General features: G+C 33.0%; 4 protein-coding genes and 1 long non-coding RNA gene across 5 annotated transcripts in view; all 5 read left to right on the forward strand.

The window, feature by feature from the left end:
- The first annotated feature begins 24,494 nt into the window (after positions 1 to 24,494).
- On the forward strand, positions 24,495 to 51,368 carry LOC143049733 (hsp90 co-chaperone Cdc37-like). The gene is made up of 11 exons (XM_076223426.1): positions 24,495 to 24,621; positions 25,055 to 25,188; positions 36,921 to 36,972; positions 42,798 to 42,902; positions 43,980 to 44,030; positions 45,573 to 45,635; positions 46,744 to 46,902; positions 47,599 to 47,714; positions 48,079 to 48,199; positions 48,468 to 48,536; positions 50,359 to 51,368. The coding sequence occupies exons 1-11, from the start codon at positions 24,583 to 24,585 to the stop codon at positions 50,653 to 50,655; spliced, it is 1,206 nt and encodes a 401-aa protein (XP_076079541.1). The 5' UTR covers positions 24,495 to 24,582; the 3' UTR covers positions 50,656 to 51,368.
- On the forward strand, positions 37,935 to 39,502 carry LOC143049732 (uncharacterized). The gene has a single exon (XM_076223425.1). The coding sequence runs from the start codon at positions 37,963 to 37,965 to the stop codon at positions 39,427 to 39,429; it is 1,467 nt and encodes a 488-aa protein (XP_076079540.1). The 5' UTR covers positions 37,935 to 37,962; the 3' UTR covers positions 39,430 to 39,502.
- An 8,332-nt stretch (positions 51,369 to 59,700) lies between the features above and the next one.
- LOC143049735 (uncharacterized) lies at positions 59,701 to 71,613 on the forward strand. Its single transcript, XM_076223428.1, has 7 exons — positions 59,701 to 59,778; positions 63,523 to 63,753; positions 66,834 to 66,971; positions 67,892 to 67,998; positions 68,919 to 69,009; positions 70,527 to 70,767; positions 71,537 to 71,613. Exons 1-7 carry the CDS (start codon positions 59,712 to 59,714, stop codon positions 71,574 to 71,576), a joined length of 915 nt encoding a protein of 304 aa, XP_076079543.1. The 5' UTR covers positions 59,701 to 59,711; the 3' UTR covers positions 71,577 to 71,613.
- An 8,774-nt stretch (positions 71,614 to 80,387) lies between these two features.
- On the forward strand, positions 80,388 to 108,385 carry LOC143049727 (uncharacterized). Its single transcript, XM_076223418.1, has 6 exons — positions 80,388 to 80,450; positions 81,499 to 81,588; positions 88,423 to 88,703; positions 90,682 to 90,911; positions 94,277 to 94,982; positions 104,988 to 108,385. The coding sequence occupies exons 3-6, from the start codon at positions 88,490 to 88,492 to the stop codon at positions 108,299 to 108,301; spliced, it is 4,464 nt and encodes a 1,487-aa protein (XP_076079533.1). The 5' UTR covers positions 80,388 to 80,450; positions 81,499 to 81,588; positions 88,423 to 88,489; the 3' UTR covers positions 108,302 to 108,385.
- A 32,814-nt stretch (positions 108,386 to 141,199) lies between these two features.
- Positions 141,200 to 144,179, forward strand: part of LOC143049728 (uncharacterized) — an 8,158-nt gene continuing 5,178 nt past the window's right edge. The window contains exon 1 of the long non-coding RNA XR_012970298.1: positions 141,200 to 141,966. This is a non-coding gene — a long non-coding RNA (uncharacterized LOC143049728). The remainder of the gene's footprint in view (positions 141,967 to 144,179) is intronic.

Raw genomic sequence — 144,179 nt, forward strand, 5'->3', positions numbered from 1 at the left:
ACGCGTATTTAAAGCGAATAAGGAACGAATAAGTAACAGGGTATCAGTCGAGCGCTGAAACGGGTACATATGTTCGATTAAGGTTATTTCACCTCTAAGAACCGACAGTTACCACCAGAGACACAAAAATATTTCTTTTTTTGAAGTGCAACGCATAACACACGTTTTATTTTTTTTAATTTAAACATATTTATTTATAGTGGATTGGGAAACAAGTTTTGCATAGTTTTATAAATTGACCATAAACCCACTTATTCATGGTATGGTATCAATATTTCTGACCTGACACTACGTACTTTTTATTGCTTAATTCATTAGAATTTAATATGCAATGTTTCGGGTTCTTTCGGGAATAATTCCAGGTAAACCCTCATCAGAGGTCGACATTTATATATTTATTTCGTATCTAGTATCATAGATAGATGTGTGTCTGTTTCATAACAGTTTTTTTTCAACTACACGTGCATATAGGTCTACGTTGTAGCTAGTCTTTTTACAGACTAAAGAAACTTTGGTTAATTATTCATATATATAATGAAAAGACTTATTGTCTTTATTCACGTGATCTAATCTATCATAAATCTACACGAGATCTAATAGAGATAGTAGTTATGATAAAATATCAGTGCTATACTGTGGAATTCAACAGCAGACTGTCGTGTATGTGTTAACACCTATTTGATAATATACAAATGTCTCCATGTTTAACAATTGAAGAGGTTTGTGTAGATACCATGTCGGGTCTATACATGAATATAACAGGAACCATTCGGTTTTCCTTGTATGTGATCGCTTGAAAGTAAACGGCATCACGTCTTTTTACATCTGTTTCACAGATTGTATACTAAAGCCTCCCGTGTTGGGGTATTGTGAATCAATGTCTTTGGCTTAATGATTAATTATCATGTTGCCAATATTCTTATTGTTTTTTAAATCACTATCTGGTTTGGATTTTTTTTGTATCTATCTTTTGGCAATCGGATCTTTCCGGATTATATACCAAATTTTTTTGTTAATACCGTGTTAAGATATTCAAAAATATTTCAGTCATTTGTTTTCTAATCTTTGGTTTCTTTAAAAGTTGCTATATGAATCTATGCTAACTTAGTCTAACTGTTTCGTTAGGGTGAAATGTGCACGACATGTATACTTTAGAACGTATATATATATACGCTTTATATATGTGGTGGTGTTTAACGACCTTGACTGGCCTTTCAGCCCTCGCACGGTCGGCTCGATGCCCGAAGGCGTTTGGTGAGCTTTAAATATTCTGGTGCCATGGGTCAGGAACAAGTAGTGGAGGTCGCAATATGGAGGCCGCCATCTTGGTTTTGGTGAGTAGATTTTGGTTTTTTACTATTTTGGTCTTTATTCTTCACAACGGCTGCTTTCAGGGCCAGTTTGGTCAGCTTGGCAGCCCGCTAGCCTCGATGATGGAATACTGGTAGATGAATCGTGGACGTAGTTCTAAAGATGACAGGAAGCGTTATCAGGACCAAAGCCGTTAGGCAGTGAAATGAAGGTCGTATCACCCAACGCCTAGGATACAGCCCTCGGACGTTAATCGGCATAACACTCCCCATGATACAATGGTTTTGGAGTGCATGTTAACGCGGGTACGCCACTACCACGTCTATCTGTACGGCATGGATTGGTTTCTGTCATCTTAAGTAGTATGTCGTTGACCATCTAACAATAAACCCTCATCGAAGATAGCGGGTAAAGGAGAGCTGACCAAGCACGTCCGTTCAGCTGTAATGACTGAGACGTGAATGGTAATGTTGAATATACGCTTTTAATAGTACATGTTGCTATTGTTTCTAAGAATTCTCGTACCTGCCGAAGGAATGAAAACAGTGTACTATTTCAAATAGTTGTTCACTTTGTTCACTTTCTTCATTAGATTTATTAAATCCATCAATTCACATTCTTAAGTGGAATTTAATATTATTTTTATAGCATATTTCTCTGTTTTATGTCTATAATTATGGTCAAATATAGCAATATCAGATATTTCCAGGGAGGCAACTCTGCCCATTGAAACGCCAACGATCTGTTGCTAGTATAATAGTATAACTTTCGTTGTTCATTGACAATCATATTTTGTTTGTTATTAGTTTCTATGTAACCTTAAACGGCTTGACATACTAATTAGTATCGATATTAGAGCGCTGGAACGGGTACATGCGCGCTAATAAGGTCATTTCATCTTTAAGAACACATTGTTACCACCAGAGACATGGACACAATTGAAAATCCTTTTCTAAAAGGTGCAACGTACAACAAACGTATTATAAGTGAATAGGTAACGAATAGGTAACGAATAGGTAACAGGGTATTAACCGAACGCTGGAACGGGTACATGCGCTCTAATAGGGTCATTTCGTCTTTAAGAACATATTGTAACGAAATGGGGGTTCCTTGAAATGGAACTTGTTTTCCCTAAAATTGTGTGATGATGTTGTTAAAACCTTACCGTTTATTGACTGTTTTTATTATATATTTCTTGTGTAACTATGTTTGTTAACTTTTTATTATTCTTGTCCATGTTTTTACAATCGGAACAGCTGTGCATTGTTTACTTCAAATGAAGTACACCAATGACGTCATAACCTATTTTTGTTATGACGTCGGCTCTGGGTTTGGTAATTTAGGTAAAAATGGTAAGCCGAAATCAGTTGGAAAGCAAGTCCTTGGAAACGTCCGTTGTCGTCAAGCTTTATCAGCAACAATAGCAGGGGGAATTAATTAGGTGGCGCTACAGTCGTCCGTAACGTCAAAAAGTCCGCCAAATCAATCGGCTAAAAGATTGACGTTTAAAGTATTTTTTGCATCTTGTCATGCTTTTATTACAATTAAATTTTAAAATTTGTAGGTTTTGTGACCAATATAATTTCTTTACGACATACAAACATTACAAAAAATAGCTTGTTATTGCTATTCCTTTATCCTGTCCGTTCTAAAAAAAATAGCCATCATTTTTGTTCGCCAAAAAAATTGATTTTTCCTAATTTGACGTTTGCGTATCCAAATACAGAAAAGAACGGTTATAATCTTAAATGAAACCGGGAAACCTATTTCAAATTTGTACACTGTTTTGAAGCCATCATTTTTTACTTTTATACATCAATTTTAGTGACCACCAGCCATGTCAATTTTTATCTGGTTTTAGCTACGTTTCTACTTCAAAACAGTAAAGTTTAGCTTCTTTTCATTGTACCTGTTTCAAAGTGCTTTAAAATACTGATTTTATTAAAGACATGAATGAAATTTTGATTAAAAGTTGTGGATTTTCACAATTCCATACAATACTTGTATTGTAAAGTAACTAAACCCCTTTTGATCCCCTACACAATTGACGGTGACATTGTTTTCTTTTTTCAACATACGTCATGTAACGTTTATAACAAAATATGTGTCAGGGTCATGTGCATAGTAAAAATTTACACATTGGAAAAGTGAAACAACAAACAAAGATCTTCTTTATTGCGTTTAAAGCTAAACGTCTTGGAAAATTCTGACAGATCTGACAAATTATTGATAGCCTACTGCATGGATGGACAAAAGCACAAAAATAGCAATAGAAAATGCATTGCAAAGAAAATTCTGTAGGAAAAAAACATATGAAAAAAGAAAATGAAGGTCAGTTCATAAAATCTTGCTTATATTATTATTTCTTTACTTAGTAAGCTATATTTCCATTCTCAATTTTATGGTAATAAGAGCAAAAACTAGCTTATCAAGCCAAATCAGCCAAACAAGAAGTTTATTCATAGAGATGTGTTCTTACAAAATTGAATTTATTCTAATGGCAAATTCTTGTCAAATTTAAGCATCTTTGATCATTATTGAAGTAAAATGCACAAAATTTGTCCCACCAGTTTCATTTCATTGCCTATTACTAGTATTCAGGTAAAGTATATACACAATACTTTTGTAATGCCTAATAACTAACAAATGTTTCTTGTATTTCTTTTATTCACTACAAACTTCCCAGGAGAAGGTAAAAAGCTACAACAAAAATAAACAATCATAAGTAATTGTTCCTAAGTGATTTCTAAACATAAATTGTATTAAACATCATACAAGTAAAGCAAAACAATGAATAAATCCCTTATTATGCTATAAATGTTCAAAACAAACAAGAAAAATATATTTCTCAAATTATCGATTTGCTCCTAAATGAACCTTTGTGACCAGGTGAGCAGAATTTGTAGTTGCAACATGTTCGGTTCACAACAAGGCCAAAGTAAAAGATAACATCAACAATAACAAAGTTATTCACACTAATAATAAGTCCTAAGTGGGTTGTCAGTTGACATAGACTAATTTATACTATATCCTAGGCCTAGATAATAATAAATGTACTATTCCAAGTCTCAAAATACTAAAATGTGCACGGATGCATGAAAGTTACGAGAAGAATTTTCTCGGTTCAATTAGCCATTTCTTTACTAAGAAAAGTTCCAAATACACAGTATCGAAAAATGTACATGATATGTGCCTAATCCTAATATCTTAACCAATATGAAAAATATCTAACAATACACAAATGTACGAAAAAATAGCAAATTATTTTAGCAAAATGCACATCAAAAATGCAGATGACCAAGTGGCTTATAAATTGCCACAAAACCTTAATAATAATAAAAATTCATAACACAAAAACATATCTACATACAAATAAATGATTTTATCAAGCAGGTAATAAACTTACCCTGTGGGGGACCACTAGATTCCAAATATTGAATAATAATACCAAAATGCGTTTGCGGCCATGTGCCATTTTTCTTTCTATATCTCTCGGCCCTTATCGATAAATGTAATCTAGGGAAGTGAAACATACCGAAAATTAACCAAAAATGAAATGTGGGTAAAGGAAGATAACTCTATAAATAAATGTGACAGAACATTCCCCGCCTGATTTTACCTACAAGTAAAATCACTTCTTTCAAAAAATAATCCTTAAAAATTTGAAAAATTAATCAATAAAGGCATGTTTTAACAAACTTTAAGACGAATAAATCAAAGTACTCAAATTAACCCTTATAATGCAATTGTCATATCATAATGTAAATTTAATCTGACATCAAATGTACAAGCTGTGTTACTGGACGGCTATAAGTTACTGGTTCCCCGTTCTTTATCACACGCACTGATACTTTGCGCACTAATCCATCTTTACTAGGAAATACTTCATCAATAATTCCGGTTGGCCATTGATTGCGCGGTAAACTAACGTCAATCATGAGCACAAAATCACCAATTTGTAAGTTGCGATTTTCACTTGGCCATTTTGATCGAGTTTGAAGGTTATGTAAGTATTGTAGGTTCCATTGCTTCCAAAATTGATTTGCTAAAACTTGTACATGCTTCCACTGTGATTTGTACATATCCTTCACAGAAAAATTGAAATGATACGGTTCTATGTCACTATTAATTTTTTGTGTCAATAGAGTGTTTGGTGACAAAATAGTAGGTGATTCAGGATCATTTGACACAGCAATTATCGGTCTACTATTGACGATACAACAAACTTCTGTCATTAATGTGCATAAAACTTCATGAGTGAGTTGCTTTCCTTGAATATCTGTTAGCATTGAATCGAGAATTCTTCTTGCTAGTCCAATCATGCGTTCCCATGCACCGTTCATGTGTGAGGCATGGGGTGGATTGAATGTCCATACAATTTGTTTTTTAGACAGATATCCCTGAATATTTTCATCATTATATAGTAGTGACAATTCATTTACTGCTCCTACAAAGTTGGTACCTTGATCAGATCTAAATTCTCTTACGGGTCCTCTTATTCCTGTAAATCGACGCAAAGCATTAATGAATGAGGATGAAGTCATTTCCTCTATGACCTCAATGTGGATGGCACGAGTAACAAGGCATGAAAACATTATTGCCCATCGTTTAGAATTAGCGGCACCTCCACGTGTTCGCCTTGTGGCTACAGACCATGGTCCAAATGTATCAACACCTACGTATGAAAACGGAGGACTTGGTGTAAGACGATCTGATGGCAGATCTGCCATTTTCTGGTGTTCTACTTTTCCTCTTAGTTTCCTACATTGTACGCACTTGTGCAAAATAGAATTAATAAGGCGTTTTCCTCCAGTTATCCAGAAACCATTTGAGCGTACAGCACCTTCTGTGTAGTGGCGTCCCTGATGGTGCACTGACTCATGAAAGTGTGTTATTAACAATGAAGCAATATGGCTTCCACCTGGTATGATTAGAGGCATCTTTTCTCCAGTTTCTAATTTAGAATGTTTTAGTCTTCCGCCTAATCTTAACAGTCCTTCTGAATCAAGTATTGGAGAAAGTGCAATAATATTGCTGTTTTTAGGCAATTGTTTACCACTCTTTAAACAATCTGTTTCATTAGAATAATACTGTAACTGAGTTTCTCTCAAAACAAGTGTTTCAGCCTCTTTTCTGATATCTACACAAGTCCTTGTATCCTTAGTATCTACTTTACTCCTATAACTAGACACAATCTTTCTTTTCAACAAAGATATAGCTCTTACTAAACTTGACCATTTTGAGAATCTCTCAAACCGATCAACTCCTAAGGTTTGAATAGGTGATATCAATGTTTTCATAGACTCTACTGCTATAGGACAAACTTCCTGGTCTTCATCAGGTGACACAATATCAAATGAAGTGCATTCGGATTTGTGAAAAGTATCTATATATGATTTTGGTCCTAATAACCACTTTGAGTCTCCTACATGTTTTGCTTCTAACGGCCGTGTGCCATGATCAGCAGGATTTAACTCTGTTGGTACATAGCTCCATTGTGATTTCACAGAACCTTTCAAAATTTTGCTAACACGGTTGCTGACATACACATAAAACCTTCTTTTCTCATTGTATATATACCCTAGTACTACCTGACTATCGGTATAAAAGTGTGTGGAACTTAATGGCAATTTCAGTTCATTCTGAATGAATGTAGCTAACTCAGTTGACAGAACAGCTCCACATAATTCGAGCCTCGGTATGGTATGTCCATGACACGGAGCCAGTTTGGACTTTCCTACTAAAAAACCTAGTTCTGAATCTCCTTTCTTGTCAAATGTACGGATATAGGCAACAGACGAAATCGCCTCCTTTGATGCGTCCGAGAAGATGTGTAATTCACATTCAGTACTGTCGTTCAATGATTGACTAGTGAAAGGCCTCCCTATCTCTAATGTTTCAAGATCCTGTAAGGACTGTTTCCATCTCTGCCAGTCAGAGAGTAAATCATCAGGCAACGGATCATCCCAATCTAATGAATTGTTTTGTACTGCTTCTCTCATAATTAACCTTCCGCCAAGGATTACAGGAGCTATGAACCCTAACGGATCAAATATTCCATTAATTACTGATAGCAGCCCTCTTTTTGTAAAGGGTTTCTCCTCTTTAGATAACTGATAGGTGAAAATGTCTTTTACAACATTCCAACATAAACCTAAACTTCTCTGTAGACATGTAGACTCTGAATTAAAGTCAATCTCGGTAATGCTTTCAGCTAAATCCTTTGTTTCAAAACTCTTGACTACCTCACTATTATTCGATACTATCTTATGCAGTCTAATTTTACCTCCTGTTATTAATCTTTCTTGAGTCCTTTTAATGAGACTTACAATTTCTTCAGGGCTGTCGCCTGACACTAAACCATCATCTACATAAAAATTGTTGTTTACATAATGACATACATCATCACATGTGTCTAAATCTGTGTGATCGCAAACAGCTTTGCGTAAACCATAATTAGCTACAGCTGGGGAAGGTGAATTCCCAAACACGTGAACTTTCATTCGATATTCAGTCAGTGGTTCTGTTACAGTGTTGTCCTTAAACCATACAAATCTTAAGTAGTTCCTGTGTTCTTCATTAACCTCAAAATTGAAAAACATTTGTTCAACATCTGCAATTGCGGCAACTTTTCCCTTCCTAAACTTCAATAGTACACCAACCAAGTTGTTTGTTAAGTCTGGTCCCTTCATAAGAATATCATTCAGACAAAGTCCATTATATTTATCTGCTGAGTCGAATACTACTCTGATTTTTGATTGCTTCTTTGCGTGATAAACTCCAAAGATTGGGAGATACCAAACTTCCTCTCCCTTTCTAGCCGGAGTGACTGCTTCTGCGTGATTATTTACAAATATCTTTTTCATAAATTCTACAAAATGCTGTTGTTTAGTGGAGTCTCGTTTGAAGCTTCTACTAAGATTCTCTGCTCTTTGTCTTGCCTGATGATAGTTGTTTTGAAGTTTTGGTCTATCTCTCCGAAACGGTAAAGGTGCTGATAAACGACCATTTTCTGACGTGTGAAATTCTTTATCCATAACGATTAGAAATTCTTTGTCCTCTTGAGATAATCCTAAAGTATCATCTTCTCTAGTTTGTTTGAAAACAGTACTACCAATATCTGGTTCCTTGTCTTTCACTCTGAAACCATATTCACATGGTTTGAGATTTGTCTCTCTGCCGTTTGGAAGAACTGTTGTTTTGTTAACTGTGATTGTATCTGATGTGTGCACTAAACCTAAGCATGTTTCGCCAATTATTGCCCATCCTAGACGAAGACGTTGTGCATACGGTTCGTTGTCCTTGCCAATTCTTTGATCTAAAATGTGATGAGCGGCGGTCACATCCCGTCCTATAAGAAGCATAACTTCGGCATTCCTATCAAGTTCTGGTATGAACTGTTCTATATCCTGTAGATGTTTGTAGTGCCTAGCTATGGCAGGAGTAGCTATTTCTCGCTTTGAGATCGGAATTTCGTTGCATTCAATCAGAGATGGACACTTCAGTTGTGTAGTGCCATCCAAAGATTCTAGTATGTACCCTATAGTACGACGACCATGTTGAACAGTTTTTCCCGAGCAAGATGCTAGTGAGTATTCAACTGGCTCTGTGGTTTCATTGAAATAATCTATAAATGTTGAACAGGCTAAAGACCTATTACTCTGATCATCAATGATCGCATAAGTAGTAACACTGACTTCTGGTTTGCCTTCCGGATACACCTTGACTAGTAATGTCTTTGCACAAGACTTTCCTTGGAAAGTAGTTTCTCCCGAGTCCTTACAAATTTCAGTACATTTTGTACTTACTTGGTCTTGCGGTATATTGTCAATTTGTCTTTCCCCGCCATTATTTTGTAGGGTTTCACGTTCAAAGTGAAAGGCTGTACAGTGTGCCGTTTTTCCACATTTCTCACACTTGATGTTAGCTTTGCAATCTTTAGCTAGATGCTTCCCATTTAGGCATTTGAAACAAATCCCATTTTTCCGTATTAATTGTCTTTTTTCTTCTAACGGTTTCTCAACAAATACTTTACAGTCAGCAAGGTTGTGTTTGCCATTTTCATGAATAATACATTTTAAGTTCAGATTAGCCGAAGTGTTTTGTTTTTCAATAGTTGTTTTCAAAACAGTCTGACCAGGAGTCCTTTTTCCAGCATATTTCCGTTCCACTTTTTTGTCTCGTCCACTATCTGATTGTTGGATTTTGAGGCTAGGGTCATTCATTCGCACTGCCATGCTGTGTAAGAATTCTACAAACGTTGAAAAAGGCGGATACATCACAGAATGTTGTGTTTTGTACCTACTAGCACGATCCATCCATTTTGTTTGAATAAAGTTTGGCAATTTCCCTACGATGGCATTCACCCCATACGATGAATCATAGAATGATAGGACTGTCCTGTATATATCATTTTCTTTAATTGATTCTACCTCAGCCAATAAGTCATATAATTCATAAAGTTTGTCATATTCTGTATTGCTGATTTTATTGAATTTATCAAGTCGATCTTTAAGTGCTGCTGCTATACTTTCTGGTGCCCCATATCTTTCATCCAACCTTTGCCAAATCTTAACAACAGCTTGATTTTCGTTGTGGGAGTTAGCAACTCTCAGACTTGCTGCATGTCGTTTTGACTGTGGGCCTAAGTATCTGTTTAAAAGATCTAACTGTTCTGAATCTGTTGCATCCAGTTCTCTTAGTATGTTGTTAAAGCTATTTTTCCAACTGCAATATCGTTCAGGTTTGTCATCGAAAGTCGATAATCTTGAAATTAAAAGATCTTTCTTCATTATATATTTCGTGAGGTCAATTATTCCTGGTGATTCAGACAAGTGCACATTCTGTTGTGGTTGAAATGTTTTGAATTCCCTTTGCAGTATTGTTGACGGCACAAATTCTGGTATACGAGGGTTTAACTTTGTTGCCTCAACTGGTTCATAAACTTTCGGTCGCTGATTTGTAACATAGGATTTTACTATTTCAGAAGCACTTGATTCAGGAAGGTTCAGACCTCTGTCCTTCCAATTGCTATCTATTGCATTTTCCTCATCTAAAATTTCCTTAACTGCTGTTAATTCTGCCTCGGCTTCTGCAATCTCTCTTTTATGTTTCAAAATGTTTAAGTTTGATTTAAGTTCTGATCTTTGTTTTTGGACTTCTAATTCTAACTCATTTTGTTTTCTTACTAATTTCTCTTCCTCTTCTATGAATTTAAGTTTTGCCTTAGCAGCTTCAGCTCTAGCTGTTTTGTCTAGAAGAATTGACTTGCTCGAGCGACTTCCCTGACTAGAATGACTGTGAGTGTAATTTGAAGAACGACCTCCATCACTACCTTTAGCTTTATGACTAGAACTAGAATGTGACTTATGTCCTTGGATCTTATGACTAGAATTGCCTTGATCATGTAAAGAACCATGAAGACTAGAATGATGAACTGGACTCTCTTTCCTAATTGTTAATTGAGGCTCATCCTCTTTGACTAGATGAGCTGTTGAGCTATTCTCTGTTTCGATCTTGGTACTATGACTTGTTTGCTCATCAATGAATTTAATTGCTAGATCTACTTCTTTAGCTATTGTTTGAAACACAGATTTTTGTACTAATAATTCACTATTACTTTGTTCCGTATTTTGAGGTGACAAGTATTCACAGAATTCTTTGCAAAGTTCATAATAATGGTTAAGTACTTCCACAAGAGTTTCTCTAACCTGTCCTAGAATTTGTATATCTCCTGTTTGTTCCTCCAGATAGGCTAATGATGCCTCAACTGCTTGTCTCTTTTCTAATAGTTTAGCATGATATGCTTTAACCTTTTCTTTATAGTTTTCCATTGCCCTAACTGTAAGTGTTCTCAGCCGTTTTGTTTCTACTTCATCTGGCGTGTCCATAATGAATTGGTCCAATCGTCAGGCTTTTTACTGTAATGCCTAATAACTAACAAATGTTTCTTGTATTTCTTTTATTCACTACAAACTTCCCAGGAGAAGGTAAAAAGCTACAACAAAAATAAACAATCATAAGTAATTGTTCCTAAGTGATTTCTAAACATAAATTGTATTAAACATCATACAAGTAAAGCAAAACAATGAATAAATCCCTTATTATGCTATAAATGTTCAAAACAAACAAGAAAAATATATTTCTCAAATTATCGATTTGCTCCTAAATGAACCTTTGTGACCAGGTGAGCAGAATTTGTAGTTGCAACATGTTCGGTTCACAACAAGGCCAAAGTAAAAGATAACATCAACAATAACAAAGTTATTCACACTAATAATAAGTCCTAAGTGGGTTGTCAGTTGACATAGACTAATTTATACTATATCCTAGGCCTAGATAATAATAAATGTACTATTCCAAGTCTCAAAATACTAAAATGTGCACGGATGCATGAAAGTTACGAGAAGAATTTTCTCGGTTCAATTAGCCATTTCTTTACTAAGAAAAGTTCCAAATACACAGTATCGAAAAATGTACATGATATGTGCCTAATCCTAATATCTTAACCAATATGAAAAATATCTAACAATACACAAATGTACGAAAAAATAGCAAATTATTTTAGCAAAATGCACATCAAAAATGCAGATGACCAAGTGGCTTATAAATTGCCACAAAACCTTAATAATAATAAAAATTCATAACACAAAAACATATCTACATACAAATAAATGATTTTATCAAGCAGGTAATAAACTTACCCTGTGGGGGACCACTAGATTCCAAATATTGAATAATAATACCAAAATGCGTTTGCGGCCATGTGCCATTTTTCTTTCTATATCTCTCGGCCCTTATCGATAAATGTAATCTAGGGAAGTGAAACATACCGAAAATTAACCAAAAATGAAATGTGGGTAAAGGAAGATAACTCTATAAATAAATGTGACAGAACAACTTTGTTTATAAATATGTTATTATTTAAAGAAGCTGATATAGCAACCTGTTCAAGAGAAGTAGATCTAGCCCCATTTTTTCCAAAAAGTTTACTTTCATAATCTATAAAATACCCTGAGAAATAAGACAAAGGGCTACTGTGCAAGCTAATCTAATAGTTTAATTTTACAATAATAATGATTCTGAAATTCAAAATTGTGTCACTTTCACTTATAATTTAAAGCATATTTTTTTACAGAATTTCTGTCAATATTTTTGGTATAAAACTTAATATAAATCCCTTTTTTGAATTTTACTGTTCAACTAAGAAACATAGGCTTGAGTTTAAAGGCTCTCTTAATTTGAAGAAATTTGTTGTGACTCGATCTTGGTCACACTTTATAGAATATAAATATATATGATCAGTACTATTTATTTAATAATTATATCAATTTTCAGAAAGATTATTGAAATTGTATAAACTATGTTTTATTGCATTAAATATAATCAGAAGTGTTTAAAAAAATTCTACTAGGAATGATCCCACATATAAAAATTACATGTAGTATATTTCATTCGCCAGATATAATTTCTTTCAATATAGCTAGATTTTTAATTTTACATGTAGGTGTCAAATTATCCACATTTCTGAATTGTTTTTTTTTACTGCAGTAATATTTTGTCTTTTAATATTTACATTTAGTCCTTCTCTGAAAAATAGGGGGGGGGAGTTTCTCTTCTTTATATTATCATAACATCGTTATAAATCGAGTTTCGTTTATTTTATTTTTAATTTTTGTAAAGTAAACTCCTTGTTTAATTTTTATGCATTTTGCTTGGTTTTTTTTTTACTGGTGATATTAAGGGGAGATAACCACTTGCACAAATCGGCATAAAAACCACCGCTTCGGTACGAAATCAATTTGACGTTTGCGTATCCAACATTCTATTGCCGAGATATTCATATCGAGTGTTCGTCTTAATGAGATGCTTTATTAAATTTAAATTCAGCCCATCATTTTTAGTTTCCTCGTTAATATTTAGATTTTTCGTTCAGGAGACTTGACAATTTTCACCCAAACTCCAAGTTTGCAGATAAAATAAAGAATACAGGACTTTGATTTGGTGTGTGAGCTTTGACGAGAATAATCTATGGATACTCAAGATTAGTTAGGTCAATAAGTTTTTATTACGACAATAGTATTCAGTGAGTTAAAATGAGGTTCGTCTCATCCGTTTTTTTACTGAATTTACACGGTCACGTGACTCTATTGTTGCTGATAAACTTGGGGTCAAACCGTGACCTGCTTTCCAACTGAAATGGTAAATGGTAAACCATTTCGGTAAATGGTTTACCTAAGTATAAATACGGTGGAGAAAACCGATCCAGTTATAACTTCAGTTCATATATACTTATCGTTGTTATAAAACACATTCTTATAGCAAAACACTAAGGATTACACAGTTATAGTTTAACATCAAAGCCTGACCGCTCGGTTTTCGTTACAGTGGTGGCAGCGGAGGCACGTACCTACATTTTTATATTCTTACAATAAGTTTAATAATAATTTAAGATAAGACATAAATAAAAATAAGTAAAATGGATAGCGCGGAAAATAAATTTGAAACACCTAGGTTAACTGCCCAGGGTAGACCAGTGCTCCCCCGATCTCGGTCCTGTGAAATTTTCCATGATCTGACGCCGACCGGAGAGATAAGCATAAGAGTGAACCAATATCAATGGCCCTCACAAGAGAATACAGATAGATACGAAAAGGATGGTATACATCATACTGACAAAAGGCCATTGTCAGGAGGTCTATCACCATCAACGAAAGTGGCCATTGACCAAGCGAAAAATAAGGAAGTTACAAATAGGGCAACGGTTGTGCATTTGGAACCAAATGCGACGTGGCCGGTAAAACAGAATCTTGGTGAAGAGTCAAGCACTCTTTATAACCATGCTGCCAGGTCTAGGTATGGGTTTTGGAGTCAGAAAGCAGAGGGTTCTACTATAGCAGGGGGTACTGCTATAGCAGAGGGTTATGCTGAAGCAGAGGGAACTGCTGAGGCAAAGGGTTCTGCTGAGGGAGACTCCGGGAATACAAGACGAGTCATGACGTCTTGTGAATCCAGAAGGGATTCGGGAGATTTACCTAGGACTTTGGACCGGGACGTACTCCATAATATGGGGGCAACGTACCAAGCATTACCTTTGACGTCCCGCGGACGATTCAGAGTTGGAGTTAACAGGACCGACCATGAACACCGTACTGATGAAATTACCAGTAAGTTTAATTATTCTGGCATTATCAATAAACCAAATTTTGAGCGTGATTGTGATATAAACTTACAAAATACAAACTGTTACAAAAAGAAACCAGTACTTTATGACGGAGAGACTAATTGGGAAGACTATTTAGTTCAGTTTGAATTAATTGCAGCAATTAATAAATGGTCTGACCTAGAGAAAGCTTTAGAATTAGCTACTAGCTTAAGAGGTTCCGCCCAAAGTATTTTAACCAATTTAAGACCAGAGATGCGGACCAATTTTGTACAACTGACTGCCGCTTTAGCGTCACGTTTTCAACCAGAAAACCAAGCAGAAATGTACAGGGCGCAAATGAAAAGTAAAATACGCGGACGCACGGAACAAATACCTGTATTAGGCCAAGACATAAAACGTCTAGTAAGATTAGCGTATCCATCAGCTCCAATAGAGGTTAGGGACTATTTAGCACGTGATTGTTTTATTGATTCTCTAAATGATGCTGACATGGAATGGGCTATTTTCCAGGCCAAAGCAAAAAATATTGATAACGCAATTCAAGTAGCTCTTGAATATGAAGCCTTCCAAAACAACAGACGTAAATACTGTAAATGAATATAATAATTTTGATTTGAATAGGGAAATTTATTTGTCTGAACAAAGTGATGACATTTCAGGTCGTCTTTCAAAAAAATTCCTTATAACAGAAATAACAACTTAATTCCAAGAAAAGTGGTAGACCAAATGACTGGTCGGGGAAACTTTATGTAGCTGAAACTGAGTATTTTAGCTTAGACTAATTATGGTTTAGAAGAGTCCAATAATTTTGAGAATTTCAGTCAGATACATATATTCTGATAGTTTATATGTAACGTTAATTGTCAATGTCTTTGACATGAAATTAAATCGTTTGATTAATACCAGGTCCATTGTTAGTGGTTTTTTTTTGTTTTGTTATTCATCCATGAATAATACCATGACCAAGATTGTGAAGACAGTGTTAACCAATGCACGTAGTGGTTTACCCCTGGCTAATGGCAGCGTAGTTATGCCGATGGGGACTGCTGTATTACCAACACAGTCTAATAAATACTGGTTATCGTGTCTCATTGTTGCAGACATAGATATACTTGTATCAATGATTATTGAGTTTGATTTTTAAAGATAAAAGTCCATGTATATATTGGATAAGGGAAAGAGTTTTTTTTTTTAATCAAATGTCAATTTATTTTAGATTCTTATTGATATTGTTTACATTTGTTGATTGTTGTGTAATATGTAACTTCTTTTCAGGAAATTCATTTGTATAATAGTGCTCTATGAACATTCGTCCCGCTGAGAATATTTGATGGTGCTCTATAAACATTTGTCAGAATACACATAATTATTTCTGATGCAAGAACATTCATAACGCGAAGTAGAAGTGTTGCTGCTTAATGAACATTCGTCTAGAACGTCTAGTGAAGAAGATGTGTCGGTGCTCTATATAAACATTTGTTAAAATAAGCAAAACTCGTATTTTATGAACTGTCGTAATGAGAAAAAGATGTATTGGTGTTTTATGAACATTTGTCAAGTGAAGAAGAAATGTCTGTGCTTTATATAATAATAAACATTCGTAAATAAACAGAACTCGTGTTTTATGTACAATCGTTATGTGAAGAAGAGATGTTGGTGATATATGAACATTTACAAGACTAAGGATCATAAAGAACATTGCGGAAATCAAACTTTGCGGGAAGACGAAAATGAACAATGAACACTCAGAAGATTGTATTATATTTGATCAAATATAGTTTTATAATTTTGAATATGTATGTTATAGAATGTTTAAACTTTTAATGACAGATATGGGAGAACTTGTTTTAAAATTTTAGGGAATGTCTTTTCATGTTTGAGGGCAAACATTATTTTTCAAAGGTGGGGAGAGTGTAACGAAATGGGGGTTCCTTGATATGGAACTTGTTTTCCCTAAAATTGTGTGATGATGTTGTTAAAACCTTACCGTTTATTGACTGTTTTTATTATATATTTCTTGTGTAACTATGTTTGTTAACTTTTTATTATTCTTGTCCATGTTTTTACAATCGGAACAGCTGTGCATTGTTTTACTTCAAATGAAGTACACCAATGACGTCATAACCTATTTTTGTTATGACGTCGGCTCTGGGTTTGGTAATTTAGGTAAAAATGGTAAGCCGAAATGGTAAATGGTAAACCATTTCGGTAAATGGTTTACCTAAGTATAAATACGGTGGAGAAAACCGATAAGACTTTAGTACGATTTTACCCTGGGCATATAACACGTTGATTCCAAGCGATTAGTTAGAATTCCAGTTACTAGAATAATTCGATCCCGTTACCAAGCAGACGACCAGATAGCCATGACAGAGCAGAGTAGGTCCGTACTCTTGTTGGTTTGCTGATTTCCTTACGAATTACCTACGAAATTATTGTACCAAGTTAAACTTTATCCGTTGACAATTGAATTTAATATTACCATTTACCGATTACTAAGTATAGTTGAAGTAATCTTTCTGGGGACATTTTCATTCCGCTATCCATTTTTACGCGTTTCCCGTTAGGTAGTTATTTAATATTTATCTGTTAAAGTTGTAATATTGTGAAGTTATTTAATATTTATCTGTATTGTGACATTTAATGCCTTTTTAAAGTAAATACAAGTTGATTTTTAATTTAACTAGTCTATTATTCTTACAAAAACAGAACCAAACTAAGATCTATCAGAATACCACAACGTACCACAAAACCTATACAGAACCAGCTGTAGATCTACCAGAATACCACAAGTACCACGATACCAGAGTACCACGCTACCAAAGAAGGGTCGCCAGTTATAACTTCAGTTCATATATACTTATCCATGTTATAAAACACATTCTTATAGCAAAACACTAAGGATTACACAGTTATAGTTTAACATCAAAGCCTGACCGCTCGGTTTTCGTTACAATATTGTTACCACCAGAGACATGAACACAATTAAAAAACGATTTATTTCAAGGTGCAACGTATACTTACCCCGCGCATTAAAAGCGAATAAGGAACGAATAAGTAACAGGGTATTGTCCGCGCGCTGGAACGGGTACATGTACGCTAATAGAGTCATTTTATCTCTGAGAAGACATTGTTACCACTAGAGACATGGACACAATTGAAAATCTTTTTCTAAAAGGTGCAACGTACAACAAACGTATTATAAGTGAATAGGTAACGAATAGGTAACGAATAGGTAACGAATAGGTAACAGGGTATTAACCGAGCTCTGGAACGGGTACATGCGCTCTAATAGGGTCATTTCTTCTCTAAGAACACATTGTTACCACCAGAGACATGAACACAATTGAAAATCCTTTTCTAAAAGGTGCAACGTACAACAAACGTATTATAAGTGAATAGGTAACGAATAGGTAACGAATAGGTAACAGGGTATTAACCGAGCGCTGGAACGGGTACATGCACGCTAATAGGGTCATTTCATCTCTAATTACACATTGTTACTACCAGAGACATGAACACAATTGAAAATCCTTTTCTAAAAGGTGCAACGTACAACAAACGTATTATAAGTGAATAGGTAACGAATAGGTAACTAATAGGTAACAGGGTATTAACCGAGCGCTGGAACGAGTACATGCGCGCTAATAGGGTCATTTCATCTCTAATTACACATTGTTACCACCAGAGACATGAACACAAGTGAAAATCCTGTTCTTAAAGGTGCAACGTACAACAAACGTATTATAAGTGAATAGGTAACGAATAGGTAACAGGGTATTAACCGAGCGCTGGAACGGGTATATGCACGCTAATAGGGTCATTTCATCTCTAATTACACATTGTTACTACCAGAGACATGAACACAATTGAAAATCCTGTTCTAAAAGGTGCAACGTACTTCAAACGTATTATAAGGGAATAGGTAACGAATAGGTAACGAATAGGTAACGAATAGGTAACGAATAGGTAACAGGGTATTAACCGAGCGCTGGAACGAGTACATGAGCGCTAATAGGGTCATTTCATCTCTAATTACACATTGTTACCACCTGAGACATGAACACAAGTGAAAATCCCTTTCTTAAAGGTGCAACGTACAACAAACGTATTTAAAGCGAATAAGTAACGAATAGGTAACGAATAGGTAACAGGGTATTAACCGAGTGCTGGAACGGGTACATGCGCGCTAATAAGGTCATTTCATCTCTAAGAACACATTGTTACCACCAGAGACATGGACACAATTGAAAATCCTTTTCTAAAAGGTGCAACGTACAACAAACGTATTATAAGTGAATAGGTAACGAATAGGTAACGAATAGGTAACAGGGTATTAACCGAACGCTGGAACGGGTACATGCGCTCTAATAGGGTCATTTCGTCTTTAAGAACATATTGTTACCACCAGAGACATGAACACAATTAAAAAACGATTTATTTCAAGGTGCAACGTATACTTACCCCGCGCATTAAAAGCGAATAAGGAACGAATAAGTAACAGGGTATTATCCGCGCGCTGGAACGGGTACATGCACGCTAATAGAGTCATTTTATCTCTGAGAAGGTATTGTTACCACTAGAGACATGGACACAATTGAAAATCCTTTTCTAAAAGGTGCAACATACAACAAACGTATTATAAGTGAATAGGTAACGAATAGGTAACGAATAGGTAGCAGGGTATTAACCGAGCTCTGGAACGGGTACATGCGCTGTAATAGGGTAATTTCTTCTCTAAGAATACATTGTTACCACCAGAGACATGAACACAATTGAAAATCATTTTCTAAAAGGTGCAACGTACAACAAACGTATTATAAGTGAATAGGTAACGAATAGGTAACGAATAGGTAACAGGGTATTAACCGAGCGCTGGAACGGGTACATGCACGCTAATAGGGTCATTTCATCTCTAATTACTCATTGTTACCACCAGAGACATGGACACAATTGAAAATCCTTTTCTAAAAGGTGCAACGTACAACAAACGTATTATAAGTGAAAAGGTAACGAATAGGTAACAGGATAATAACCGAGCGCTGGAACGGGTACACGCGCGCTAATAGGGTCATTTCATCTCTAAGAAGACATTGTTACCACCTGAGACACGAACACAATTAAAAAAACGATTTATTTCAAGGTGCAACGTATAACCTGCGCATTAAAAGCGAATAAGGAACGAATAAGTAACCGGGTATTATCCGAGCGCTGGAACGGGTAATATGCGCTAATAGGGGTATTTCATCTATAAGAACACATTATTACCACAAGAGATATGAACACAATTGAAAATCCGTTTCTTAAAGGTGCAACGTACAACAAACGTATCAAAAGCGAATAAGTAACGAATAGGTAACGAATAGGTAACAGGGTATTAACCGAGCGCTGGAACGGGTACATGCACGCTAATAGGGTCATTTCATCTCTAATTACACATTGTTACCACCAGAGACAACAAAACAATTGAAAATCATGTTTTAAAAGGTGCGACGTATGATACACGTATTATAAGCGAATTATAAGCGATTGATGGAACGAATTAAACAAGGTAATAGCATGCTCCGAAACGATGTACACCCTGCGAACATGTTTAACCCCACCACATTATGTTAGTATGTGCCTGTCCCTAGACAAGAGCCTGAAATTAAGAAATTATCGTTTGTTTTTGTGTTACATATTTGTTTTCCGTTTATTTTTTTGTATATAAAATACGGCCGTTAGTTTTGTTGTTTGAATTGTTTGAAATTGTCATATCTGGGCCTTTTATAGGTGACTACACGGTTTGGGCTATGCTCATTGTTGAAGGCCGTACATTGACCTATAGTTGATAGTTTCTGTGTCATTTTAGTCTATTGTGTGTTGTTGTCTCATTGGCAATCATACCACATCTTTTTTTTTATGCAAGCGCTAACACGGTGATTTAATCCCTTTTAACCAAGATCCATCTTCAAACATACGGAAATAAAGCAGTTGAAAGGTAGAACGTATAAAAATCAAATAAGGAACTCATATAAATAGGTCATAAAAAGATCATTTTACCTCAACAAATTTAGAACTATTACCAGATATAAGAGTATAAACAACAAGAAGTAATTGTAACAGGATGCTGTTACGAAGTCTCCCAAATAAAGCTCCCATAACTCGCTATTCATATGGTCCCATGTTCATTTGATTTGAGTTTTGTCCCATACAAGAATATATATGGCTTACTGGTGGGGATCTCCACCATTTACAAGTATTCAAACAGGAGGGGGTGGTGGTGACCCCCAGGGACTTTACCTACATTTCATTTTATTTGTTTTATTGTCCCTTACAAGAATATATATGGTTTAGGGGTGGGGATGTTGACCGTTTACAAGTTTTCCAACAAGAGGGGGTGGGATGACCCCCTCAGGACTTCCTTTTTATCTCATTTTATTTGTTTTATTGTCCCCTACAAGAACATATATGGTTTAGGGGTGGGGATCTGAACCGTTTACAAGATAATAGTACATTCTCAAATTGAACGGGGTGGGGGTGACCCCCAGGAACTTTTATTTAATTTCATTTGATTAGTTTTATTGTCCCATACAAGATCTTGACCGTTTACAAGTTAAAAGCATATTCTCGAATTGAAGGGGGTAGTGATGACCCCCGGGGACTCCCCTATATTTCATGTGATTTGTTTTATTGTCCTTTAATCATTTATGAAGACTGCATGTATCTATCACTTACAGTTTTCAAGTTATATTCATTTGAAAATTTTAGAAAATAAAATCCCATAGGGTTTTTATGGTAAACCCCTCCCTTCTTTCTACCCCCCAAAATACCCCTTAATAGACCCCAATGCACAAATGAACGATGGATGGCTCGCCTAGACATATTAGTCTAACATTTTATGAAACCCTAAGTAAATCTGACAAGTAGTTTTGGAGAAATGCTGCAGACAAGTTCATTTTTAAAGTGGCGGAAGAAGAAGAGGAAGAAGAGGAAGAAGAAGAATAATAAAAATAATAAGAACTGAGCAAAAACAATAAGTCTCCAAACTTTGTTCGAATAGGTAACGAATAGGGAATAGGGAATAGGTAACGAATAGGTAACGAATAGGGAATAGGGAATAGGTAACGAATAGGTAACGAATAGGGAATAGGGAATAGGTAACGAATAGGTAACGAATAGGGAATAGGTAACGAATAGGTAACGAATAGGGAATAGGGAATAGGTAACGAATAGGTAATGAATAGGGAATAGGGAATAGGTAACGAATAGGGAATAGGGAATAGGTAACCAACTTGACGTCCATAATATCCTTTAACTTTACGTTCCGCTATATAGATGATGTTCTCTCACTAAATAATACAAAATTTGGTGACTATGTTGAACGAATCTACCCCCATCGAACTAGAGATAAAGGATACTTCAGATACAGGCAAGTCTGACTCATATCTTGACTTATATTTAGAAATTGACAATTGGTTGAAAACAAAACTTTACGATGAAAGAGATGATTTCAGCTTCCCAATTGTGAACTGTCCATTTTTATGTAGCAACATTCCAGCAGCGCCTGCATACGGAGTATGCATCTCCCAATTAATACGATATTCCCGGGCTTGTATTTCCAATCATGATTTCCTTGATAGAGGGTTGCTGCTCACAAGGAAGCTATCAAACCAAGAGCTACAAATGGTGAAGTCGAAATCATCCCTTCGTAAATTTTATGGACGCCATCACGAGTTGGCTGACCGTTATGGATGCTAACCGTTTCACAGATAATATCGGATATGTTTCTTATGTCGTCACTACAATACCCTTCCCTTTTCACGAATGTAACCTACCGAATTATACTATTTACCGGATTTTATAACATAAGAAATACGACGGATGCCACATGTGGAGCAGGATCTGCTTACCATTCCAGAGCACCGATATCACTCCCAGTTATTGGTGGGGTTCGTGTTGCTTAGTCTTTATTTTTCTATGTTGTGTTATTTGTATGTATGTTGTCTGTTTATTCTATTTTTTTTAGCCATGGCGTTGTGAGATTATTTTCTATCATGGCTATTAGTTTGACTGTCCCTCTGGTATCTTTCGTCCCAGGCTCTTTTGTAGTAAAGCTTTTTATTTACGAGTATCAACATAATACCAATGGTTAGTAAGGAAGGCGAGACATTTCAGGGGTTACACTGGCTTGTTATAAGTTGGTTCATATTTACTTATATACTTTTGATTACAGTAAAATTTGATGCAGAAACGTTATCATAAATAGTAACATTAGAGATCATATATCAAAACTTTCCAACAAGTAACTTGTTATTTTTTAAATGTCGGAGCCCCGCTTGACAGTCTCCAGAATGACTAAAATATTATAAATCCAGTACAATTCCTATGGGGGGGGGGGGGGTCCAGGATTTTGGAAAGGGTGGGAGAAGTTAATGATTTTGAGACCTACTTTAGGCCAAAAAACATAGTAGGAGTAAGTGTAAAATGCACTTTTTAAACGGTTCCTGACTTTGGGCATGTATATTTAATAGCTGATGTAAAGTGTAAGGTTTAAACATTTTTGATGCCGTATTCTCTCTATAAATTGTCTATTATAAAATGATTGGATAAATCCAAAGCTATGTACTAATTTATTTGATGTCGATTTGTTAGTAAAAATGGACATGGAAAATTCTCGGTTGTTGTATGTTTAGTTTGTATGACCTCACATATTTCTTGTATTGTTGTAAACAAGATATACGCCGAGCTGTTCAATGAAATTTACAATGCAACCAACACGATTTATGAAAGGCAAACAAGCAATTTTTATCAAAATGTTTGGTCGAAATGCTTCACCCAACAAGGAAAGTGAGTTGTTCCAAATCAACCAAAGGCTACGACTGAATCTGAAATGACCACGAATTTATGAATGATGGTCGACAAATGGAGACTTAAAGGCCACACGAAGCAGGCAGGTTGCAGTCGGACCTTGAAAAAAGTATTCAATATATCAGTTCGGCGAAACAGACATTCTGACATTATAGGGGATTTACATTCAAACCCCCGGCCCCAAAAAAATACGCCCGTTTATTATTCATCATGTTCATTTAATCCTAGATAATTCTGTTGGAATTTTTTGTTTTCCTTCCAGATACGACAAGAATTGTTTTTAAGGCAAAAATCTGGGTAAGAATATTTTCTCTTAAACACCTCAGAATGCCCCTCAAATCAAATGTGCAGTACCTTAGACTTTATGTATAGTTTACTGACTGGGGATCATTATTCAGCTATGTTATTAATAGGCTGGGTCGTGTGGGGTTCACATGTTTTCGTAGGTAAATAATATTGGTGTGAAACTTTTTTTTTCATGAGAGTGTAATAGAGTGTTACTTTCTATTTGGTGGAATATTGAAAAAGAAGCTCAAGTCTTTATCGCTTTGAATGTGTCATGCTTGTCACCCTCAGCATAAGCAATGTGTTACTATAATTTGAATTTCAAAATGACTGAGTGACGTTTTTTTGACGCACTGGCCAAGTTAACTCCACCGTAGCGAATCACATGACTTGGACAAAACCAATAATATATTACAGTAAATACGAGTAAAATATATCTTTATAAGTAAACAATTGTCATGTAAAATCATCATACACGGGATATGGCAAATTTCACGAAGTCTAGTCAAATAAATTATAATAAAAAGGCCAAACAAAAGGGGGGGGGCGTAGAGGGCGTACACTGTAGGAATGAGGTCTCTAAGATCGAATAAGAATATGTTGTGTGCGTCTTGTTAAATTAAGTCTTTTTGTGCTAACCGGTGAAAAAGTAGGGGGAAAATCAGTTTTTTTCTCCTCCCCCACTTTAAAATAGGGTAAAATTATTAATATCAAGGCACTGGCTAAGGTTACATGGGGAAAACAGTGCCTAATAACAATCTTCCTATCTCGTCCTAGCTTTAAAGCCTTTACTTACACTCAGGGGCTTTAATAGTCTTTAGAGCTTTTAAAGAGACTATTTATTGAAATAAATCCGCAATTTATTTATATCCAGTCCGATAATATTTGCTATTAGAATCGCCATACTCGAAAAAAGCTTCCGGTTTTAATTTACGCTGAAAAAATGACAAAGTGAAGGCCAGATTACCAAAATGTCAACAATTAACTATAGCAAGTGGGATCACATTGAGGTAACATTGTAAACATTTATATGATATACCAGAAAATTTAGAAATTATATCTCAAATAAACAAACAGACATAAATTTCACCTTTTTAGTGGCTCAAAAGTATGCCGGGCATGGCCAAAACAGAAACGACCGAAAGAGACACAAAGCAAAATTCAATAAAATTATTTTAACAATATTTTTTTGTTAATTTGGTTATATTCTACATGCTCAAGCACTCTACACCTATTAGTATATGTAATGCTTTGTAACTGTACTGTTCTGACTTCTTAAAACAAACAGTGGAAAGTTCTAGAAATCCAAACATCCATGATCATGATGATTGAGTATGTTTAATTATGTATGTTTTATTATATATACTGCCTTTCTGATGTAAGAATGAACATTAAAAAATGAGATGTTGGTTTCACGTTGTGAGTTAATTTGAATTATTTCAGATCTCTGATGATGAAGACGACACTCATCCAAACATTGACACTCCAAGTCTCTTCAGATGGCGCCACCAGGCACGTGTTGATAGAATGGAAAAATCAAAGAAAGAAAAAGAAGATTTAAATAAAGGATTGACAGAGTAGGTTTAAGTTATTATTACGTCTGTCTGAAAAGTCACAGAATCAAGACTTTGGCATGCTTTTGAAATTTTTTTTAGGTCACGACAGTCTCCGCTTGGGACGCTTTTTCTACCCTTCAACTTAATGCTAAAAATCCCTACCTTATATGAATCGATTCAGTGAATATTTTCCTTTAACACTAAACTAATTTCATAATCCCCACAGTGTTCCTCTTCACGGTAATCTACTCTCAATTCACTAAACCATGTCCAAAAGTTCAACTACCATCTTTTCAATGTATCTACTTCTGGTTGTGGGCAGAATGCTATCTTTTTAAAAACGAAATGATTCTGTAAAATTACCAGTTTATTATTTTCATTATCAATATATTTTTAAAGATGAAATTTCACCGAAATAAGTACATTTATCGTTGTTATTAAAAAAATCAGAAAGTCAGAAACTAATTTGAATGAATTCGATAATACTAGAGAATTCCCAATGTATATGGTAACTCTAAAGAATTTTATCGATCTTTTATTTTGGAGGTAAAAAACGTATTCAGATTCATAAGAATTAGGGGAAAGAAACTGAGTCATTGAAAACAAAATAAATTTACAGCGATGTCAACCGGAAGTAGATACATTGAAAAGATGGTAGTTGAACTTTTGGACATGGTTTAGTGAATTGAGAGTAGATTACCGTGAAGAGGAACACTGTTGGGATTATGAAATTAGTTTAGTGTTAAAGGAAAATATTCACTGAATCGATTCATATAAGGTAGGGATTTTTAGCATTAAGTTGAAGGGTAGAAAAAGCGTCCCAAGCGGAGACTGTCGTGACCTAAAAAAAATTTCGTTAGCCACCTTCTTCTATTTATATGGATAGTCGACCTTTGTATGGATAGAAACAAGTGCCTGTGTGTTGTATGCATCAGCGGCATAAAAAAATTAGGCATAAAAAAATTAATGTTAAAATCTTTTAGTATTAATTAATAAACATGTTAAAATTAACATAGGCTAGCTGGACAGACTGGTATATATCTGTGCTAAGAGAGTGCATGTAAAATGTTCAAAAGAGAAATACTTCACTTGTTGCATTTTATAAATTTATGAAAGAGATGTGGGGTATGTATATAAAATTATTAACAAATGATCCAATGACTATGTGATTATTATTATTATTAGAAATACATTACATTCATTTTACTTAAATCATGTACATCTTAAAAACTATAAAATGGGAGAGGGGGTCAAATGGATTAATATAACCTACATATCATGTTTGATGAATATTCATTGTTAATTTAAAGCAGTTTTAAACAACTTTTAAAGGGGCACTAGCTGTCAAATGCATGTTCACCGATTTGACTCAAATTGGCATATTTGATTTATAACAATGTACATATAAAACATTTATCCAAATAATAAAAAGACTAAAATGAACAATTTACAGGGCATGGGCCCAATAAAATGTACATGTAGCTTTGTTTCCTGTGTATTTTATTCTAAACATCTAACTATCGAGTTGACTTTCGAAAACCTCCGATTGTCATATAAGCGATATAAACATTAATATAGATAGAAGGCCAGGATTTTTTAATTTGTTGGTTTACCGATCCGTCGACCCGATTTTTCCAATTTCCAGAATAAAAATAAAATTGACTTTTCTGCTTTTTTATTCCCGCCAACCTTAACAAATGCATGATCCCTGAAAAATAATTAAAATACCATTTTTTTATGAAATGAAATGCATTGAACATGTTAATCACTAACAGAATTGATAACACTTTCTGATGTGAAATGAAACTTCCAGTTTACGTTTCTAAAAATAGACAAATCAATAATTTATGACCTTGAAATGTTGTTTGCGCAAATAATTTTGCGGAACGAAACCTGTGTTTAAAACCAATTACACAATAAGTTCGTTTCCCTTATTTGTCACCATATTTTCGTACTACGTTTTTACATTTTTTTCTTTATCAGTTTTCGTGCTTGAAGATCATTATTCACCAAGTTTTCTGGAATTGATTAAGAGCTACTTGAATCTGTTTTTATACGCCCGTCGTCTTTTAGACGGGACGTATTATGGTATAGACGGGTTTATCCAAGTCTTATCTCAAAAACATGTGCGCTGCCATTAAGAGGTCACGTGGTGCGTCGGCCATAGCACTCGTGAATGATAACGCACGTGCAATCAATAACCTATATAGTCTATATAATTATCGGTCATTTATAACGTTTTTGTTCCACATATTTCATGTTTATATGACCATGGCAAGTAACGAAAAATATAGGAAAGGGGGAGGAAATTCTTGTGCTGTTAATGGATGTTCTAATAATCGTCGTAAATTAAATGATTGGAACGTATCAATTTGTGAATTACACGGACAAAATCACGAAGACTGTTCTTGTTTGGTTCCATTTAAACTACATGTTATGCCCGCTAATGAGACAAAACGATTTCAGTGGATAAAAGCTTTAAACAGAAAAACACTTCCAAAGCAAGTATTCGTATGCTCGAATCACTTTCTAGACGGAGCTCCGACGGAACAAAATCCTTTTCCAAAATTAAATCTTGGGTATGAATGCCAGACAACCCCCGGTAGACGTAAACTGTCGAGACAAGAACAAGAGAGTAGAAAAAGAAAACGTTTACTGGAAGAAAGCAGTAGTACCGAGACGTGTGTTAACATTAGTCAGACTGAAGGGGGACCGTCTAGTTCTGAACTGCTTCCAGAAGCTTTTTGTGATTTTAATGTGGTTAATCCACCTACGGCATCAGTTGGAACACAATATGTCGATTCTGATTATATGATTTCACAGGATCACATGTATTCAAAACCCTGGTCGGACACACAAAATACCTTTACTCAAACGAATACGGCGTTGACTGAAGAGAAGGGGGTTCAAGTTAAAATTGAAAGTAGCGCTATGTCCGCAAAAATAAGTATAGTAACGGACAGTGACTCTTTGTTATATACTGGTGTAAGTAAAGAAGTGTTCTTTACGTTAGCAGAGGTTTTGTCAGAAGTAAATACATTTAAATTTCAACTTGAAGTCGCCGACCAGTTACTACTTGTGTTGATGAAACTTAAACTAAACTTGTTGTTTGATGACTTAGCTCGTAGATTTGGAATTTCTAAAAGTTTAGCTAGTAAAATGTTTAATGCTTGGATGCCAGTCCTTGCAGAAAAACTTAAGGACTTAGTTGCATGGTTGCCGAGGGAAACAATTCGAGCATGTTGTCCCGAATCTTTCCGAGAAAATTACCCTCGCACCACTGTAATAATAGACTGTGCCGAAACATTTATACAACGACCTACGAACTTGAAAACTAGAAGTGAAACTTTCAGTAATTACAAGTCGCACAATACCGCAAAATATTTAGTTGGAATATCTCCACATGGACAAATCATGTTTATTTCCAAAGCTTTTGGCGGCAGAGCTAGTGACAAGTTTATCGTGGAAAAGAGTGGATTTTTAAACTATTTATTGCCGGGAGACGAAGTAATGGCAGATCGTGGATTTACAATTGAAGATTTTCTTTTTCCTCGTCGTGTAAAATTAAACATTCCTGCATTTACAAAATGCAAACCCCAGCTTTCGAATGAAGATGTCACAACTACTAGACGTATTGCACATGTACGAATACATGTAGAGCGTGCTATTCGTAGACTGAAAGTGTTTAAAGTTTTAAGTGGAACTGTACCAGTTTCGTCTTTAAAGAACTTTGATGACATTCTTATTGTTTGTTCCGCATTGGTGAATTTGAGATCAGATTTAATACGGGATGTCAATGTAGATACGGATTGAATGTAATAATTACTTGTAAATTGTATTTTTTGTCCTTCATTTTTAAATTTTTTTATTACATTTTTATTCAACCTTCAGGTAGTTTTATTTTGATTAATTGATTTCCATTATAATCATGATAATGGTTGTTATGAACAATGTGAAAGATAGTTGTATACTAAATTATATATATTTATTGGTAATAATAAATCTGTTCATTACTTTTTATTATTAAATTTAATTGTATCGAAATATAAGCATCTGGACTAATCAAAGTAGGAATTACCAGTCTCCTGAAGTGAACTCCTGGGGTAATACATATTTATTACATAACAAGCAATTACGTTAACATGTGAAGGTAAACAAGTCAACACTGTTCGTCTTTCCAACTGTGATTAGCCCTAGTAAATTACACACATGTCTATGAAGTCTTCTTGTCCAAACATCAACATTGCATACCAATATGTTATCTCATTAATATGAGATAATTATCAAACTTAAGAATTGTTTTTCAGACCCAGTATTTACTACATTTAATTATATATAACCAAACATTTAATTCAAAATGTCATTTATCAGGTTTATTAAGTGTGTGGTTTTGCATGCACTTTTACTAAACATGCTAAACAATGACCTAGTGTTTAATGTCCAGTGGTAAATATTACATGAATATTACGATGAGAATATGATACATTCCTTGTACTATTAACCAGTTGAGCTAAGTAAATCAGTGGTTGTCATTGGTTCATGTCTGTCATATTTGGTTTTTGTAGATTATTTTGTGATAAATAAGGCTGTTAGTTTTCTCAATTGAATATATTTTTTTCATAAATAAAATTTGTTCATGTTTGGGCCTTTCATTTACAATGTACATGTATTATGGGTCTTTCTCATTGTTGACAGTGGATATTTGTCTCAATTGTCAATCATACCACATCTCCTTATTTTATTATTATTACAAGGACACATTGTTAAACTCTGAGTCAACTAGTCTTTACTTCTAAACCTAGATGTAAATTGTATATTCTGTAAAAAATACACACATGATGTATACTGTGCTTAGCAGAGATGTCTGACCTGGTAGGGGTTTAAATCCTTAACCTCCTTGACCATACATTGATTTATAAGAACAAATGCTTACAGGGTCAATCTGATTCTTAAGATAAAATGAACAACTAAAAGTTTTAGACCATAAAATTATTATTATTGAAAAACCTATCTCATAAAATTACAAAACAGTCTACTGAAAGTGAGACGATCACTGTCTACTTCATCAACAATTCTGGGAATCATTTTTCTCACATAAAAGTCTTTTAATCTTTGGACTTGTTCACGAACATATTCCTGGTCATAATCAACATTTATTAAAATAAAGTCATCTGGACACCTCCACAGGTACAGTTTGCCTTTTCGAAGCCCAGTACAGTACATAGTCAATTGAATCTGCATGTAATAACCCCGACTTCCTTTGACTTTAATTTGATAATGTCCTTCTGTGGTTTTAATTACATCATATTTCCCACCATTTATTAGTTCTTCAAGTGTATTCCATTTTGTTGGAACTGGACATTTAACCTCAAGTAATGTGTCACCATTTAAAATTCCATCTGGACTACTAGAAAGCCACTGTTCTTCAGTTGAGACATACATGCCAGTATCTATAATAGTATTTTCCAGTGACCTTAGGTGCTCTTTAGCCACAGGTTCTTGCTGCGTACCATGTCTCGTATATTTGTTCCCTGTAAATTTGGGATGCAAATGTTCCCTAATAAATGATGTTGCATCAGTCGTGTCTTTAATTGGCACTTTAGTTGCACTGCTTGCAGTTATGCGCAATTTCCTTGCATCTTTCCATAAAACACTGCTACTTTGACCTTTTGTTCCATGTTCCAAGTTTTTCCTTTTTGTGTCATTAAGTTCAATATATTTATTGAAAAAGGTATAACATTTCCTACATGAACTAATAGAAGTATGTTCACCGTGCTCCTCTTGGATTATCACGTTAGACATAGGTGTACAATTAAAACTTTTGTAAACAGTTGTTCCTTTTATTTCGAACAGTTTGGATATAGGTGAATTCTTTATAGCTGCCTTAAATTCTGCATCTGATGAAAATAGAGGAGTGTCACGAACACTTGGCACATAATCTTCATTATTGTCCATAACAGATTCACCAACCTTGGGCTTCTTAAATGTTATATTGGAGAGTGCCTTTGGTTCAACATTCCTTGTGGTCCCTTTATTCCATTGAGCACTTTCATCAGTGCAGGCAATCCCAGTAAGACTATTTCTCACAGCATGTTCCAACTTCCAAAGAAGAGCCCCAACATGACTACACGCATGACATCGGCCTGCCATACACGAACACCATCCATTTTTCACTGTGCCATCTTGTGTAGAATGCACATATACACTGTTCATTCTCGATACTGTTTGAGAAGAACGTACTTCTGCCCTCATTAAAAACGTATTGTCAGTATAAACATGGTGCGTAATAGCTCCGACATTTCCACTTTGAAAGTAATTATAACTTTGCAAGCTTTTGAAATTTTTCATTTCTTGACCATCGACAGCTTTTGACGAAATTAAAAAGTTGTACACATCACCGTACATAACATTTGGCCATACCCTCATATCGTCGGCCCATGTTGTTATTTTATCGAAGCCTGGTGGATTCAGATTATTCATTTTAGTTGTATCAACAATAAAATCATGTGTGTTCAGATAGCGTGCTTTCTGTAATGTTTACAATTTTTCACGACCTTAATGGCGACCGGATATCGATGACCTCGTGCGGACATGTGCAATACTAAGGGGGATAATTAGAAAGACCCGTCTATACTGTTGTCCGTCCGTCCGTCGTCCACACTTTGGACAATAACTCAAAAACACTTTCACCAATTTCCATGAAACTTAAGTGAATTGTTTATATCTATTCATGTAAGCTCCCTTTCGTTTTTTTTTAATTTCAGATTTTAAGTTTTGGATTTATGTGGCTTTATTCATAAAAAAGGGGGGATTTTCAACAGTTCGGACAATAACTCAAAAAGGCTTTCACCAATGTCCATGAAACTTTGGTGAATTGTTTATATCTATTGATGTAAGCTCCCTTTCAATTTTCATAAATTTCAGATTTTAAGTTTTGGATTTATGGGGCTTTATTCATAAAAAAAGGGGGATTTTCAACACTTCGGACAATAACTCAAAAAGGCTTTCACCAATGTCCATGAAACTTTGGTGAATTGTTTATATCTATTGATGTAAGCTCCCTTTCAATTTTTATAAATTTCAGATTTTAAGTTTTGGATTTATGGGGCTTTATTCATAAAAAAAAAGGGGGGATTTTCAACACTTCGGACAATAACTCAAAAAGGCTTTCACCAATGTCCATGAAACTTTGATGAATTGTTTATATCTATTGATGTAAGCTCCCTTTCAATTTTTATAAATTTCAGATTTTACATTTCCGTGTTATGAATTTTTATACTTAAAAAAGGGGGGATTTTCCAATTTTGGGACAATAACTAACACTTTCACAAAATTTATGCAACTTTGATAAATTGTTTATATCTATTGACATAAGCTCCCTTTCCATTTTTATAAATTTTAGATTTTACGTTTTCTTAAAGGGAAATTCCGCGATTTTTTACTTATCATCTAATTATGTTCATCTTAACATAAAAAACACATTTGCAAAGTTTTAAATTTATATTCCTTCTAATAACGGAGAAAATCAAGTATTTGTAACTTTTTTGGTTGAATTCTCGAGTGGGTCGTGACGTATTAGCCCGATTTATTGAATTCTGGGAAAAAATAAAATCTGTTTAACTCTTATAGCTTATCGACAATATACGTAATTAAAAGCGCACAGCTGACGAATGGTCGAAGTTATAAACCACAATATAAGAATGAACGAAAGTGAATATGCATATATATACCGTTTTGTATTGATTGAATTAAACTCCTATAAAATTATCTCTAGTAAATGTTTTTGAATAAATTTAATTAATTATTGTTGAGATTTTTTTCATAAAATATTTATTGAACATTTTTACTGATATTGAACTGAAAATATTTCAGTTCTATTTACCGTTATTGTTTTGATAATCATTTCAATGCAACTAATGTGTGAGCAGAGTGTGTATATTATTTTGTAAAGGTCACTGTATATTTCTCGGCTTGAGGTCAATTCGTTTACCTTGTAGCTATTTAGCCGCAGGTGTGAGTTCAAGCGTACACAGGTATAAATGTTGTTATTTGGAAAGGATAAATAGAAAGGATTAGAGTATATGCTGTCATGATGTTAATACACTAAGATTAAATACACGATGAGAATAAAGATACAATAATTAAATTGTGTAAATTAATTGAAAATAAAATTCAGATTCGTAATTCCGAAAGTGTATAAAAATAAAAGGAAACAATTTTTGATTACTTTCTTAGCGGCAATTGGCGTAAAGATTCAAATATGAAGCAAAAAATAGTAGTTTTAATCTTTAATAAAAACTAAATGCAATATTACCCAATTTGATATACCATTGTACATCTGTTTGATATCATTGACTTTACCGGAATTTCTTAACTTGTATTCAAATCTGGCTGTGTTTAAATGCTAATAACACTATTGCAATTTTAAAGTTTTTAATTGACAAAAAAATACAACATACAACATGCATATTTTTTTTTTAGTTTCTTTTTAACATTTTATTCTTACATAATTAAATTCATTTGACAATCATTTACACGAACTTTTTGTGAAAAGAATACTAATTATCTAAGCTAAGGCATTATATCTTTTGAGGATTTTTGAGGATTTTTTTTTAAATTCTATGATAATAGTTGTGCAATGTTGAACATGATAGCCGTCATTAATCCAAATAAGTAATACAGTAGTTGTAATAAAAGTTATACTTTAGTCATGCATTACAGATATTGACGAATTTATAATAGTTCGTTCAAACATCGTTGTTCATGAAACAATCATTATTAATATACATGTAAGTTTCCTGACGTATAAGAGCCATTGAGGATGAGCTCCAGAGAAATCAGACTAGTTGCGTTTCGTTCGTTTGTTTGTTGGGAAAGGAGAGGAAATGCAACCGCTTGTACAGATAAACGACAGAATTACCATACAAGCATTTATAGTCAACACAATCAGAAAGAGTTCCCATCGTTAGACGGGGAATATGAAGGCTTCCAAGAATGAACAAGTGACATGTCTAACTCTGAACAGTTAGAGAACAGACTATCGACATCGAACGCTTGTTCTTGATATTTGAAACTGTATGCATATATATACGTATACGTTTATGATATAGTGATGAGCTCTGACAAAAACTAAATTCCTTCATGGTTATATCTTGCCATACGTTTATATTGGTTTGTAAGGTGATTACTCAAAATCGTTATTTGAAAATCCTGTTTGTGAGATGTAGATTCATTTCAATACAGAAATTTCGTCTATATATTTCACAAGTGTATAACACGGAGAAGCTCTGAAGGTTCATTACTCCCATTTTGTTTGGGTGTGAACCATCGATGTTTACAGCAATATCAAGGAATAAGGTGATGATGGTAGAAAGAACTATGGGCGTCATGTGGCAAATATTACATGCATGTCGGACAATGAGTTGTCAATCTGTATGAAAAGTTTTCCAATACAACCATATTATTGAGAAGGAATGTTTACATGCTATACTCTCGTACTAGTATTACAGGGTTCTTGTGGCGTTCACCTTAGACACACATCGTTTTAACGATGTTTAAAAAAAGACAGAACCAATTTAATGTCATATTTCCCTATTTTTTAAATATAACTAAAATTCTTTTATCTGACAAGAATATCCCTATTTAGCGAACAAGTAATTTATTCTTTTTTCGGTTATTGAATACCAAGAAAGAAAATAAATCCCGAAATTAATTTGAAACTTTGATACTCAAAAGTTTCCCAGCAAAATATTCACATCCCCTGGGGATAATTAGTGTTCGTCCAGTGGCATATATAACAATTGTGATGACGAATTCCTTCCTTTGTTTGAGAACAATCTTATTGAAATATAAATCTGTGATTTTCCTAGGTCCACAGCTTCAATGAACCAAAGCAAAAGTTATACATCGACCTGTATTTAAATCAAATTGGTTCTCTTCTTCTTTTGGTATACAACTGTAGTCTATCGACATTCGATGATTACATACTGTTGGCATACGTTGGCTTGTCTATTTACAACACTTTTACCCCTATTTATTCAAAATATATGTTTTTTTCTTATGTTCAATGTATACACGTATATATTTTAAATTGCGCTATAGTTCCGTAACTTTATATCCAGTCGTATAAACGAATCGTCGGCAAGTGCGTACATTTTTTTAAATCAATATTTCTGGTCTGTTCCAATCTGTCCTTCACTATTGACAATGACTATATATTACATTTTCCCAAATTCACCCTTGGAAAAAATATTTAAATAGATTTTAATTTCATCAAATCTTATTTTTTGGGTATTATTTATATATTATGAATTATATTCTTTACACCAGAAATGTTATTTATAAACAAGCGTATGAGTTTAGTAATGACAAGTAAGACAGAGTTGTATATTATACATCTGATAGTTCAAAATGGAAAGTTATAAGTTATAAGTTATCAGCCGTGTACACTGATCAATACCTGCAGAAGTGAAACGATGCATGAACTTTCAAGCCCGACAGGAAATCGCTTGAATACCTGGACGTGTCACCTCACACCCCTCACAATACCTTTGGAAGTAATACCTTTAGCCATGCTGGTGATCAGATAAGGGAAGATCAAAATATATTTGAAAAAAGTTTATTACTTTAAAGAATTATGAACAAATTAGATTTTCGAAAACAATTTTCACGGAACACTTATTTATGATTTCAACTTTGACTTTTCACCTAATTCCAATATCAACAGTTTAAAAACAACAGACCATGGTAATTTAAAAAAAGTAAGAATATTTTCCGTATCAAGTTAGTTAGTCGTATTAAACAACCGTACGATTGACAAGATATCGACACGCAATTACGACTACATCGGTTACTGTAGTTTTGTTTCTTTGTGGTTTATAGACATATCGTTTTTATTCATCGGGAAAGAAGACAAGATGGCGGATCTCGGAGAATTGATACTCTAAATTTAAAATCGATGGTGATCGCTTATCTAGCGGAATAAAACTTTAATATCTATGAATTTGAACATTTTTATACAGAATGAACATAATATCAATTTTTGATTTTTTTGCGAAGTTTCCCTTTAAGTAATGAATTTTTATACTTAAAAAGGGAGATTTTATGAAACTTTGGTGAATATATTAATGTAACATCCCTTTTGATTTGTATATATATTTCTAGTTGATCATATAAATTCATTTAAAGCATAAAAGACAAGTTAAAAGAGCAACGGGCGTATCATGCGCTAAAGCGCAGCCCTTTATTCTTGTTTGTTAAAATGACGATTTAATTTCGTCTTTCTCCGTGCACCCCCTTTTTTTAACAGGAAATTATTAGACAATGTCATGCGATGTTTATTACAGCTGAGCAATAATATTTCATCGAACTAAAATTTAAGAAATGATGACAAAATAGCATAACAAACATTATTAGAGAGGTGAAATATATATATATTTATTTTGCCAAGGATTTGTATAGTAAGATTTTGCATATCAGTTTTCTGTCTTGAAAGATATTTTTTTTCTTTTTTTTCCCTGACCGACCCGACTTTTTCATGGAGAAAATCCGTAAACCAACAAATTAAAAAACTGTGGCCTATCATTGTATTAATATATTGAACTCGTGTAATTGGATTTTTTTATTCTATAATTTCATATTACATATGAGTTCTATTATAAAACTGCACAGTTTTAGAGACCCTATTTGAATAATTTCCTTATTTCATATTCTTTTTAAAAATACAATAATCATATATATTCTTAATTTTGTAGCTTTCAGCAGAAGAAAGCAGAAATTCAACAAAAACTTAAAGAAGCAGAAAAGGTATGAATTCTACCGAAGAAGGGCATTTTCCTGTGTTTATTATGTGGTTGCATACATTATGTTATTTTTAATATTTCATTAATACTTTATAACTTATTATAAAGAGATTTTTTATGATTGCAGATTAATCAAATATCCATTACTGGTCACAGGACATTAATGTAAGCATCTATTGGTTACTTTATTGCCTTCAACAATGAGCAAAAATCCATACTGTACATACATTTAATCAGGCTAAGGCATGACAAAAAGCGTAACAAATTAAAAAAAATGAAAATTTTTGGGCTGATTTATGCTTTAACAATAAATAAAAACAAACAAATATGACAAACGTCAATAAACAACAGCCCCTGAATTACATATAGGTTCTTTACATGAATTAACTAACTGATGTGATCCTCGATTTCACTTATAATAAAAGATTTAATTAAATATTAATATAAAAAAGAAGATGTGGTATGATTGCCAATGAAACAACTCTCCACAATAGACCAAAATGACACAGAAATTAACAACTATAGGTCACCGTAGGGCCTTCAACAATGATTAAAGCCAATATCGCATTAAATTGGTTTTCCTAACATTAGAATTATTTGAATTGTATGTGTTATGTAATATGTAAATGTATGTCAGTCAGGGGTACTACTTGTACAAGTGTATTTTATTTACTTGAAGAAGTAAAAAAAAATATACACATATAAGTAAATTTGTAGGATACTTATACAAGTGAATTTTATTTACTTGTATAGGTAAAAAAAAAATGGCTTAGTTATGTCCCTTAGGCATTCAGAATTTTTTACTTGTATAGACACGTTTTTTCAATTATCACCCGTAGTAATAATCTTCGACGCTGGGCGCGCTACAATCACGTCCGCCATTACAGTAATGATAAAAACGTAAACAAAGCATTCAATCGAAACGAGAAATATATAAACAAGTTAGTTCATCCTCATTATGTCTACTGAAGTTAAACATTGTGTTAAAAATTCAATGCCAGATATTTTCAAGGAAATAAAGGACTGGAATGACGATATGAGGAGTTGGCCAAATTTAATGTACGGTGACATTTATAACTACTTGATAAGATCAAAGGCAGTTGATGGGGAAACAATGAAAAACTTTAAGAGCTTACAGAGCTATAATTATTTTCAAAGTGGAAATGTAGACAAAATATTGCATTTCAATGCAACAGATAACAAAATATTTATGAAGGCGAGTGTACGATCATCCCAGACTGTGAGTAGACTTAATGATGCCTATGTTATGTGCACAGGGGAAGGTGCAGTGGAACAAGCCTGGTGTACGTGCATGGCTGGTTTAGGACTTTCATGCAGTCATGTCGGAGCATTATTGTGGAAGATGGAGTATGCTGTGAGAAATAGCATGACTGGAGTAAGTTGCACAGACGAAACTGCCAAGTGGAATAGAGGAACTACCAGGAACATTGAACCAAAGCCCCTTGTCAGTATTCAGCTGAAAAAACCAAAACTTGGTGAAAATACGATGGGTAATGAAAATGTCCCTGGACTACGAGATACACCATTTTATGTTTCTAAAGAGGAGTTTAAAGAAGCCGTCAATGCCTCACCAATGCTACCTTTATTCGAAATCAAAGGAACAATCATGAACAAAAGCTTTAAAAGTAATCCGTCAGTTCGTACTCAAGAAAGTATTGAACAAGTTCATGGTGAACATAATGATTTGTCATCATGTGCTAAATGTGTGCAGTTTCTTTCTAAATATGTGTTCCTGGCAGATTCTCAAGTAGTTAGATTACAGACTGAAACAACACTTCAGTCCAAAAGCTTATTATGGAAAGACTGTAGAAAGTTAAGAATAACTGCCAGCAGTGCTCACAAAGTGCCAGTTAAGGAAACAACAGACAGCACGAACTTTATACGTGAACATTTACACCCAAAATTTGTTGGAAATAAATTCACTAAACATGGCCAGCAGGGAGAAATAGATGCAAAAGTGTATCTGAACTCTAATGGACATCAAGTCCAAGAGAAAGGCATTTGTGTGTCACAACAGGAAAACTGGTTGTCCGCAAGTCCAGATGGAATTTTTGATGGACAAACTCTTCTAGAAATAAAGTGTCCAGTGTCTTCTTCTAGTTGGTCAACATTAGATCAACTATTTGAATCTGGAAAATATGATGTCGGAAAAGATGAAAATGGAGATCTTGTTGTAAAGGAAAAAGGGAGCAGAGGAATTTACCTACAAGTTCAGCTCACTATGTATTGTACGGGATTAAAACAGTGCAAGTTGCTTGTATGGCTGGGCGTAGATGAACATAAATATATTGACATTCTGTATAACGAGACTTACGTTAATAACCAAGTTACCAGATTAAAAACTTTTTATGTAAAAAAACTTCTTCCATGTTTAGTTAATGAGATCCAGGATGACCGTCTGATGATGAGCAAAGCTTTTGTAAAGTTTCTGCATATTTGATAATATATACATTTGCTTAATTTGAGCAGTCAGATTTTGAAGGGAATGTATAATTATAAAGGAACACCGATGTATGTGCTTATTTTGTATTGAAAATTATTTTATTTGTTTTAAACTAAAAAAAATCCATTTAAATAATTGTTTCATTTGTTGGTTTATCTGAACATATATACATGTACCTGTATATATATATTATTTGTGAGATGTGGTATGATTGCCAGTGTGTGGTATTCTTCAAACAACTTGATTGTTGTGATTTTTCAAAGTTACTCTTGATGTATGTACTTTTATTTTCATTATATAATTGTATGGTCAGTCTTTCTGCATCTCTTAGGATAATTACACAATTATGTGTCTACATGTAGTTTGGTTCAGATAATGACAGCAGGGAGCCTTTAGTTGTACTTGTTTGTTTACATTGTTCAATCAGAAATATGTCAATTAATTGCCCTACTGTGTTAAGTAATATTTACACAGTAAATACCATGGTGTGTCTTAATTATCTAACATGGATAATCCCCATAGTTGTGTGGTCTGGCTAATCACAAAGAAACCTGTGTTATTTTTAAGGACATTTCAACTGCTCGTCGGTTGTAAGTTATTAACAATTTCATCCCATTACATCAGTTAAAGAGTAAAATATCTTAAAAGGTTAATCATGAAACCATTTATTGATTAAAAAGGTGTCCAAGTTTAATGTTTTCATTTAAATACCTCCAATGATGTTTTACTCTTTGATTGATGTATTGCGATGAAAGTTTTATTATAAATTATGAATAAGAGGAGATGAGTTGGACAATGTTATACATCAATGCGACAGACACCCAATTACAAAATAAATTTGACCTAAAACTAACACAAACATGACAAAGGTAAATTCAAAAAGGTAGAGTTCATAAAATAACCAAAAGACGTCTAGAGAGAAATATGTCATCCTGAATATGCATTAACTATTTGCCACTGGACGCTAAACAAACATCATAATACAATCATAATGCAATGAACATATATATCAATTACATTATCCAAATGCCTTAAATATACATGTACATGCACAGTGTATATTCCAACTGTTAAAAAATAACAAACTAATTTCACTCATTACTTTCATTAGTATCTCTGTTCAGATCTGACCGTAAATTAACCAAAGCAGAACATACAAGCAAAATGTCATCAAAAAGTTTTAAGGATGATACAGGCACAGTCCCACTTAGAATTTTGAAGACCTTCAATCGTCGAATTACCCTTTCAACATGTATCCGTACTCTAGCAATCCTTCTTGTGGTTGTCACATCTTCCGCACTTAACTGGGGTTTGTTTTTTGTGAACGCTGGAATGTTCAGCTTAACACGCAATGGAAACAATAAGTCATCTATTGTAAAGCCTCGATCTGCCATTATCTCATCGCCTGGAAGCAAGTAATTCATGAATCCACTTTTGTCTACAATAAATTTATCGCTAGCACGACCACCAAAAGCTTTGGATATGAACATAATTTGTCCATGTGGGGATATCCCTACTAAATATTTAGCTGTATTATGGGACTTGTAATTGCTGTACGTTTCACCCCTACTCCTTAAATTAGTTGGTCTCTGAATAAATGTTTCAGCACAGTCAATGATACAGGTAGTTCTGGGATAATTTTCCCTAAATGATTCGGGACAACAGTCTCTTATTACTTCTCTAGGGAGCCAAACAATCAAGGACTTTAACTTATCTGCCAACACAGGAATCCATGAATTAAATATTTTGCAAGCTAAACCACTTGATATACCAAATCTTCTGCATAGATCGTCAAAAATTAAATTTAACTTAAGTCTCATGAGCACAAGGAGTAATTGATCTGCTACCTCTAATTGAAAACTGAATGTATTGAAAGGAGTAAAACATTTCACCAGCGTGAAAAAGACTTCTTTTGTGACCCCTGTATACAATAAAGCGTCATTGTCCGTTTTTAAGTTTTGAGCAGCAGACATAGTTGCTCCATCAGATTTACTTTGAACTCCCTTTTCTTCCGTTAAAACTATATTTGTTTGAGAGGATTTAGTCTGAAAATCGGTCCATTCTTTCCCGTACGTGTGATCTTTCTGCGGTAAGAAGTCTGATTCAAGATATTGTGTACTAACAGTAGATGAAGCTTCTATAACATTAAAACCACATATAGCCTCCGGTAATTTCTCGTACGGCGTACTTGCGCCTGGTTCACTTTCTAAGGTAGTGTCCAATTCTGTTATTTCCATATCGGAATCAGAATCACCAGTTTCCAGTTTTCTTTTTTTCACTGACAATTGATGTTTTAAAATTTTTCTTCTACCCGGAGTTGTCTTATTTTCATACCCCATCTTTAACTTAGGAGAAGGATTTCTATCCATAGGTTTTCCGTCAATAAATTGTTCAGAGCATACATATACATTTTTTGGAAGATCTTTCCGATATAAAGCTTTAATCCACTCAAGTCGTATCAATTCTTTGGATGGCATTACATGAAGTCTGTAAGGAATTAAACACGGGCAATGGTCGTGCATTTCACCATGTAATTCACACATTGATTTCTTCCATAAAGTTATTTTTTTCCGATTATTGGAACAACCATGAACTGAACATGAGTTCCCACCACCCGTTTTGTATTTATTTTCACTCTCCATAACAAAACGAATAAGAAAATAGTGGAAAACAAAATGTAAACAAAAGATCGATATTGTTGTGATTAAAGCACGTGCGTTATCTATCATTAGTGCTATGGCTGCAGCACCACGTGATAGATCAATGGCAGCGCACATGATAATTAGGTCAGATCTTGAAAAATGTGTCTATAAGCAAAAAAATCATCCTTTCTTCTTTTCTTGAATTCTTAAGATTTCTTTGCTCTAATAGAATTTTAAATTGTTTACCTTTTGCAGATGTCTTTACTAATCATTTAAGTGTAATTTCATGGACAATGAAAGTCCCATTTGTCTGTTATCTTCTTAACACTGCTCATTTACAAGCCCCAAAGGAGCAATTTTTGAATGCCTTGCGCAAATATACAAGATCTTTGCTCAATCAGTTTCTTTGATGAATTGATGAGATGAAACATTGAACTTTAATGAAAAAATTTGAGCAAACCTGGGAAAAATCTTTAAAGGCTTGATTTTACATCTCAAAACTTGAGGATTTTTGTGGGATTGTAAGAAAAATTTACTTATACAAGTAAATTTTTCAGAAAATTAAGGGGAGATTATTCAAACATTATTTATTTACTTATATGTGTATATTTTTTTTCACTTCTTCAAGTAAATAAAATACACTTGTACAAGTAGTACCCCTGACTGTATGTACACTATTTATTTATTTATTTATCTGTAAATGCTTTTCCTTTGTTCTGATAGAACCAATTACCAGATATTAATAAATTACAACTTGAGATGAAAGAAATAGAAAAACAAGAATCAGATTGGCGAGCAAAAGAAGAGGAACTGAAGAAAAAAGAGAAGGTACTTAACTTTTATTTAGAATTGAATGTTTCTTTTTGTAACTATACCCAGCAATAAAAAAATGGGGATATACTGTTTTAACTCTGCCTGTCTGCAGTCTGTCCATGGGTTCCATGAGTATTTTTCCTTTTAGCTTTCTCAGGAACTACTTTACAAGGATTTCTGACATTTGGTTTCAGGGTTTATATGAGTCAGTGATGCATTTTTTGTTTCATCACTTAACAACTTCCTGTTTACCTTTAGCTTATACTTTTAGTTGGGTATTATTAGTGAGCAGTAGCTTACAGATTTTGCTTTAACTTGTTTTATTTGGGTGTAAAACTAAAAGCTTTGACCAAGCACCAAAAATATGTATGAATAATCAATTTTCTTAAAATCCTATACGAAGTATTTTATATTACAAAAAGAACCATTCATATCTTATAATTACATTTACAATGTATATGCTATTACAAAAAGAACCATTCATATCTTATAATTACATTTACAATGTATATGCTATTACAAAAAGAACCATTCATATCTTATAATTACATTTACAATGTATATGCTAAAACCATGTGAATTCAGTTATAAAAGATTTGTTTGTTTTCCTTTGCATTATTGTCATGAAAAGCATGAAACATACATTTGGTGTGAGCAAAGGCGCAGTGTTGAAGAATGTACTTTGACCTATAATGGTTTACTTTTATAAATTGTGACTTGGATGGAGAGTTGTGTCATTAGCACTCATACCACATCTTCTTATATATATGTAACGGAATTATTGCAGTGTAATTTTTTGGGTAAAATTTGGTCAGTTAAACTTACAAATTTGGTTGAATAAGCTTTGTTTTCTTATTGTCCAATGTCAAATATTTAATGCATAGTCAGGATGAGCACAAATGAACAAATAGGACAATAGAAATCTTCTTGTTGTGTATTTAAACAAGGGAAAACTTATTTGGTATAGTTATAATAACTTAGATAGCAGCATGAATAGGTTTTTCTTTTGTGTAGAACATATTATTTCAAAAATTTGCTTATCTTTAAATTAAATTATATAAAAAAGATAAGATGTTTCTTTCTTTTTTTCAGTTGACTCCATTGAATATAGACACTATTTGTCATGATGGGAAATCAAAAACAGTAAGTAAAACAGAATTTTATGTTGTTCCTCTACCTAAAGTCTTTGAATGAAAACACAAGTTCAACTATATGATGAATTTTATGCACCAATTTACGGGACGTGTTATCAGGCCCGTAGCCAGGAATTTCCAAAGGGGGGTTCGTTGGACTAACAAACTCGACTTTAACAGTCACGATTCGAACAGAACATCGACTTTAACAGTGCTTATTTGTTTTCAAGGGGGGGTTCGTCCGAACCCCCCGAACCCCCCCTGGCTACGGGTATGTGTTATGGTATACCGTTGCCTGTCAGTCTGTCTGTCCAGTGTCAACATGTCGGACATTAACTAAAAAACGCTTTAACCAATTTAAATAAAACTTTTTGGATTGTTTATATGTATTGACGTGAGCTTTCTTTTTAAATTTTAGATTTTACCTTTCCGAGTTCTGGGGTTTTATTCATTAAAAAAGGGGGGATTTTCCATTTTTCAGAAGTTCTCATTAAAAAAATAACAAAACCTGTAAATACAATAAATGGAAATTTGAGACACCATAAATCTGCCTAAACCTTCATGAGATCAACTGATATCCAACAACATCACAAAAGTCATTAACAAATTAGGTAACAATAGAGCTATTTTCACCAGTAGAAAGTTGCACCATCAACTTGGCCGGGTTTTGATGGTAACAAAATGTAGCATTACTAGTGATTGGAGTGAAGCCATTTGAACAGAAACTTGCCACTTTTAAACCAAATACATTACTATTATTCAAATGCAATACTAATGATAAAATATGAAAAAAGAAAACAAAGGAGAAATGCATGAAATGTTGAGTGTAATAGCTCAATGTTGTTGTCAATGACTCCAACTGTCATTTATGACATTGACCTTGAGATGTTGAAAAATGAAAAACAGTGTCACATATCTTTTTGCCCTAAAGAATACCTTAATAAATAAATGCTGTTTGCATTCATGCTTGAAAATTCAAAGTTGTAAAGAGATTTTGTACAAAATTAGTTGACACCATATAAAAAAAACATAACCAATTGTTCTAAAACAAAGATTTGTAATGAGCACATTAATTTACAAGAAAAAAACTGAAACTTGTATGCCAGATGAACTTGCACTCAAAGGTTATTAACCCTTTCCTCCATAATGAGGCCTTTTGACGCCACCCCCTTTACTCTATAATGAGGCCTTTTAATGCCACCCCCTTTACTCCATAATGACGTCTGTGTAGTACCTCAGTTGAAAGGTTTTGACTGCAAATGTCTGCATCAGACTTAATAAAATTTGTATCCAATATTAAAAGGAAATACACAAGAATATCTGACTTAAATTTACTTGATGAAATATTTGTTTTGTTCACAATGCATTAATACTTTAAAGATTATTTTTCAGCATTTTATTGAAAAATCCTAAGCATGTCAAGTATGCAAAAAATCCTTTAAGAAAAGGGTTTACAATGTATAATTCAGAAAAGTTTAAACATGTTGAAAACATTTTAGTGTTTCCACACTTGTGTATTTTATCGTTTAATTTGTTGCTTTATTTTTTATAGATAATAAATAAGATTGCACCAAAGGTAGAAGTTTTAACAGAGGAAGAAAAGGCTGAAAGACAGGTAATGATGCTTTTGAAGCATGGAATATATCAGAAGATAAAATTTATTTGTGCAAGATTTTGAAATAGGTTGAAATATGAAATTTTCCAAGGACATACAGATAATTTTTCCTGCTTAGAACAAGATTAAATTTTTACATAAGATTGATTGATTAATGTTTGCTGTAATCCGCATTAGCACAAAAAAGACTATGTCACAGCGAGAGCTAATTGTTATACACAAGCAGTGATATTGTTTGCCTCAAATAACAGCCGAAATTCGGCCTTTTCCCCTAAAGAAAATTCCCAATTTCTAAAAAAAATGGCTTAAAATTCCTCCCAAAAAGGTCTACATTTTCCCCAAACAGTGATGGCATTGGTAGTAATGTTTGTAAATATTGTATTCATGTTATTATTTTGATATTATAAAGCACTTTTGAGATCCGGTTTTCTGATCAGAATCATCATGGTGTTTGTAACACATGTGGTTTTCAATGCATTAAGTACCATCATTGCTTCTGTTTCTTTCCCCTCTCAGAAAAGTACCTTCCGGGTTGAAAATGTCTGACAACCAAAATATACATGAAAAAACAGTGCAATAGACAGTAAAGGTCAGCAAAAAATCGGAGATGTGTTTAGAATAATATTTCCCAATTTCAATAAAAAATATGCATTTTCCCAATAAAAAACGGTAGAGGTAGTTTTGAAAAAAGACAACAATATCACTGACAAGATAATGTTAAGTTATTAAACTTTAGATTGATAATTTGATATGTATAAACTAAAGATACCAGTGTTGGGGAAAGTTTTATCTAAGCAAGGTTTAGAAACATGGATTAAAATAACAACTTAGTAAGGTTGGTATTACCTTTCAGCATGTACATGCTTGTTTAACTTTACAAATCAATTCTAGATTTCTTTAATGTAAATTGTATTGAAAATGGAAAAATTTCTTGGGTTTTTGATTTTGTTTAATATTTTGTGGATAAATATTTTTTTAGAAAATTAAAACCATAGGAATAATTAGCAAATGAGATAATCTCTGTTTCTTAAAACCAAGAAAGAAAGTCCCCAGAACATTAATGTTTTATAGATTCTTGTTATAGGGGTATGTTTTTTTCTATTCATAGCAAGTATTTGTAAAGAAAAACAAAGAAAAAGTAAAGAAATTTGGTATGTTGAGGCAGTATAAAGATAGTCAGCAATATCTTACAGATAATCCAGAGTTAGTGTGTGAAGAATCAGCTAATTATCTTGTCATCTGGTGTATTGACTTAGAAATGGAAGAGGTTAGTGTCTGTTTCCCTTCCAAGTTATCTCCCCTCCCTGTCTGTTACATAAAGATAATTCAGAGTTAGTGTGAAGAAGTAAGTGTCAAGTATCCTCCCATTAGCAACTTTTTCTTTTAAAAGCTATGAAAGAATAACTAGGATTTTATAAGATTTTCAAGAATAACTTTTAAATCTATATGTAATAAAATTAAGAAAAATAATGTTAGTAAGCAGCATATGGATAAAACTAGAGGATTGGAAATATTTGACAGAATGTCAAAACCAACATAAGCTAAAATCCTGAAACAAACAAAAATCATGTATCAGGAATCTGATGTACAGTAGGTGTTGTTAGTTTATGTAATTTATACGTGTTTCTCGTTTTTTATATAGATTAGACCGTTGGTTTTCCCGTTTGAATGGTTTTACACTAGTCATTTTTGGGGCCTTTATAGCTTTTAGTTTGGTGTGAGCCAAGGCTTGGTGTTGAAGGCCGTACATTGACCTACATGTATAATGGTTTACTTTTATAAATTGTTATTTGGATGGAGAGTTGTCTCATTGGCACTCTCACCACATCCTCCTATATCTATATTATATATTTTCATGAATATATGATAAGGGAGACAACTTGTGTCTTTTTTAACATACATGATTTTCATTTTACTAAGGTAAAATTTATTACTTAGATAACAATGTTTTGTTTTCTTTCAGAAACATGAATTGATGTCACATGTAGCTCATCAGCTGATTGTTTTGAACTTTATCTTAGAATTGGCAAAATCCATGGATATCCATCCGAGAGGATGTGTGGCTCCATTCTTTAACAGGTGTGTTGTGACAACAAAATAAACCATGTGTTGTAATATTTCCATTGTAAACTGGGCAATAAAATGAATATATTTTTGATGTGATCAACATTTCCACCTGACCTGTTTGTCTCTCAAAGAATAAACAGTTTGGAAGTTTTAAAAATATAAAAAATAACCAAATTTGTCAAAAAAATGGAAAATAATTTTTTAGAGAAAAAAATTTGCCAGGGAATGTCAAAAAATTATTTGCACACAAAATAAATAATTAATGTAACTGGTAAAAATTTCAGTTTTTTAGGTCTGTGCAGTATGTGTAAACTCACCCAAACTGTCCAAAAATCTTATTAACTGATGTTTGCATGATTTGAATTTTTCTCTGTAGAATACAGATGGGTGAAAAACAGTATATGGAAGCATTTAACAGTGAACTAGATGCTTTTAAAGAAAGAGTTAAAGTTCGAGCCAAAGAAAAACTAGATAAAGCTATACAGGAATATGAAGAGGTATAGTAAAGTATTGAGAGAAACATCAGTGATAAAACAACAAATAAATTTAATTTTTGGTGTGAATTTATAGAAGGTTGAAACATTCAGTTTGGATATTTTTAATAGATCCGACTTGGTCTTAAAATAACTGTCATATTATTGAATTGTTGTTTTGTTAACATTTAGTGGCAAATATTTCCGTCATATTCTGGGTCAAAGGACCACCTGATAAAAAAAAAAGAAAATCCATATGTTTTAATGTTAATACAATGTTATAATTTGACAGGAAGAGAGACAGAAAAGATTAGGACCAGGTGGACTGGACCCAGTGGAAGTCTTTGAATCTTTACCACAAGTAAGGCCTAATATTGGGATCTCTTGTTAACTGATATGTGCAACTTTATTTTATATCTGAAGAAAAAGAAATGTTGGTTAAAATGTAAATGAGAAAAAAGTAAAATAACAAAAATACTGAACTTTGAGGAAAGTCCTTATTTAAGGTGGTACCTAACACTACAGGGAGATAACTCTGTAAAGTCAGCTAAACATTTTAATTATGTTGTGTTGTAAAAGGAATATTAAGCTTGTCAATGATCAAAATTGGTGTTTGTCAAACTGCTATATAACCAGTGTAATTTTTTTGACAAAACGGTTGGTTCAAAAATTTTTAAATCTTTATATTATGAAAATTAAACGAGCCAAATAAATTTTAGTGAAAGTGTTTGGTACCACCTTAATTGAATTGCAAAATCAAAAGCTCTAACACATGAAAAGAATGAATAACAACTATTAATGAGAAACCAAGCCAATGTCTTAAACAATCAAGCAATTGGGTAAAAGGACAAAAACATGTAATCATGAACAATACAAGTGTCTTAACAGTATAACAAGCTCTTAATCAAGAGTTTAAAAGTGAATACATTAAACAGAAACAATCTAAGATATGTCCTTGTCAAAGATTCGATAATTATCAAAAACATTACAATATGACACTAAAAAACCACAAGCAAGGTTACCTGCATCCGCGCAGGCACTGCAATAAGTTGCAGATTTTAAACAGATTTTTGTTTAGATATGTTCCCTGCCCTTTTTTTTTTTTTACATGAACCATGGAATGATAAAATTTAAGTAAAAAAAAGCCTACAAAATAAATCAGAATAGAAAGATAACTAACAGAAAATAAAGACATAATAAAAAACAGCAACAAAATAAATGATGATTACTGTTTGAACTGTGCATCTTATGCAAGGCTGTAAAATATTAAAATATATAAACGTTGTCAAGACTATAGAATGAAATTCAAAACAGTGTGGCTGTGGCCATTGATTGACACATTAAATTCATCCATTGACTGGGACAATTTACGTGAACGTTTGTCTGTAACGACCACTGTCCACGACGTACCTACGATAGACATTTAAACTGTGGGGTCACCAAAGGTTTCTTAACGCCTTTAATTATAAAATAATTCGACAAATTAATCAGGAATAACCTTTATGTGTTGATTTATATAATTGGTATAAATCAAAACGTCGTGTTATTTCTGAATATTTTTCGAATTACTTTATTAAGGTGTTGAGAACCTTTGGTGACCCCATAGTTTAAGTGTCTTTAAAAAGTACATAGTGAGCAGTGGTCGTTACATACAAACGTTCACCTAAATTGTCCCAGTCAATGGATGAATTTAATGTGTCAATCAATGGCCACAGCCACACTGTTTTGAATTTCATTCTAGGAATTTTACAACATTCTGCAACATAACCCATGTATTCTGATGAGGTGACAAACATCCACCATTCAGTCGATCCATCTATCTTAGATATCCTGATATGTATTCTATAGTCTTTCCTTAACTTTGAGGGCAATTGTTAGGGCAATCATTATGAAAATTGCAATTTATTGAAATTACTAAATTCAATTTATATCAATAAAAATTAAAATCACAAAGATACTGATCTCCGAGGGAAATTCAAAACCGAAAGTCCCTAATCAAATGGCAAAATGGCAAAATCAAATGATAAAACACATCAAATGAATGGACACCAACTGTCACATTCCTGACTTGGTACAGACATTTTCAAATGTAGGAAATAGTGGATTAAATCTGAATTTATAGTGCTAAACCATTCATGTGTATGACAGTCACATCAAATAATCATTCTTTCTGTTTAATTTAGATATTAAAAGATTGTTTCGATAAAAAAGACATTGCTCTATTACAACACGTTGTTGCTGAAATGCCACAGGAAGAAGCCTCTTACCACATCAAAAGATGTGTGGATTCAGGTCTGTGGGTGCCAGGGGGTGGAGACCAAGGTCCCAAGGGTGATGACGACGGGGAAGAATATGATGAAATTAATGAAGGGGCTCTAGAACAGGAGTCAAAGAAAGAATCGGAGGAGGAAAAAGGAAATAAGGAAAGTGAAAAGGAAACTGACAAACCAAAACAAGTCTCTACAGAGGAAGTGGACTGATTATAGTTGTCGCATTTGTTGCTTAATGAATTTTCTTTTATTAATGTATGTTATTATTACAACCTGAGAGATCTCTGTTCTTTTAGACATGAATTACATCTATTCAAAGCTTTTAAGTATTGTTTACCTTAGATTACAATCAGGGTATAGTTTGTGTACCTGATTGAGCAAAGTATCTAATTTGGTGTCAAAAAACTTTGGCTTGCCCCTTAATCAGTTTGGTCATACATTATCAATGACAAGGGGAAATGGTTAAAAATGAGCTAAGTCAACTCCTGTTATATCAATTGGATTAACTTACCTGTAAATTCTCAAAGCTAGACATGAATTTTTCAGAATATTTTATCAATTGAAATGGTAACAGAATTGAATTGAAACCTAAGTGACACCACAGATCACAGTTATTCATAACACCATATTCAGTAAATTTCGAAATCAGTTACCGCTAGCTAGACATAATTGAAATATAAAACTTAAACATTCAAAAAAGGAAGACACAAAATGTATTTTTTATTGAAATAGATTTAAATTATATTAGTGAAAGTAAGTTTATTATTAAAAACATTTTTTTTATATTGTTCTTGTTCACTTCCTAGGTTTCAACAATGCATTATTAATGTTCATATTAGATTTTGTATTAAATTATAATATGTTATTTTATATATCACTAACTAGAAGCAGAATTTTTTTTTTTTAATGAACTTCAAAATACACTTCATCTCAGTTTTGAAAGAAATTGCTATAATGATGTTCCAAAGTATTTGTCTTGAGTATTTTATAGAAGAGTTCATTCATATGCATATTATAAATGTTGTTACTTGATCTTATTATTTCAGATTTAAGAACAAAAAATTGTCAATCCATTGTCATTTACTATCTGATAAATAAAAAAGGCTTTAAGGCTTCATCATAAAATATGGAGATTATTATTTCTGCCCATCTTTTTGCAAGAGAAGTTTTTTGTTGATACAATGAAATTTGCATGGTTTTTTAAAGTCATATGAAACCAGTGACTTGTGAAAAATAATGTTTATCCAATTCTTGAACCAATGCATGTATGTATCATAAACTTAGTCTTCTGTGCACGATTTGATAATTTTTTACGCAAACATATCGTATAATTTTTTTTAATTTGAGGTTTCATATGACTTTAACAGATGAACAAATGGAGACATGTAGTGTTTACATAGATCAAGACATTACAAAAAGTGACAAAAAAATTACATTGTGATCTGCATAATCGAAAAAACATCACACTTTATTGACAAGAAATTAGAAATTAATTTTATAAGACAAATACATTATTTGAGTTATTGCCCTTTTGAAGTAAATTTTTACCATTTTTGGGGGTATTTTGGTTAAAAATAATAATAGATTAATAGACACTTTAAATCACAAAAATGATAAGCAAGGCAAGACATATATAGCTTTCTATACATGGCATAGGTTTTGCTCATTGTCAAATACCATACACACCATATAGTTGCTTACAACCACATATTTGGTCACTGGTGGATAGTTTTATCATTAAAAACCACATCTATTTGCTTTATATTGGTAGGATCTTGGCAGACCCTTTATTTATGTTTTTTAAATCAGACAGAATCCACTTTATTGTATTGGATAGAAAACAACACATACTGAAGTTTCCACATAGTGACAGAACAACTCTAAATGATCATTTTGTTATTCTCATAAATAAAACTCTATAAATCAACATCTTTGAGATGAATTATGTATAGTGATACAGCTTTTCATAACAATTTTTGATTTAGTCATTCTGGATCTATGTGATCACTCCGGATTTGAGATGGCACTGTACTCTATGTTGAAGACCGAACATGAAACAAACTAATTTTGTGTTCTAATAACTTTCAGAAACTTTATACACCATTTTATTGTCGAGCCTTCGACTTTAGTCGAAAAAGCGAGACTAAGCGATCCTACATTCCGTCGTCGTCGGCGTCGTCGTCGTCGGCGGCGTCCACAAATATTCACTCTGTGGTTAAAGTTTTTGAAATTTTAATAACTTTCTTAAACTATACTGAATTTCCACCAAACTTGGACAGAAGCTTGTTTATGATCATAAGAAAGTATCCAGAAGTAAATTTTGTAAAAATAAAATTCCATTTTTTCTGTATTTTACTTATAAATGGACTTAGTTTTTCTGCGAGGAAACAAAACATTCACTCTGTGGTTTAAGTTTTTAAAATTTTTATAATGTTCTTAAACTATCCTGGATTTCTACCAAACTTGGACAGAAGCTTGTTTATGATCATAAGATAGTATCAAGAAGAAAATTTTGTAAAAATAAATTTTCACTTTTCCGTATTTTACTTATAAATGGACTTAGTTTTTTTGCCAGAAACAAAACATTCACTCTGTGGTTTAAGTTTTTAAAATTTTTATAATGTTCTTAAACTATCCTGGATTTCTACCAAACTTAGACAAAAAGTTATTTCTGATCATAAGATATTATTCAGAAGTAAATTTTGTAAAAAAAAAATTCACTTTTTCCGTATTTTACTTATAAATGGACTTAGTTTTTCTTCCAGTTAACATTACATACAGTCTGCAGTTAAAGTTTATAAAACATTTATTAGATTCATAAACTATCCTGGATTTTTTTACCAAACTTGGAAGCTTCTTTCAATCAAAAGACAGTATCGTGAGGGAAATTTTTATTGATGTTTTTCCTCATTTTTGTTGTGTCTGCGATTAACAGAAAAAGTAGGCGAGACACCGGGTTCTGTGGAACCCTTACGAATTTTTCATCTATTCGCCGTTAAATTCAGAAAATAATGACAACACAGTTACTTTATTTAGTTATGCACTTGCCAATTGTTGAAATTCCAATAATGAGATTTTTAATATTTCTCTAAAATTCTCTAAATAAAAAAAACAACAAAACAAACACTGTGGTCAAAGACTACATTAAACTAGAACTACTGACACTAGGGTATAAAAAAAATTATAAATTTAGTTATATCTTTCTTCTTGAAAGCAACATCTATATCTACTGTTCAAAAGTTATATCAAAAAGGAAAATATTTTTACAGGTCCGTACTAAGAGCTGATTGTTTACTTTATCACAAAAGACAGCAATAGGTGTCTGTTTCATCTTCAATATTTCTCTACCTTGTCCACCTTGAGAAATTATGAATAAGTTTTTTGATGAACTCCCAACAACAAATATATTTCCATAACGGTCTGTTGTTATCCCTTTAGGATCTTGTAGATTGTCGTTTTGGTACATCCATACCTCATTTCCATGTTGGTCACAGCAATGAACTGCATTTTCCTCTCTCCATGAAAAGTAAATGTTTTTCATCATAGCTATATTATAGAAATAATTTATTTTTTCAACAGTTTCAATATTTTTTAATAATTTGCCATTCACATCATAAAGATAGATTCCCACAGATGATATCTTCACTGCTAATTTATTATCACAATATGATATACCCCAACAGGTATAAGGAGTAATAATTTTTTTAGATGGTTTTGTATTTGTATTTTTCTAAACTGGCTATCTCAAATTTCATACCGTTCCCATATGCGACTGCAATGTAGTCTTTTGATATTTCTGTCATGTCACTTGGAATACCAGGCAAATGGATCCCCAACTTAAACTGCCCAAGCTCACTGTAAATTTCTATTTTGCTGTCTGCGTTTGCGATTATCAAATCGCCATTACTGCTTATCAGACATACATAATTATGGCTTTTAGCCTGGAATTCGTAGGAACAAGTAGTCCGTATCTTTTCACTAAGCTTGTATTTTTCTATATTTCGATTAGTTGGTTCTATTGATATTTGTGCTGATCCTTCTGTAGGCTCAACAAGTTCAACATCAGATGTCTTATTGGAGATTGTGACAGAGCCAAAAGACTTAAACGTCGAGTGAATATTTATTGGAACCATATTGAGATCTAAAGACAATTCATATATCTTGTTCTGACATAGGGATTCTTGCAACCAGTCATGTTCCATCTTTACCAAATTTTCTATTTCTCTTATGGCAAGAAACATCTGGACATCTGTTGCAACCTCGTTTAGTTGTGAAACATTGGTATTCATATCGCATGCTACTGATACTCTTGATTCTAGATCGGCTAATGATGACTTGATATTAGTTTTGCAAGATTCTGCTGTTTCACCCAGTTGTTGTAAAAAGTCTTTTTCTAACTTATCCAAATGCTCATCACACTTTTTTCTCATTTCTTTTACTGATGACCGAATCGAAGATTCCTGGGTTTCAACGATTTTTATGCCCCACCTACGATAGTAGAGGGGCATTATGTTTTCTGGTCTGTGCGTCCGTCCGTCCGTCCGTCCGTCCGTTCGTTCGTCCGTCCGTCTGTCCCGCTTCAGGTTAAAGTTTTTGGTCAAGGTAGTTTTTGATGAAGTTTAAGTCCAATCGACTTCAAACTTAGTACACATGTCCCCTATGATATGATCTTTCTAATTTTAATGCCAAATTAGAGTTTTTACCCCCAATTTCACGGTTCACTGAACATGGAAAATGATAGTGCGAGTGGGGCATTCGTGTACTGAGGACACATTCTTGTTAAGTTCTGCTGGCGTTTTGTCTTGACCTTTAATAGATTTTCTTCAAGATTACTGATATTCCTCTGAAGATTCGAATACGACGTAGACGAAATAACATCTTTTGCTACATCGTCTATTGAAACCATATCTTTGCACTCTCTATGATTCTTTGAAATACATAAGGAGCAAACAGGTTCGTCATGAGTAGGACAATAAAGGTCAAGGAGTTTATTGTGTTGTTTACACTGCTGTGAAATCAAGTGACATAAAGAAGTAACCTCTTTGCTTTTTTCATACGTAATTATTCTATGATTTCTTGTTGCTTTCATTCCTTTGTGACTATCTGAACATGATTTGCATAATCCCTCCTCGCATGACAGACACAAGAACTGAACCTGCGCTGTTAGTTTATTGTATGTACATGGATCACAATAGACAACTGCAGTTCCTTGCACAGCCATAATCTGTAAATATTTATTAAATGCAAATATCAGAAATTTGGTAGTCTTTCAGAAGAAAGAAGTTAAATCTAACGAATTTAAGAACTAAAACCGCAATCACACTCACTATCTTTGTCATATATATTGCAGTATAAACACAGAAGACAATTTTTTGCACTTGAAATAAATAATCATATTCAAAACAGAATAGCTATGGTCATTGATTGACGACCTAAATTATCCCATTGACTGGGACAGATTAAGTGAACATTTGTCTGTACCGACCAGTGTTCACTATGTACTTGTTAAAGACATTTGAACTGTAGGGTCACCATGGGTTCTCAATACCTAAATAAAACAATTCGAAAAACTAATCAAGAAAAACATGTTTTGATTTATATCAATATTCAATATAAATGAAAGCATAAAGGTTATTCTTGATTTTTTTAATTCATTTATTTAGGCGTTGAGAACCTTTTGTTTTAAATGTCTATAACATGTATAATAAGTGTGTAGTGAGCAGCGGTCATTACATACAAATGTTCACCTAATCTGTCCCAGTCAATAGGATAATTAAGGTCGTCATCCAATGGCAGAAGCTACACTGTTTTGAATATGATTCTACATGACTTAGTAGGATTTCAAAGGACAACATCAAAAAAGAAATAACAAGAGTTCAAACATGTCAATATAAAACTCTATCAAAACAACTTATAATTGAACTGTTGGATGAATTGATTTCCTTGGTTCTTTATGTCTTAGTGGAAACATCTGTCCTCGCTTAATCTTTGTTTGAATATTAGAGAGTGAGATAAATCTAAAAATGTAACGTGTGTAAGAAGAGTCTTTAACATGTTGAAAAGAATTAAAACATATTTTCATTGTCCCCATCTGTTTTGATCAGAAAAAACAATGTTCTAAATAAAGGCAACAGTAGTATACCGCTGCTAACAGCGACACAGGTACATAAAAGATAAGAGACACAGCTTGTAAGTAACGTGTCTTTGTTTTTAATCTGTGATCCTTTGTTTACATGGTTATACGCGGTGAAAGAATCTATGTTGTTTTGACACATTTAATTTTTAGTCTTTTTATTTTACCTTTAAGAATTTCTTTGCAATGAAATAGACTGCAAACAGAAAATCATGCAAATAATCTCAATTATAAATATGAAGTCAAATGACTATGGCAACCAGGAAGGTGAATAGAGATGTAAACGATACGCCTATATATTAATTGATAAGAAACAAAAGGCTTGTTTAGTATCAATCTTTTCTGATTTTTATATGTTAAATAATCATGAGTTTATCTTACCATTTTTTTTCTTGAATCAATGTTTTACTATCAGATTATTTCAACAAAATGAACTGTCGACACCGACTAATAACACCTACAGTTTACAGGTAAAATGAAGGGATCGTCTCAAAGACAAAAACATTATGGTTATCATCACGTTAACATACTCGATTTGACAGAAGATATATCCAACAAAAAATTAAATAAATATTTTTGTCTGTCATTATCATATTATAATATTCTTATAACATGTTTTTACACGACATTTCAAGTTGAATTGATCATGCTAATAACTATTAATTTGTTTGTGTAAATTTTTTTTATGAAATTTTCGAAATATTTGAAACATAATTACTCAACTGTCCTTCCGTTACACACTTGTAAACACGATCGAGTCAGTGTTTTCTTACTGATCTTGATCTTATCAGATGTACATATGCAACATCTAGCGGGGTGAAAACATATTGATTTCAAAGGTAAAAGGAAAAGATCACATTGCTATTGTAAACAACGAGGGACTACTCCGCTTCAAGATACCTTGTTAAATATTACGTATTTCCTTGATGAATTGGGAATGTGATTGATTGACTTCTCGTTCTCATGTAACACTATTTGAGCAGTACGTACCTGCGTGTGTAAATTATATTTCAACACGTTAGTTACTACAGAGCTTGTCATTGCAAAGTCTTTTTGAACAGTGCCAAGCAGGGGTTCGGAGTACAACAAATTGTGTGTTCCCTCATTCAATTATATAATCGTCATCACAAACTGATTGACAGATATAATTGTCCGTGTCCCCTAAAATCAACATATTTTCCTTTTGTCGAAGAGTCCTTCCCCCGTTTCCGAAAATGACATTTGGATTTCTTACAAGAATCGGGAATTGCTGAGCACTGGAGTTCAATTGGGTCCGTGTTGATCAAATATCGTTGTTTTGTTTTATGATACAATGTCATTTCTTTATTTTGTTTCATGTTACAAGGTCAGAATTTGTTTCTCGATTTCCCTTTTCCTGGACAAAGTTTTGGTTTTGTAATCTTTTTCTATTTTTCGTACTTTTAAAACTAACTTTTTAAGACTTATAAAACGCTGTCGCATGTTTTGTGCGCCTGAACTTAGTCCTGAATATGTTGGTAATTTGTACGTCTTTGACACGATATAATTTTTAGTTAATGATGTGATATTTTGATATTTTGTTTGGTCTTCATATTTGATTTCTTTTAAGTCGATTAGAGATCGCTGTTATTTTTTTAAATTCTATTTTATCTTTTGTTTTTGTTTTTTGTTGTTGTTATTTTTGAGAGGAGAGGGTATTACCATAACGAATAACATTCAGTAACTCTGAATGTGTGTGTTGGAAAGTTGTATCTTTGCCACGCAAATCTATTCAAAGAATACAATCAATGTATCGTTCACTTATATATCAAACCCATTTATTTTGGTTAATATAGAAGAAGATCAGGCGCGGATCCAGAGGGGGGTTCCGGGGGTTGGAACCCCCTTTTTTAGACGATCAATGCATTTGAATGGGGACATGTAATTGGAACCCCCCTTTTGTCCTGGGTTAGGAACCCCCCCTTTTTTTTTAAATGGTTGGATCCGCCCCTGAAGATTGATTGATGTTTTTAAGCATTGTCTGTTTGATTATGCTGCAATAATTTGAATTGTATTGTTTTGTATAGCATTATATTTATTTATGTTTCAAAACTCGGACAATGATTTGAATAACTCACTGTTATACACTCAATTCATAAAAATTTGCTTTTGGTAACCTTTCGGAAAGGTCCTTTTAAGAATATCAGGTAAAGTTTATCAGATACTTTACATCAAAATGGTAAAAATGTTAGCCTTACTAGTATTCGATAAACTTAGATAACTTTTAACTATAATAAATGTTAAACATGGTTCAGCCTTTTAGTAAAATGCTACAGAACAGAAACATCTTTTGGTAATTGTGCATCAATTAGTTGCTAAAATGGCAATTACAAAATTTAACAGACCTACGACAGAAATAACATTCACAGTGTAAACATTGTTCCAATATTAAAATAATCCAATTAATTTACCCATTTATTGTCATATGTAGAGTTTAAACTTATCAAAAGTTTCAACTTATAAGACAACGTCTTAGTATACGAATAGTCAATATAATAAAACAAAATAATAATGGTTTGTGTCTCAGACGGCTTTTGACAAATGAATTCTTCGTCAGTCTGTACTCCACCTCCTTCTACAATAAAAGGTGGACGAAAAATACCAGAGGGACAGTCAAAATCATAAATCGAAAATAAACTGACAGCACCATGGTTAAAAATAAAAAGACAAACAGACAAACTATAGTACACATGACACAACATAGAAAACTAAAGAATAAGCAAAACGAACCCCACCAAAAATTAGGGGTGATCTCAGGTGCTCCGGTAGGGTATGCAGATCCTGCTCCACATGTGGCACCAGTTGAATGTTTTGCATTTGATTTTCAAAAACAACAAAATTATGGAACATTATTTTACTACTGAAGCTATCAATTAATAAAACAACTACAAAATAATCAAAAGGTCTCATATCGCAAAAGTTGGTTGTATTATTTTGAAGTAAATATTGAATGTAAGATATGATATTATACATAATGTATGCTAAAATGTCAAATGTAGGTCTGAATGAACCCGCTTCTTTCATAAACTATCGGAAATAGTATCTTATCACAGTTTTCATTAAGATAGCAGTGTACATGATAGGTATAAAGATTCCAGTGTAGGTCACAACCTGCATGATCAGACATTACGCAAGGAAAATTATGGAGATGTTTATTCTATGTTTGTCTGCGATTGTTATCGGTAAGAGTAACGTATTTCTAAAATATATTTTTTTCTACCTCACGTTCCCATTACGAATCGTTTACAGATTCCAAATGCAAAGAGCACATAAGTAGTTTGAGATAATTTCGATATGTTTTTTTTATCAATTGCCGTCACGTAAAAAAGTAAACGTTTTCGTCCGTTGTTGTACCAAGTAAGGTTATGGAGCCATTGAGCCTATTCTTTTTAAAAAACAAAATAGGTGCAATAATTCTAATGCACATATATACTTTGTACAAAAAATATGTGGTATGTCCAAGTCTCCGAAAAAAAGGGCAAGATAAAAATGTATTAAACGCGTTGATATATGAGTCCAGATCTAGATCACATAGCAACCAGTTTTAAGAAAAAAAGAACAAATGCCTTTCTCTATACATACATTGAACAATGACCAATGAATTGTAAAAACAAATATTCCATGAGATATTAAGAGCTCTCTTCCGAATGCTTATAGTATAAATGTTTGTTAGGCTTGCTTGCTTCGTATAAGTGTTTGCTCAAGCATTCTAACTAATAACGATTGACATCTGCAATCAATAAATAGGCGGGGCTTCAGTTTTTATATAACATACTTAAATGTTATTGGATATTAAGTATAATGCAGAGTATAATGTATACAAGCTGAAGCCCTGTCTAAATATTGTTTATTTAGGTTGACAATTGGACAACATAATTCTTTAAGGTAATTAGTTGCTTTATCATTGAGAACTTTATGAAGAAGAATCAATTGATAATATCAATCATTGATTTGAAATTGAACCATTTTAGCTCTTTACGTGGGTGTGAGTATTGGTGCCTCCAGTATAACATTTATAAATAATGAATTTCACCAAATCATATCAAATTAAATCAAATCATTTAATTGATGTAAAATCCAAATATTGGGTTGTTACCAAGATAAACATAACAATGTTTACAAACATACAATATTCGAAGTTTACCAACATTCATATCATATTAGTATTTCAAATATTTAAAAGTTTGTGAGGAGGTGATACTTTTGCGAATTTAAAAGTTAAAGTACAATTTTCTTAATGATATTGATATGAAATATTACAAAACAAATATATTAGTAATAAAAATTAAAACAAATAGAAAATAATAACAAATTTGTATTACCTAATTCTAGCTTTTATTGTCAGCTAGACAAGTATAAGTACCATTTCCTAGTACTTATTAATCATTAACCCCCTTTTAGAAATAATTTAGTTATTTCATACACATTAAATGTAAAACATAGATGCATTTATTTCATCATCAGACATTTGGTTGAAATTGGAGCATACTCTTTACTTCTTATGTTTTTCTAAAATTTGACATTTTAGAGCAAAATTTAAATTCTCTTTCTCTTTATTGTAAAGATGTGAGGTAATCTACGATGCATTTCTTGTTCAATAATTAGACTACTATTACTGAATCTTATTTATTAAATCTATATATCATTTATCGATTGAAATCACATAATAAAACAGTTTGTTTTTGGTATCTTATTAAACCTTTCTGTAAGTTTTTAGATTGTTTCCATATGATTTATTTTAGTCATTAAATAGAAATTCTAGAAAAATGGATAATTCAGAAACCCATTATTTGATCAGAATCTGAAGCGGTGTCACCTGAATATACTTTTTGACGTCTTTTAGAGAAGTATGACTTGAACGTTTTCACTGAATGTACTGATACTTTGTATACATTGCAAATATGGAAGAAAAAAAAAAACAATCAAGAAGATCACATGAAAAAAAGACCTGACCTACAACATTGCATTCGTTAATATATTTAAGCCAGTAATCTATGAATTTGGTTAGGGGCTGTGTGGCATGAGTGGTTTGATCTAAAATCGGATTAAGCCTCGTGTAATAGTTTATATTGTGACAAATACAGATACAAATGTTTTGCAACATGTTTTCTTCAAATACTTTAGATATACTTGGATGTGTTGATATAGGTCTTTAGTTTCCTCGTTTATTTATATCGCCACTTTAAATATTGTATTACCTCTAGTTATTGTTTTCTTAATTTTCTGGGGCAATATTTTCTAGTATACTTAAGTTAATTAAATGGCTTTATTTTGTGATGATATCTTTAAGACAAATTGGCCAACATCATCTAGGCCAGTTGCGTTGGACTTTACTAGCTTAAAAGAAATTTCACGGATGTGATACCAGTCCCTTTCGGTCTATGAATTTTTTTTATGAGCCTCTTTCCCCTGACCTGTAAGTCTATCAGTTGCTTTATTCTTTCCAATTCAATGAGAAAATGTTTGTTAATTACTGACAGAAATAATTGATAGTATATATCAGTCTCCATAAAATTGTTTTCTTCAAAGTTTAAAAAAACAATATTGATATTTATCATATGTTTAGTAGTAAATACAGTAGTTTTGCATATTTGATAAATAGCATGCAGTTTAATCCATATCGCACAGCTTTGATGCGCACCCTTTATCGCATACCCTTTATCACACCCCTACTTTTTTTTTAATTTTTTTTTTACATGAAGTCAGTTTTGTTTTTGTTTTTTTTTTGCTTAAGAAAAATTCTCCTCAAATAGGTCCAATAGAACGGTCATTCGGGCGTGAAACAATTTATTGAATGACGTCATTGTTTGGTATGTGACGTCACAAACGTCAAGTTTTCTTATTTTTTGTCACACTAAATGGAACTATTAAAAAAAAAACACACACAAAAATACAATAATAAACAAAATATTCTTAAAACAACAGCACGCAAATTGTAAGGTAACCTAGGTGCCTCGGATAAGTAATTGATCAGTTCTTTTAAGGCCTTTGAAACAAGAAAAAAGTAGAACTGAAGGTAACCCAGTGCTATGGATCAGAAAACAGTTCATATAATATAATACTCTTCTGTTTAAATATATGATAAAGCGTATAAAACATAAAGAATAATACATGGCAAAATCCGTATCACATGCCGTATCACCCTCGACCAATATCATCCCTCGGGCCTAAAGGCCCTTGGAATGATATTGGTGTCTCTGGATGATACGACATATCATACGGATTTTGCCATGTATTATTCTCTATATATTTGTTTATTACGTGAGGTGGTATTTATTTTTGGTCTATTTTCTGTGTAATAAATTCTGGATGGTCTCTTCATAATCGATTAACAATAACTGAACATCGTTAAAATTCCTAATATATAACAAATAACATATCGACAAAATATAGCATTAGAATAGTAAAATTTCCGCGATGAGGTCTATTAATGGAAACAAAACCAAGAAAGATCGATAGAACTCATACCTACAAGTATAGAACACATGTAAATAAGAACAAAACAAAACAATTAGGGGTAAATGCATACATAACCAAAAATAAATACAAATTGCTTGTTTTACTACATACGGCATATTTAGGTATGAGGCGATGCGAATATAAAACTGGTTTTGCCTCACCACGATTTGTGCTTGTAACACGACATTTGTCTTTTTCGTTTCTTGATTGATCTAATTTTCTTTGTTTGTTCATTGTATGACTGCATGTTATTTTTCGGCGTATTCCAGCGTCGATAGTTTGTAATTTGCTGTAATATCCAGTATTTTCGTTGATTCCTATGTATTATTAGTACGTTGATCATACTTCTCCCCGTTAATCGGTGAATTTCGTATATACTTAAATAATTTGTAAAATAATTTGACGAATACTTTATGGAATGATTAAATTACTTTATTGTATCTTCATATTTTTATATATCTCCTTAGTAAATGCCGAACACAGTTGCCAGAACGGACTGAATACATGCGAATTTTATCCTTGGATGGCGTGGACAGCATGTAATTCCACTTGTGGAGGTGTAAGATACAGATTAAAACCAATTTGTTGTAAAACCGAATACGTATCTTTTGATGAATGCTTGCAGTCTTGTAATATTACAAGACAGCAGTATTATAAAGATGAATATGAAGAACGGTCGTGTGGAGGGTGTACTAACTGTAAGTTTTATGTTGGCATAATCGATATATTTTGATTTTAAGAATCAGTCCATATACCACTCATTGATTTTATAGAACAGTTCACATGGTTGAAGCTTGCACATATTTGATTTTCGTATTTGAATAGTTGTTCGGTACATATCATTGGCATCTGTCTTCTTATACAACTGTCAATGGAAAATAATCGACTCAAAAGTTACAAAGAAAAGGATTACAGAACATGAGTTCATCTCTTATTACAAAACTTTGGGATTCGATTCCACAAAATATATCTCCTATGAACTTGGGTTGTGACAAAAGAAGATATACGCAACTTTTATTATATATTAGCATTTAGAACCATTCAGCAATTGAAAGTTTATTTTTCACACATACATTACACTTTGCATTTTTTCGAGCGTAACACTATCAATTTAGAAAAAGTGGAAACAACTTTAAAATCTGACGAATTCAGTCAAGAATTATGCTTGGCAATGGGCTAAGCGCAAAGAAAAAAGAAGACGTTTATATTCTTTCTGGATACGTTATGGCTATTTGGTCGTTGAAATAATTCAGAATGAAAAATTAGTTACTGACAATTCATTTGGAAACTCAACAACACTAACAAATAAAGGCAACAGTAGTATACCGCTGTTCAAAACTCATAATTTATTTCCAATTTCCTGTTACAACAATTACCTAAGTAGCACAGGAGAGCACAAGTAAGGTCCTTGTGTTACATTCTCGCTCCTATCAAGAGAAAAACAGGCGAGATAAAAATGTCCTCTTTACTTATAAAATTTTATATTGCAGTTTTCTTGTATCAAATTAACACCAAGTCAACCATACAATTTATTTTATCAAAAAGTCGGTTATTTATACAGTTTTGAAAAGTATTCGTTTCAAGATTCCATATGTTACTTATAGTTGTGATTGGTGACATTGACTCAGGGAAGTGATTAAATCAGGAAAGTAGTCAAACAAAGCATCAACAAAGAAAATCAATCTAGTTGAAAACCACAAACCAGGCTGTGTAGTTCCGGATTCACTAGTTCCATAAGTTCCACAAATTGTACGGTAAAAAAAAAGTTAGTGCTAAATTGAATTTTTCGATATTACTTTCAATAGAACCTACAGATCTACGAAAATATTTGTGAACTCACATACAGTACAGCCTGTGACATTCTCTTAGTTATGTCCACCCTCTTGCATGGTCAACATCCAATGGTGGCCATTTATTGGGATATTCAATCTTGAGATGTTGGCAATTTATTGGGGTCATGAAACATAGGCTGATGTTTTATCTAATAATATTACCTGTTGTAATCAATCAGGGTTGAAGTTTTCAACTTGTAATGAACTTGTATGTTTCTTTAAAATTTAGCTGTACAGGTAACTTAGGTTTCTTTCAAAATTGACATTTCACCTTTTTTTGAAAATGTAAAATAAGACATTGTTTTAGTTGGAAAAAACTTATTTTTTGTCTATCTTTTAAAAAAAAAACTGAAATCAGGAGTTAAAATAATGGACATGTTAAAGAGACTTATTTTCCAAAAAAATATTTAAAGAAAAAAACTGTCTTGCTTTGCCTTTTTGAAACACATGTGAACTTATTAAACATGTTAAATATGACATCTTCAGTTTGGCTAATATCTGTCAGTTAAAAGCCAAAATTTGACAAAATACACTTATATAGACTGGTATGATACATATTTTTGGTATACATTTGCAAATATTTCCCTAAACCCAGGCCTTTTATATAAAGTTAACAATTTCAGGGACTTGAATGACTTAAGACTTTAAAACCCTTGATGAAAAATCAATTTATAGAAAAATATAAGAACGTTACATTTTTGAAAATAGATTTAAGAATAAAAACTTTGGTAAAAACTGTATACTCAAATGTGTCACATACATGCCATAGAGAGTTAGTGTTCATAATTTAGAAATAGTAAATAGTGGACAATATAAAATTCCTAGAAAAGATAGAATATGTAAACTGTGCCACTTGCTGGACAATGAAGACCACTCCTTCCTTAATGGTAAAATTAACAAAATAACTTGAGATAATCTATTTGAAAATTGTTTACCTTCTCATAATATTGTCCCTTACCCAAGAACAAAAAGTGAAAGAAATGCTAAACCTTATTACATGAATATGTTGAAAATATTGGCTCCCTTATAAAATAGTCATTATTAGAACTGAGGGCAGAAACCTAAAAAAAAATCCATGTGTTTTTAATTTCTTATAGAAATGTTAATTCTTTGCATTATAATTGTTTGTTTGTTTGGTTTTTTTTTGTCACAAACTAAATACCATATGTTTATATGACAATACAAATATTATCAAATTATGTTGAATAAATTAATATTTTGAATATATTTATTCAATAGAGAAATAAGGAATTGCCTAAATTTTATTTAGAATAAGTTCTAAAGACAATCTTTAACATTTGTAAAACAGTATTGAATGCAGATAAGTCTATCTACTATGATTTAAGTATAAATCATTTTGATTTAAGAAAATTAATTTGCTTTAAGAAAATTAATTTGCTTTAAGAAAATTAATTTGAGAAACAACTTTTCAATAGAAAAAGGCAGGCATTGGGAAAGTTGGCATTATATTAGAAGATAATATTCATTTATTCTTCACCTACCATAAAGTACATGTAAAAAAAACTTAAATTGATTAAAAAGGTATAATGTCAAAACAAAAATTCATGAGTCAAATTAAAAAAAAATCAGCTATTTATTCACCTAGTTATATTATTTCATTTTATTTTTGAATTTTCTTGTCATAATGACAGTAATTAAATTTCACAAACACATACATGTATATTTTACCTGAGACACATGACCTGTAAGTTATATAATTTTAACACTTCAATGCAGTCAAGGTTTCCCTTTATCCTTGACTAGTTTTTGATTAATACCTTGTGTATTAATTAAATGACAGAGAATATAATAATGGACATACAGGGCCACCATGGTGGACATAATTTTTATGGCCACCATGAATAAGAGAATGTCACAGGTAGTACTGTATCATGTAAGGACAATAGCTGCATTCTAAAATAGTGACATATCACATATATTTTCAGTACCAACTAGACCTCAAGCTACTACAGTTACAACACAATCTGTACAATCCTGTGTGGATGATTCACGTGTCGCGTGCGATCAATCTGCATGTAATAGCGGCTTGAAAATGTTCTGCCAAGCGACATGCAACCTTTGTAGTAAGTACCTTGACAATAAAGTTTGACATCCACAGTTCAGGCTATTTGATTTCAAAGCTGTCACTTATACTAAATTTTACTTGAACATTTTGAAATAAAGATTTTCTCGCTGTGTTATATTAGTTTCAATCCTGGTATCTATGATGAGTTTATTGTGAATCCATTGGTGGCCTTCTGCTTTTTTCTGTCCTTTGGTCGGGTTGTTGTCTCTTTTACACATCCCCATTGTTATTATCAATTCTAATCAAAGTTTCAGTTCATCTATGTGGAGGTCAGTCACTAGTATATGTTTATAGGATATAGACACATGTTCAAGGTACTAAAGTCATGGAATACGTTTTGATATTGATGTAGTCATAATGTGATATTTTATACGTTAATAATGCAATCATAGTTTTTGGGCGCGATTATTTCAAAGCAAAATTTTGAAATATACATCTTCAATATTCCGCTTTTATAAATGTTTAGAACAATTAAAAAAATCCTACCTCGATTTTGTCTAAAACGAAACCCATGCCCTTGATTACGCTGTGATATGCCTGTTCGAAGCCCGGTAAATGCCAGTTGTTTTCCATTCGTTTGATGTGTTTGAGCTTTTGGTTTTGGCATTTTGGGGACTTGTTGTTTTTGATTTTCTTTGGAGTTCGGTATTTCTGCTCTTTTACTTTTTTCTCGATATTACTCATAAAATTGATTCAATAAACTTAAATTATTCAAGCACGTTGGAAATAGAAATTAATATCGCCTGTATCAAGTTTGGAGTTTTTTTTTTTTTAACTCGGTCCCTTGATTGAAAACGTTTGATTTTGTGAGTTTTTATGACCAGTTTATGGTGCATTTAGTCTTGCACGAAATATGGTGTGATTAAAACCGTTTACAATTTTTCCTTAATACAGGACTTTACTTTTACTATTTTTCAGGTATTACACATATGCCGTCAACTTCAAAGTGTCCTAAGGGCTGGGCAGAATTTCGTGGCGAATGTCTCTTGTTTAGTCCTGAAAAGAAAAATTGGTTTGAGGCACATGTAAGTTTCTATAAAGTTTACATTAATATAAATAGAATGATTGGTTGTCACGTTTTTTATGCCTTCATGGGACTTCGAACTGATTCATGTTGTCTCTTAAACTAGATGTATGACATTAAATAAATGCATGAAATCATTTTATTTTATCACGAAATCTTTCCAGTACCAGGGGAGTACTACATCATCAACATGATATTTGAAGATTAGCAATATGCATCTGAACCTCATGTACAATAGTTTTAAAATATCGATATTTCTTTTGATTGTATATCAAAACCTTATTTGTCATCGTTATCATCGTTTTACCTTAAACCATTATAAAAAAATCTGTCTAAATAGGGAGCGATATCGGTATTCCTGATGGACTTTTATTTCATTTTTCCTTCTGACATTAACTGAACTTGCTGAGCAAATGCAGAATTCTTAACTGAATTCATATAAAAGAGAGCCTAGACATGAATCGACAACAAAATGACGTCGAATTGATTTCTAGTCAAATTTGTAAAAGCGAAGTTTAGCAAAAAGAACATGTTTGCAAAATTAAACTGACTTCTACTAGTTCTACTAGTGAATGATAATTTATTAAACCGTCCTTGTACTTATAATTTGTGTTATTCCCCCCCCCCCCTTTTCCCAAGAAAAAAATCCCGTGATTGACCCTGTAATTAGAGATCCCTTTTTGGCTTGTCTCCCTTATGAGGGACATTAATATTTTTTATATGTGATTTATTGAAAGCTATTATTGGTCATAAACTGTTTCTGAAACCATACAACTCGTTAAGACACGTTTATAAGATCAATGGATCTAGTCATGACAAAATTCAATGAGACGGTAACTATGAAGTTTAAAAATAAGATATTCAAATGACAAATGTGCAAGTGAGAAGAATACTGAATTAATATTTACATTGTGTTTGTAGGACGCATGTAGATCTCATCAGGCGTATTTAGCGACAGATGACAGTGCAGAAAAACATTCATTTATGAAAAACATTATCAGCATCTTAGATGGTTAGTAAAATATGAGCAAACAGAGATAAGACTGGCACAAGTCAATGATATTTATCAAATGTACCAGGATTATAGTTTTATAAGCCAGACGCGTGTTCTGTCTACAATGAGATAGATTTAAACAAAAAGGTACATTGTAGACGTGGACACATTAAAGGAACTATAGACAACCATTTCTTACATATTCTTTTTCCCGCGCAAAATATCACAACAACAAAAAACGAACTTGAAATTTAGTTTGTTGATGATGTGGTTTATGTTAGATAAAACGATTTTTAGTTGACACAAATCATACTGCTTTAAGGATATTACTACAAGTATTCAAAGTAACAACATGAATAACTTATTTTTCATTAAACAGTCAGGATTGGTTCTTATCTCTTTTCATTTCTGCCAGTAAAATCTGTTTTATAGCTGTTCGAAACAGTTTAAGAACAGTTCTACTATAGAAGAATAGTTCTAGTATAGAACTGTACTGGGGTATAACTATCTTTACCTTTCTTTTAAAGTAGAACTGCCAGAATCTGTTAAAAGGGTAGAACTGTCATAATCTAATGTAGGGTAAAACAACGTAATAAAATTCATCATAGATACAAAGATTCAAATTATGTAGGCCAGACGCGCTCGTTTCGTTTAAAAAGAATCATCAGTGACGCTCAGGCAAACAATTATGATTATGAATATTTTTCACGACGATATTCTTAGCTAGAACTGTCCAAACTCTTTTACAACAGAACAGCGGATATCAGAACAGTTCTACGGTTGTTCTAGTACAGTTTCAGAAAAAATTCAATAGAGGTTAGAAAAGACAGTCAAACTCATAGATTGAAAATAAACTGACAACGCCATGGCTCAAATACAAAAGACAAACAGACAAATAATAGTACAGAAGACAAAACATAGAAAACTAAAGACTAAGCAACACGAACCCCACCAAAATCTAGGGGTGATCCACATGTGGCACCTGTCGTGTTGAACTGACCCAACTGTTTGATGATGACATTCTAGAGTAAATCATGTGTACCAAGTTAAACAGCATCGAGGACATTGATATATAGAGATTTAACACCCAGAAAATCTGGTATGATATAATAAGGCAATTATCGTCCAAAAATTAATGCTTTCAAATAAATGTTTTTTAATAAAAATTATTGAAAAATGAGTATTTCAATTTCATATAATTACATTGGATGTATATATCATCATGATACGTTATTTTCATTGGCTAACATCAATCACGCATCCTTATGAAATCAACATTCATTACACAATAAAATGATATATGCATGATGTCACGAGCTCCCACAATAAAGTGCACAGGTAAATTAATGGAAACCTTGATAGAAATCGTGTTTTAATGATCTTACCTAAGAAACGTAATTATAAGTATTGAATGCTTCATTTTGTAATTTCATAGGTTGTAAAAGCGTTAACCGTGCGCACATTTTTAGAAAAAAAATGTACTTCGGTCAACGCTTTTACGCCCCAATGAATGTGAAAATGTCTTTAACTAACAGGAGAAGGTTTCAGAAACTTTTTTATCGGAGCAACAGATCTAGTGTTTGAAGGACAATGGCTTTGGACAGAAACTGGTACCGCACAAAAAGGTTACATAGCCTGGGGACCAGGTAAACCAGATAATAATGTGTCACTTTCTATCAAAAAGAACTGCTTGATGTGTTTCCTAAATGGCGATAACCTGTACTGGACGGACAACGATTGTTATGATAGAAATGTTCATTTCATTTGTGAAAAACAGTAAGTTTCAGAATTAAGATGATAACACACAACAAGGACTTTGAAATTAGTCAAAACTTGAAATCATTTGGTTTAGTAAGACGTATTTCCAGTCTAACAGGCATTCAATTGTGTGCTTTCCATTCCCATAAAGCTACACTCTAACAGCGTCTGCATAATTCCATGTGGTATATTGCTCCTAGTTAATATGATATTACAGAGTTGTCATTCTCTATCAGGATTCCCTTGATATAGGATCGCTGATTACAAGGAGGCTATTAATCCCAGGGTTCGACTTGGTTTAGATAAAGTCATTCATTCGAAGGCTTTATGCACACTATCATGAATATGTTGAGCGTTAGAGAATATCTTTGTCATTGATTACAACAGATATGATCCAATTATAGAAGCGAAATCCTACTGCTTTTCTTTGATTGTGAACTTACAGGATGAAACCAATGACCAAATAAATACGTATCATAAGCAACTCAATTGGTGCCACATGTGTATAAGGATCAGCTTATTCTCCATAGAACCATGAGAACCACCAGGATATAAACTGGTGTCGTTTTGCTCTATTTTCCCGTTTCCTTGTATTATTTTGTATACAGTTGTTTTACATTTTGACTATTTCGTTTTTCAATATGGTGTTATCGATCTCTCATCGAATATTGAATTTGATTGTGTCTTAAGTATTTATAACTGTCTTTTTATGGTAAAGGACGGTCAGAACGTTATCTCATGGTACACTTGATACGATTCATAATGGCAATCATTATTTTATTTTCAGAGCTACAGATTTTGTTAATTCCGAACAGATTTTTAGCTGAAGATACTGATACAGAGATATTAAAATGTGTTATTTAATTATTTTTTTCTATTAAAAATGAATATTCAAAAGAGTTTAGGAACAATAATTAGCAAACCCCAGAAATAACAATTTGATAGATAACTAAAATAAAGCTATAACGTTTAGATAAAAAAAAAAGGCAGAAAATAGACGAAAAATGAAATAAAATGCGAATAATATTAAAGATGTCCAATTATGAAAAGAAAATATGTTCTTTAAGTTTATCAATATGTAAACTACTAAATGACAACACTTTTGCAAATATATCATATCTTTTAAAAAAAGGAATGATTTCATATTGTTAAAGGATACGGTATGTGAAAAGATATTATTTGACCTCTGGAAACACAAAAATAGTAAAATTCTTCAATTCTTTTAAAATTGTATAGCTATAATGATGAACTAATAGGATGATATGGGGACACTTTAGTTATATGATATACAAATTATGACATCACTTTGAAGTCATAAACATGTTGAAATAGGCGTATTTGGCCTAAAATTGTAATCCAGTTTTATCTGGTAAAATTAGTTGAGAGTTAAGACTTCTTATAGAAGATCTTATATCCAAATTCACTTTTGAATAATATGTCGTGCTCAAGTACTTGGACCAACTATAGATATTAACGAAAACATCTCTAAATCAGAAACATTGTCAGTCTTTGTCTATTTGTATTAAATGCAAGACATTTGATGCGCTAACAAGAATACGTTAGATTGATTCTTTTTGATAGATTATAATGTTATTTTGAATTCATATTATTCGGAAAATTCAGGATTTTTGTCTTTTATTGTAGTCACAGTTGTCGTAAAAATATGTCATATTTGGACAAGGTTATGGTTTTCAACCATGAGAAGGGTTTGTTGTTTCAAGACACCTATATCTTAACCTGATGAACTTTTTATCTATGTCAAATTTGCTTTAAATGCTTTAGTTTCAGAGATAACAGCCAAACACTGCATTTTACCCTTTGTTCAACTTGTAGCTATGTCGGCCATGTTGGTTGGCAGATGTGCTCAGCGAACACATTTTTAAAACTTGCTCCCCTTATAATGAGTGTGACTAAGTCTGGTTAAATTTGTCTCAGTAGTTTAAGAGAAGAAGAGTTTTGTTAGATTACAAAAATTTACAAAAAAATGTCAAAAATTTACTATAAAGGACAATTACTCCTTGAGGGGGTCAATTGACATTTTTGGTAATGTTGACTTATTTGTAGATCTTACTTTGCTGAACATTAATGCTGTTTACAGTTTATTTCTGTCTATAATAATATTCAAGATAATAACCAAAAACTGCAAAGTTTCCTAGAAATTCCAAATTCAAGGGCAGCAACCCAACAACGGGTTGTCCGATTCGTCGGAAAATTTTGGGACGGATAGAAATTGACCTGATAAACAATTTTATCCCGTAAGAGGTGCTCAAATGCTTTGGTTTCAAAGATATAACCCAAAATCTACATTTTACTCCTATGTTCTATTTTTAGTCATGGCGGCCCTCTTGGTTGGTTGGCTGTAAGATTTTTTTGTAAGATTACAAAAAACTTTTGGGACCATGTGAGCTAGCATCTATCTATTTCTCCAACTATCGTACATCCTACCTTCTTGAGAAATTTTAGTTTTGTTTAGTTCATTAGTAAGGTTATTTATATCTTTCCCTGAAACTGTCTAACTCTCTCTGTACATCTAGGGTACCGGTGTGTGGGTGGTCATATTCCTTCAGTGAGTTATCATCAGGTCTCTTGTAGAGGTGTAGCTGAGCCTCCAAATCTTTTATTCTGTCTTCATATTGTAACTACAACAGAAATAATGTAATTGTTGCAATGTTCGTGTTTGGCTTATTTTGGAGATAAAAAATGTCCTGAATAAGGCAACAGTAGTATACCGCTGTTCAAAACTCATAAATCCATGGACAAAAAACAAAATCGGGATAACAAACTAAAACCGAGGGAAACGCATTAAATATAAGAGGAAAACAACGACATAACACTAAAATGTAACACACATAGACAAAATCCCACGAGAATAATATATATAACATCAAAACCAAATACATGAATTTGGGATAGACAAGTACCGTGACACGTCTTATCGCAATGTGAATTTACACTCAAAAATAAGAGAAAACAAACGACACAACGTTATAATGTAATACACACTGAAACGAACTATAATACAACAATGACCATATTCCTGACTTGGTACAGGGCATTTTTAAAGGAAAAAATGGTGGGTTGAACCTGGTTTTGTGGCATGCCAAACCTCGCACTTTTATGGCCATGTGAAATATAACATCAAAATGACAACACAGGACTACAATATAAATAAATTGGAGAACACAATTGACAAAGAATCACACGAACAACAGCCAACAAAAGGCAACAAGTTCAAAATTTTAATACGCCAGAAGTGTATTTTGTCCACACAAGACCTATGTGTGACGCACAGATACAAAAGTTTGAAAGCCGAAACAAGTACAAAGTTGAACAGCATCGAGGACCAAAAGATCAAAAAGGTTGTGCCAAAAACGGCAAGGGTTTTTAAGTTACCAGAAAATCCCTATAATTTAGAGTAATTTATACTTTTGCAAACAGTAAATTTAATAAAATGAATATTCAAAAGATGTACATGATAAAGCTGAAGTATTAACTAATTACAGGAAACAACTGAAATACATTTACATAACCAGACATTTGAAACACAAAAGTAGACACATCCGAATACGTTTAAACCTCTACGCCAAGTGACGTCCTATTTGAAACTGAAAAATGACGAAAAAATGACGTCATTTGAATTAGTAAAACAGAGCATCAAAAAATGAAAAATGACGTCACATAAGAATGAATAAGATAGAATTAGGATTAATTTAAGATTATATATTTGAACTAAATACTGATATTGCATTTAATAACAAAGCACATTTTAATTCTTATTTATATAAAACTGAGGTAGCAATTAACTATATTATAAAACTATGTCCGGTTTGCTATGAATCTAACTTCAAACGTAAAATATCGTACTGATTACTTTGAACGAAATCAAATCTGATAAATGAAGGCGGTGATTAATTTTCTTTACCATAACACATAAATATAATAGAACTGAACTAGGCCTAAGGGAATACATTGTACACGTCAATACTAATGATGTTAAGATTTGTGAATTTAAACCAAACATGAAAAGTTTGAGGATTGGAATAAATCAATACAAGTGAAACAGTGAGGTACTGCTCAGTGATGATACCCTGCTGAAATATATATTTAAATAAGACGTTGTTGAGTAGTGAAGCCGAAAACGCATCACACGGTATAGCTGACTTCAAGTCTTGTATAACCCCTAAGCCGAATTTCAGAAATTCTTGAATTGTAGTTCCTGAGAAAAATGTGATGAGAATTTCCAACTTCGCTATCATGTGTAAATGGTACAAGTTTTCGGTAAACAAGAAGTTGTTGAGTGGTAAATTTGAAAACGCATCACACGTTATAGATGACTTATATAAGCCCTGAAACCAACTTTCAGAAATCCTTATTGTAGTTCCTTAGAAAATTGTTACTGAAATTTTCAACTTGGCTAGCCTTTCATGTGTAAAATGATACGATCGTTCGGTAATCAGGGAGTTGTTGAGTGGCGAATCTGAAAACGCATCACATTGTATAAGTTATTTGTTACATTTGTTGTTTTAATAGATGATAACACAATGTTGACTGCTGTACCCCTATTTTTGACACTTTTACCTATTGTGTCTGTTTGTTTTGTTCACGCATCGGTGACAATATAATGGAATTTGATGCGACTGTCATACAAGTGAGAGGTTTAGCTAGCTATAAAACCAGGTTCAATCCACCATTTTCTACATAAGAAAATGACTGTACCAAGTCAGGAATAAGACAGTTGTTATCCATTCGTTTGATGTGTTTGAACTTTTGAATTTGCCATTTGATTGGGGACTTTCCTTTTTGAATTTTCCCTGGAGTTCAGTATTTTTGTGATTTTACTTTTTTTATATAAACTCTGAAACCAATTTCAGAAATCCTTTTATTGCAGTTCCTGAGAAAAATGTGACGAAAATATGCATTAGGCGGACGAATTTGATGAATGGATAGATTGACTGACAGATGGACAGACAGAGGAAACACAGTATACCCCCACTTTTATAAAGCTTAAAGCGGGGGTATAATAACAACCCAGGAAATATTCGTTTTTATAATATGTAACCAGGTAAGGAAATATAATCCAAAATCTTAAGTTAAGTATATTTTTTCAACGGAACACCTCACAATGCTGCTGCTTATGCCTTTTCAAACAAAACAGGGAATCAGATATTAAAAATTCAACTTGTATTCTTCTAACAATATTCAGAATGTGATCATGTCAATTGGATACAAATATAAACCATGCTTTGTTACATTAGCATTTCAGGGTTTGTTCTAGCTCTCACAGTAATAGTTCTTATGAAAACAGGCCATCCTGACAGGAAATTTAAATACGGCTAGTCTTTGCTTTTGATGATCAGTGTTATGTAGTACCAAATCCGAAATCAAAAGTCTTATCTTGGGTTGTAAAAGATACAAATACCTTCAGACCCAACTCTCTATAATACACTAAAATTCAACTGGGGTATAATAATCATAATGAATAAAATACACTGACTGTGATATTTCTGTTCTATCAGTATTCTCTCTCATTCTTCATCTTTTGTTTTTGGTTCCGCTTCTAACTTCTTCAGTTGATTTTCCAACACTATCACAGTAGGGGTTCTCTATAATGAACCTGGTTTTTCTTCATCACCAATTGCCGCTGTCATTAGAGGTGATAAAGAGTGTTTACAGCTAGCTTAACCTCTTTTGGTTTTTTGTGGATAGTTGTCTCATTGGCAATCATACCACATCTTCTTTTTTATACTCTCACTTGTATGATAGTCGTATAATGTTCCAATGTACCAAGTCAGGAATATGACAGTTCTTGTCCATTTGTTTTTGATGCGTTTTGTTATTTTATTTTGACATGTGATTATTGATTTCCGAATTGATTTTCCTCTAAGTTCAGTAGTTTTGTGATTTTACTTTTTATATTGACATCGATGTGTGAACCACATAACCCAGACATAATAGGTAAAAAAGTCAAAAGTAGTGGTACACCAGTCAACGTTGTGTTATTTTAATCTCTATAAAAACAAATATTATATATAAACAAACATGTACCATGACACAATAACACAATGGCGGGATATATAAGTACAGAGCCACGTCACATGCAAGAAAGAAACACAAAATGGCACACAGACAAAGCACACCAGTATAATCGAAAGATAAGAATACAGAAATTATCATAGAACAAAAACAGAATGACGGGATGTATAAGTACAGAGTCACGTCATATGTAACCAAGAAACACAAATGACACACAGAAAAAACATATTAGCAAAATGAAAGACAAAAAAATAAAAATTATCATCGAACAATTACACAATGACGGGATGTATAAGCACGGAGCCACGTCACATGAATACCACCAAGAGAACAGACTAAACAGTAAAAGCAAAATGCGTAAAGACAAATAAAAGAATAAGTTATAACACGTTATTAAAACGATAAACAACGTCAGAACCAAAACTATATACTTCAAGGCCATTGTTTGTGAAGTTGATACGGAATATTTATCAAAATTGTTACTTAATCATGTTAAATGTAATTGTGAAGAACCAGATTTAATGGTCAACAAACGGTTGATAATTAAAGCATACCGATACCTTTAACTGTTTTTGCGGGTCAACACAGGGTGCAACAAATGTGTTCTTGATTAGAAATATTATCTTGCCAACATTTTTTATGAAACGAGTCGATTTCTCAATTTTGTTACGCAACTTATTATCCTGATGATGAAAACATTTGTGCTGACAGCAATGATTGAATGACTAAGACACGATTAGCGAAAACTGTAAGTTTGGAAAGGTGCTATTGTTAATGGTCAAATTCTGTTTTTAGGGAATATTTAAAGACAATTATACGCGAACATTCTAAACGTAATTTTCATTAATATCGAATTTCCCGGGAAGCGTTCTTAATAAAACAAAACTTTGTTAAAGGAAGCAACCAGGCGGGAATCACCGGGGGGGGGGGGGGGGTCTGGGGGTTGGAGCCCCCTTTTTTGAACGATCAATGCATATGAATGGGGACACCGTCACGTAGTTGGAACACCCTCTTTTTTTCCTGGGTTAGGAACCCCATTTTTTAAATGGCTGGATCCGCCCCTGAACAACAACATTTTAACAGGAAACCGATTAGTCGATGATCATTGGAAGAGAAGAGACATAAACAACTCTTGAACAATCATTAATTTAAGAGGCTGTCCAAGTTAATATCAGGCAAATCCTATGATATGGGTGGCACAACATGATTTTGTTCCCACTGAATTTCTGGTTCCAATGCAATGTTTATATCATACAATGGATATATATGTCAAAGATATTATAACAGTGGATTGCTCATAAAATGATTTTAAATTTCACTAAGAATGCAACAAAATTTAGTACAAAATGAAGAGTTATCTCCCCTTTTCAATGAATTTTCAGTGCTTTCTATGTATTGTTTTTCTCTTATTTTGATGCAGTTAATAAAAAAACAAAATTTAACTTTGAGAAAGAATGAATTTGTGATATGAAATAGATGAAAAAATTTTAAAAACAAAATATGTCATGTGCCATCCACTGCCTGGTTTTTCCATGGACACCCTCTTAATTTTATCTAAACCCGTTTTTATCAGTGAGAACAGGAAATCGACGTGACAATTATTATTGATCTGTGTCACATATTTAAACTTTGAGAGGTAAAAGGTAATTTAAGTTATAATCTATGAATTATGAATTATCTGCCTTCAGTAAACACAGTTATATGCACATACGGTATGATGATAATACATGACCTTACAGGATCACGTACATATGACGTTTCTATAATATTTAAACCTATAATTTTGTAACATTACACAGTTTTGTCTGTACTCAGAGTAAATTTTGAGGTGAAAAGACGGCCATTTTAGCCAAAGGGTACACATGAACCTTTATCGTATAGATTGACAGAGCAAATCATTTCAATTCCTATTCTTTTAACACTTGAATACAAATTTATTGCACTAAAGCTGTTAACAATGACCTTACCGCAACAGCTTTAACTGAAATTAATTATAAACTTTTTTTACAATTTAAAAATACAATGTTCAAAAATATTATAATACACTATGATACAAATTAGAAATTATCTAGTGAGGGTTCATCTCAAGTGTGTGGAATATTTACCTTGTTTAAAGGTGAGAGCTTGCTTTTTATTGGATATTCATTGTTAAATTTGGCGGTTTTATATCTTATTCTACTTGCCACTTGGATTTTACACTTATTAGGTTAGTAATTTATTTCAAATATTTGTATTAGTCAAGGTGTCTTAAAAATGTCATAAAGGTGTTTTGCTTTTTGGAGAAAACAATTTTCTATTTTGAATACATTAGATATTTATTTCTTTGATTTGATACATACTATGATTTGTAGGTAGCAAATCCTATAATTGCCAGAATTATATTGAATCCTATATACTCGCTATCTGTTATTTTGTAGCCTATAACGATAACTTTTAAGTTGAATTTTCTATTAAAATTCACTTGAGATAAAACTTTATTTAAGGTTCATGTGGACCCTTTGGCTAAAATGGCCGTATTTTCAAAATTTACTCTGACTACAGACAACCTTCGCATCTGTAAAATTGTTAATGCATAGCACGTCCTAGATGAATAAATTTCAAATATGTTTCATGCTTTAGAAAAATGAAAACTTACCAGGATTTTGCAGTGCACTTTTTTTCAGTCCTCAAGAAGGTGCCAAAATAAACCAAGTTGGGAATCAGGTTTGAGAACTTCCCTAAAGGTTATAATTGAAGTGAGCGGTATTGATTGCCATGGACAATAGATGGACAATAGATAACGCACAATAATTGGTGATTTAAAATGTGTACCTGAGTGGACCATATCAAGGGAAAGTCAACTGTTTGTTAATTTTATCATCTTCTGCAGGGACGAAAAAGTGCACGGCAAAATCCAGTTAAGTTATGAATTTTCTAAATCATGCAATGCATTTGAATTCTTTTCATCTAGGGCATGCTATGCCTTAAAACTATTCCAGATGCACAGGTTTGTCTGTACTCAGAGTAAATTTTGAGGTGAAAAAAACGGCCATTTTAACCAAAGGGTCCACATGAACCTAAATTAAAAGTTATTTGAATTTCATATTACGTTTAACTTTGTGAGCATACTTTAACTTTGGGTCGTATTTTGAAAGTAAATTTTATCTTTCCTACATTTAACCGTAGTTGTTTAGCATGGGGGTTACCTGTGAAAATGATTACGTTTATCAATATTCTTTTTTGAAATTGGATTGTAACAGTATTGTTATAGTCTGTTTCACAACTGTGTTTTGTCCGATATTGAGATGTTAATTTTGAAACATATAATACGTACTCATACACAATTACTACAGTACTGACTTGAAATATATAACACACAACGTATACATAGAACTATTATTGAAATTACAAAATGACACATTTTTTTGCTTTGTACAAACTAAAACAAATGTATGGTTTTGACTGAGAAATAATAATAATCCGTCTCTCATTTTCATAGTTAGTAATGTGAAAATAATTTCATCTATGAAGCTCTGGTGAAGTACTGCTTGTTTTTTGATATCTTGTTTTTCTTAACATTTTTACAGTGTTTATTTAAATTTTGCATAATATTTTCGTTTTCTCTATTTTCAGTTACATTATATGACTTTTGCTGTGAAGATGTACTAAGAAAAGCTATTATAATAATGGTAGGTCGATCTTTTCTTTTGATTTAATTTTTTTTAATACGTCTACTGTAGATAGAAGTTCTAATCCTAAAAGGTTTTAAATAGAAAAAAATACTGTCTAACTTTTCTAATATAATCATGATAATTGTTGATCTCTATCATATTTTGTTTTTTTGGTAATATCAAAGACACGTCTGTCAATAGTAACATTAACATGAAGATATGTGTTATAATGCAATATGTGCAAAATTTTACTTTTCTTTTTTTTTCATATTGACTCTTGTTACATTTGTTTTTGAATCTTTTTTCCATTCAATTATCTTTCTATATTTACTCAATACACACAAACATAAATACAAAAGACAAGACATATAAACATACATAATTTTGGGGATTTTTTGTTTGTTATATAAAATGTTCTATAGTTTATAGATGCACTGATTGTCTTTTCCCATCTGGTTGATTGGGAGAAGTTGAGGTTCTTTCCTTGGCTGCATTTGTTTAATTGTTGGAGGGAGGGGGGAATTTTGAAATGTCAGGTTGTGTTGATAAAGTCTCTTTATTTGCTTCTGCTGGTTTTGATGCCTGTTATTAAGAATAATCACTCGAAGCTTTGTTTCCTTCCTTTTTTTTAAAATGTTAATTCCTATTGACACACGTTCCATTTACAGGATGAAAATGTCGAGATACGTAAACTTATTGCTATTCAGTATGGGTGTTACTCATTATTGAAGACTGTTCAGTAACCTACCATTGTTAACGTCTATAAATTGTTGTCTATATGGAGAGTTGTCTCATTTTAGCAATCACCCAGTTTTGAAATCGACAATTGTCATCGTCATTGGAATGCAACCGGAATACACATTCTGAGGTCACACAGGTTCAAACAATACTCAGTCAGGCAGTGGGCGGAGCGTTAAAGCGATATCTGTATAGTATACAGATACAGCATAGCCCCACACCATGTTTTTATAATATTTCTTTAAATTTAAAGACAGTGTATTTTGAATAACTACTGTCGTCTGTGTCACGGTTAACATGGTTGATAAAATTGTTTTGTTCTGAATAGATAAGGATAAGTGCTAGTATTTTCACTGGGGTAAAGCTGATGAGCGTAACTGCATTCACGGTCATTCCAAGATGTCGGATGACAAATTAGGTCAGTATATGTATTGTCTGTTTTAATGTTTCTACATCATTTTCTTTACAAATCATACATTGATACGATGTAAATTTATAAAAGATTCATAGGGAAATCACAAATTGCTACTGAGAAATGTGCATGAAACCGGAAATTCGATTTGAATAGTGAGTAAGTAGGTCTTAATGGATGCTGGCTATATTTGAAATAAAAATAGAAGACAAAAAAGATTAAATGTTTAGATTTTTCTTTCAGAGTGAAAAGAAAGATAAAATCATGTATCAATTTAGTTCAAAGGCAATCAACTAACACATTTTTGGGCATCTAAAACGTAAAAAATTATACATTTGTAAACTTAACTGGTACTTGAGTATGCTTGATTTATCCAAAGCTAGATGAGATAATAGTTTTGTGAAAAACTATCGAAATTACATTAAAATATATTTACACAGTTAAGCTATGCCATACACGGTTCTCGTGATATAAAACAGAACGTTGATCCTATTCTGATTCTAACAATAAGATTTTAACAACAACATGAACAAAGAACTAAAACATACTTTGAAAGATTTCAAATACATGAAATCACGATACTTTGAACCACATAAAACTTCGGCTCTTTATTTTTTTCAACTGTGTCTCATCTCAATTCAGAGAATTTTTATTGCATTATATCTTAAAATTGAGAATAGAAATAAGAAAAGTGTCAAGAAGACTACAACCTGACAAAAAGGCAGAAAACAACAGAAGTCCACAAAAGGGTCTACGACACAACGAGAAAATCTGGCCACGAAACATAAATGTGAACTAGTTCAGTAAAAATTGACTTCACAATAACTCCAAAACGTAAAAATAATATTCGTGTTACTCCTATCGTATAAATCGGCGTCGCTTCACGAAACATAAATGTGAACTAGTTCAGTAAAAATTGACTTCACAATAACTCCAAAACGTAAAAATAATATTCGTGTTACTCCTATCGTATAAATCGGCGTCGCTTCATTTGGAGTACAAAAAGTTGTTTGATTACCATTTTCAAAATAGTTAATCAAGTTAAGCTGATATAGGTTCGTAAAATAGTGATGCCGGTACTATGTGGTCCAACAAGTATGTTGACAAATAAAGACAATGTTACAAAAATACAAAATTAAATAATATTATCAAGATGGTTTTTTAGCCTGGTATTATCGGAAATTTTAACAACATTAATATTGATTTTGACGTTTAAGAAAAAAATATTCACCATTCCTATGCTTTATTGACCAATGTATGTCAGGAATGTGACAATTGCACATGCATTGTTTTAAATAAAAAAAAAGAAATATGCAGAATTTACCAACAAAATAAAGACATGATAAATGGAACACTATCATTAAGAGTATTTCAACTAACCGTAACAATTTACACTTACTGTCATTTCACTATAAATGTTGCTGTCCTCCTGTTGCATTTTTTTTTCAAAATTCTAACCAAATTTTAGTTTGTTTTATAAAACTAACTGTAAAACTGGTGTCAAGTCGTGAAAGTGCACGGTGATAAAATAAGACATACTGTTCTAGAAGACTTTAAATCGACTTCAATGATATCATGAAAAATCAGTCTGACAGTTTTATAGAAATTTTATTGTAATTGCTATGCTAAAGGTAGTAATTTTGAATTGCTATAAACATGTCCAAACTAAGTTTTCATACATATTTTTCTCTCTCAAAAAGTCTTCTATTTATGCAAAACCGTCAGACACCATTAGATTAAAACATCTTATATAAACTATTCAAAATTTGGTGACTATGTGGAACGCATCTATCCCATCGAATTGGAGATAAAGGATACTACAGATACAGTTAATTCGGCTTTATATCTTGACTTACATCTAGAAATTGACAATGAGGGTCGGTTGAAAACAAAACTTTACGACAAAAGAGATGATTTCAGCTTTCCAATTGTGAACTTTCCATTTCTAAGTAGCAACATTCCATCAGCACCTGCATACGGGGTATATATCTCCCAATTGATACGATATTCCCGTGCTTGCATTTCCTATCATGATTTTCTTGAAAGAGGGTTATTGCTCACAAGGAAGCTATTAAACCAAGAGTTCTAAATGGTGAAGTTGAAATCATCCCTTCGTAAATTTTACGGACGCCATCACGAGTTGGTTGACCGTTATGGAATAACCGTTTCACAAATGATATCGGATATGTTCCTTACGTCGTAACAACAATCCCCTTCCCTTTCATGAATGTGACCTACCGAATTAGACTATTTACCAGATTTGTAATCACATAAACAACACGACGGATGCCACATGTGGAGCAGGATCTGCTTACCCTTCCGGAGCACCTGAAATCACCCCTAGTTTTCGGTGGGGTTCGTGTTGTTTATTCTTTAGTTTTCTATGTTGTGTCATGTGTACTATTGTTTTTCTGTTTGTCTTTTTCATTTTTAGCCATGGCGTTGTCAGTTTGTTTTAGATTTATGAGTTTGACTGTCCCTTTGGTATCTTTCGTCCCTCTTTTATTACCACTGGGTCGATGTCTCTGCTGGTGGACATTTTGTCCCCGAGGACATCATCCGCCCAGTAGCAAAACTACAATTGCATGAACTTACGAAGACCAAACAGGAAACTGGCTCGGACGTCGCCCAGTATAAAAAGGTCCGAAACAGACGTCACCATGGACACGGTGTCGTCTGATATGGCAGGTGTCTCCTCATCACCAGACATGACAAATATCTCAAACACGACTCATTCAGATCATCGTCCTAGTGACAATAGCAATATTACACATATACAGCCATGTTCAGTTCTCCTTAAAGACATTTTGGTTTTTGATGACACAGTACAACACTGTCGCATTTCAAAATGTGAGCCCAAAGGCTGCAAAACTTGTGCTATTTCAATTACAGATGCTGAATTCACTAGCAATTTGACCAAGAAGTCATATTTTACCAGAAGTTACGATGATCGGAATTGTAAATCGATAAATGTCGTCTACGGATTAGAGTGCAACCTTTGCGGATTGTCGTCTACGGATTAGAGTGCAACCTTTGCGGATTGGTATACGTCGGTGAAACGAAAGGAAGGCTAAACAAACGTATGTGTGGTCATAGATCACATCAGACATTAACCTCAATGCAAACGACATTCTATACCAGCATTTCAATCAGCCCGATCATTCCATCGTTTCTGTGACAGTTCGCATTATCGAAAAGATATACCATAGCTCTAACAATCCTAATCTTTCAACGACTCTCCGTAGACAAAAAGAAGACTACTGGATTAGACAATTGGGAACTGCAACACCGTATGGCTGCAATGACAAAATTGATGGTAAAGGTATTCTATCTAGTCCTTCGCGTAACTCGGTGAATGTGATGAATATTTTCAACTCGACTCCTCGACGTAGACGCAGTCATGGTCATCGTCATTATACATCACCTTCTCTGCATGATGTCTCTATTAATTACTTGCTGTCATTCATACAAAAGTCGTTAGGTATTCATCACATTCGCACGAAACTTTATTCATTACCCCTTTCAAAACTTCATTCTCTGTTCAATTTATGTTTGGAATCCACTGTTACAAACCCTCATTCAAACCAATACAAACTTCAAGCTATAATTTCGAATATTGCATGTCACAGACTTTTCAAGCCAGTTCGCATTGGAAAAGATGAAAAAGAGAAAAGATCTTTTCTAAATCTTTCCTTTGCCAACAAAGGTCTCGATGGCGTCAACCTAGGCAATATCCTTCATCATAAATTAGTTCAATCGAAAATACCTCCTTATTTCAAAGACCAGTCTGTACCAATAATTTCTTATACCTATACCAAACCTATTGCAACTAAAATTTTCAATTACAAACGCGTTTTGCAGAATCTAGATATCGACGACTTCTAGTCTAAACCTCCTGATTGCACTTGTGCTAGTTCCCAAATAACATATAATCCTACTAGCCACGTTATTACCGGTGACCTTTACATTGTTAATAACACTTCTCTACGAAATGTGTTATCGAAAGGTCCGAAATATCGTGAGCCTAAATACTTCAATTGGAAATACAACTTTAAAATTTTGATGGACTCAGTCGAGGATTATGCCAGGCAATGGGCTAAACGTGAAAAGGAAGACGTAGACACTCTATCCGAATGGATTAAGGCAGTGAGGTCGTTAAGACAAATCAGAATTAAGAAACTGAATGGGTCCATCAATGCCCATGCTACGTCAATCTTTAAAGACACAAATGTTGCTAAACACTTATCCGACCTCCATGATAAATATGATGTTGTCCCCGCAGACAAGGCCCCAAATAACATCGTTTTTGTCTGTAAAAGTCACTACATTACTTGCTCGATAAACGAATTAGGTATAGACAATTCACTTGGAAACTCAACATATACCCTCACGACACTTACCAAAGAGGAAATCCTGGATAATCATAGGTCTGTTCTTTGTTCCTTTGGTATTTCAACCAAAGGTGAAGAACTGGATCTTCCATCACTGTATTGGGTACCTAAACTACATAAGTGTCTTAACAAACAACGGTATATTGCTGGGTCTTCCAAGTGCTCCACGAAACCTCTTTCTAAATTATTAACATCTACTTTATCAGCAATCAAAGACGGGCTTCAAAGTTATTGTGACACTGCCTATTCTAGAGGTGGTGTGAATCAGATGTGGATACTTAAAAATTCCAAAGATCTTTGAGAGTACATACAATCTATAACTCTCTTTCATCTTGTAACAGTATTTAGACATTTGACTTTTCTACTCTTTACACAAGTATTCCACATTCCAAACTAAAAGACAAATTGAAAGAGTTGGTATTACTTTGCTTCATAAAAAAGAATAGCCAACGTAGATACAAGTATCTTGTCTTAGGGAGGGATAAATCATACTTTGTAAAGAATCACTCTGATTCAAACAAAAAATTCTCTGAAACCGATATTATCAAGATGCTTGATTTCTTGATTGACAACATATTTGTAACGTTCGGAGGACGTGTTTTTCAACAGACTGTCGGCATCCCAATGGGAACAATCTGTGCCCCTCTACTTGCCGGGTTGTTTCTTTATTATTATGAGGCTGATTTCATGCAGGAACTTCTTAGGAAGAAAGATAAGAAGTTATCAATATCCTTTAACTCTACTTTCCGCTATATCGATGATGTTCTTTCACTAAACAATTCAAAATTTGGTGACTATGTGGAACGCATCTATCCCATCGAATTGGAGATAAAGGATACTACAGATACAGTTAAGTCGGCTTCATATCTTGACTTACATCTAGAAATTGACAATGAGGGTCGGTTGAAAACAAAACTTTACGACAAAAGACATGATTTCAGCTTTCCAATTGTGAACTTTCCATTTCTAAGTAGCAACATTCCAGCAGCACCTGCATACGGGGTATATATCTCCCAATTGATACGATATTCCCGTGCTTGCATTTCCTATCATGATTTTCTTGATAGAGGGTTACTGTGCATGCTCACAAGGAAGCTATTTTAAACCAAGAGTTCCAGATGGTGAAGCTGAAATCATCCCTTCGTAAATTTTACGGACGCCATCACGAGTTGGTTGACCGTTATGGAATAACCGTTTCACAAATGATATCGGATATGTTCCTTACGTCGTAACTACAATCCCTTTCCCTTTCATGAATGTGACCTACCGAATTAGACTATTTACCGGATTTGTAATCACATAAGCAACACGACGGGTGCCACATGTGGAGCAGGATCTGCTTACCCTTCCGGAGCACCTGAGATCACCCCTAGTTTTTGGTGGGGTTCGTGTTGTTTATTCTTTAGTTTTCTATGTTGTGTCATGTGTACTATTGTTTTTCTGTTTGTCTTTTTCATTTTTAGCCATGGCGTTGTCAGTTTGTTTTAGATTTATGAGTTTGACTGTCCCTTTGGTATCTTTCGTCCCTCTTTTAGTAAAGTATCTGTAAAATTACAATACATTGTTGATAAGTTTCCATGGGAGATAACGTAACAAAATTATTCTTTTGAATGTAGAAAAATTGGTTTTGATAACTTCTCATTGGCAATCATACCACATCTTCTTTTTTATATTTCCTAACAACGTATTGTAATTTCACATAAATAGTCTGTATTCTTCTCATTGACTACATAACTTATTGAAAAGACATGAAAATCATGTTTCTTCTTATGAAAAAATACAGAGTGGTACCATTTCAATCTCGAATGTCACACTTCTGACATTTTCAGTGCTTAAGTTCCTACATGTTTCTTATGTTATGTTTTAGGTGGTTGAATAGCCTTATTGAGACAGTCAATATATAAAGGCAACAGTAGTATGCCGCTGTTCGAAATTCATAAATCGATATAGAAAAAACAAATCTGGGTTACAAATTAAACTAAAACTGAGGGATCGCATCAAATATAATAAAATAGAATGAATGCTCTGTTTTTTAGCATTTGTATTTTTGGGTTACTTATATGACAATAACAATCAAAACCAAGGAGTAAACAAAGACTCACAAAACCAAAGGACATTTACATCAACAGTTATAAAATAATTAAGAAACAACACGAACTTCACTAAAAACCGGGAGTGGAATCAGGTGATTTAGGTGCTCCGGAATGGTAAGCATTTCCTGCACCGTATAATATATTCAAAACGGTGCTCAATTATTTTACATCTTTTAGCCTGAATAATGCCCCAAAACAATCCTTGATATCAAAGACAAGTTAAACTCAGATGTTTTTTGCATTATACATGTTATAAGATGTATAATAATTTAGCACATATGCTAATTTTGAAGATATAACATTTTTGTTAATTCTTTGCTTATTGTTGATATGTTATAGACTTGCGTCTTTTTCAGTATTACATGGACTATGAAGAAAGAATGATTTAGTTTTCTATTGAAAATCAGAGCGATTTCTTGAATAATGGCACCTCTTTTAGAGGAAGAAGAGAACTATATCAGATTAACGTTGTTATTGAGAGGAGTGGCACCAAGAGCAGTCCGTACTTATTTTGACAAGGAATTTCCACCTACCTATCTACTATCAACGTTTAATAAAAACTACAACACTCTGAATGGCTTGTTTAAAAAGAGAATCTTAAACCAGGCTCAGTGGAATCTTTTGTTTCCAAAAAGTGGTTAGTATTTTATATGTGCACAGTATTAATCCACCAGGACATCTTGTGTTATCACTCTGAAAGATAAAATAAATCAAGATATGGAGATTAGCAACACAACAAATCTAAACTAATCAAATAATTCAATCTAACGTTTTTTGTCAAAGGACTACTGCCGTATAGATTTCCCCATGATAAAAATATTAACTGTAAAAAAATTACTGATTTATATTTAAACACAAGAAGTATTTAATCTAGTGAACACAGATACAGTACAAAGTTCCGACAATTTAAAAGGCATAATTCTGGCTTGACAAGTAATGTAAAATAACCTGTGTCTATTCCAAGTTTTTTTCTCTTATAATATATTTCTAGAATTAAGGGTAAAGTGCATCCGGTGTACTGTTTAATAGCACATGTACAGATTCAGCCACTAACATATTAAATAGTTCAATAGAAACCTGTTATTTACAGGGCCCAATCTCAATTATGTCTAGTTTGACAGGTCTTTTTTCTAAACTACGTTTCTACCATGGTCATGGTAAACTTTGAAATGTTTTGATCTTATAATAACTATCCCTAAACAAAATAAAACAAGAGGTTGTCAGAGTGACAGCAAACCGGATTTTCCTTTAAGATGTCGAACCCCGAATAGTTGAGCAAGTATGGACACAAGTTTTAAAACAACTTAAAACAGCTCTTAATTTGGATTGTGATTGACGATTTGACACATAGGTTTGTGACACAAACTGAATGCGGTCAAAGAACTAAAAAAAATGAAATTGGACATTTACCTAATATAGTCCAATATCCAAAATCTAAGTACATTGTTAGAATCAGCATATCAATGTCTAAAGAATCAGCATATCAATGTCTAAAAAAGTTCATCGGAAGGTACCAAGACCTTGTTGATAAATATTCCGTATCAACTTCACAAATAATACATGATGGTCTTGATGTATAGATTCTGCGTAAAGATGTTGTTAAACATCTTAACAACGTGTTATATTGTTCTTTCATTTGTCTTTGTTTTATTGTCAATATTACTTTTACTGTTGGGTTGTTTAATGTGATATCCATTTAACGTGGCTCGGTACTTAAACATACTTTGATTTTTTAATCCTGTCTGCTAACATTGCCAATGTGAAATTTTAAAATTGTTTGTATATACATTGAACGACAAATTTATGTGACGTATAAAATTTTCTGACGTCAGACACGCGAATCAATGAATGTGTTTGTAGATAGATGTTTTTTTTGTTATGTTAAATTGTTCCTTTTAAAATTGTTACACGATGATGACTGCTGTACCCATATTTTGACTATTCTATTTATTATGTCTGTTTAGTTCACGCATCGTTGTAAATATTACGGAATTTGATGAGACTGTCATCAATGTGAGAGATTTAGCGCTTTAAAACCAGGTTTAATCCACCATTTTCTACATTTGAAAATGCCTGTACCAAGTCAGGAATATGACAGTTCATGTCCATTCGGTTTTTATGTGTTTTGTCATTTGATTTTTCCATGTGATTATGGACTTCCCGAATGAATTTTCCTCTGAGTTCAGTATTGTTTGTGATTTTACTTTTTTCAAAGAACCTCAAGAATTAAAAATTTTGATTAAATACTTATTAATTACACCACTGTTCAAAGGAAAATAACTCAAATCCATGTAAAAATCAATTTTGCTACTGAAAGGTCTACAAACACAACAACGATGAAAGTTTAGATTATGAAAATTGATCTTGACCTTCATTAAGTCGCAGGAAACAACCTATCTTAATTTGAAAATATTTCGTCAAAGTGTATTAATGATAATGAATGGACACTGTTTGGCAGAAAGTTACTCATCTAGATGTAGTACATGGTGAATTTAATAAAATTTGTATTACATACATGGTGCTGTATGAATGTAATTACAAGCCACGTTTACTCGGGTGAATTCTGTAAATTGGAATAAGAATAACAGTAGACGTTCACTGTCTTGTTGTTACAGCTGATCCTGATTCCGACACTTTTGATGTAACATTGATGATATGTGTGATCAGAAACTTGACATCTGTTTCTCCACCAAAATATGGATTTGACCATCTACCACAACAAGGGGAAACAACTCCTGGGTCTGATCTTGCCAGGATTAAATGGTACAGAAATAAAATAGCCCATCATGATAGAAACACCATGTCAACAGGCGATTTCAATACAGCTTGGACAGATATAGCAGATGTAAGTACATTCTTAATACAATAATAATGTTATATAATGTGGTATCTACCATCTCTAGGTCTATGTACGGTGTTAGCAATGAGCAAAACCCATACCATAGAGTAAACTATAAAACAATAATGAATAATGAATACAATGTTAAAAAGGAAACTAACAACCCGATTTATTAATGAAACAACACTTGAAACAGTTGAAGTTATCAATCACAGAAAATCAATGAATTTTTATCTCCTTATTTGAAGTAGACATTTTTACTTTAACAAATTGTATCTTGAATGGAGTGTTTTCTCATTGACTCTCATACCACATCTTCTTATATCTATGTAAAAAGATTGTTGATTGAATTGTTAAACATGTTTGGGAGGTCTCAACCCGTCTCTAAACTGTGCCATTAGTGTAAAAAGAGGCATAACATACGAAAATGACATTCAAACTCAGAAGTTGAATATGAACTAACAACGCTATGGTAAAAGAAAACGAACCGCCATGTTATATATATTAACAGAATGAAATAAAATCTGTTGAAAATAGATTCACTCATCAGATCGACAAAAAGCAACTAAGATGTTGGCATATTTTTTAATTTCTCATAATGGGACATATTTCTTGAAAAGGAAAAATCACAAAAATACTCCGATGAAAATTAAAAATGGAATCTATTGGCAAAATCAAGAGCTCGAACACATAGAACTAGTGGATAACAACTGTCATATTCCTGACTTGATACAGACATTTTCTTATGTAGTAAATTATGGATTAAAGCTGGTTTTGTAGCTAGCTAAACCTTCACTTGTATGACATTCGCATCAAATTCTGTCAAATTGACAACAATGTGTGAACATAACAAACAGACATCATAGGTACAATGTCAAAAATAGGCGTAAAGCAGCAAAGAATGCGTTAAATCACTAGAAGAACAAAATACAGAATAATTATGTAACAAAAAAGAACCATAGGCATATAGACAAAGCACATTATCAAAAATTAAAGGCAATTAAGAATATAAAAATTTACCATACCACAACAAAGCCACGGCATATTTACTAACACAAAAAAAACATATAGACAAAGCACATAAGCTAAAAAGACAAGCATACAAAAATATCATAGAAAAATAACACAATGACGGGATGTATAAAAACGTCACGTCAAATAAATATCACCAAAACAGACTAAAAGTAAAAGTTATATTCATAAAGACAAATACAAATACTATAACACGTTATTTAGATGATAAACTACGTCAGTACCCATAATCTATATTCAAAGACCATCGTGTATTATTTGTGAAAGTGATACGGAATATTTATCAACAATACATTCCGATAAACTTTTTAAGAAAAAAGACAGACGTTGTTTGACATACCCCTGGTTCATCAACTTTCTACTCACCCTGGTGACGTTTTGCAAAGTCTGAGTAAAATCTCCAAGCTCTAGAATACCGAATAAGTTGGGAAATGGTTATCCCATATCCAGGTGAAGTTGAATTATTGCTATTTAGTTGGAGGAAAAAATTATTTCAAAATTAAAATCGTACCGTTTGTCATAGATTCTGGTACTGAGATAAATGTGTATGTCAACTTCAAAGTATAAGTCTTAAAATGAGGCGGCGGAAGCCATGTATGTTACTTCTTTAATGTTTAGTTCTGAGATACATATTAATGGAACCCAATAAAAAAAGTGTGGATTGTTAATGAAAAGAACATCATCAATATATATGAAGGTGAAATTAAATGACCTGGCTTCTTTGATCTTCTTGTTTTTTTACAAGTGTCTGAAGGAACTCCGATTCATATACAAATGAGTAGAGATTAAAAAGGAGATACACTGTTCGTTCCTATGAAATACCGGTAATTTGTTAAAAAAAAGTCCATCTACCAATTCATCAAATATGTTGTCAATAAGAACCTCCAGCAATAATTATCTCTTGTTCCTATGTGTAGCATGTTTTGTCTTTTTTGTTCACTATTTACAAAATATGCCGTATGGTATCCCAAGATAAACGATGTTGAAAAACATAGCGGACTATTTCCTTGAGACAATTTTTCAATTTCACAGAGTAATGGTGGTATATATGGTATAAAGGGTTTAAACATAAAAATTTCGATAGAACGGATTTCCGAAAAAAAGATCCCCCACTTGAGTTTATCCAAAAGTTCTTTTAGAATCCAAAGTATATCTGATGCCCCGCATTCAATTGGTAGATAGAATTTTTTGAAATACTAAGGCATTGATAACATTAGCTGTATTTGGCAAAAGTTTTAGGAATTTTGGTTCTCAATGCTCTTCAACTTCTTACTTTACTTGGCCTTTTTAGCTTTTTTGGATTCGAGCGTCACTGATGAGACTTTTGTAGACGAAACGCGCGTCTGGCGTTTATACTAAATTTAGTCCTGGTATCTATAATGAGTTTATTTACAACCACTGGGTCGATGCCACTGCTGGGGGAGATTTATTTCCCAGAGGGTATCACAAGCCCAGTAGTCAGCACGTTTTGTGCTGACATGAATTGTTATTGAGATGGTTATATTTATAAATTTACTGTTAACAAGTTTTTGAATTTTTTGAAATACTAAGGCTTTTCTACCTCAGGCATAGATCACCTTAGCTGTATTTGGCAAAACTTTTAGGAATTTTCGTTCTCAATGCTCTTCAACTTCGTACTTTATTTGGCCTTTTTAAATTTTTTGGATTCGAGCGTCACTGATGAGTCTTTTTTAGACGAAACGCGCGTCTGGCGTATATACTTAATTTAGTCCTGGTATCTATGATGAGTTTATTTACAACCACTGGGTCGATGCCACTGCTGGTGGAGATTTATTTCACCGAGGATATCACAAGCCCAGTAGTCAGCACTTTTTGTGCTGACATGAATTGTCATTGATATGGTTATATTTATAAATTTACTGTTTACAAGTTTTTGAATTTTTTGAAATACTAAGGCTTTTCTACATGTGGCATAGATCACCTTAGCTGTATTTGGCAAAAATTTTAAGAATTTTGGTTCTCAATGCTCTTCAACCTTGTACTTTATTTGGCCTCTTTAACTTTTTTGGATTCGAGCGTCACTGATGAGTCTTTTATAGACGAAACACGCGTATTTATTTCCCCGAGGATATCATGAAGTAATGATAGACATTTCTCAGCTCCTCTTTGTCTCTGAAATCATCTGCAGACTTGGGTCGATCATTCACACATGAACTTATATATGTGACATTTTATCAGAGACCTGATTGTTTTTTTTCTTCATCTTCATGAAAAAAACATCATCATAGATTTAAAGCCTATTACTTATCAAAAACAAGTACTTCTTATGCTAAAAAATTGCAACTCTTTATGTTACTTTTTGAAATATTTATCTTTAGGCTGTCAGTCGATTGGGTGGTTTGCCAATGAATCAAGAGTGCCAAGATCTAAAGCTAAAAATCTTAGATCAGTCAAACCAGGAAATTATGCTGGAAATCAAAATATCACAGAAAGAAATGAAGCTACTAAGACAAACAATGGACATTGAACACTCAACCCTTAAGGAAAATCTTAGTGATCTGCAAGATTCCCAAAGTACTTTACAGACAGAACACTCAATAGTCATAGAAAATCTTAGAGACCTAAATGATTCCCACAGTACTTTACAGACAGAACAATCAAGCACTACAGACACTCTTAGTGATCTGCAAGATTCCCAAAGAACTTTACAGACAGAACACTCAATAGTCATAGAAAATCTTAGAGACCTAAATGATTCCCACAGTACTTTACAGACAGAACAATCAAGCACTACAGACACTCTTAGTGAACTGCAAGATTCCCAAAGAACTTTACAGACAGAACACTCAATAGTCATAGAAAATCTTAGAGACCTAAATGATTCCCTCAGTACTTTACAGACAGAACAATCAAGCACTACAAACAATCTTAGTGATCTGCAAGATTCCCAAAGAACTTTACAGACAGAACACTCAATAATCATAGAAAATCTTAGAGATCTGAAGGATTCCCACAGTACTTTACAAATTGAACACTCAAAAGTCACAGAGATTTTAAAAGACCCAATACCATGGAACATCAGAGGTAAATTATAATCAGTGTTGTCAACGATTTTAAAATCGGTTAACCGGTTAACGGTCGACAGGACCGAAATTCAAATACCAAAACCACTAGTCAATAGTCTATACCATATGTCATGTCAATTGCCTGCATGACATATGAAGCATTTTTTCTATCATTTGTCCAACAAATTGTTCGTATCATATATCAAACTTATTCCCATTTCATAGCATGCCTAGGTCAGGCCTTTTGTCCATATCACAGGGTAATCCTAATCCTATACCATATACATATAATTATGTCAAACTAATTGTCCATACCATGTATCATGTAATAGTCCTTACCATATGTCAATACAATTGTCCATACCATATGTGAGGTCAATTACTTTTTCCATAGTCCACTTCATTATTCATGTCTAAACATTTGTCCATACCATACGTGAAGTCAATTGTCTATACCTAATATCACACTCCTTTGCTATTCCATATGTCAAATCAATTGTCCATACTATATTTGAAGACAATTGTCCTAACCATTTGTCAGGTCAGTTGTCCATATAATATGTGAAGTCAATTGTATACCAAATATAAGGTCAATTATCTATTTAATATAGCATTTCAATTATTATGTCAAAACAATTATACACACCATATATCATATGTATATTGCATATCATATGACATTGAAATTGTTTTAATATTTGTGAGACAAATTGTCTATACAATTTGTCAAGTCAATTGTCTGTTTCATATGTCAAATCAAATGTCTTTATAATGTCAAGTTTATTGTCTATCCCAAATGTCAATTCCATAGTCAATATCATATGTCAATTCAATTGTCCATACCATATGTCAATGTAATTGTCAACACCAACTTCAAATCAATTGTCTATGTTATATGTCAAGTCAATTATCCATGTTATTTGTTCAGTCAATTGTCTTTAACATATTTCAAGTCAATTTTCTATACCTAATGTCAATTCCATAATTCATTACTTATTTCAACATGTTCAAGTCTATAGTCCTTACCACATATCAATTACATACATGTATTCCATACCATAGTCAAACCGATTCGCCATTCCATATGTCAAACCAATTGTCCATATCATTTGTCAAGGCAGTTGGCTTAATCATATGTCAAACCAATAGTGCAATTCATATGTCAAGTCAATTGTTCATACCATATGGCAGGTCAATTGTCCATTCCATACACCAATCCATCTGTCTTTACCATATTTCAAGTACATTTTTAATTTTTATGTCAAATCAATTATCAATATTATTTGTCAAACCAACTGTCAAACCCATATGTCAAGCCAATTGTTCATTCCATATGTCAAAACAAGTTTCCAAACAATATATGTGTCCAGCCAATTGTCCCTACCAAATGTCTTTCCCCTTTCTATACGACCGAAAAAAGTATTTCGGTTCGTATAATGCTATGTTGTCGTCGTCTTCTGCATTGTATCACAAGGTTCCATACCACAAGTAGAAGGTTGTGATTCATTTTGGCGGTTATGGTGCCAACAATTTAGGAACTAATAGCCAAAAAAGGCGCCAAAAACAAGCATTTTTCTAGTTTCCACACAATAACTTGTGTTTAAGTGTATGGTCCATTGAATCTCTCAAACATTGTACTACAAGGTTCCATACTACAAAGGAAAGGCTGGGATTGAGTTTGCGTATAATTGTTCCAAGGGGGATTTAAAAAGTTGGAGGGTTTTTTTTATGTTCCTGCCGTAGCGGAGGGGACATTTAGTTTTATCCTTGTCCGTCTGTACATACGTATGTACGTCAGGACGTCCCAAAATTGGTTTACGTTCTCTGACTGAAGTTTGCCTCAACCAAATATTATGACACTTATACACAATGCTTATTACCGCAAAACACAGATCAATATCGAATTTTTGGTGGCGTCTCTTTAGCCGTTATAGAATTATGCCCCTTAATAAATGAAAAATTGCAAATTGTTTAGTTTCCTTTATCTAACTTCAGTTTGCCTCAACCAAATGTTATGAAACTTAACACAATGCTTATTATCACACAATACAGATACAGTTTTAATTTTGGTGGCGTTATCTCAACCATTCTAGAGTTATGCCCCTTAACATATAGGTGAATTACTTTGTTTCTACCATATATCAATCACATTGTCTATATCATATTTCAAACCTTTTGTCATATACATATGTGAACTACTTTGTCGATTCAATTTAAGTGTTCTAGAATTCCCATTTCCTGTCACTCGTGGCAAGTAGATTTAGGTCACGGGAAAGAGAAACTTCAAACCTTTATTGTCTGTTGACAAGTACAATTAAAAAGGTACAGCCAATTTCGCCAGTTGTTTTTTTTTTCATTCGATAAGATAGGTAAATCATGTTTTAAATAGCCCGATAGATGCTAATTATAGTATACATGAAAAAACGTCACATCATCTATCTTCAGTATTTCAATGGGAACAAACTGTGCCCCTCTACTTGCCGACTTGTTTCTTTATTATTATGAGGCTGACTTCATGCAGGAACTTCTTAGGAAGAAAGATAAGAAGTTAGCAATATCCTTTAACTCTACTTTCCGCTATATAGATGACGTTCTTTCACTAAATAATTCAAAATTTGGTGACTATGTGGAACGCATCTATCCCATCGAGCTCGAGATAAAGGATACTACAGATACAGTTAAGTCGGCCTCATATCTTGACTTACATCTAGACATTGACAATGAGGGTCGGCTGAAAACAAAACTTTACGACAAAAGAGATGATTTCAGCTTTCCAATTGTGAACTTTCCATTTCTAAGTAGCAACATTCCAGCAGCACCTGCATACGGGGTATATATCTCCCAATTGATACGATATTCCCGTGCTTGCATTTCCTTTCATGATTTTCTTGATAGAGGGTTGCTGCTCACAAGGAATATATTAAACCAAGAGTTCCAAATGGTGAAGTTGAAGTCATCCCTTCGTAAATTTTACGGACGCCATCACGAGTTGGTTGACCGTTATGGAATAACCGTTTCACAAAATGATATCGGATATGTTTCTTACGTCGTAACTACAATTCCTTTCCCTTTCATGAGTGTGACCTACCGTATTAGACTATTTACCGGATTGTAATCACATAAGCAACACGACGGGTATCACATGTGAAGCAGGATCTGCTAACCCTTCCGGAGCACCTGAGATCACCCCTAGTTTTTTGGTGGGGTTCGTGTTGTTTATTCTTTAGTTTTCTATGTTGTGTCATGTGTACTATTGTTTGTCTGTTTGTCTTTTTCATTTTAGCCATGGCGTTGTCAGTTTGTTTTAGATTTATGAGTTTGACTGTCCCTTTGGTATCTTTCGTCCCTTTTTTATGCAAGGTACCATACCACGTAACTTGTCAAGGAGCCAAATAATATCGAACAAATTCAAATCTTGTTTTTATCATTTTGAATATATGTATATCTGTATTTGTCCTGGTCTTTTAAGATTTTATCGTCTATAAGATTAGATAAGATAATACAGGTATATATTCTAACTGAAGAACATCTTACATCAGTTGGTCATAGATCACCCTGTGTAACGAACACATGTTATATTGCCTTTTCTGGCATTTTAACAAATCGGCCGTTCGTTGTGAGACAGATGCAACAGCTTCTTGAGGTTTTACCTATAATCACGATTTGTAGTGTAATTGATTTGTTCTGTTGTGTTATTTTATTTTCTGATGACTTTGGTACCGGTGTCGGGACAGTGGTAAAAATTTAAGTGCTAGTATCTACACAGTTTGTGAGTTGGCGACAAAATCGTTGTTGACTGCATTTGTTACATATAATACCATGTTCAAAAAAGATTTCAAAAAATTATTTGTGTTGTTTTGAAACTTGTATACAATGACCTTATTATAAGTTATGTGTATATTACACCCGCAACAGTTGGAATTTATTGCTATATAATCAATCAGTTTGACGGCAGTTGGTCCTTAAATATATGTAATAAATGTAAACACAAATAAAAAGTAAGTCAAAAGTATGGACAGTCATAGAAATGTACACAATAAGCGATAATTTTTTTTTCTTTAAAATACATGAAAAATTATATACTAGTAAATTATATTGTCAAAATAAACCAGAATGACTCTATGACTTGAGCAAACTTCCGAAAAAAAATATGATAGAAACATTAAAATTTAATATAACAACACAAAAAATGCACAATTTCTGAGCAAGATTTCTTCAAAACCATCATTTATTAGTAGTTCTGTGCTCTACTGATTGAGCCACAGCGATCCTTATCCATAAAATTCTTATTAAGGTGCTATATAATATTGCTACAATTTAGCAATGTTACAATTTTTTCTTTAAAAAGTTGTTTTTTATGTAATAAGGACACACCAAACATATTTCATTTTTGAGGTGGAAAGTAGTATAAACTACAACAGTCATAATAACATAACTTTTTTTTTGGATTGAAATGTCCTTCTTGCGAGATTTCCTGTTTTTCCCACCTAAAAACACACGAATTCCGCATATTGGACTTTCATCCTTTTTGAGGGTTGAATTAACTATTGATCACAATATATCATAATTTATGTCAATCGAGATATTGATCAAAAAGCATTTTTATTTTTTGTTTTTATAGTAAATTTTAATCTGTCGGCACTTTTAAAAATTGGCCCTTCTGTTAAAAAATTCCCGACAAATTGGCCATACCTCTTACTGGAACTGCATGCAGATCAAGTTCTTTATTCTAATCAAAGTGAAAGTCTCAAAGCAAGATTGTTGTTGGTGTAAAGGTTGCAGTCTTGTAATTGACTGCTCCATAGGTTTACATGCAAAACAGCTGATCTTTGAAAATAAAAAAAATAAAAAATGCTACATAGAATTTTTTTTTCATGTTCATATCATGTATGTACTAATATGAAATTGTGATTTAATCGAAAAAAAGTGGGTCATGCCACGAAGAATAAAAAGTTAAGTAAACCTGAAGTCAAAACATTTTTTTCTGCTTTCTGTTTGCTGTTTTTACTAGGCCGCACCACTTCCAGTAAATATGATATCCTTCCACTTTCCAAAAGATGCAAGATTGTTTTAAAGCAAAAAAAGATGCAAGATTTTTTAAAAGTCTATGTATATGTTTCAATTCAGCATAAACCTATAATCAAACAGAAAAAATTGAGTTCAGAAAAAAATTCAGAAAAAAATTGCACTATTTTGTTTCCCTCCGTGTTTTGACATGAACCGGACTGGAATTGTAATACAAGACTGGTACCTAAAACATGCAGGGGTTTTAAAGTCTAGGTCATGGTCATATATACGCTTTCTAGCTAAGCAAGGGAAATCCGTTTTTTCAATCATCTATCTGATCTAGATGCCAAAAACTAAACACTGGAATGCAAACGCTAATAGGTTTAATATCTGGATCTCAAATTGTAGATGTTTGCATGTAATGTTATCACTTGTTTGTGCCAATTACTAACGTTTTTCCACAGAGGGACATATTTCAAACTTTAATTAATAATTTCAAAATAAAATTAAATCAAATGTGTTGTATATTGAGATGAATATGACATTGAATTTTCCACACAATCACAAGTTAGTTAGGAAATTCCATTATAATATGAACCCCTTTTTACACCATATGTCAAGATTTTTGTCAATAACATCGTTTAAACGCTTTTTCTATACCATATGTCAAACATTTTGTCTATACAAAATGTCAAGCCTTTTCCCTATACATACTATTCATTGGTCAAGCATTTTGTCCATGTTATATGCCAAGCCACTTTGTTATACGATATATCATACCAATTGTCTATACCCAATGTGAGGCAACTTGGCTATACCATATTTCAAGTCACTTTTCTAAATTAATGTGATGCCACTTGGCTACACATATGTCAATTATATTGTCTATACCTTATGTCAATCAACTTTGCTATAATATATGTCAAATCAATTGTCTTTACCTCATGTCAAGTCAATTATCTATACAATATGTCTGATTCCAAGTCAACCATTATGTTAAGCCAATTGTACATACTATATATATTAAGTCGATTGTTAATACGATATGTCAAGTCAATTACCTGATGTCAAGCCTCTGACCACTTCCATATGTCTCGTCGATTGTCTATGTCATATGTCATGTCAATTGTCTTTACCATATATTCAGTCATTTTTTCATACTATATGTGAGGTTAATTTTTATCTATTCCAGATGCCAAGTCAATCAGTGTGTCAAACCAATTGTCCATGCCGCATGTCAGTAAATTGTCTTTTCCATTTGTAACTTCGAATGTCTTTACCATATGTCAGGTCAATTATCCATACACAATGTTGAAAGTTAATTGTCTGTTCAATATTTCAAGTCAAATGTCTTTACCATACATTGTAAACTTCGATTGTCTCTCCATTCCTTAATGTCAATTCTATAGTCCATATCATATGTCAACTTCATAGTCCATACCATATAACAAGTCAGTTGCCCATAGATAATGGAAGATGTGGTATGAGTGCCAATGAGACAACTCTCCATCCAAGTAAAAATTTATAAAATGTTAACCATTATAGGTCAAGATACGGCCTTCATTTTTGAGGGGAAAAGTAGTATGAACTACAACAGTCATAAACACATAACTTTTGTTTTAGTTTGAAATGTCCTTCTTGGGAGATTTCCTGTTTTTCCCACCTTAACCCACCCGAAATTCCGCATATTGGACTTTCATCCTTTTTGAGGGTTGAATTAACTATTGATCACAATATATCATAAATTATGTAAATCGAGATATCAATCAAAAAGCATTTTTATTTTTTGTTTTTATAGTAAATTTTATTCTGTCGGCACTTTTTGAAATTGGCCCTTCTGTTAAAATATTCCCGACAAATTGGCCCTACCTCTTACTGGAACTGCATGCAGATCAAGTTCTTTATTTTAATCAAAGTGAAAGTCTCAAAGCAAGATTGTTGTTGGTGTAAAGGTTGCAGTCTTGTAATTGACTGCTCCATAGGTTTACATGCAAAACAGATTCAATCATTTGCAGCTGGTACCAACCTTCTCACTTTTCTGAAACCATAGTATAACATCACAACATAGAAAGACACACTAGAAAATATCAATTTGAAGGCATAACTCAATAAAAAAAAACGCAAATTAACACACAATGAACGAATAAATTTGATCTGTGATATCTGAATGCAAATAGGATAAATGATTAACTTAAAGGCAAAAAGTAAATAAACAGGTTTAAACAAAGTTTAAATAATATACCGCTGTGAAATGTTATAGCAATTTGTAGAAATTCACCCCTTTATAAATCTGCGTCATATTATACACATGTAAATGAAAATACTTTTGTTGTTAAGTGTTTTGTTTCTTCTGTGTGTACAATCCTCCGTTCAGGAAAACCAAGAAATTTTATGTATATCAACAAAAGCAATCCAACGCTTGGCACATATTAGGTGAATATCAACAATAAAACTATACAATTGGTGCTAGATAAAACTTCCTGTACAGCTTTCAGAACAGTTTTGAAGGAGAAATGAAATAATTTTTATGTTCACAATACGAAAAGTGAAATTTTTTAGTAATTCCAAAATTCAAACAATCAAAGCTGGTATATAGACAAGATCCATGTTAACATTAGATAACAAAAAAATCATTACAAATAGTATCAACAGGTCAAATTAACAAGAAAGTACAATTTGAGAGTACTCGCAGTTAACAGCTAGTTAAAAGCCAAAACAATTAATAATAAAAATCATGCATCAGGGACTAAAATCAACTAAAACACATTCCTGGGATTTAGTTTTTTAACGTCATAAACAGTCAAAGCAGACATGAAAGAGGAACAAAAGATATCAGAGGGACGGTCATGGCTAAAAATGAAGAAAACAAACAGACAAACAATAGTACACATGACACAACATAGAAAACTTACGAATAAGCAACACGAACCCCTCCAAAAACTAGGGGAGATCTCAGGTGCTCCGGAAGGGTATATGCAGATCCTGCTCCACATGTGGCACCGTCGTGTTGCTTATGTATTAACAAATCCGGTAAATAGTCTAATTTGGTAGGTCACATTCATGAAAGGGAAGGAGATTGTAGTTACGACATAATGAACATATCCGATATCATTTGTGAAACGGTTATTCCATAACGGTCAACCAACTCGTGATGGCGTCCGTAAAATTTACGAAGGGATGATTTCAACTTTACCATTCGGAACTCTTGGTTTAATAGCTTTCCTGTGAACAGCAATCCTATATCAAGAAAATCATGATAGGAAATGCAAGCACGGGAATATTGTATCAATTGGGAGATATATATCCCGTATGCAGGTGCGGTGCTGCTGGAATGTTGCTACTCATCTCTTTTGTCGTAAAGTTTTGTTTTCAACCGACCCTCATTGAAAACTTCTAGATGTAAGTCAAGATATGAGTCCGACTTAACTGTATCTTGTCTTGTGCAATGCCAAAAAATAAATGACTTGTTCAATGTCAAAAATAAATGTATCGGATGTAGTACGATAGGTAGGAGTAACTTCTTTATAAATACAAAAACATGAACGTGTGTGTCTCTCTATACATTCCGTTTGAAAAGAAAATACAAATTTAGTTATGTTTAATTTGCTAATACCATATGTCATATCATGTCATATAATTGTCCACCCCAACTGTCAAGTCAATTTTCTATACCTATACATCAATTTATTTGTCTTAACCATATTTCAAGTTAATGTTTGATTAGTATGTCAAACAAATAATCCATATCATATGTTAAACAATTGTCCATACCATATTTCAAACCAATTGTTCAAACTATATGTCAAACCAAGTTTTTTAATCTACATATGTCAACCAAATTGTCTATACCATATGTCATATCAATTGTCTATATCTAATATAATGCCACTTGGCTATTCCATATATCAAGTCAATTTTTTAAACGATTGTAATTCCACTTGGCTACGAGTATTTCAATTCGATTGTCTATACTAAATGGCAAGCCACTTTGCTATGCATATTTCAGGTTAATTGTATTTACCTAGTGACAAGTCAATTATCTATACAATATGTCATGTAAATAATCTATACCGTATGCTAGGTCAATCATTATGTAAAACCAATTGTCCATATCAAATATGAAATCAATTTTTTATACGATATGTCAAGGCAATTGTTCCTTAAGCCCACTAAATGTCAAGTCAATTGTCTTTGTCGTATGTCAGATTCATTTTCTATACCGAAAAGCAATTTCCTAGTCCATATCTTATGTCAATTCTATTGTTTATTCCATATGTTAAGTCAATGGACCAGACCAATTGTCAAGTTAACTGTTAATTGCCAATGCCATATGTCGATACAATTGCCTTTACAATAAGTCAATCGTGTTTACCTTATGTCAATTCCTTAGTCTATACCCTATGTCATGTCAATTCCTTAGCCCATACTCTATGTCATGTCATTTGTCCATTCCATATTTCAAGTCAATTGTCCATACCATATGTCAATTCCGTAGTCCATACCCTATGTTAAATCATTTCGCAATACAAATGTCTAGCAAATTGTTCATATCATATATGGAACCTATTCTTTTTGCATAGCATGCATATGTCAGGTATTTTTTCTCCACCATAGGGCAAGCCGTATGTCTATACCATATATCAATCCCCTTTTATATACCATATGTCAAGACTTTTGTTCATAACATAGGCGAATCACTCTGTCTATAACATATGTCAAGCCTTTTGTCTATACCATTTGCCAACCAAAATGTCCATACCATTTGTCAACCAAAATGTCTATACCATTTGTCAACCAAAATGTCTATACCATTTGTCAATCAAAATGTCAATACCATTTGCAAACCAAAATATCCGTACCGTATGTCAAACCTTTTCAGGGGGTCTTTTTACAATACATAGCATTGATATATCACGCCTTTTGTCTATACCTTATGTCAAGCAAACTTTCTTTACCACAAACAGTGATATATGTCAAAACAATCCCTAACTTTTATCTTGAAAACATTCTTTTCCAGAACAAATTACTGAGGTATTAGAAAGTTGGAAAGAAGATGACAAAACATTTATAGAAACAAACGGAGCAAAAAGCATATTAAAGTGTATTAAAGAAAATGGTTGTGTTGTTGTGACAGCAAGTTCTGGTACTGGAAAAACATCATTGGTGCGTCATGTAGCTTTACAGATGCAAAATGAAGGCTATGAGATTTTACCCGTATCAAATCCTAAGGAAATTATCAAATGGTACAATCCGAGTAAGAACACCCTTTTTGTTGTGGATGATTTTTGTGGAACTTATGGTTTAAATCCTATGAAGTTTGACAAGTGGAAAAACTTCATGGAAAAAATTAAAGCATTAGTAGAAAAGAAACCAGTGAAGGTAATTATTTCTTGTAGACTACAGGTTTATAAGGATAGGCACATGAAATCGTTGTCATTCTTTCAGGAATGTGAATGCAATCTTCAGTCTGCCGATTTGTGTTTATTGAAAACTGAAAAACAATGCATCGCTGAATTTTACCTGAAAACAAACGCTTCTGAGATCAGTGATTTGTATGACATGTTTGACTGTTTTCCTCTTTTGTGTTATTTATACAGCAAAAACTCAAAACTGAACATTATAGATTTCTTTACGAATCCATTTATAGTTTACAAAGACGAGATAGGTAAATTACAGACAGAGGGAGCACATGTCAAATACTGTGCACTTGCTCTATGTGTAATGTTTAATAATCAGTTGAAAGAAGAATGGCTTACTGAGCATGTGGATGAAAACATCAAAACAATTATAAAGAACACATATGAAGCTTGTAAAGTGGTTAAAGGGACATCACGATTGGTTTTACGTGATGAGCTGGATTCACTCACACATACATATATCAGAAAGGATGGTGAAGTATACAGCACTATTCATGACAAACTATTTGATTTTCTTGCTTTTTACTTTGGCAGTGAAATGATTTATTGTTTAATTAATAATGCTACAAGTCAATTTATTAGTGAAAGATTTTTGTTTGAAAGAAAAAAGAAAAAGGATGAACTTACAATTATTGTACCAACGAGATATCAGCAAATGTATATAAACAGAATGGTAAATGATTGGTCCAGAGGAAAGGTAGTGGATGTTTTCTGTAACATCAACATGGACGATTGTATCTTCAGACAACAACTCCTATTTCATATTGAAGGCTTAGCAATATCACAACAACAAAAAATAGCCAGTTCATATGACATTGATAATAAAAGTACTCCATTGATACAGTGTTGTTGTATAGGGGATATTAATTTAGTTAAATGGTGTCTACATAATTGTACCAAAAATGTAAACCATTGTCGTTATACTGATAAGGTATCACCTCTTTACATGGCATCTGCATATGGATATAATGAAGTAGTTAAAATGTTAGTAAACAACAAAGCAGACATTAATAAGTGTGATTATAAAGATTTGTCACCTCTGTACATTGCTTGTCAGAATGCACGTACTGAAGTAGTTCAGATGTTGATAAACAATAAGGCAGACATTAATAAGTGTACTGATGAAGAAGTATCACCTATTTATGTGGCTTGTTATAAAGGCCATACTGAAGTAGTTCAGATGTTAATAAACAGTAACGCAGACATTAATAAGTGTAAAGATACTGGATCATCACCTCTGTACATTGCTTGTCAGAAAGGACATACAAAAGTAGTTGAGATGTTAATAAACAATAAGGCAGACATTAATAAGTGTAGAGATACTGGAGCATCACCTCTGTACATTGCTTGTTGGAAAGGAAATACTGTAACAGTGCAGATGCTTATAAACAATAAGGCTGACATTAATAAGTGTAAAGATACTGATGGAGTATCACCTCTGTACATTGCTTGTGAGGAAGGACATTCTGAAGTAGTTCAGATGTTAATAGATAATAAGGCAGACATTAATAAGTGTAGTGATATTGATGGAGTATCACCTCTGTACATTGCTTGTAAGGAAGGACATACTGAAGTAGTTCAGATGTTAATAAATAATACGGCAGACATTAATAAGTGTAGAGATACTGGACAATCCTCTCTGTACATTGCTTGTGAGGAAGGACATACTGCAGTAGTGCAGACGCTTATCAACAATAAGGCAGACATTAACAAGTGTGGAGATACTGATGGAGTATCACCTTTGTACATTGTTTGTCAGAAAGGACATGCTGAAGTTGTCCAGATGTTAATAGACAATAAGGCAAAAATTAATAAGTGTAAAGATACTGGAGAATCACCTCTGTACATTGCTTGTCAGGAAGGACATGCTGAAGTAATTAAGATCTTAATAAACAATAAAGCAGACATTAATAAGTGTAAAGATACTGATGGAGTATCACCTCTGTACATTGCTTGTGAGGAAGGACATTCTGAAGTAGTTCAGATGTTAATAGATAATAAGGCAGACATTAATAAGTGTAGTGATATTGATGGAGTATCACCTCTGTACATTGCTTGTGAGGAAGGACATACTGAAGTAGTTCAGATGTTAATAAATAATACGGAAGACATTAATAAGTGTAGAGATACTGGACAATCCTCTCTGTACATTGCTTGTGAGGAAGGACATACTGCAGTAGTGCAGACGCTTATCAACAATAAGGCAGAAATTAACAAGTGTGGAGATACTGATGGAGTATCACCTTTGTACATTGCTTGTCAGAAAGGACATGCTGAAGTTGTCCAGATGTTAATAGACAATAAGGCAAAAATTAATAAGTGTAAAGATACTGGAGAATCACCTCTGTACATTGCTTGTCAGGAAGGACATGCTGAAATAATTAAGATCTTAATAAACAATAAAGCAGACATCAATAAGTGTAGAGATACTGGAGAATCCCCTCTGTACATTGCTTGTGAGCAAGGACATACTGAAGTAGTTAAGATATTAATAAACAATAAGGTAGACATTAATAAGTGTAGAGATGCTGGGGAATCCCCTCTGTACATTTCTTGTCAGGAAGGACATACTGAAGTAGTTCAGATGTTAATAAACAATAAGGCAGACATTAATAAGTGTAAAAATACTGATGGAGTATCCCCTCTGTACATTGCTTGTCAGGAAGGACATACTGAAGTAGTTGAGATGTTAATTAACAATAAGGCAGACATTAATAAGCGTATAGATACTGGAGAATTCCCTTTATTTATAGCATGTTATAAAGGCCATGCAGAGATTGTTGAGTCTTTGTTAAAATATAAAGCAGACTGTTACCTTAAATGTGATGGACTTACACCATTAGGTATTGCTAGAAGAGCAAACCATAGTAATATTGTAGATTTATTGGAGAGATGGGACAAACAATCAATATAATTATTATGCATAACCACGATAACAGTGATTGAAGGACAGAATGATGAAAAAAAGTACCAAATAAATCTTCCAGTTTTTAAAAAAATAAATGATGCAATATTAAATTTTGCCATGTTGAATTGTTTCAGAGTTGATTTAACAGGGTTTTTTTTGGAAAGAAACGTCCTGCTACTCTTATCAATAAAATTTGACGTTGTTTATAATTCATTGCAAACGATCAACATCAAAATATCGAGGGGGAAACAGACAATTTTTACAAAAAGTACAGGTGTTATATGTACTTGTTTGGCTTTAAAACTATTTTTATATGAGCGTCAGTAATGAGTTTTATGTAGACGAAACGCCCGTCTGGCGTATTAAATTATAATCTTGGTACCTTTGATAACTATAATATACCATGTTTACAGCATGTCAACCTCTAAATCATTCAAGCTGTTGAAAGTTGTAATTAATTTTAATGAAACAATTAAAGCATTAAGTAATTACATTAAACCACTATTTTTGAGGTTCCTGACCAGGACCAGGACAGGCTCACAGATATACAGTGTGCACAAAAAAAAAAACACAACACAAAAAACATAAGGCTAAGCAGGATGAACAACATTTAATAATGTTTGTGCTTGAGGGCTTCACCTAGGCACGCTTGGGACCTTTAGCCTCTGTATCAATACGCAATCAAAATCAAAATAATGTCAGAGAATCAACAGAGTTTTCAGTAAAGAGCTTATATGAACCTTAATATAAGAGGAAATTTTTATTCATTATTATTATTGGTATAAAAAACCATTTGTATATCAATATTTCTGAAATAGCAAGTACATTGCAATTTGGTTTGTGTACCACCTTAACAAAGTAAGCGGCGACGTCAACAATGTATTCGTTTGTGATAAGGTCAGTTTATAGGGAAATACAAGTGGAAGGAGAATGTGCTCACATTTTCAGAATGAAGCGCTTCTGCGCTTCATACAAATTGTACTTAGGTCAACGCTTTCACCCCCCCCCCCCCCAAAAAAAAGTATTTTTTATCATGATATCCCTGTTTTAAAAAAGGGGGTATACTGTTTTACCTCTGCCCGTTCATCCATCCATCCATCCGTCAGTCCGTCCCATGAATATTTTAGTCTCATTTTTCTCGATAACTGCTGGACTAGGATTTCTGAAATTTGGTTTTAGGGTTTATATAAGTAAGTTATACCGTGTGATGCGTTTTCAGATTCATCACTTAACAACTTCCTGTTTGCCGAACACTTGTATCATTTCACACATGATAGCCAAATTGAACATGTTGGTTACATTTTCTCAGGAACTGCATTAAAAGGATTTTTGAAATTTGGATTTAGGGTTTATATAAGTCAGCTTTCAGATTCAACACTCAACAACTTCCTGTTTGCCCTTGTATCATTTACTGTTAACCGAAATATTTCAGCGGGGTATCATCAGTGTCTGGGTAGTTATTCACATTTTAATAAGCTGCTTGTTGTTAATTTTGTAACTTGCTATCTTCTTTCATCAATGAATATATCTAAACGATAGAATCAGTGTACAGAGTTACTCCTCTGAGTTCTTATCTAGTGAAAGTGAAATTAATGTTGTTTCCCTCATTCTATTTAAGGGAAACTACTCTTCCTGTCCTCATTCAATTTATTGGAAATTACTCTTGCTGTCCTCATTCAATTTAAGGGAAAATTACTCTTGCTACCCTCAATCAATATATGGGAAATTACTCTTGTTGCCCTTAATTAATCTAAAGGAAATTACTCTTGCTGTCCTCACTAAGTAAAGGGGAAACTACTATTGCTGCCCTCATTCGATTTATGGAAAATTACTCTTGCTGCCCTAACTAAGTAAAAGTGCAGTACAATGTTTTGATATGGAAGGAATGAAAGTGCGGGAATTCAAGGATACGTCTATCAGGGGACCGACAGGATTATCGGTCGTCAACTATAAAAACGTTTTGGTTGCAAGTGACCATGAACACAATCTTTCAGTTATTCACCACGATGGAAAATCAAGCAAAACATTTCCTAATGACAAAACTGGATTCAAGAAACCGAGAGCCATTCATTTGAATTTAGAGAAGAAACTTTTAATTGTGTGCAACGAAAAAGATGGGGAGATAGACATCTACACTTTCATTAAAAACAAACTTGCCAAACTTGATGATTTCAAAAGTTTATTATAAACATAATAGCTAAAATATACAATTTCCTTTAATTTAATAATGTGATTGTGACATAGTCTCTAAAGAGATTTGTTGTTAACAAAATCACGGAAATTTATAAACGCCTAAACGTGTCTATTTTTTAATAAACACCCACACGTGCAAAGGTTAGCGTTATATCGCAAAGGTTTGCGTTTCAACGTAAATGTTTGTGTTAAAACGCAAATATAGAAAGAAAAATTAAAAAAAAGTGTGTGGCGCTAATACGCTCTGTAGATATCCGACATCTTCATGTGTCTTCAAGCATGGGGTTACCGTAAATGTTATCGACGTCGCTGAAAATATGATAGCGCTAAAAGTTAAAAGACGTTTAGGCGCTTTGAACTGAACACGTTTTGGCGAATAGCAGTTATTGGACACATTTGAGGGTTATGAAATCGGATACGTATGGGCAACATTGAATATTACAGACACGTTTGGGGGAATCGAACACGTTTAGGGGGAGAACACGTTTGGAAGTGTTGCATACATAATGCATGTTACATGTCAAATGGACCCACTAAACTATCGAAAATAGAAAAGTATCGCTCATTTTATTATTAAGATAACAGTGTGCATGTATGGTATATCGATTTAAATGAAGGTCACAACCTGGATTATCAGATATTACAAAAGTGAAAATGTTTGGGATGTTGATTCTACGTTTGTTTGCGATTGTTATCAATGTATTCTTTCTCTACGTAACGTTACCATTACGAAACAGACACAAATTCCAAACACAGAAAGCACATTATAAGCGCGATATTATTTTGACATATTTCCAATTTTCAAATGTTGTCTTGTTGAAAATACAAGGTAGCACCAAATAAAGGTATCATGCAGGGGATAATCCAGCCATTTAGAAAAGGGGGAGGGGTTCCCAACCCAGGACAAAAAGGGGGGTCCAACTATATGTCCCCATTCAAATGCATTGATCCCCGGAACCCGCCCACTGGATCCGCCACTGTCATGAGGTTGTTCGAAATTAAGTGCACTAATTCTATTTCACATAAATATCTTGCTATAAAAAAAGTCTCAAAAAAATAGAATGAATTTATTTGGATAAATTAAAAAAAAATGATACACGCATCCAGGTCAGGATTTCATGATATCTCGTCTTAGGCAGAAAAACGCCATAAATAGACGAAAAATGATGATAGTATTGTTGTGTAATGAAGATAATCCTGGTCACGGCACCATAAATGTTGTGTAAAGTAGATAAAATGCGTTGTGTAATGATCGTGTTTATTATAACGTCTAGTCATTGCTATATAAGTTACGTCATAAATACATAAGTCAGGTAGCAACGTTAACATGTATATACTCGCGCTAAATTCCCGACAAGTATGCTGATTTTAGTTGCAGTTCATTGTTTCTATTGGTCTGTTGTTTTCCTCTTGTAGTTGATGTGTTTCATTTGACCATGATATGTTTTCACTTATCGAATTATGACTATCAAACAGTGGTACCTTTATTCCAATGAATTAGGAACAGGAGGTTTCGATATCTTTTATGTTTGTCATTTAGATAACAAATAAAATGTGTTGACGGAGAGTTCTTCAAAAATGTGTCAGGTAAAACAGCATGAAATTCGAAAATTGAAAATGAAAAAAAACAAAAAAAACAGAAAGTTGAAAAGGTAAATAAAATTTGAACGAACCTTGAAAACTTCCCTCAGAAATAGGGATTGATATAACAAGCAAACGAATAAATCTTTAAAAATCTGTCAATCTTACAATATCAACATTTTATATAATAAATATTTATTTAAAAACATAAAGCTTAGAATACAATTGAAGGTCTTTCCACTTTTAAATTGATAAATATTGCAATCAATCAGGTTTCAAATAGATTTGCAGTAAATAAAGCTGAACAAGAAATATTTTTTTAAATCAAATTCTGACACAGCATTACACGACAAGACTTTCATTCGCCACCAGTTTTATAAATGTTTATCAGAGCCATGGGTTATAGCCTTAAACCCCTTGTGCAGGTTATATTTCATTAACCTTGAATTTAAATGTGCAGAGACAGAAACTCCAAAAACTTGACTCTAGAATTTGGTTCAACCTAAAGTTTAAAAAAAAAAGGAAATATGTATTTTTTATACATAAAGTTAGAAATATAGACAAAGATCGGGAACATGACCCAAACTCTTGATATATAGATGTTTAATTCAAAATTGGGAAACACAATCTCAAATAAAAGTATTTAGCTCTTCCTGGATTAAATATTTGAGCTTCAACCCAATTAAATTAAAAAAAAGATTGGAGACCACTCTTGTAAGATATCCCTTCAATATTAAGCAACAATAATATTGATGATGGAATTCTTGTCTACAAAGGAAGTGTAATCACAAACAAATAGTGTCTCACTAATCAGTTTTATTCTTTATCGTCTGAGACACTTATATGGTCTCGCTCCTTTTGATGTTCATGTTATGTTTTGCCCCAGGTTTTTTATTATTAGCTCGATTTGTCTCTTTTTTTTCTAATTAAAAAAATAAACTACTGTCGCCTTATAACTAATATCATATATCGACATAATATAGCAATATAAAAACATTGGCGGAAGTCATGCATCGTAAGAACAATTTCCATGAAAAAGCCTAATAATGAAAACTAACCATAACAATGAAATCAATCAATTACTAGAAATATTTTTGCCAGTATGTATTTGAAATATATAATAATGCAAAGATGTATTTTTTCGTAAGTGCAGCTCGTAATTATAAATTACAAACTAGACAAAGTGCAGTTGCAAAGTGTTATTTTGAAACATATAAACAAAGTTTAGCATGGGGGAACATAGGTCAAAGGTTCAGATCAAACTGTAAGAGGAGTTATCGGGACTATAACATTTAACCGCTTATACCCCAAAATAACAAAAGTTCAACTATCTCCTAAAAGAGCAAATATTTATAGAAATCAAAACCCTGACCACATGCACACATTTAATGTATGTACAAACAACTTGCAAAGTGTAAACTTCCTAGGATTCAAACTGTAGCAGGAGTTATGTGGAATAACTATGTACCCATTATGGGACGGACGGACGGAAGGATGGAAAGACGGACGGACGGAAGGATGAAAAGACGGACGAACAAGGGTAAAACAATATGCCCCCACATTTTACTTGCAGGGCATAAAAAAAATTGACTGCGGACTGTTTGTTCACGAGGATATCATACCAGACCTATAACCATAACTACGGAGAAGGCATGAAAAAAAGAGACTTGCTACTAGTATTATAAAATATTGGAAATCATTTGAAATTTATGTAAATGTCATGCAGAGATCTAAATCCTTGTCTGTATTTTGGCGATACTTTTTGCGAATTGGGTGCAATAACATATTACTATTGATGCAATAATATACATACAAATATTGATAATGAGGAAAACATCTTAGGAGCATTGATGTTTTGTGGGGATAATATTAGATCTAATAAAATGTTGTCAACATTTCTAGTGTGAAAGTGACATCGTTAAATCAAATGACAAAGCGGATTTTTGTTTTTGTTTTATGCATATGGTCAAGTAAAAAGAAGATAACAGCTTTTATCATATACTTAGCATTGATATGATAGCTTTTGCATATGTGTAATGAGCGGAAGTACACAAGCTATAATTTCTCAACCGGGCTGATAACCCATATTAGCCCGGGCTGATCAGGGGCGTCTCGTGCAAAAACCCATAACAGTGCTTCTCGTGCAAGTTACTTCCGGTATTTCTGGTATCGATTGTTTACTTTTCCATTGTGACGTCAGATATTTTTAATGACGACGTCAAAATTTACGGGAACTTTTGTGGGGATAGTTTAGTACTTGCTAACAAATGCCATTGACAATTAAGAATCATTTTATAGTACAACAAACAGGGAGTAATAATGATCATAAAACTCTTCCAAATTTTCAATGTTTCAAAATGCCTCTATAGGAAATGTTACCATTCATATATATTGACTCTGAGGGGATCTCATTGGGGGGTTCTGATCCCGGGTTGTGCTTACTGTTTTGTCAGATTGTCGTATCCCGCTTACGCTATGTACGTAAGCAATTTTCATTTTTTTTTGTAATTTCCCGTGTCCCGCTAGACTTAAGTTCCCGTTTTCACGGCACAATAATTCGACTTTCACGTTTCACGCTTATAAACAATCGGCAATCCCGCGTCACGCTTAGACCCCAATGAGACCCACTATGGAGGTAGTGATGCTGTTGTTGGACAATTATAGTATATTTGATTCATAATTTAACTTCTTTATACAGTTTTTGACTGTTTTAGTTATCGCATTTGTTTATTTGCCTTACATAAAACTATTGTCGGAAGTATATGATAAAGCGATTAATACATGGCCTTTTCCATATCAGCCTGGGTATCATCCCTCGACCCATATCAGCACCTCGACTCCGTCTCGGGCTGATATGGGGTCTCGGGATGATACCCAGGCTGATATGGAAAAGGCCATGTATTAATCTATATATATTTCAGATTGAACAAAAAACCCATAGATATAGCATATTACTTGTTTGTTAAGTATAATCAGACTTTTCACAGAAAAAAAATCAGTATAATCAGCTTGAAAGGATAAAAGCAACATTTGTATGATTTCATGCGTGCGAGATGTTTTATAAAATGTGTTCACCAGACAACCTCAAAGTAAATATTTGTAAACAACGTATGAATAAGAACGGGAAAAGTGGAAGAACCATATGAACAAAACGGCCATAAAAGTAATGGCCAAATCCGTGTACGATCAACTCATAGTATGCCTCAGAAGTGGAAACCATTGTTTCCAAATAATTTCTAGATTTGTAATCAATGTATAATTAAAATAACCAGGTAATTGAAAACTGACAAACGAGGTAAAACGTGTGATGACAAAAGTATGAATCATTCGAAATACAAAAGATTTTCTTATCCAAGGCATATATTACCAAAGCCGTATTTGGTCCATTTTTTTTTGGAATTTTGGATCCTCAGTGCTTTTCAACTTCATAATTGTTTGGCTTTCTAACTATTTTGATCTGAGCGTCACTAATGAGTCGTATGTAGACGAAACGCATGTCTGACATATCAAATCATAAGCCTGGTACATTTGATAACTAAATACGAACGTTATTTCAAATTTTGAGAGCCGTGGTGTTGTGGTTAAAACGTTGAACTACTCACACAAATGTTTCTGTGAGTTGATTCGATCTCCGTTTCTGGGATAAAAGTAAGGGACTGACTTTTTGGCTCTCACTTGACACCATTTGCGAGTATGGTCTTGAAAATCGATGATAGTCCGTCGGAAGAGAACGGTAAATGGCTAAGAGAGAGACATATTTTGCACGTAAAAGACACCCTTGTAGGTTTCGAAAAGAGTAGGCTAATGTCGCAACAAGGCAGCACTAGCAACCACAAAGTGGAAAGGGATTAATATAAGTTGCAATGAAAGAGGGGCGAAAGATACCAGAGGGACAGTCAAACTCATAGATTGAAAATAAGACAATAAACTGACAACGACATGACTAAAAATTAAGACAAACAGACAAATAATAGTACAAAAGACACATTATAAAAAAAATAACGACTTTTCAATAACTTGCTTCTCAATCCACTATAAATAAATATGTGTATACTAAAGTTTAAAAACTTTACTCGATAGATAAAACGGACAACACATTATATCAATCATGTCAATACACTTTAAATATACTCGTTAAAAAATCGTTCATTTATATCTGATCATAGAGACTGCAATGTCTTTTCAATATATTTTTATTTAAAGTTTAGAATGATAAAAAAGGTATCCGATAAAGTTTGTAAACGAACAAATATAGTATGTGATAATGTTTACGAATCATGGTTGATTACTCATCAGAAAATATTTCATCGACAACAGTTGCTAATGGCACAATAATATGATGCACTAGTTCTGTTTAATACACATACTTATCTTTAAACAAACACCTATGAATAGTTTGTGGGTGTTCGGTGTATCCAATGGAAATTAGATTTATTCAGATCTTAAACATGTTAAAGTACAGTTGTTTACTTTCCTTTTGTAACCTAATGCAAATATTGGACACCATATATCTCTCAAAAGAATTACACAAACATTACAAAAGATGATTTTTCGTATTTGTAATTGTGAGTGTTTGAGTGTGTGATTTCGCTATTTGATTAGGGACTTTAATTTCCGTTTTGAATTTTCCTCGGAGTTCTGTATTTTTGTGATTCTACTTCGTACAAAGTTCAAGTAGATATATGTCATTTATGTGTTAATACAATTTTTCCATTGCTTAATTTTCAGAATGTTTACAAGGGTGACAACAACGTAATAGACTCACATTCAAATCGAAAATTTAGAGGCTAAATATCTCAACCTCTCTAGTTCAACTTATGATGCATCAAGTTTTGTAGAAATTTATATTGCACAATCAGAAAATAATAGGAACTGTTTTTCTTATAAGCGATGCTGACTTATAAAAGTACAGAGTGGCGACTGTGTGCGTTGTTTGTGCATCTGTTTTAGACTGTTCGTAGTATTTATTGAGGGTTTTCTTTCTATTTCTGAGTTTGTATTACGCTAATTTTCTAAATTAAAATAAAAAAACTGAATTTTTGCCATTTTGATGCCTGTGTGGTATCTTAAAATGCTTACTTAATGCTTAAGTAAATTCACAGATTTAAACGTTAAATTACTTTGCATTGCGTAAGGTACTTTTGTCCTTACCAGATAGCTTTGCTTCAATAATGTAAACGAAATAAACTGTTCAATTATAACAAAAAATAGAATAATAAGTGTATACTCTACAGGCTATATCGTTATATATGATATTCTTTAAAAACTACGTTTTATTTTGTGTTAATTTAAAAAACACAAAGAGTTGTGAGGCGTGAAACGTTTCAGTTTAAATTATTCGGATAGTTTACTGTTTGCACCTATTAGATTTCAGTTTATATCAGATTGATTTTCCTTTACAATAACCATCTATGTATTTATCTACAAATTGACAATTGTGTCAACCCATGAATATTCATATGACGTTGACTTAATTCAATGTATATATAAGTCCGTTGTCAAGAAACATTTAGCTAAACATTTCAAATTAGCCAGAGTTGTCTTTATCCTAATGTTGTTTGCCGTTGTGTTCTTTTGTTGTTGTTTTTTTTTTTGGGGGGGGGGGGGGGGGTCAATGGCGATGTCGGTTTTCTATGTTGTGTTTTATGTACTGTTGTTTGCCCTTTGTCATTTGGTGTGTTTTGCCATGGCGTTGTAAGTTAATCATCTGTCTATGAGTTTTCTATGTTGTGTTTTGTGTTCTGCTGTTTGCCCTTTGTCATTTGTCGTGTTTTGCCATGGCGTTGTCAGTTGTCATCTTCCTATGAGTTTGTATGTTCCTATGGTATCGTTAGTCTTTCGTCGTTGGGATGGACGCATATATGTTGAAATAATGATATGATTATGATGATAAAGGAGAAGGTATTATTAAGAGCCAGTCTGCCATAAAACAATGCAAAATCTCATATTTCGTCCAAATTGGTAGTTACAACTTGGCAGCATTATATATATTTCCAAAATCTTTGGGTATTTAGGAGTTAAGATAAAAAAAAATTTTTTGTTAATTCACACTATTTTCCATTTAACAGCCTTATTTGCATATTTGTGAATTATTAAAAAAAATGCAAAAAAAATCACTATATTTAGGTACTTTTTAAAGGTCTGGATAATTGAAGATTTTTTTTACCTTTTGGCAGGTTGCCAGAGAGGTTCGTACAACATATGTATTAGATAACTTGCATGTAGTACATGTACTCAGTAGATGTTTTCTCTCAAGATCATATTTATTTTTTTTAAACTTTTAGGATTTTTGTAAAGGTGCATATCAGTTCTAAGACAAGTGAAAAAATTTAGGTTGGCAAATAATGGGAAGTTAGTAAAAAATGCTCCCAAAATATCTATAAAATGCACTAATTGTAATAGTTTTTGCCCCTTAATATTTTAACTAAAACTGATTAAAGTAGACCTATATTCCGGACAATAACTTTAGTTTAAGTGTATAGATCTGTATGATTTTTTTTCAGAAGGTTCAATACCACAAAAGAAAGGTTGGGATCGATTTTGGGGATGATGATCCCAACTGTTTAGGAATTAAGGGACCAAGAGGGCCCAAAACAAGCAATTTATATTTTAAGGATAATAACTTGTGTATAAGTATTTAAATTGCTCTGATATTGTACTTCAATGTTTAAAACCACAAGTAGAAGGTTTGGATTCATTTAATGTGTTATGGGTTCAAAGTTAGGAATTAAGGGCCAAAAAGGGGCCAAAGTCAAGCATTTTCCAGTTTCAAGACAATAACGTGTGTGTAATTGCATGGATCTCTCTGAAATTGTATCAAAATGTTCAATATAACAAAGGAGAGGCTGGGATTAAGTTTTGGATGAATTGCCCAAAATATGTAGGAATAAGGGACCAAAAAAGTGCCAAAAAGAAGCATGTTTCTAGTTTCCAAACAATAACTTGGGTTTAAGTGTATGGATCTCTCTGTAATTGTACTACAAGGTTCCATACTACAAAGGAAAGGATGGGAATGAGTTTAAGGGTTATTGCTTAAAGGGGTTTTTCAATAAGTTGGGGGGGGGATTTGTTTAAAATTTTAAGGGATTTCTTTTTTTTCAAAATTTTTCAAATTTCAAATTTTGAAAAGTTTCAAGAAGAAATCTTCAATTGCACAGTATTGTGCAATAGATTTGTTTGATTTTTGACCACATTTATTTTGTAACAAAAATTAAATCACAATCCAAATTCAGACAGCATCAAGCTTGAACATTGTGACCAAATTTAATTTGCTCCAACCGTTCAGGGTCCAACCACTGCGGTTGTATAAAGCTGCGCCCTGCAGAGCACCTGTTTTTCACATACTTTCAATTGATGACAGTCTTTTATAAAGTTTGTTATATGAAACAGAGTTGTGAACATACTTGTACATCAAAATATCTTCCTCTTTGAAACTTTTGATTGGAATGAAAACAATTATAGGGGCAATCACTCATTGAGTGTCTAGATTAGAAAGTTGTGTCTATTAGAGCGTGTGTACAAAAATGTGGCCATTTTTTTTATCTACGAAAAAAGTTTATATGTCCATATATTATGTGCCATACAACAGTTTTTGATTTAGATCTCAGATTAAATCCAGATAAAAGAGACACAGTTGAGATGACCCTACTTCTTCAAAAATGGAAAGCTTTTCCAAGATTATCTTGAATGTCCCCTCTCCAAAGAGCATCTCTTTTCTGTTTGTTGATACTTTGAGATTTTGATTTTTAGTTCCCTAACGGCTAACGTCGAAGTGGATTTAAGTTTGCACTGCGTCTGTCCGTTTGTCTATCTGTCAGTTCGGCAAATCAGACATTTTTGGTTCTTGTAGATTTTGATTTGATATTTAGTTTATTGATTTATCATGACAAGTTACAGGTCAAATTCATTTTTCACGCTTTAAGCTTTTCTCTTTTCTCTTTTCTCAGTTAAAGCCCTTTCTCTAGAATTAAATTTTTGGTGAAATACTTATTCATTAGAAGATATCTGTTCAAACGGAAATCACTCATTTTTTTTAGCTCACCTGGCCCAGGGCCAAGTGGGCTTTTCTCATCACTTGGCGTCCGTCGTCGTTAACCTTTACAAAAATCTTCTCCTCTGAAACTACTGGGCCAAATTTAACCAAACTTGGCCACAATCATCATTGGGGTATCTAGTTTAAAAAATGTGTCCAGTGACCCGGCCAACCAACCAAGACGGCCGCAATGGCTAAAAATAGAACATAGGGGTAAAATGCAGTTTTTGGCTTATAACTAAAAAACCAAAGCATTTAGAGCAAATCTGACAGAGGGCGACATTGTTTATCAGGTCAAGATCTTTTTTCAGATGAATCGGATATCCGGTTGTTAGGTTGCTGCCCCTCAATTGGTAATTTTGAGGAAATTTTGCCGTTTTTTGTTATTATCTTGAATATTATTATAGATAGAGATAAACTGTAAACAGCAATAATGTACAGCATAGTAAGACCTAAAAACAAGTCAACATGACCAAAATGGTCAATTGACCTCCTAAGGAGTTATTGCCCTTTATAGTCAATTTTTAACAATTTTCATAAAATTTGTAAATTTTCACTAGCATTTTCTACTGGGCCAAGTTCATTATAGATAGAGATAATTGTAAGCAGCAAGAATGTTTAGTAAAGAAAGATCTACAAACTCATCACCATCACCAAAACACAATTTTGTCATGAATTCATCTGTGTCCTTTGTTTTATATTCACATAGACCAAAGCGACACAGGCTCTTTAGGGCCTCTAGTTTAAAGACAAAATGACATTTTGGATGTTTTTGGTATTTAGTGGTTCAATTTTGTCAAAATTGTTTGATATTTAGTTAAAATAGATATTGATGACTTTATTTTGTTAATTTTTTTTCCAGATCTATCAAACTTTTATACTCTTTTTTGCTAATACCTTCATCATGTTCATTCATGACTAAAACATATATTTAGACTATTTTGCACTATTTTTACGGCAGACCACCATAATATTTATATAAACAGTAAAATCATAGCTATTTTAATGACAATGTCTGCTCAACTGTTTAACCATTTAGCTGTGTATATTTGTTTTTATTACATGTGGTTATGAAATAAATTGTATTTCAATTTGAAATATTTGTGTTTGTCTCAGCTATAGGCCAACTGTATCTTACATGTCTTATTCCCAAGCCTCAAATTTCTAGAGATAAAATTCTTGGAGGAAACTTAACATTAATGTTATGTCCACCAGGCGCGGATCCCGGTGGGGGGGGGGGGGGGGTTCCGGGGGTTGGAACCCCCTTTTTTTGGACGATCAATGCATTTGAATGGGGACATGTAGTTAGAACATCCCCCCTTTTGTCCTGGGTTACGAACCCCCTTTTTAAATGGCTGGATCCGCCCCTGTCCACTGTTCTCCCAGAATTGACATATGGATTACTTACTGGTTCATGTCAGCGTCATAAAATTTCAGTTGAAGTTTGATCTGGAACTATTCGGAGTAGTCTCTTTATATTTGGCATAAAGCTTTATCACAAATATATACAAAATATAGCACTTATCTAGGTAAGAGGCACAATTCTATGATATTCACAAAACTATTAAATCTTCCTCTTTTCTGGTAATAGATGACATGAATGTACAAGGCTGCGCAGTTTGTACAATTTTGTCTACATTTTCATACTATTTAAAAAAAAGAAATTCCCCCAATTTCATCTGAAGGAGAAGTGCTTAGAATTTTAGTACTTTTACGATAGTTTTTTGTCTAAATTGGAAGGAGCTGCATTCATGTTGAGTCTCTATCTTTTATATGTTAAACAGTTTTATGAATCATTATCAAATACAACATGTTTTAAAAATTTGAGACTGAACTCAATTGTGGCCACTTTGAATTTAGACAAAAAGCGTATAAAAACTAGAATATTATAAAATGTTAAAATTATGAAGAACTCATGATGATATTACCTGATGAGTGTGCATAGTATTGTAAATAAAACAGCCCATTTTTAAGTTTCTAAAGTAATTTTCTTTTGAATAAGTTTATATTTCAAACATATTGTAAAAATGCTCAGTTTAGGGGCAAAAAAGACAAACAGGGGTCTTACTGGGTTTACTCCTTTAGTATATTTTCTAATTTAAGCTAACTTAAACTTGGTTTATTCAATTAATATAACCAGTAAACATTAATTCAGTCATTATTTTTTTTATATTTTGACTATCACATACTTTTGAAAAGTTTCTATTGAAACAGATAAAAAAATAAAAAATTCGGCAAAATTGCCATCATGCCTATCTTTAACTATTATTTTATCGTAAGAAGGTATCATTTGCCGAGCACCGTTTTCTTACATTTTGTAGATAAATATATAAGCTTCATGAAATATTACATTTTTTTGAAAATAAAACATGGTCTTACAAGATTCAAGCCTTTAAAAGTATACAAATTATGCAGAATCGGCCCTTTTTCAAAACCATGCAATTTCAACCTGTCAGTAGGGGTATTGAGAAATGTCACAACTTTTTAAATAATCCTAATTTCCTTTCATTTTAAGTTGTTTGCTCATATATTTGTTATCATTTAGCTGTAATTTTTCTATAAAATAAAAACAAGATCAGGTCAAAATACCCTAAAATAGGCTTAAAATTGCCTTTTGTAAGTACAAAAATGGACAATTATCGAATGTTCGGCATACACAAATAATGGCTGAATATTTTTTCAAAATATTTTGCACAAATAGTTATTACATATAGGGTATCTAAAATACAAAATATCAGTCTGATTGGAATATTTTGGATTTGAACCATTTTGCATGGTTTTATCACAGACTGGCTCTTAAGCCACTTTTATCATGTTTATGGTTTCTTAAATCAAATAATGTTTGAAACCAATCAAATGCTCATAAAATTCACTTATTGATGTTTGCTCAACGTTCACTAACAAATATGTAATGTATATACACGTCAGGAACACATGCACAATCTAAACAGTAGGAACTTTCCCTTTCTATCTGTCACCTCTTTACTTTAGGTAAAAGACAGATGAGATCTAGACAACGAATAAACAATGCGGATTCGTTAGCTCACCAAAACAAACACACCGTGTAGAACTTTAACTATTACGGTTAGTCAACCAAGTATAAATAATGAGTTTAGCAATACATGTATATATAATTGAGAATGGAAATGGAGAATGTGTCAAGAAACCCCCGCACCCGGAGGCGTGCTTCAGTTGGCCCCAAACAAAAATGTATACTAGTTCAGTGACAATGGACGCCACACTTAACTCCAAAATATACACAAGACTATGTTTACAATATGCAGAAATATTTTGAAAGCAACATAGGGATTATAAAATTTAATTTCCATTATTTTATACAATCTTTATGTAATGTTTTGGAATAGTATTGTTAAACTTAATGTAAAATTTTTGGAGTTCGTTTCATATAATTGTATAAATTTCAAGACTATATATACGTCACAAAATATGTCACTGTTTGTGGTGTGGTTTGCTGTTTTTAAAGGAAGATATGCGTTGCTATTCTTCGGTTTACATGCTGAAACGAACTATAATATTATTAACTTATGCGTTTTTCTGTGCTGAGTGGTCTTGCAAATGTTTGTGCTGTATTCCTGTCACGTAGTGTCGTCATTTTAGCGTTATTTTTTTAAGCATTGCCATATAAGCGGGAGGATTGGCTAGCCATAAAACCAGGTTCAACCAACATTTTTTCTTAAAATATCCTGTATCAAGTTATGAATATGGCACTTGTTATCAAATAGTTCGTATCTATGTATGTTGGCGTTTGTATGTGTGTTTGTTTTATTAGTATACTACTGTTGTCTTTATATATTGTATTCAATTTGAATATGCTTTCAATCTCGTAAGTGATGTATGTAGGATACAATTCAAAATTATGCCAAAAATAGAACATGCTGCATTTAGATATTTTGACACCGATACACCATTTGGCTCGTGTTGTTTATTCTTTAGTTTTCTATGTTGTGTCATGTGTACTATTGTTTGTCTTTTTCATTTTTAGCCATGTCGTTGTCAGTTTATTTTCGATTTATGAGTTTGACTGTCCCTTTGGTATCTTTCGTCCTTCTTATATTTCGTTTTGCATATATTTTTAAATGCTTAATAAGTTGTGCCAAATACGGTTAAGGTAATCTATTCCTGTGATAACATCACAGTGCTGACTACTGGGCTGGTGATACCCTCGGGGACGAAACGTCCACCAGCTGTGGCATCGACCCAGGGGTGTAAAAAGTTTTTGGGTCCTCAATACTCTTCAGCTTTGTACTTGTTTGGCTTTATATCTATTTTGATCTGATCGTCACTGATTAGTCTTATGTAGACGAAACGCGCGTCTGGCGTATTGAATTATAATCCTGGTACCTTTGATAACTTTTTACATTACTGGGTCGATGACACTGCTGATGGACGTTTCGTCCCCAAGGGTATCACCAGCCCAGTAGTCAGCACTTTTGTGTTTACATGAATATCTATTATATGGTAATTTGTATAAGTTTCCTGTTTACAAAACTTGAAATTTTTCGAAAAACTAAGGATTTTCTTATCCCAGGAATAGATTACCTTAGCCGTATTTGGCACAACGTTTTAGATTTTTGGGTCCTCAATGCTCTTCAGCTTTTTACTTGTTTGGCTTTATAACAATTTTGATCTGAGCGTCACTGACGAGTCTTATGAAGATGAAACGCGCGTCTGGCGTATTGAATTATAATCCTGGTACCTTTAATTACTTTTTTAAATAACAACACCGGTTCGATTTGATATATATATTGATATATATATATATAGGCGAGTGACTTATTTCAAAAAGACGCTTAGTTAACGACTTTAATGCACCCACCTAACACGCGGCTGTATTATATATTATTCGAAAGCTAATAATCTGTACTTTCTGTTTCGCCCTGTCGTAAAAAAATCGTACGGTGCATTTTCTGTTAAATCAAGGTCAAAGGTCATGAATAAACATTCCAATTTTTGCGATTACTAAACAAAAAGCAATTTTCTAATTTGTGTACCATAAATTTTTTCAAAAGATCATATGAATTTTATGGAACATGATACATTATTTCCAAATCAAACAAAAAAATAGAGGTTAGATGCGCAATATTTCCCGAAAATTGAAATTTATCGCAAATCTTAAAAAAAATGAAAATTGTTCCAAAAGCAAAATATATCTTAGGGAATCGATATTTGTATGCTAAAAAATTGATAAATGTATATGTCTTAGGTCAGGGAATATTTGTTTTGAATTTTAGGATGCAATTATTAATTATTGTTCATAGAACAGCCTTCTATTGAAGTGTTAACAGTTGCCCAAAAATCTGCCATCTGCAAATAGCGATCTTTTTATTATTCTATGTTAAGATAGCACATCGCTTATTGTCAATATCAGGGAGGAGAATGATTTTCCATAATAAAAATAGGGGTATTTCAATTTCGAAAAGAATATATACGAGCTACCTACCTACCTATCCTCTTCGCTCCTGGTGGAGCATAAGGTTGCCACAAGATTTCTCCATCCAGATCTGTCTTTAGCCTTTGTTTCGGCTTCTCCCCAGGTCATGTCAAGCTCCTTTAGTTCTGCCAGGTGGTTTTGGGTCTTCCTCTTGGTCTCTTCCCCTGGGGTGTCCATCTAAGAGCTGTCCTGGTTATGTTGGATACAGGCATCCTGAGAATATGCCCCAGCCATCTGAAGCGCCTCTGTTGTATTTCTTTGAGGATACACGTGGACTTTGTCGTTTCGAAGAGATGGTCATATACGAGCTAATTGAGGTAAAAATTTGTTTTTTACGAAGTCAAACGAATTAACTTTTTGTAATCGTGTTTAAATGCAAACATGACTTTGCGACTGAATCGTAGGTAACATTGAAAAAAGCAACCTTGCTTAGAAACACTTGGTTGTCTAAAGCGGGATGTAAACGAACAAAATATAATGCTGCTGCTTCTTATTTAGTCTAAAATCGTGATAGTAATATTAAGTGTGTTTAGAAGTTTAATCGCTTTAATTATTTGAATAAAAGATGCTTTGAGTATTTTCAACATAAACTTTTAAAATACAAATGCAGGTCATTGTGTATGTAAAACACTATAAGCAGTTGTGAAATAAAAAAATGAAAAACTTGAATATCCTTCCTGACCTCATAAGATCATTCGTTGTTTTAGGCAGTGATCGTTTTCATGGTGTGCTGTATATTGTGAACTGTTGTTCGTCTCTTAGACTTTAATTTTATTTTGTTCATGGTTTTAATTAAGTTTATCTGATTCATGGTTTAAGATGTTGATTGTCCATTTGGTATTAATTTACTTTTAAGACATTAACTTGCAGTAATAAAAATCGGCAAAAAAATCGCCTGAAAGTAAAGTGAATAAGAATAACGCAATAAGACAAATATTCTCGAAAATAACTTAATTTGCTCACGGTGATGTATATATAGAACAAAATCGTTATTATGATACATTTAGCTACAATGATCTACAATTTTAAAACCTTTGACTACTTGAATAGTGACGAAATATATCAAAGGGACATCAAACTCATAATTGAAAACGAAATGACAAAACGACCAAAAAAACGAACACGACAAAGCAACAGTATACAAAACACAACATATAAAACTACAGATTGGGTAACAAAAAACCCCAAAAAAATATTTGGGGTGAATTCAGGGTCTCCTAACGGGTAAGCAGATCATGTTCCACATGTGACACCCGTCTTGTGGCTCATTTAATTCCTAACTCGGTGCCAAGCCTTAGTGGGTAGGTGTCATTCAAGGCAGATATGACGGTATTTTGGTAACGTCGATTGGAACTTATCAGTCGTCATCTGGCGAAACAAATATTTTATAATTGTCAGCCAACTCGTAGTGGCGTCCATAACATTTTCAAAGGGATGATTCCAACTTTGCATTTGAACTCTGGTTTAAAACCATGTTCAAACCATCACTTTTCTTCAAATGTCCTGTAAAAAGTCAGGCAAATGGCAATTGGTATCGAATAATCTGTTTCTTTGTATGTCGGCGTTTGTTTTTGTAGCAGTTCAGTGTTTCTGTTATATCGTTGTGTTCCTCTTGTATATATATAGTTGATGCGTTTTCCTCGGTTTTGGTTTGTGACCCGGATTTGTTTCAGTTTCTAGTAAATCGATTGATGACTATTGAATAGCGGTATACTATAGTTGCCTTTATTTAACATCTTCATTGTGAGCAGTTACGCACTATCACGAAAATAAATCGTAAACATACATGCAAGCTCTGGAAAATTGTATCAACTTGGAGAAATATACTCCACAAGAAGATGCCGCAAAATCGCGTTACAATTGGGCAAGTGTTTAGATAAATATTTTCATTTAATTTCGCGGGCAGTACGTCGACTGAGCATGCAAAGACAAATTAAGGAAATACAAAACCCTACATTTGTACGACATATCATAAATATTTCCGACTTGTTATTGTCTCAGGGGAGTTGAGGCTCAATGAAATCGGTCTCCTCCTTTAGTAGTTGAGATATGCAGGCGTTGCTATAATGTTGCTACATAGAAATGACTAATTTATAATTTGGTAGTAAGGAGTGTTTTTATTGGTTGATTTATGCTCATCTCTTTTGTCGTTAAACTTGGTCTCAACCAACCCTCATCGTCGTTTTCAAGATACGTGATAGAGTAAACTATATCTGTTGAGTCTTTTATTTTCAATTTCAATGGAAATTATGAGTCCAACATTGTCACAAATTTGGCACTATTCAGTTAGATGACATCATTTATATAGTTGAAAGTGAAGTTTCAAGATAATGGTGCTTCTTTCCAGTCGTCATCAGAAACTCTTGCATGAATTCATCCTCGTATGAAAAATGGACTAGTCATTCAAGCTATTCAGGAAGTTTAGTTGTAGCTAGAATCGTTGCGTATTAATGGATTTTTTTTCTTCAAAATTATTCTTATTTGCTGAATTAATGCATTTAAACAATGAACAACGCAATTTAATCAATCAAGAAGTAAAGTTTTATAATTTGTTTCCTGGTTTTTTTAATTCTTTGAAATTTCAATTTCATCAATTAATTTTCTATTTATTTTTGTCTAGATTGTCAATTTCTTTTTTTTATGGTTTACATTAAATAAACAAAAGGGTTTTTCACTACATCAATATTTATAATGAAGCTACAAATCAAACAATTAGAAAAGTCGAAAGATGTTCATTTCAGTCGGGTAGTTTCGCCCCCTTTGTTTCAAGAAACAGTATGATTCGCGCACATATTTTTTTACTTTGAATTTTTCAGATTCTAAAGAATTTGTTCATTAAATCTTATTTTGATCACATACAATGTTTAAATTGCAAGAAATGCTTAAAAGCTGTTTTTCGCAGATGGCAGTATTTGGGGCATCTGTATGAGTTGTTTTGATTTGCTGTTTGATTAGAAGTAAGCATACTTTTAGGAAATTCATGATGCCAAAAACTTCTTTGACAGTCATTACAGGGTTTTACTTAGTTTAAAGTGGTTAGCAGTTGCATCAGAAAGAAAAAATTGTGTTTTTGCACATTTTATTAACTTTTACTCGAATTTCAGGAAACATGTGCTGTCTATCAAAAACACGCTTTAAATATATAAAAATTAATGACTGTTAATCTCTCTGCTAAAAGTTTAAATTGTTTGCATATGTGAATTAAGTATATAAAAGTCATATTATGCAATCAAGATGAAATCTTAGACAATATGCCCTTATTCGTCCTTGACCTTTGATCTTGATTTGACGGAAATTGCACCGTACGATTTTTTTACGACCGGGCAAAACAGATAGTACAGATTTGTAGCTTTCAAATGATATATTATTTAGCCGTGTGTTAGGTAGGTGCATTAAAAATTTAATTTCATGGTTAAAGTCACTCGCCTAATATATATGCATATATACAACTCGTCTAAACATTAACCCAACAATGTTAGATCTGTAAATTTGCTTTCGCAATTTTTTTGTTTTTCCCTATATATATATATAAACGATAGTTTGTTACAGATGTATTGGTGCTTTATTTTGACTTATTTTATTCTATTTAAAGATGTCTACGTTTCATATTAACCAGAGCTGTACCGAACATAGTAGGAAACTTACTCGTTACTGTAAACAACATGACACGGCCATCTGTGATGCATGCACAGAAAGAAAATCCCGTCATCAAAAGTGTTCCGATGTTGTTTCAATAGAAGAAGCTGCAAAAAATGCCAAGCAATCAACCGCTTTAACTGCCTTGGAGGCGACAATCAGAGATGGATTAAAAAACATTGAACAGTTGATTAATGGTCGGATCTCAGAAAAAGAAAATTTCAAAAAGGAAAGGGATAATATTAAGACAATTATTAAAGACACGCGAGAAAAAATCATTACGCGCTTAGAAGAGCTAGAAAAAAACTTAAAAGCGGATCTAGAATCAAAATACAGAACTGTGAAAGGAAAAAATAAAAACGCGCTGAGGACTTTTGAAAATGCCCAAAAGGAACTCAGGAAACATCATGATTCAACCATACAAATGCAGCAAACATCTCCAGATGTACACTGCTTTCTTGCAACACACCAGATTAACGACAGGGTACGTGGTGAAATGAATTCTATAACTAAGACTGCAGTTTCTGTGGAAAATTACAAAATGGAAATTGAACTTCATCCATATATTAGCAAGATACTTAAAGAACTTGAGGGCGTCGACGTTCTAGGCAAAATATCGGTTGAAGAAAAGATGGCCGGTCTTCAAATAAATGACGCAAGCCTCAGAGGAGCTCAGAGTCTTAGGAGTCCGTCCGTTTCCATTGTTTCAAGTGTGAGAGAAACACGTCTCAGTTTAAAACAAAATTTCAAAATTAAACAGACAAGAGAAGATATCAATATTAGTGGTTGTGCCATGTCACCCAGTGGTAATATATTACTTACAAATTATACTGGTGTTAGCGCAGTTGTCATGGAGTATAGTGTTACAGGTCAGCACATCAAAAACATTGCCGTCTCCGAACCACCATTTGATGTTACAGCAGTAGATATCGACTGTATTGCTGTCACGTATGGCGATTGGTGCCAGTATACAGAATTAATTAACGTTACAAAACAAACCGAGAAAAAGCAAATAGATTATCAAAAAAGCTGCTGGGGAATATGTCATTGGAATGGGAAATGTTATGTTCTAATTCATAAAAGTGGAGTAGCGGTTTTTGATATCTTGGGTGAAAAACTGAAGACAATAAAGCTAGCAACTTCAATAGTGGACTATTTAGCGGTTACAGATAACCGAATATTCTACGTGGACAACGGCACAAGCTTAGTTTACTGTTGTGATATGGAAGGAAAAAAGATATGGGAATTCAAGGGTATACCGATCAGGGGTCCAACAGGAATATCAGTGAACAATTATAAAAATGTTTTTGTCGCAAGTTACCATGATCACAATCTTTCAGTTATTCAACACGATGGAAAATCAAGCAAAACATTGCTAAATGATAACACTGAATCCAAGAAACCGAGACCCATTCATTTTAATTTAGAGAAGAAACTTTTAATCGTGTGCAATGAAAAAGATGGGCAAGTAGACATCTACACTGTCATTTGAACCTTTTTAATTATTATCAAGATATTTAATTAAGTATTTAACTTCTCTCAGTTTTATTAAAGTGAGTGTGCCAGGTCTCTAAACAGTTTTGTATTTAACAAAAAAAATAAAGGACAATGGAAATATAGTTCAGCAACAAAGGTGTTGGTTAATATTATCGTTAATCTGTTAATGGAAAGGTGGAAAGCATAATTGCATTACAGACAAGCTAACAATATAACAAAGAAAGGTCCCAATATCTTATGCAGAAAAAAACATTTAAAGATGGAAAATATATATCAAACCGGGGATGAATTAAGATGTTAAAGAGTAGATGTAGTTCTTAACTTCACCAATGGTCACGACAAAAAAGGCCCGGCTAAAGATATTAATTCTCCTAAGTCGAAAAAAAAATGAAAATGGCACGGCAAAAATAAAACAAACAAAAAAAAAAAACGAAGAAAAGAAAATCAACAGTTCACAAAGCATAACATATAAAATTCAAGACAGAGCAACACGAATCCAATCAATAACTATGGGTTATCTCAGGTACTCCGGCAGGGTAAGCAGATCCTGCTACAAGTATGAAATCAGTCGTGTTGTTCATGTATGTTCACACCCGGTGTTAAGTATTATTGTGTAGGTCACATTCGAGAAAAAGAGGATGATGTTGCGTTGACAACACTTGGACATATTCGTCGTCATCTGTGAAACAGATTTTCAAAAACAAATAACATTATGCTGCAAAGTTTATTAAACATTGGTATCTCCGTATGTCTATTTTGAATTTTTTCTTAAATGTTGACATCAGGGCTGCAAACTAGTTACATATAGTGCAAAACAGCATAAATTATCATAAACTGACTCATTTTGAGATGTTGTCATTATCATTTCTATTGCACCCTTCCGTAACACTTGATTTCAAATTCTGGTTTTGATTAGGTTTGTGTTGTTTTAAACATCTTTATTCTAGTGTAATGTTTTGTTATTCGTTTTTATCTTTTTGTTTTTTGTCTCTTTGAATATCATTTTAACCGTGATGTTGCCTACGGTTCTGGATGATGTCTACAACCTGTAAATTCAGAAATTACTGCGTTGTTTTTGTTAATTTTAATAATGTTACTGGGTGTGTATCGCACTTATAAAAAAACGCATTTTGATATCCAATACATATAATAAATGTATCCAGATTTTTCCTAAAATCGCATTTATCAATCTCAATTAGTTTATTTCTCAAAAATCGCAATAATAAATGCACGCAATAGTTTCTGAACTTACAGTAATCGCTAATAATGGGCAGAAAGTTTAGAATTAATGATGAAAAATATAAATAATTGATAAAAAAAAATGGGGAAAAAAATAAAAGAATGGAGAATAATGGGGTGGTGAAATATATGCATTGCCTTATGAATTTCCATTGCCCATTTTGTATCTTCTCTCTATCACCTTCCTCTGCTTACTAGTATATTAAATATAAATAAAATGCATTTATTGTCAAGGATTTCGTCTGAGATAATTGTCGTTAATACAAACAGTAGATAGGTGACAAGAAAAAGATAAGAGAGGAACATTCAAACTCATGAGTCGAAAATAAACTGACAACGCCATGTCAAAGAAAGAAAAGGACCAAAATGACAAACTACAGAATACAAATCACAACACAACATAAAATAAGATAACAAAATTACCTAACTCCGAATGGAATTCAACATGGAAAGTCCTTCACAAACTGGTAAAATCAAATGTTCAAACACATCTAACGAATGGAAAACAAATGTCATACTTCTGACTTGCCACAAGTATTACTGACTAACAACACGAACCACGCAAAAACTAGGTGGTGATCTGAAGTATTCAAGAATGGTAAGGCAGGTTAAGATAAGGTACATATTTAGCTTTAAAATTGTGAAATTTATACTCTGCGAAAATAAATTACTTATCATGGCGACGTGTTTGGTTTCATCTCAATTTCTCAATATAGTCATATGCATCTCCAAAAAGACCAAATAATTTACACAGGAAAACAATATTATCAGGTCCTTATATGTTGGTATGACAACTTATATCTGTTAAACATATAACTCGAAAAATAGACGTAACACCCAATGAACTTCACAAGTATCACATGATTCTCATTTAATGATATCCAAAATTAGGAATTTGAATTTTTGTTTCATAAAATGATTTTTTATTACAGAAAACAATATATTTTTTTTAATTAAAACGGCGCATGATACAGATGACAACTTGTCTCATTTATCAAATAATACATCAACCATTACTATTTTCGATAAGTTGTATGACCTATCACGTGAGCATTCTATATAAACATAAAAAAGAGTATTAATTTCATAATAACGTTATCAGTCTATGGAAGGTGCGATACGATAAAATCTTTTCTTATATCAATGAGCGATATTGTCTTATATCAACGAGTTGCATTGTGGGAAATCTCAGACGAATGTTTACATTTTTATGAAGGAACGAAGATTTCTCGGTATAAAGTAATGATTCTTTTCTTAAAACAGGCTGACATTTAACAAGACATACGTCTGCTGTATAATTTCTATGAATTACTTTAAGTTATACCAAGCAAGGTGTATTTAAAGGAGAAAATTGAATTGTTGAATAAATGAGACATAAATGCACGATTTATCATTTGTAGATGTACAAATTCAATGAATGTCATGTAGCAAATTATGTAGAATGCAATTGAGATGAATTCAATTGTTGGATAAGCCAAAATCGCCTATAAGTCAAAGATACTGCTATATTTTAAAATATCAATGCGATGTTTGTCTTATATCATAGCGATATTTTTTTAATATCAAAAATTTATGAATGCGATTCTTTTCTAATATAACTGCTATAGTTTTCTAATATAAAGTTAATACGATGACACATCACAATGCATGTCAAAAGGACCGCAAACATAATTCACAAACTTAGTTCATGACCGGCTTAATGTTTGAGGATCAATATCACTAAAATTTCGTATCTGTAATAAAATTAACGCTTACACGATCTTATCATTTTAAAAATGTTGCTTGACCCTATTGATATTTGAAAGTGTTAACAACCTGTTCAGTCTATTGTTTTCAATCACATGGTTTAACCGACTAATTCTGATTGAAGTGATGATGCAATGGTGGAATTTAAATGCGGTTGTAAATAGACTACCAACCTATTAGATTCTAATATAGGTCCAGTGGCCGATCAATGCTCTTTATAGCTTGTTGTTCGGTGTGAGCCAAGGATCCGTGTTGAAGGCCGTACTTTAACCTATAATGGTTTACTTTTTAAATTGTTACTTGGATGGAGAGTTGTCTCATTGGCACTCACACCACATCTTCCTATATCTATTTGAATTGGGACATATGGTTGGACCCCACCCCCTTATCCTAGGTTTGGAACCCCTTTTGAAAACGGCTGGATCTGCCTTTGAGGTCACACTGCTATAGCCTATCCACATGGGTAATATCGAAACAGACAAAAACTAGATATGTCAAAGCGACACGAATTGTCCCGTCTTAAAATGTTGAAAAATCTGCAATTTCAATAACAAATGTGGACACAAACATGATGGTAGTCTCACATGTCAAAAATCAGCTCAAAATCTAGAGGTGTATAGAAAAAGAGTCAGTATAACTGTGATTTTCAACAATTTTCAAAGTTGTTAACCCTTAATTTTGGCCAAAATTAGCGGAGCAAAACAATTTTAAATTTCATCTGCAAATCATCATAGTTAGCTCACATACAAAAAAAAATCAGTGCAATATCTGAAATCATTTGGAAAAAAGTCTGTATAACTGAGATTTTCAACAATTTATCAAAGTCCATAGCCCGTAATTTCAGCAAAAATTATCCAAGCAGAACAAAACTTAAACTTGATCTGTAACTCAACATGGTCAACTCACATAACAAAAGTCAGCCCAATATATGAAGGCGTTTAAAAAAAAAATGCATTTACAGCAGGTCTTTAGAAGGAAATTTGCTTTTCCAGTATGAGGATAAAATGAGCTCAAATTAAATAATATGGGTCTCTTAATTTGCACAATTTTATTTAAACTGCAGTTTATATCTTATCAAAATTATGTTCTGAACATGTTTCAAAAAAATAAAAAAATGCAAAAATTCTTCTAGTAAATGTTACCAACTATCCTTGTAAGACAAAAATCTGGACTAACAGCTTAAAACTTTAAAGTGTCAACAAAAAAAATTGAAAAATGTTGTTTTGGGGCATTTTGTAAGTTGAAACAGAGGTTATATGGCATTGGAGATTAAAAGTTTTAGAGTGCCTTTTGATCAATTTTAAAGTATTTTTCAACACAGGGCATTAAAAATGTACTTTTTCAAGGTAAACCAATTAAAAAACTTATCTTATTGAAATGTGGATTCTTTCTTGATTGCAAAAATATATATTCACTTCTAATAAAAATTCAAATGACTAAAATAGACATAATGATTGATGGGAAATAAACTAATCAACAATGGTTTGTTATAATTAAAAGTTTAAAAATTTTAAAACTGTTTCAAGTTAATTCCTGATGAAAAAAAGTGTACTAAAATTAATCTAATTGTTGATTAATTACAGATGATTATTGGAAATTTATCAAGTAAATTATAGGCCTTACTTGAATGCCTTTTATTTATTCATATTTATATTCATATTTCATTTTTTTTAAGATCTTGTTAATCCATTAATCATTTATCTTTCAGATATAATTTACAGAACCACTTTATGTAATGTAGATCAAAAGTAATTGGCAATAAATAAATCTATCATCCTTATAAATATCAAACATCTAATATACACATTTGTGTATTCAATTATGAGGTCAAATGCTTGTGTATTAAGAATTATATGTATATTGAGTGGTCTGAATAATTATGTAAGACTGAGGTTGATAGGTAATGTGGTCAATTTGATTGGCAGTTTAGGAGGTGGGGCATTGTAATTAAAGGTCCACCTTGTCTTTGATTGTTTAGTGATAATGACAGTTGTCAATCATACTAGTTGAATCAATTCCCAGTTACCTAATCAAAATGTTTTTTTAAAAGCCTGCACATCAACACACCTTAATGACATACATTCTTGAATGAACTGCTCCAATAATATACCCAGTTTTTTTTTCAGTTTACATGTGTATTATGTGCACATACATGGAAACCATAGGGAACTATATTTCAGTGTGAATACATTTAGTAACAGTAGCTAACCTGTCCTGTTGTTAGGAGGCTGGTGCCTAAGTAAAGATTAAGAACAAGTTCTAAATTTCCAAAAACCCTCCGTATAATGGTTTGTTACGGAATGGCGGAATTTCGAACTTACGGAATTTCAGAATGACGGAATTTCAGAATGACGGAATTTCAGAATGACGGAATTTCGAAATTACGGAATTTCTAACAAGGATAAAGCTATATGGCACCGACAACTTCGTTGTGGACCATACATATCATTACTTAAAAAAACATTCTTTCAAACAGTCCAATCCAATACAGCTCCAAATAACAATAAATATTCAAATGGTAAAATAAATATTCCAAACAAATTAAAATGTACAAATGCTGATGTTTCGAACTTTGAAGATACCAACTGAGTAGCCTCAGACTATAAATTGAACAACTTCAGATACAACGAAAATCAAAAATCTTGTCAAACAGAAAATGTATTTATTATTAACATAGAAAAAATATTGAGAAGGAAAACAGTTCCTTTTTAATATCAAAGACTTTCCCCGTTGGTAAATCGATATCACTATGAACATAATCAGCTCGCCGCCTGGACGCTCTTTTACATCGCGATGACCGTGAGGGCATTCCGTTGCTTTGTTACCACAGAGATCTGACTTGCGTTTTTGACTAGTAATCGATCGTATAAATAACAATCCGTATCGCTTGTTATAAATTCATTTCTTCAATGAATACTAAAAACAAATGTTTAGAAAACAAATGAATAAGATGTAACTGTCTGTTTACGTAAGAAATGTGTATATATTTTTTCTATATTTTTATACATTTAGATCGTTCAGTGCTGTTTATTTGGTATTTTTATTGACGTAATTGTTCTTGTACCATCATAACTGTCGTTGCCTCTAAAGCTTTAGAAGTGTGCACTTAACAAAAGATTCAGCACCCAAATGACGTTTTGAAGGACAGGAAAGCAGTTATTTATAAGGGGTTTATCTGATATAAGATTTATAGATATATTAAGAAGATGGTGCATGAGTTCGAATGAGAGAACTTTCCATCAAAGTAATAGTTTGTTTTAAGTAAACCATTATAGATCAAAGTAGGGCCTTAAACACGGAGCCTTGACTCTCAGCGAACACCACGCTATATAGGAACCAAAAAATAACTAGTGTTAAACCACTCAAACAGGAAAACCAACAGTCTAATTTGTATACAAAAAGGAGATTCAAAAAAGCACAGGCCAAATTTTGTCGAATCAATCTGAACGAGTACAGTATGATTCATCTTTGTCAAAAGTTAGTTTCAAGAAAGTCTTCCATGCATGCGTTACGAGCATATCTGATATATATTATTTGGGTGCGTTCATTAGAAATTTGCTAAATGTTATATATATGTGAACAATGATTTTGATACTTAGCTATTTGATTACGACATTGTTTATTAAACCCCATCGGTACTGGCGTTTTCAAATTTTGAAAATGGTGGATTGAACCTGGTTATATTGCGCTAAACCTGTCACGTGTATGACAGTATCATCAAATTCTGTCATATTTACAACGATGCATGAACAAAACAGACATAAGAGGTAAAATGGTCAAAATTTGGAGAAAGCAGTCAAATATTATATACTAGATTATGGAGTGTGTGTCCGAGCGAGAACTGCTCTAATTCATTACTTTATAAATATTTATTCATTATCACTGGACTAGTATATATTTGTTTAGGGGCCAGCTGAAGGACGCCTCCGGGTGCGGGAATTTCTCGCTACATTGAAGACCTGTTGGTGACCCTCTGCTGTTGTTTTTTATTTGGTCGGGTTGTTGTCTCTTTGACACATTCCCCATTTCCATTCTCAATTTTATTAATACTAATAATTACTATTATAGATATTACAAAAACACCGCTATGATATTTTAAAAGTATCGCATTGATATTTTAAAAGTACCGCATTGTTTATTTATGTATATAAGAAAAACACAGCACTTCAAATGTTTCACGGACATAAACTTTAGCTTCTAACTAACTTCTGAATGTATATTTAGACTCAATTGTTGTTTATATTTGAACAATAAGTTTTAAAGTTAGTATTTTCATAATTTTTCGTGGCCGAAAACAACATTTTCCGCATGGAATGTCTGCATATTTACAATTGATATTAGACAATATCGCTCATTGATATAAGAAAAGTTTTTATCGATACGCTTCTTCCATAGACTGGTTATTATTACTTATATCAGTTAATTGACAAATAAAAAATGAAAAATAAATTAATTTAGCCAGTATTATCATTAAATCGGTAATTTGTATTAAAAAAAGCAGATCATTATTTTGTTTTTTTGTTGTTGTTCTTGATTGATTAACAGGGACTGAGTCTCAGTTAGCAGATTAAAATTTTGTTTAACACATTGTTTTTCAATTTGTTTTCGTATTTCCTGTCTTGTTTTATTTTTTTTAACGTTTTTAACTTTGATCTAAACATTTCTTGTAATCTACTAACCGAGTCCATGTGGATCGTTTAAATTATGCAGGAAACATTACACTGCCAATGGATAAGGCTCGTCATAGCATCTTCCAATTGCTTTTAAACCTCAAAATGTAATCTGAGGATAGATAAACCTGTCAATCAGGAAAAGTTAAAAGACTTTGCATAACCTAGATATATTATTTTAAAATCAACTTTTGTATAGAAAATGAAAACAATACTTATCTAAAATCAAAATAACAGCGCTTAGCCCTTTAAAAATAAGTTAAACCTACTCTGTACCTTGTTGTGAGTGTAAGGTGGTACTAGTGTCTTTAAAAACGAGATTTGCGGCTTCGTAGCTAGACACATGACACTTTCGAGGTAAGCTCGATAACGTGTAGACGTGGAGTCAGAAAAAGAGCCTCGATATAGTTAAATATATATATATATATATGTAAAACTGAGGAGACGTGGTATATGGTTACCAAGGAGACCTCTATCCACCAAAGTTCAAATGAAGTTAATTTACGCAATTATTTGCAACAGTAAGACCTTAAAGTTAACAATGGCCTCGACATGAAAAATTGAAATATTTCAATTAAAAAACTAACGGTTTACATTATCAAAACAAAATAGTTTACGAAAAAGAAATATAGCAGGCTTGAACCAACGACATCAACTGACCAACATGCTCCTGAGAGGCACTTGAAGAATGTGGTGGAGTTAATCTTTGGCAGTGCTGTTACAGTACAATATAAGAACAAACAATAACAAGAGTGCACACGCTGAAATGTCTCGCCTTCTATACTAATCATTGATATTATGTTGATAGTCCTAAGTATAAAGCTAAACTTTATAACAACTGTCACATAAACTTAACATTAACCAATATAACTAAACATAGACCAATGAACCTTGAAAATAAGGTCAAGGTCAGATGAACCATGCCAGGCAGACATGTACAGCTAACAATGCTTCTATACAACATATATAGTTGACCTATTACTTATAGTTTAAGATAAATAGACCAAAACACAAAAACTTAACACTGTGCAATGAACCGTGAAATTGAGGTCACGGTCAAATAAAACCTGTGCGACTGACATAAAGATCATAAAATATTTCCATACACCAAATATAGTTGACCTATGGCATATAGTATTAGATAAAAAGACCAAAACTCAAAAAATTAACTTTGACCACTGAACCATGAAAATGAGGTCAAGGTCACATGACATCTGCCCGTTAGACATGTGCACCTTACAATCGTTCCATACAACAAATATAGTAGACCTATTGCATATAGTATGAGAAAAACAGACCAAAACACAAAAATTTAACTTTGACCACTGAACCATGAAAATGAGGTCAAGGTCACATGACATCTGCCCGCTAGATATGTACACCTTACAATCGTTCCATACAACAAATATAGTAGACCTATTGCATATAGTATGAGAAAAACAGACCAAAACACAAAAATTTAACTATAACCACCGAACCATGAAAATGAGGTCAAGGTCAGATGACACCTGCCAGTTGGACATGTACACCTTACAGTCCTTCCATACACTGAATATACTAGCCCTATTGCTTATAGTATCTGAGATATGGACTTGACCACCAAAACTTAACCTTGTTCACTGATCCATGAAATGAGGTCGAGGTCAAGTGAAAACTATCTGACAGACATGAGGACCTTGCAAGATACGCACATATCAAATATAGTTATCCTATTACTTATAATAAGAGAGAATTCAAAATTACAAAAAATTTGAACTTTTTTTTCAAGTGGTCACTGAACCATGAAAATGAGGTCAAGGACATTGGACATGTGACTGACGGAAACTTCGTAACATGAGGCTTCTATATACAAAGTATGAAGAATCCAGGTCTTCCACCTTCTAAAATATAAAGCTTTTAAGAAGTTAGCTAACACCGCCGCCGCCGCCGTAGCCGTAGCCGCCGCCGGATCACTATCCCTATGTCGAGCTTTCTGCAACAAAAGTTGCAGGCTCGACAAAAATGAGTTGAAAAAGGCTTAATTCATCAGATGGATACAAATAAAAAAGCATCTAACATAAACACACAGTGGACGTGGACAGGTACTCATACATCCCAAAAGCAAAAAGACAAAGATCTTTGATTACTCGCAGTTACTGACAGCTAGTTCAAAGTCAATAACAACTTATGAAAAAAATCATGTTTCTTTGTCTAAAATATCAATTTGTTCACATTCAACATCCAATGGATTTAGTGTAAAGTTGTCTTTCTAATCATTATGACTATTGCGTTAAAACGTTTCTCTGGGAGTGAGAATGTTCCTGACTACAACAGAGCAATTCAAGCAATCAAGCATTGTAAAATAGTCATTCTCTGACAAAACATAGTGTTTTAATGATATTGTTTAAATACAAAAATTAAACATTGTTGAACAAAAAAAATATTTTTTGACCATTTGAGCCTAAATTTACTATTTTTATTATCTTACATTACAAATTTGCTCTCTGATTACGCCCATCGTTGACCTATTGTTGTCAACTCCTCGCCATTTGGTCTCTGGTTTCATTGTCAATCATACCACATCTTCTTATTATAATAGTGATTGCACTTTACCATGTACATACACTATGCAAAAATGTGTTTACAATCCGAGTGAACTGTATCATATGTCATAATACTAAAACGTCAGAATATGTACAAAATATATGAAGTCAATTGATGTTGATAATTTGAGGGGGATAATAAAGGTACTTTTACAATAAAAAGAAAATCATATTATAGGAAAACATAAAACGACATTTATGTATAGAGATAAATATCTGACATCCGTGATGTGTTATTTTCTCTATTTGGTTCAATAATTATTCATAAGTTAACAACTTATATAACTTATGAACTATGCACTTTGATTTAAGAATAAAAGCTTCAAACAAATTTGGAATTGTGGAATTAAGTAAAATTAGTGCTATAATCTGTACAATAGTGAGGACAGGTTTGTTGTGTTTTGGAGTAAGTTGCTACAATGAGAAAGGAACAGTGCATGTTATGTATCTTGTTTTTGTCACTTTCTGCTGTGCAAACCTGCATTAGAAATCAGAAAAGTGCACCATTCGTTCATACTTCATGCGGGCCAATCGAAGGACTAAAAACCTCATCGTATGTATTTAAAGGAATTCCATATGCTAAACCCCCAATATCCAATCTACGATGGAAGCCACCTGTACCATTAACGAAAAAGGATAACACATGTTGGGATGGTATCCTCAAAGCAACCGAATTTGGGAATTGGTGTGTTCAACGAGACCCAACGTCTCCCATTGGCATTTCTGGAAGTGAGGATTGTTTGTTTTTGAACGTATGGACGCCTACAATTAACAGGAAGGCCAATTTGCCAGTGATGGTTTGGTTTCATGGCGGTTCTCTCACAGACTTAAGTGGAAATTTTCCTACTTATAGTCCATCTGAAGAAGTTGCAGAGGCAACAAATATGGTCTATGTTAGCATGAACTACAGATTAAATGCTTTTGGGTTCATGACTCTATCAACTCCGTTACGTTTAACAGGAAACTATGGTTTCATGGACCAGATATTGGTGTTAAGATGGGTACAGGACAATATCAGGAATTTTGGAGGTAATCCAAATCTGGTAAGTAGAATATTTACATTACAAGAAGTTGGGGTATAGTCTGATCTCAGCGTTATTGCATTCAAAAGGTTTATATAAAAATAAAGGTTTTTCATGGCGGCGCAAGTTTGAATTCCTACGTTGCCAAAGTAGTTTTGTAGGTTATCTAGACTTTCAATAGTTTCAATTCATTTTCAACTCTTTGAAATTACAAGCAATCTTTTTTTGGCGCAGTTATAATTGATGTAAAGTTTAGAAAAGAATTGAACAATATCGCAATCTTTATTTGCCTGCGTAAGTCCGGAGCCTGCTTTGTTTGTTTCTGTCTACACTATTGTTTTAAGCAAAACTCGTTTATTTATGCTCAAAATAGAATAACGCGGAGCGGTTAATTTTCGCGGGTGCAAAAATTCGCGATTTACATTTTGAAAAGGTATTCACAATATTTTGGCGGTTATTACTTTGGCGTATTTAAAGCTTTATAATACCATATTGCATGTGCATTTCTGAAAAAAGCGGAACTTATTTTTCTGATTCGTTTCAATTCGCTAAAATAAACGAAAATTTACACTCTGCAAAAATAAACCGCTATACAGTATGGAAAATGAAATAATGCTGCAATTGATTGCAGCAAGTATACAAGTTGTCTTTTTTTTTTCGAATTCTGCTTGCAGTGGCGTAGCTAGGTCATTTTCAAGTGTACGCCCGAACCTCGGTATGGGCCTTAAGGTCCTATTGAATCCAGGCCAATGTAGATGAGCGGGTGCTAAGCCTCCGGAAGTTTTAAAGTTATCGAGAATGACATACCATTCCTGTCATTGAAAACTCGTATCAATAACAACATTCTTTAGATTCAAAATGGTTACTTTTTTAATTTTTAATCTATTCATTGTTTATTTAGAATCGTAAATGAACATGAAATGATTAATTTTCTGAGTTTTTCAGGTGCAATATTAAAGTGTGTAAATAGAACCCTGGTTCTCGCCTGAAATTTCTCCACGCGAAAAGTTTATTCATTTATCAGTCCATTACAGGATTTAAACAAAAGAAATATTTTCATTTAATTTCATTACAAAATATGGAGGTTTATAAATTTATCATGTAAATTAACTCGACATCATAGATACCAGGATGGAAATTTATTCTTGCTCTATACGCGTTTTCCTCCAAGAAAGTTTAATTAACTTTGACCACGGTTTTACAAATAATTTACGTGTTCCAAATTTAACCTCAGAATGTAAATACTTCAAGAAATTCCTTTTAAAAATCCGTGAATTACGGGAAAATTCATCATATATGGGCGTTTTTCAATAAAAACGTATTTTCTTGTCCCAGCCACTTTTAAAAAAATATGTTTGAACTTTGCAAGTAATGTTTTGTGTAGTCAGTACATTGAATTAGATTTAACATTTTTAAGCAAAGAAACAGTTTATTTTTAGAGGGATTGATAAGATATTGACTCCTGAATGGTCCAAAACAACCAAAATGGCATGTCTCTAGACCGCCTGTTCAACATTCATACTCTAAAATATCGTAAAATAATGAAGAAATAAATGTTAATTTTACTTTACATAAGTTCTTTAATAATTCAAAAGTATGTTCAGAGCCATTATATTTTAATAAACAGCTTTCAATATAGGAATTTTGGAATGTATGTCCCTCACAAAATGTCCACTACGAAACGAAGTCATTAAAATTTGACAATAAACAGTTTTATAAAATCAATGTAATTTTTGTTTGCAAGAGATATAAACATTAGGGTCTTACAAAAGAAGTGATGCTTTTATAACGGCAATTAAATTGTTGGTAAGAAAAATTGAGCACATCAAATGGACCAGAGTGATACCGTATTTTTGTTAATGTCCACTACGAAACGGGTCAAATCTCCTTCAGTATCTGGTTTTAAAATTATGAAAAAAATATCAGTGTACAGCTTAATAAATGCTTTGATGAATACAATCAGTCTTGTTACTATTGCAATATAGGGATTGTGGGAAAAAAAATAAAACATGCGAATACGTCCCCTACGAAACGGTCCCCTACGAAACAAGTATGGGAGAAAAACGTTTCGTAGTGGACACTACCACTACCATGCAGTCTTTTTTAAATCTTTTTTCAATTATATGCGTGCAAAACAAATAACAAGGGTTAGTTTCATGTAATTTTTATTATGTTTTTATTAACATATAATAGGGTTGATGTCAACTACGAAACTTTTTGTCCACTACGAAACG

Source organism: Mytilus galloprovincialis, chromosome 10 (genome assembly GCF_965363235.1).
Source record: "Mytilus galloprovincialis chromosome 10, xbMytGall1.hap1.1, whole genome shotgun sequence".
Lineage (NCBI taxonomy): Eukaryota > Metazoa > Mollusca > Bivalvia > Mytilida > Mytilidae > Mytilus > Mytilus galloprovincialis.

What these genes read in the sequence shown, in the direction of transcription:
- LOC143049732 (XM_076223425.1), top strand. Translation starts at nt 37,963, where the DNA reads ATGCCAGATATTTTCAAGGAAATAAAGGACTGGAATGACGATATGAGG.
- LOC143049733 (XM_076223426.1), top strand. Translation starts at nt 24,583, where the DNA reads ATGTCAACAATTAACTATAGCAAGTGGGATCACATTGAG. An exon ending in GCAAGTGGGATCACATTGAG is followed by an intron (nt 24,622 to 25,054) that starts GTAACATTGTAA and finishes GAATTATTTCAG; the next exon opens with ATCTCTGATGATGAAGACGA. An exon ending in TCTTTGAATCTTTACCACAA is followed by an intron (nt 48,537 to 50,358) that starts GTAAGGCCTAAT and finishes TGTTTAATTTAG; the next exon opens with ATATTAAAAGATTGTTTCGA.
- LOC143049727 (XM_076223418.1), top strand. Translation starts at nt 88,490, where the DNA reads ATGGCACCTCTTTTAGAGGAAGAAGAGAACTATATCAGATTAACGTTG. An exon ending in TCTTTTGTTTCCAAAAAGTG is followed by an intron (nt 88,704 to 90,681) that starts GTTAGTATTTTA and finishes TTGTTGTTACAG; the next exon opens with CTGATCCTGATTCCGACACT. An exon ending in AATACCATGGAACATCAGAG is followed by an intron (nt 94,983 to 104,987) that starts GTAAATTATAAT and finishes ATTCTTTTCCAG; the next exon opens with AACAAATTACTGAGGTATTA.
- LOC143049735 (XM_076223428.1), top strand. Translation starts at nt 59,712, where the DNA reads ATGATCAGACATTACGCAAGGAAAATTATGGAGATGTTTATTCTATGT. An exon ending in AAAATTGGTTTGAGGCACAT is followed by an intron (nt 67,999 to 68,918) that starts GTAAGTTTCTAT and finishes TTGTGTTTGTAG; the next exon opens with GACGCATGTAGATCTCATCA. An exon ending in CATTTCATTTGTGAAAAACA is followed by an intron (nt 70,768 to 71,536) that starts GTAAGTTTCAGA and finishes TTTTATTTTCAG; the next exon opens with AGCTACAGATTTTGTTAATT.